The following is a 144,179-nucleotide window of genomic DNA, read 5'->3' as shown; positions in this document are numbered from 1 at the left end:
CAGGAAGTGTTTACATTCTATTTCTTCAGGCAGAGTCTGTAATCGGGCTAGGTAGCCTCTGGATTCATCCTTCCTTTGGAAGGTGAGATATCTGGTGAATGACCATATAGTTAATCTCTGTACGAGAAATATTGTGTTCTCACAAATCTTAGATCCGAGGCGGTTGAGTTGGTTGCTGGTGGAATTCGAATTTGCAGCAGTGTTTTCTTGGTGACAACGCAGCAATGTCTTTCAACGGATTGCGATTGGAGTATGCTCTTGAGGGAAACTCAAACTATATTGCATGGAAGGACAGGATGGAGGCAGTATTGGATGATAACGGGCTGAAGGAGTTCATAGAGATGGATGTCCCAAATCCTACTGATGCTACTCAAGCTGATGCTTAGCAAAAGAAGACCGCAAAATGTCGAAGGTTTCTATTGGAGGGCGTGAAGGATCACATTGTGTCCAGCCTCCATGGAAAGGCTACTCCATATTTGATGTGGAAATCATTAACAGAATTATTCCAAAGCAAGAGCGATCAAAGGAAGCTAGTGCTCAAAGATAAACTCAGAAACATCAAATGCGAGAAGGGCGACAGTATACCCAAGTATCTCACAAAGTTCACTCAGTGTCAAGATGAGCTGGGAAGTGTGGGGGTTACTGTCGATGATGAGGACTTGGTGAGCTTGGCTCTCCTTGGTCTTCCGAAGAGTTGGCATTCCTACCAAGACTCTGTCAATGGTTAGGAGAAATTGCTAGGATGGGAAAGACTATGGTCAGATCTTGTGCAGGAGGAGATCAAGCAAAGTACCAGGGACGGATCTTCGTCAAAGGGAGCTGATGAAGAGAATTGTTCTTTGGCTGCCAAAGCAAAGAAAAGGAAGAGCAAGAAAGCTTCTCAGTCTGGTGCGAAAGGTAAGAAGCAAGATATGTCCAAGGTGAAGTGTTTTCACTGTCACCAGCATGGACACTATGCCACTAATTGTCCGCAGAAGAAGAAGAACAAGCAGGCTACTAGATCTTCAGCAGGAGAGGCTCTAGCCTCACAGTTTGAGCTTGATTTTTCATTTATCACATGTTTGGTTTCAAGTGTGATGGGATCGGTGTGGTTCTTGGACAGTGGTGTGTCTTTTCACATGACGGGAGATAGAGATGGGCGATGATGGTAGATACAGTGCGACCGGTATCGGTACCATTTCCTTTGAGAGGGAGTCTGGTAAATTCTTCGTATTGAAGGAAGTCATGCATGTTCCAGGATTGAAGAAGAATCTCATCTCAGTAGCGATGTTAGAAGACAAGGGGTATGATGTTTTTTTTTAGCGAGGGAAAGGCTTTCCTACGCAGCAAGACAACTGGTGAGACCCGGAAGATAGGGGTTCGAGTGAGGAACCTTTATCAGTTGCATGTAGATGGGTGCGCAGCAATGGCAGGCAAGGCAGAAGGATTGGTGAGCCAGGATGATGGCGAGTTGCGGCACAGGAGATTGGGTCACCTTCACCATGGAGCCTTGAAGATACTGCAGCAGATCACTACATGGCTTCCTAAAGGCACACTTGCGCAGTCAGATCAGTGCAAGGGGTGTACTTTTGGGAAGTTTGTGAAAGCCACCTTTCACGAGAAGGATAGTGATGCCACGATGATCCTTGAGTGAATACACACAGATGTGTGTGGACCTTTCTCAGTTGCTTCGACAACAAAGCACAGGTATTATGTGATTTTTGTTGATGATTTCTCTCGTAAGTGCTGGATCTTCTTCATGTAGAAGAAGAGCGAGACATATTCAAAGTTATATGAATTCAAAGCACTGGTCGAGAAGGAGTCAGGGAAGAAGGTGAAGGCTCTTAGGAGTGATAATGGTGGTGAATACATCTCAGACGAGTTCAAAGATTTCTGCAACGCAGAAGGGATTCGAAGAGAGCTCATAGCTCCCCATAACCCACAGCAGAACAGGGTAGCTGAATGGAACAACAGAACGATTGTGGGTGTTGCACGTGCAATGTTGCATGATCAGGGCCTACCCCTTCACTTGTGGGAGGAAGCATGCAATACAGTAGTTTATGTGTAGAACCGTTGTCCTCATAGGATACTTGGCATGAGTACACCCGAGGAGACTTATTCTGGTAAGAAGCCTGATCTTTCTCATCTGAGGATTTTTGGTGCTAACATTTACATGCATGTGACAAAGGATGCCAGGAAGAAGTTGGAACCGACTGCAGAGGTTGGGATATTTTGGGGTACACTGATACGCCCCACAACTATCGTGTGTATTTGCCAGACAGTGGTAAAACTGTTGTGCGACGGGATATAAAATTTCAGGAGGAGAAATCCATGAAGTGTTCGCTTGAGAGGGAGCTACACTTGCATGCAGATGAGGAGCTATTAGTTCCTAAGGATGAGCTTCAGGACATGGATCAGCCACAGGATGAGGTTCATGGAGTGGAAGAGACCACTCATGCAGTGCCAAAAGAGGGCGAAAGCGCTTGACAGAAGCTGAGTGACTGGCTCAAGATGCAGAGAAAGTTGTAGGACCACCTACAGCCCAACGCAGGCAGAGACAGTCACCTGATCGGTACATTGGATACATGGCTCTGATGAGCAAGTGTGTTGTGACTAAGCCATCCTCTTTCGAGGAAGCTGTGGAGGATCTCGCATGGGTAGACGCCATGGTGGAAGAGTATGATTCTATTGTCAGAAACAGTGCATCGGAGATTGTTCCTAGACCGAAAGGGAAATCAGTGGTGGGTTTGAGACGGATCTACAAGGTCAAGCAAGCAGCAGACAAGAGTGTGGAGAAGTACAAGGCAAGATTTGTTGCCCGAGGATTTTCACAGATAGAGGGGATCGATTATGAGGAGACCTTTGCACCTATCGCAAGGTATTCTTCCATACGGACGATTCTTGCTCTCTCAGCGTAGATGGGATGGCACATTCATCAGATGGATGTGAAGACTGCGTTCCTCAACGGAGTCATTGAGGAGGAGGTGTACATTGAGCAGCCCGAAGGCTTTGAGGTCTTCAGCAGCGAGTCGCATGTGTGCAGGCTCAAGAGAGCGTTGTATGGGTTGAAGCAAGCACCATGTGCTTGGTACACACGGATAGATAGCTATTTCACAGGACTTGGATTCTCCAAGAGTGAGGTGGATCCTAACCTATACTAGATTGTGGTGGAGGGTAAGTTGCTTATCATTGTACTGTATGTTGATGATTTGATTCTAACGGGTGATGAGCTGTTGATACTGTCATGCAAGAAGGATCTTGCTACAGAGTTTGAGATGAAGGACTTGGGCCTCCTTCACTATTTCCTAGGATTGGAAATATGGTAGCGCAGTGGTGGACTGTTTGTTTCTCAGAGCAAGTATGCTTGGGAGATACTGGAGAAGTTCAATATGCATGGCTGCAAGCCTGTTAATACTCCTCTTCCTGGAGGTTGGAGTAAGGAGGATGCCACTTTGGCAGAAGAAGTGGATGCCACTATTTATCGACAGTTGGTGGGGTCGCTAATGTATTTGGTCAACACACGACCCGATATATGCTATGCAGTTAACTAGCTTTCACAAGCTATGGTTAAGCCTACCAAATTCTTCTCGAAGGCGGGCAAGCATGTATTGCGCTACTTGAGAGGCACATCGGGATATGGTTTGTGGTACAGACAGGAGGATGAGGTGAAGCTATGTGGCTTCATGGATGCAAATTGGGCAGGGAGCCCAAAGGACAGAAAGAGCACATCAGGAGGGGTCTTCAGTATTGGATCGACAATAGTTTCTTGGTACAACAAAAAGCAGATATCCGTGGCACTCAGTTCAGCGGAGGCCGAGCATATGGCAACAAGTTTGGCTGCATGCGAGGCTATATGGATGAGGAAGATCTTGGTTGGTTTATTGATTTACTGTGATAACCAGAGTTGCATTAAACTCTCAGCTAATCCTGAATTTCATGATAGATCTAAGCATATTGACATTAGGTACCATCATATCAGAGATTGTGTGCAGCGGAGGATCATGTTGCTTTCATACATTCCAACAGAGGATCAGGATGCTAATATTCTGATGAAGGATCTCACCAGGAGCAAATTCAAGTACCACTGAGGCAGGATAGGGGTTGCTGATAATCCATATCTTGTCAAGAGGGAGTGTTGAGATTGCAACAAGATGATGGAGCTTAGTGAAAAGAGTCGCCTTCACTAAGTGGGCCCGCAGGAAAATTATGGTGCAAGTTCTATTTTTGATCCCAACAGGGGTGATCACAGTATGAGTGATCACAGTATGGGTGACCATAGTGTGGGTGACCACAGTGTGGGTGATCACAGTATGAGTGATCAAAGTCTATTTTTAGATTGGCTGTCAAAAATAGAAAAGTCAAATATTATTGTCTCATAATAATATTTGGACTATAAACTTGATCTTATTCTCTTGGAGCACTTCAGTTTGAGCTACAGATGTGGCCCATGCAGCTGTCAGGAGGAAGTACGCTTTTCTTATGAGTCAGTTGAGTTTTTGCATGTATGACTTCAGTTAGAACTCAATCAGTTGAGTTTGGTGGAGTTGATTGTGGAGTTGATGGAGTTGTGTTCAGTTTGACTTGATTAAACTAGTTGTAGTTAGTCTAACTACAAATAGACTAATGATGAGTTGTTAAACTAATTATTAACTCATAATACACCTATAGAATACATCAGTTAACTCAGTTACATGTCAGTGCATGTTCAGTTCAGCAGGGACAGGTGTTAGAGAATCAGATTGCTATCAGTTGTGACTATAGTTGTGCATCAGATCTTGCACAATCAAGGGATTGAGTATGCCAATGAGTTTGCTCATGTATTTTCCCAGTATTATAGCCTCTGCTCATGTCTTACACAGTGTGAGTGATTCTTTGGAGGTGAAATACGAGTTTGGTAAACCATTCTCATCAATTCTTGAGCAGGTATTGAGCAGTGGAGGCAGGCAAGCAGTGGAATAGATTTGGAGATCAGATCTTAGCTATATTGTGTGTAACAGGTGGAGCTGGTACTGGATTGCTTGTGATAAGCATTGTACTTTGTAATGTTACATGGTCTCAATCATTAATATACAGATAGTGTGGGGTTTTTAGCGAGATGCTTTCCCCGGTTTACATACTGTGTTAATGTGTGAATGCTCTTGATGTTTTATTGTTATTGATGTTGCTATATTGATGATCAACGTAGAGGAGCTTATGTATTGTGTATGTATTCTGCAATAGTACATGATCAGGATAATCTCTGTTGAATATGTGTTAAATTATTCAAAATTTCTACAGAGCAAGATAGAGTCGAGAGAGACTTTTTGGGCTCCTTTCCCCTATTAAAATGGAACAAATCAAAAGGAATAAGGCCTCTCCCATCATAAGAGGATCCATTTCCCCTCTATCAAATCTATCCTCATTTTACAACCTTAGCTAGCTAATAAAAGGGATGAAATAATCTAAAAATGTTGATAGCCATCTTGAGAACCTTAGCTTTCTAGTTTGTGTGTGAAGGGAGAATAATCTTATAGTGTTTGGTTTGGAGAAAAGGGAAAATGGCCTTGAACTCCCATTGTTTTGAGCGTGAATCATGAGATTCTTATAGTGGGGCTAGAACTCGGACATGCCAAAGGGAACCTGCAACGTCAAGGCTCCGGTTGTATTTCCCTTTGAAGTTTATATTAATACAACTAATGGGTTATTTCCTATATCATGTGTAATATTACATTTGATAACTTAGAACTCCTTGACCTTTTAAGTAGATTGAATTCAATGTTATGCTATCACGTTTGTTGTTGTTTCTTACATGTTTGTTTCAGGTATTTGAACAAAAGGAATGAAAGGAAGGTGAAGCAAGGAAGCGAGATCACCATCAAGTGGATTAGCATTATAAGAGGTAGGCCCTCTTATTCAATTTTAATCTAAGGAAATTTACATTAGATTGTCTTGTTTGTGGCGAGACCCACTCTCTTAGGCTAGAGGGATCGTCTCTATACACAGAGAGGATACTCCTACTGTTATCAGGAAATCTAGTGTCCACTCAGAGCTGCTAGTCCCACTAAGACTAGTAGCTATCTTAGAAACAAACAAACTAAAACTACTTTTGTTTTCCTTTATGAGAAGTAGATAAGAGTGGAATGACGAACACCAACCTCAGTCTTGCGCTTGGTTCCTTGCTCGATTCCTCTCCCTTCTGACAGATCCTTGCTGCTTCTCCTTCGTCTACCTAGCTTCAAAGAGCACCTGTGGAATCAAAGTAGCATAATACTATCGAAGAATAGAGATCTACAATCATAATCAATATAGGACTAGATGTATATTGACCACACAAATGCATATATCATCAAACATACAAGAATGTGGAGGAAAACTTGAATAGCTTTATTAATATCAAGAATAAGCAAAGAGGATTACAACCAATTGTTCTGACCTAGCATCACCCTCCAGCATGAAAGCCCTTATTTCACCTCATGAAAAGCTTAGATCACCCAATACTATGATATTCCAACAAGAAACTGGCAACACTTCCTTACAAGATACAAGATTCCAGCCCCTGGATCTTTGGGATGAGGGATCCATATATAGATGATTGCAGGGAGGTGAGTCAGCTTCTGGGATTTTGATTAGTGTCCTCTCTCTGATATTTCTTGATTCCACTTGGAGATTGATGATCTCCTACTCATCCCTGGGTGAATTCAGAGAGGCAAGTGTCACAGGAGAAGTTTCTGGAAGATTCCATGATCATCCACCTCGCAAACTGTCTCTGCCATTTGTCCACTCTCGCCCATAGCACCCCATAGAAGGTATTTTCATTATGCATCGCACCTCCTGTGTGCATTAGGTGGGATGCATCACACTTTGACCATGGAGCAGGTGAGATGGTCCAGTTTTGACCAGTTCTGAGCAATTTTTCATGGAGAACTTTTGGGAGATTATGTAATCAGATGACCTAGTTCTTTTAGGGTATGGAACAACACTTTTAGGGACTTAGGAGCCCTTGCTTTATGGACATGTTTGATTGGGGTTGCAGTGCGAAAAAATGTCTATCACAGTTGCCTCCTAAAGCATGAGGTCGTTAATCTTTTGATGTCGGGTGAAATGCTTTATCATGAGGATCCGAAGTTTTTTCGAGCTAGAAGGTGACTTCTAATAATATACAATACAATACATTATCTTCATAATATTTTTCATGATCTAGCTGAGGTGGGCATTCCCATGCTCGGATTTATAAATTCATTTCCATGTACATAAGACAGACAACCGTCTGTGCGGGAGACTGATGATTCTAATAGAGTCATCATCCTTTGATTCAGATGATCATCTGTGCAGCAACAATGTACGTTTGATGTCTTTATTTTCCTGAATATATCATAGCCTGGATGGATGAAACTAGATTCAGGGTCTTCAAACTCGTTCAATCTTCACTCGGAGTACAAGTTGATCCATGTGAAAGATGTTCTGGAGTCGAACATGGAAAGACATCGCCTGATTACCAGCCAATGATGTAAGTTGTTAACAGGCACGAGAGGAATCACCGATAATGATGATGACCCTCAAGGTACTACAATACAATTCATGTGGTGTGAATAAGGGACTTGGCATTGAACACCACACAAAATCTTTCGGTCAAAGGCCATTGATGTAAACCTGTCGCCGGAAGTGAGAAACTTGCCATTGAGGCATGCAAGCTTCAAAGTACTGAAAGGGTTGTTCCTAAGTCAACTTCTTTGATAATGAGCTGATGTCAACAAGAAGAAACCTGCCATAAGAGGGCCTTAATGAATCCCACATCTACGAAATGGAATGGAGTAAATGATTTTGGAGGTGAAGACGATCTGATAATACAGGGTTCAGGGTGGCAGTCATGAAAGAATGGAGCGTGAATGTATTACAGCAGATGAGACATAGGTGAATTCTCTGAGCGACTTCTCCTGAACATACCGATGACACTGACATGGATTGGTAGCGTTAACCCAAAATATGGATGGTGTGATGGACCAATGGTGATATGACTAGTGAACGGAACAACCCAACCCGACTCAGATGCGGAGTGAAAGTGTCATGTTCAAGAGCGACTTGCTACCAATAATGTTTCTTCAAGTTTTCTTCCCAATTTTTCCCCAGTCATTGCTGACCAATACCTCTTTATTTTTGTCAAGCTTGAGGAAGATAACATATGCTTGCTCTATAATTTGCCCTTCGGGCAAACCCGTCGCTATATTTTAATGAGCCTAGCGACAGTGAAACGTTCTTGTCTATATGGACAAGTTTGTCGCTATTCGGTTTTAACGAGTTTAACGACAAAGATAACTCAGTCCTTTTCAATTTTAGAGAGTATAAAAGGGAAGTAAAGGAAACTCTAATAATCCCTTTTCGTCATATAATCCCTTAAGTCCGAAAAAGTATAAAATAATACAAAAGGGATGAATTTTCGATAATTTTAACGAGCCGAACAAAACAAGCACTCGATCTTTTTGTGTAATAATCCCTTAGGTCCAAAAATATTAAAATATAGAAGAGGGATAGCACTTCCGGTCGCTTTAACGAGCTGGAGAGTCCAATCGCTTGGCAATATTTTCATGTTTTACGAGTCAGGTGAAAAGAGCTTAAAGGAGACTCGTTTTTTAGGAACGAGTGATAATTTTGGGTAGCAGCTGATTCCAGGTAAGGTTTAGAATTTTCCAATCACGGAAATGTCACAAGGATGGCTAACAGAATCACTCTTTGCAGTTGTTACTCAAAAGGGGTAAACAATCAAATGGAGGTGAAATGATCGGCTAAAATAGAGTGGAGGTGACGATGAGAACACGAGCTCAAAAGCTGATGATAATGCATTCACAATGGTTATTTACCGGAAATTGGTTCATTTTTTAATGAACTTAAACTCTGGGGGAACGTTTGCTCATTTCTTATGTTTAATTTTTAACGAGCTTGAACTCCACATAAAAACTGCTCGTGCCAGTTGTATAATAAGGATGTCTCATCGATAGGTTCAATTTTTAGGGAGCTTGCACCATTCGAAACTATGCTCCGACACCTCTCGCATGCAAACTAGGAATGACCAACTACGCCCCTCTACTTAACTACCAAAATCACTACCAAGGTTAGGTAGGAAACTTTTTCCTTTACTTTGCCAGTGCCATGGTGGCCCTTGCGAAGATGAATGGTCGATTTGACCACTCACCTGACCTAGGTAGTTGAAGTCAGTGGAATCATAGAGTTAACATTAGTTGTTCATTTCTCGCTTGCTCACAAGAGGTTTGCATGCCCCCAGGTATAGCGAAGTAGAGTTTCTAGGTTACCCCTCAATTTGCAGAAAAAATGTTTGTTCTGTCAGGAAAGGCCTACCTTTTCACGGAGGTATCTTATCCGGTCTAATCCCCTCTTCCTATACAGATGGGGATTGGACCAGTCATATATCCTTCATGGAAACCTACCCTATACCCAGAGTTTCCCTGCAGAAGCAGACCAGGGTGCATGCCCCCTGGGTTTCAGTCATGTCCTCCCGAATCACTCACCCTCTTTAGGTGGACGGATTGGAGATTGATGAGACATTCTTTGCGTGAAAATACCATTTAGGGATAGTATTTGACTATTAACTATGTGTGAGCCGGGAAACGACAGCTGGTCTATGAGCTTGACCACTCTGCCTTCATGCGGAAAACACATTACTCTAAAGAGTGAGGAGACAATGGCTCCCATGCTATAAATATAGTCGCACCCAAGGAGTAGATTATAATCTAGAGGTCCTCGGACTACCATTATGTTCATGTAAATGGTTTTCCTTCTCAACATTATGGGCACATTGGGAAGGATCCCTAATATTTGACTAGTTCCTTTGTCGAAGCCTGTCAGATTTCTCATCTAAGGCAGAAGCGATGGCGAACCAAGCGCTTCCCAAGCAATTGAGGAAAGGATACTCATAGAAGCCCCTTCATCTATGATGGTACCGACCATGATAATTTTGTAAGCTTGTACAATGATTTGGAATGGTACATTGGCTGGTACCCGGGGTCTGCCTAGTAGATTCCAATCGAAAGAAATGACTAGGTTGCTTGGAGGTGGGACCGAATGAACGGCCGGATATGACTCTGACGAACTTCCTTCCTACTGTAAAGGAATGGGTAGACTACCCCCATGTTCATTGGAGTCTGCGTTTACAAAAAAAATTTGGACTGTGTCGTTCTCAGTCTCTTCGTTGATTGTGTCATCTAAAGATGGACCTTCCGAAGACAAGACCAGGTCGACTACCACCTCAACCATTTGAATTTCGTCTAGTATGGGTTCAGTGGGTTTATCTTCAACGACAGATGCTTCGACCGACCACAATGGCGTGTCAGTCAGATTTTCAACCAGTGACGGACTCGGTGAGAGTTTCTTATATCCACGAGGAAGCCGTAACGGTGAAGCCGGATGGTCATCCAAAACTCTTTTAGCTTCATCTAGGAAGGGACAATGGTGGACGACGTGATTGCCTTCACACATTTTACAAGGAAATTTACATTTCCTTTTTTGTCCAAATTCTTCGCTTTCACTAGTTGATGGTGTACTTTCAACATGGTCTTCAGAGGTTGATGACACCGGGTTGTGCAAAAGAGGAGACCAGTCCCTTAAGATCCGAGGGATGCAAGGACAATCTCGATGATAGTGGTCTCCTTTGAAAATGACACATGGAGATTTAGGCCCGGACGATGCAGTGTGTGGATTTTTGCTAAACGATTCATGGTTGCCCCTTTTCGCCTTTGGCTCCTTCTTCTTCTCCTCTTTCTTCTTATTCTCCTTCTTCTTGTTACTTACTTGGTTTTTAGCTTTACCAGCTTCATCAAGCGAAGATTAAGGAGGAGAGGGAGAAATGTATGAAGTAGAAGGTTGGGGGGTAACTCTAGTATCATCTTGTTGCTGACTAGATTGTTCAAGAATCGCGGTATTCTGAACGACGGAGGTCGAGAAGAGCCATATTGGCAAGCCAATCGTCAATCCTGGAAGTGACAATGTGGCCATATGAGGTGCACCAACATCTCCCCAATAGGAGAAAGGACTAGGATTTCCTCCAAGGGGAACTCCTTGGTTGGTGGACTCCATTTTCCTTAACCTAAGACCAACGCGGGAATGGTGATATTATTTCAATTAAAATAAATTTTAGACGCTTTGACACAACTTGTTTTTTCAATTTTTAAGATTCGAGAAAAAACAAAATATGACTCTAGTCGCCTTCGATTTTTAATGAGCTTGAAGTGACAAGTGCTCAGATGGACCTTTTCCTTTAAGGAGTCTGAAAAGGAATGAAAGAGACTACTATGGAAATATAGATAGAGGGATTGCCAAACCAATCACAAAACTACAGAATAATTTTTACAGTACGGCAGTCAATCTTCCCAAATGCTGTGTTCAGTGCATTGCGATCGATAGGGTGGTAGACACGGATTCCTATGGATAAAGGATATAGCCTATTGTGGTCTCCCAACATATGCTTTACGGTACGTGGGAGCACAAGTTCGTACTGGCACTTGTCGTCTCAAAGAGGAGGAATCACCCAACCAACAATGAAAGCGACAGTTACCAGGCTTTACGACGCCGGAATACGTGTCTAGCCTAGACTTCTAGATGTTGTGCGTTAGGTTCCAAAGCATTTTTAGGTTCATTAAATTTATTTTACAGTTGATCTTTCTTAAGAAATTTGCCTTTCAGGTTCACCGCGTGATGTAGATGTACAACTCCTAAAATGCAATCTAAGATGATAAACAATCGTTTAATCTTGTTTTTGCAATGAAAATCCTAGCTACTAAAGAAAGAGAGATGATATTCTTTCAACATAGAGCAGAGAGCACACACTAGATGCATTGTCCTAAATCAAACCAACAAGCAGTCTAAATGCAAATGCACATGCATGTATTTGTTTTCAGCTTTCTTAATGTATGAATGACAAGAAGAATGCTAAGTACAAATCTGAATTATCTTTTCAAAGCGACAGTACTAACAAATTTCTCTTCAAAAACAAAAGGAAGATAATGACGACAATTTACTATTTTGAATTGAAAATTTCTTTCGACACTTGAAAAACTACTAATTCAAATCAAATACAAGGTTAATTGTATAATCAACCATCAAGAACAATAGAATTATTTTCTTTGACTGAAAATGACACTTGTGACACTTTCAAATCAAAAGACGACAGTTCGACTATGCTACTACTTTGTAAAAGAGAACTGAAAATGGCAGAAAATACATAAAAAATTCATAGTTCTTTGCACAATGTTGGTGGAATAATGGAAAGGAAGGGGGTTTCCATAGTGGTATACTGATCACAGATAGCAAAACTCCTGAATAGAGCTGAAGAGAGTGAACACAGAAACCAAAATCTGAGAGCAGAAGATGTATTGTCTGATTAGCGCACCTGCAACACAGGGAAAGTGCGATGTAGCACACCTACTACACACGGGAAGTGTGATGCATCTAGATTCCCAAGAGTAAAAGGTGCGATGGTCCAGGGACGAGACTTCAACTGGGTTCTGTGTCACAATTTGCAGCTCAGTTCAGGGATTTAGGCCGGGCAAGTGATGTACAGTAAATAGAAATCATAGGGGTTGATCTAATGAGGTTACTAGAGCCACCACTAGCACAATTAGAAAGTTTGCAAATTGATTGTTCAGTTTATAAACAAAACCCGGAGATAGACTGAAGCAGAATTGATCTGCTTTGCACTTGCATAGCAAATGCAATTCGAAGGCTGGCTGGCTTGACTTCAGGCTCCGTCTGTAAGTTTATAAAACAAACAAATATAGACAAACAAACAATCTATTTACTCCCTAGTGGAGTCGCCATTTTGTTATTGGGAAATCTAGTGTCCACTCGAAGCTGCTAGTCCCACTAAGACTGGTAGCTATCTTAGAAAAAAATAAACTAAAACTACTTTCATTTTCCTTTATGAGAAGTAGATAAGAGTGGAAAGAAGGACACCAACCTCAGTCTTGTGCTTGGTTCCTTGCTCGATTCCTCTCCCTTCTAACAGATCCTTGCTGCTTCTCCTTCGTCTACCCAGCTTCAAAGAGCACCTGTGGAATCAAAGCAGCATAATACTATCGAAGAACAGAGATCTACAATCATAAACAATATAGGACCAAATGTATATTGACCACACAAATGCATATATCATCAAACATACAAGAATGTGGAGGAAAACTTGAATAGCTTTATTAATATCAAGAATAAGAAAAGAGGATTACAACCAATTTTTCTGACCCAGCATCACCCTCCAGCATGAAAGCCCTTCTTTCACCTCATGAAAATCTTAGATCACCCAACACTATGATATTCCAACAGGAAGCCAACAGCACTTCCTTACAAGATACAAAATTCCAGACCCTGGATCTTTGGGATGAGGGATCCATATATAGATGATTGCAGGGGGGTGAGTCAGCTTCTGGGATTTTGATTAGTGTCCTCTCTCTGATAGTTCTTGATTCCACTTGGAGATTGATGATCTCCTACTCATCCCTGGGTGAATTCAGAGAAGCAAGTGTCATAGGAGAAGTTTCTCGAAGATTACATGATCATCCACCTCGCAAACTGTCTCTGCCATTTGTCCACTCTCGCCCATCGCACCCCATAGAAGGTATTTTCATTATGCATCGCACCTCCTGTGTGCATTAGGTGGGATGCATCGCACTTTGACCATGGAGCAGGTGAGATGGTCCAGTTTTGACCAGTTCTGAGCAGTTTTTCATGGAGAACTTCTGGGAGATGATGTAATCAGTTGACCTTGTTCTTTTAGGGTATGGAACAACACTTTTAGGGACTTAGGAGCCCTTGGTTTATGGACATGTTTGATTGGGGTTGTAGTGCCCAAAAATGTCTATAACACCTACTCCACAAATTGGCAACTCCACAGGGGATCCATCCCTCTCTTTGGATTGTTTTTCATTTCATGATTTATGACAACTTTTCTTGTTTCACTCTTTCTCTTTGGTAATCTATACTTCAAGTCAACTGCTGCTTTGATTCTTGAATTTAGAGTGACAGGTTTGGTTCTAGTTGGTGAAATTTTTTTATTTTTTCTAAGAATCCCTTGATCGACGCTATTTATTTTCTGACAGTTGCGCAGACCAGTGCGAGTTCCCTTTGAACAGTCGCACCAAAACCCCTTCTGGCACTTGTTGTTAGTTAGACAGTTGCACTAATGCCTGTAGGTTTAAATAAAGGTTCCCCCTAAATCATTGCTAGTGTGTCTTGTCCTCATAGGTTATGTTTCTTAGCTTGTTTGCCTGTATTCTCCCTGGATAGAAATATTTGTTAGCTTGATTTGTTTGAGATTACCTTGATTTTTTGAGTTTTGGGATGGTTTGTGTCCCTAGGGCATCTAGGTCATTGTCCATTCATTTGCTTTTCTACTCATCAAGTCGAGTTGTTGGTTTGCTGCTTAGTGCATTTTGTTTTTTAGTCCTTGCATCTATCTTTCTTTGGTTTCAATTGAACAAGTGAAAAGTTTCGTTTGCTCTTCTCTTGTTGAACGTCTCTTTTCCAAGAATAGATCACATTGCTCGATTTGTTTCGATTGAATCTTTGCATTTGATTTGAAAGGAGTTCTTCTTGTCATGCTTTGCATTTGATTGATGTTTTGGATGTTTGGAAATATTCATTGAAATGTGTATGTGAAAGATTCATTTTAGCATTCCATTGAAGAAAATACATCATTCTAGTTTGATTAATTGATATGTTGCATTGATTGGCATCATTGAAAGCTAGAATTGCATCATCATGAGCATGTGAAATCAAATGAACTTCTTTTACTGTTAAAAGGACTAGTTGAAGTGCATTTGATAGGAAGAGTAGGAAGTGGAAATAATTTTCATTATTTTGTTTTGAAAAGTGAAGTAGTGAAAAGTCATATTATTTTCGATTGCTTGTTTGTTGCATTGATTGTTTTCTCTTCTCTCAATTAGTGTAAGCATTCGTTGAATTGAAAGAGTTTTGTCTCATATAGTTGCATATAGGAGTTTTTCAGGTGACATCAATAGGGCCTAAAAACTGAGACTTAATTTCAAGATAAACTTCTAAAATATATTCAATTAACCTAAGGCACATTTGAAACTAAATGATCACCTTTAGAGGTCTAAGCTAGAGACGTGTTCCGACGTCTTTAAACCTAGCAGTTGTCATTCATTGTGGCACTAGACAATGCTAGCATGGACTTTTGCTCCCCATACTGTCGCGTATATAAAGGGAGACCCCACTAGGTTTTCAATCCTTTATCAGTAGGAAGCCGAGTCTGCCACCTTGTAAACGTGATACACTGAACACAAAATTCAGGGAGATTTCCTGCTCGTACTTCTCGGTTCACTTGGAGGTATTATGCAATTCATGGTTACCTGGTAATCCTTTTTCATAGATTATCCTAAGCAGTAATTTTGGTCTTTTTGACTCTTTAAATTTAAAATATCATCGAGCACTTGTACTTTTGAGCTCATTCAAACCGAAAGAGACTAGAGTCATATTTGCCTTTTTCTCGACTCTTAAAACATGAAAAGGCATCAGTCTGTTTCAGCATCTTAATTTTTTTTTGCCCATGATCACATCACATTCCTGATAGCCTTGTTCTAGACCACATCATGAGTATATCCCTAATATATTTTTAAAGCATTGAAATTAGTATCTCTTCTCTTTTGTTTGAGATAAAGTCATCGTGGCTGAATCATCATGTTTGCCTCATTCCTCTTCCTCGCCTTCATTTGGAAGGTCATCCATAGAAACTTTCCATGAACTTCTATAGTTGCTTGAGGATCAAGGTGTTGAAATTGGAATTTTTTTGAGTATTGAACCTTTTTCTTCTCGTCCGCCTCTGTTAGATACTAGGTCACCTTATGAATCTAGCCTAGAATCCTCTAATAATCCTATCCATACTCCCGAGAGTCCTCAAACTTTTTATAGTCCACAAGGAATGGTTATAGACCCTTTTGAGGTATCTCCACAACATCCTTATTGTCCGTACGATCAACTTGGTGTTCTGTTGGAGTTGTCTCCTTGTTCATCTTTTTCTCGTCGCTGGTTTTTTCCTATGGAGTTAGAAGGTGAAATTCCAGTCTCCTCTTCAAGTCAATCAGAAGTTTCTGCCACTGACACTCCTCAAGTGGTTGATGAGTAGCCATATGAGTTCCCTCCGAAAGTTTCCCTTACACAGGAGCCATCCCGTCTAGTGTTTATCCTAAGTTTAGTGAGCCTTTATTACCGCATACTTATACCTCTCTAGCTCAGTTGGTTTTGGGCGCTCCCAGTGCCTCATCGTTGTATCAGAATCCTATTTGGTCTTCCAGAAAAATGCCTACATCAGGTCCGTTCATCTAGAACATGACCTCTCAACCGATTGTACAAAATGCAGTTACTTCAGTTATGGTTCAACCTACCATTCCATCTCTGCTTGTTTTGTCATTTCAACCAACTCTTCCTGTTCAACTGACAGTCTTGATGAGTAAGGTCTCAGTAAGTTCTTCTACCCCTCCAGTGAGTGGATAGAATGTGCCACCGTCTGGGGGAAAGATCTGAATATCTCTATGATGTCTGGCTAAAGCAATGTGAGTGTATCACAAAATCACATGGTTGGAAGGAATCAACCTTTCTATAGCGCTATTCCTAACAATGTTGATGCATCCGGGTTAGCTAACATCCAATACCAATAGCTATACGTGGCTCAGGGACCGTTCCAACTGACTTATGTTCCGTATAGTTCACAAGCCTTGGTTACCCCGCCTTACATTCCTCAAGCTGGGCCTTATGTTTAGCTTGGCCAATCTGCTGTGCCTCGTGGGTATGGCCAGATTCAATTTGGGAACTATCCAGCTACCTTTGTAGCAACAAGGGAAACCTTCATTGTAGCAAGGGCAAGCATTGCAGTAGCAAGGACAACTGCTACAACCGCAAGGCAAACCTTTTCAACAGTCGCAGTAACCTTTGCAGCTATAGACGCAGTTTGTTGAGAAACCCTCCCAACCTACATCCTCACAAGGTGAGCCTTTGTAGTAGTAGGCACAATATTTGCAACAGCCAGAAGGTCAACCTGCGTAGTAGCAAAGTCAACCTTTGTAGCAGCCACAAGGACAACCTTTGAAGTAGCAGAGCCAGCCTCTGCAATAGGAGGTCTTCTATGCATATCAGTAAGGTTAACCCGTTTAGGGCCAAGGTCAACCTTTTCAAGGGCAAGGTCATCCCCTGTAGTAGTAGGTTCAAAATCCTTATGTCCAAGGGCAACAGGTTCAAAATCCTTATGTCTAGGGTCAGCATGTGAAAAATCCTTATGTCCAAGGGCAACAGGTTTAAAATCCTTATGTCCAGGGGCAATAGGTGCAAAATCCATATGTCCAAGGTCAGTGGTTTCAAAATCCTTATGCACAAGGTCAACAGGCTCAACATCCTTTTAACCCATATGCCTATCAATGGCCTATGGTAGGACAATATCAAGCCTACCTAGGAAAGAATCCTCCCTATGGGCAAGGTAACCTACAATGGGGGAAAAATCAGAATCCATATGAATAAAATCCTCCACTGTGGGGGGAAAATCCTTACCAACAAGGGGGGATTTCACAGCTGAGGTCTGTTCAAAGGCCCCAAATTCCTTTTAATACGAAATTTACATTCTTGGCCACGTTGGAACTGCCAAATGTTTCAAGGCTCACCAATGATACCATTCTTAATTTGCCTTATTAGCCTCCAGTTCCAATGAAAAAACTGAGCGATTGCCCGAAATTTGAGGGAAAAGTGAAGGAGGATCCATAAGCCCGCATGATGACATATCACCTCTGGTGCTCCTCCAATTCGTACATTGAAGATTCTATCCGCCTAAGAATTTTTCAAAGAACTCTCACAGGGGCTGCATCTAAATGGTACATCAAATTACCTCAAGGTACCTATAGTGACTTCAATAGTCTCGCTATGGCTTTCCTCACTCATTTCTAGCTATTGGTTCGCTCTGAAATCGACACCTATCTGCTTACGTCACTTAAGCAAGACACTGTGACCCATATATTTGATCACATCCATGAATGGAGACGTCGATGTCACTTGATCAAGTTTGAAATTTCTGATCAGTTGTTGATGTTAGTGCCTAAATCTACCTTAGGCTGAGAAAGGTAGGATCTAGGGTAACATCAAACCACACTTAACCTGGTAGCTAGCCCTACCAGGTCAGGAGAGGGCTCTCTCCTTGTCAATCTTAGAAAAGATGGCCAATGAAGCTTGAGATAACTGATGTAATGACTGATTTTAGGCTAGGTATGTGTACAGAGGTGTTTTATTGAATTTAAGATGAGTTTGCTGGCTCAATTGTGAAAGGCAGATTTGGGTCCAGGGAATGGACACAGTTTTGCAGAGATCTCTATGGGGCGAGGTAGGCAAGTGATTTGGTACTTCAAATTGAGTGAGATGGAGAGATTTTAGACAAGTGAGGAGTTTAATAGGGCATGAAAGTCTCAGGGATCCTCTTCAAACAGCTGAAAACATAGATAACTAAAAAAACCCTAGGTAGAGCACTGCAATTTCAATGTATTCTACCTTTTATCCTTGTTTGATTTAGTTAATATGAAGTAAAGAGAGATAATGGCTTACATAAAACACATGTGAACTTACAATTATAGAAGGAAACACAATACCAAAGCAAGATGTGTTGTGGAGGTAAATCCCCTCTGCGGACAGAGGCGATCCCTACTAGCCTAGACCAGGTCTAGCAACAATCAAACAATGTTATCACGCAAGTTCCTAATTGCAAATTAAAGGTGGATGATGAGAACATACTTGGATTCCAACGCTAATATTCATAGAGGAGACGTCGCTCTCGTTCCTTTGCCACGGCCGGTCACGATCCCCACGATCTCCGTGATTGGACACTTGCACATGCAAAGAACAACACGAATACGAGCATAAAATCCAATGGATGCAATTATATATCAGTCAGAAAAGATATAACTCAACATCAATCATAGAACAATGAGAGTGGAACCATAATGATAGTCATCTATTATTGATAAATAACAAAGAAGAATACAACCATAGTTCTGACGTCAAATCCTCCTTTGGCTGGGTAGTCAGCTACACAAGTCTTGCAAAGCTTGTTGGGATAGGGAACAAGCCTCTCTCTCTTTTGGTGACAAGAATCTCCTCACTTAGATTTGGCCTTATGGGTGCAAAGAAGGCTCTTGCAGCTTCAAAATCTTGAACTCCTGGTATTCTCTATCACTATGCTAGAACTGGAACTAGCTTGCTCAAGGCATAGAGACAAGCTTTTATAGATAGAGAGGAAAGAGATAGTATCAACCACATTATTCATGGGATTGGCTTTATCACTTGGAAACTTCCATGAAAGGTGGAAAACCACTTCCCTTCTATGGAGATTCGAAGCCAAACCATCCTAGCTCAACATAGATTCAGTTGGTGAATGGGTTAAGGAGAACCTTTGGAAGCTTGTTCATTGAAAACTTTACTCAATTCGGTTGGCGTGAGTGTGACTCTGAGACAAAGCGCCAATGGCACACCCTTTTTAGAGGATTTCCCTCATTGGCACAGGCAATGAACTATGGACCCACGCTAATGCAAAAAGAGCTGTTTTCATGGATATTCTGCAGGAGATGTCTTCAGGGCAAATGAAGCTCATACTTAGAGGAATATGATGCAAGTGGTTTCAGGTCATGTCACTTCTCACAGGTCCCGGAATGAGTCCTCCAGTGTGCGGGTGAGGGGTAACAGGGACGGTGACAAACGGTGACAAATTACTGTGTAACAAGATGCCACAAGAATCCCATAAAGTGTTGCAAACCCTGGTCAATTCCTTTGCCAAACTGTTGAAATGAGTATACAATAAAGCTCCAAGATTTCCCAAAAGTCCAACCATGCTAATGATTGAAAAATTACAAGATACAGGCAACCAACAACTCATCCTAGCCTCTAGGGGTTGAGTTCATAATTTTAGTAGTTGTTCCAACAAATTCTAAATTGAGAACTATAAAGTAGGCAGTGGAACAACATGCCTCTAAAAACTAGGGAACTGATTCATTCAGTTTCAAACTACCTTTTCATGGATGAATCTACCTCTATAAGTGAAAATTTAACATAATTACATTAAGATCCATCATTTCACATTAAATTACATCATGAGTTTGACATTTAGAAGAAGGAAAGTCAAATTGTCAAGAAACTAGGCGAAAAATAGAGTATTTTTGGTCAAACTGAGCAAAATTTCCCCAATGCGTCGCGTCGATTTCCCTATGCGTAGTGCTTGTTTGCAGCCACTTTTGAGACCCTCCTGGTGTCCAAATCTGCTCCAAGTTTTCTTGTTAGAAAGGTCTACCTGTCTACTTTCCAGAACAAGTGGAATTTCTAAATTTGGCCTCCATTTGCCCCTCCAAAACTGAATTCTCCCAACACTGGATCCTGTGTGTCCAAAAAGGGGCAGAAAGGTCATTTTTGAGGTGTTTTTGACCTTTTTGGAAGCTCAAAACCTGTCAAAATTTCTTGGCCATTTGTGGGCATGCATATTTTTCCATGAAAAATCCAAAAATGCTGATTTTTCCTCAAAAGGAGGTCCCCATCAAAAGCGCGTGCCAAGTGGTGCGGCGCATCGGGCAGAAAAACCTATTTTGCTCCAAAAATTTCTAGTTCCACACTTTATTTTAGTATTACCTATGGTCCCGCACCCAATGGTCATGTCTCCAATGCACCTGACCACACTTTTTCTGTGTTAAAGGTGTGGACCACTGATGCGCCGCGCCACTACCCAAGTGCGCCGCACCTTTTTGCAAACAAGTTTTGGAGGCCTTCCTGGTGTCCAAATCGGGTGTGGGATAGCTCTTTGGAAATTTTATTGAGTCTACTTTCTAACCCAACTTGAATTTTTCAATTTTGAGTTCATTTTCTCTGTCAAAAGTCAAATCTCCCAAGACTGGTCAAAATGTGCAAAATGAGGCTACCTAAAGACAGAGTGTTGTTGATTTTCCCAAGGTCACTTCAGAGGTGCATCAATTCTCATAAGGCAACTGTATTTTTGACATTTCCCTAAAACCATGACACCTGTGTAAAAAGTGAAGGAGTTTTTTCTTCCTTGGCCTATTGTGGAAAAAAACCTCTCTCAGTTTTCCAAAATTCATCTTTTCTTTCTCAAAAACATCATTGGAGTAAAACCTATCCAGATGTGTGGAACAGGAGATTTGTCGAAATGGAGTGAAATGAAGGGGATAAGGGGCTTAGAAATTATTTAGAAAATTTTTGGAAGTAGGGAGGGATGTTAGGAAGTAGGGGAAAGTGGAATTTCAAAGATTGAGTGAGGGGAAGGGGTCCAAAGGGCAAAACACAAGCCTAGCCTAGAAAATTGTCAAATTGTAGCAAGAAACTAGGGTTTGTGCGAAAATGAGGAATTTGAGGATATCAGCGATGGGAAGTGTTTAATAAGGTACATTAAGGATAGGGGAAGGTGTATGAACATTAGGATACAAGTTTTGCTAATGATTTGACCATCCAAGAGAAATTACCTTCAAAACCTAGGAGAGGGAAATGAACCTTACCTAGGCACAACTGAAGCATGAACAAGGTGTAAAATGACCCATTGGAACCTGACATGATGATGAAAACCATCTGAATGATGGTACACTTAGCTGAATGGTGACATGGACCGACATTTGGACAACTTTGACAGGAGTGAAAACAAACCCTAGACCTAATACCTAGTGACCAAATTTTGCTTGAAGACTCACTGAAATGACGAAATTTGACCTTGACACCTTAAAATCACTTTGTAAGAGCATGTTTGATCACTGGAGGAAGGTTGCAAAGACTGACACTAATAGTTTATAGAATGGTTCACAAAATCATTTGCTAGAAAAATTGCTAAGGACATAGCTATGGGTGGATGTGTTACTGAGGAGAAAGCCATCACTCATGCCTATTATTTAGACCTCGCCTACTCACAATTTGGCACATTGTATGAGATGTTACCTAATGCTTAAAGACCATCATCCGATCTGACAACATTGAAGTCTCTAGATATGCCAACTATTGATGGAATGATTGGTTTCGTGTCTCAAACCCCTTTGAAATCTTCTTCCAGGAAGAAATCGGTCTTGAACACTGGTTCGAATGATCCCTCTTTAAATTCACCTGGTCCTGGTAAAACCTCTGAGGTTCACGCTATTTTGTCTACCAAAACGCACAAATCCTCTAAGGGTAAAAAGAAGGGAAAAGGAAAGGCCAACATCGATGCCCCGAAATAGGGCCCTCCTAAGTCGTCTGCTGGCGATGCTTCTCAAAGAAAGCCAAAGTATCCATGCCTCATCTGTGAGGAGGATCATTACACTAAAGGTTGTCCCCGACGATCTGAAGTTAGTTTCTTTCATGACCCATGAAGTTTGGTCGGAAGGGAACATGGGTAATATTACCTAAATGATGCCTATTGACATTTTTGTTAAGCTTGGTGTCATTTAAAACGTTCATATTTGGGTAACTTGTTCTCTTGATGAGATCAAGATTTATACTCATCTTTTTCAAGACTTTCGAGATGTTTTTACGTGGTCGTTTGAAGAAATGCCTGGCATTGACCCAAGTATAGTTGTGCATGAAATTCTGACTTATCCTGACGCGAAGCCCGTTCGCCAATGGCTCATCCAATGCACCCTAGAAAAGTGGCCACCATTAAGGGGAAAGTCAAAAAACTTCTTAAAGCTGGATTTATTTATCCTATTCCTCTAACAGATTGGGTGTCCAATATTGTATCGTTGAATAAGAAGCAAGGCACCATTTGGGTTTGTGTTGATTACCGTGACATTAATCATGCCTATCTGAAGGACAATTATCCCACTCCTTTTATAGACTAGATCATAGATGAATGTGTTGGGAGTGAGAATTTCTCCTTTATGGATGGTTTCTCTGGTTATAACTGCCTTTATCTGTCTATGGGGGACTTTTGAATATAAAAAGCTCCCTTTTGGCCTTAAGAATGTGTTGATTCCTCTAAAATCCTAGCACCAACATTGGGGATAACCACCTGGTCCAAACCTTAGTACAACTCCTTTTCCGTTTGGTGTGGTGGCTCCAACTGGATATTATGGGACTAGTTTCCCATATAACAAATTGTTTGATGGATGATTGTTTTATAATGTATAATAAGCATGATAAGTGCTTTAACCTATGACTCAAAAATATACAAATATGCTTAACTAAACCCGAGTGATGTATTAACAATGCGTTTTCTGATTATTTCTAAGAGGCAAATAATCATATAGATGAATTACTAATCGATAGAAAGATGCATTCATGGATAATGATTACTTTATTTAAGAAATTAAACAAATTAATTATTAATAAAACATATCACATTTATAACAATATATATATCGCTGGCATATATCTTTAAAGTATAACAATTCTATATATTCAGAAATGACATGATAAAGAATTGTTTGAACAACATACATATATCAACAATAGCAACTTTTAAAAGGAATGCTTCATTACATAAGGAAACAAGGAAAAATAGCAGTGATAAAAATACCACATGCATTTGAGTCTTTTCGATGCAAATAACACTCTAATTCCACTTTCTTATTTGAGAAAACCTTCCAGGAGATACAAAAGTGCAGGTCTTGAGAGAGTTTCTTCACAAAAAGGTAGAACCTTGATCCACTAATGATAAAAAAATATTCAGAAGTACAAAAGTGAAACTTCTTAAGTCAAATCTTATACAAGTTGAGGAACCTTTCTTCAAAGACATGAAAGGGTTTAAATAATACAATAAAACTAGCTGTCAATAAAAATTGCTCTGAGCTGTTGAAACTGCTAACATAAAAATCTGGGATTTGATTTATAAAAATAACAATGCAATAACCTTTTAACTGATTCACTATATCTACTTCTTCTCTTGCGTTTGCAGCTGACAAACTGAGAGCATTTGATGAATTTCCGGAGGGTGACTCAGCCTAGAATGTAGTTGAGTTGCGTACATAGGATTTGAAAGTTTGGGAACCATGAGATTGACAGTGTTGGCAAGGCATTTGCTAGCCATCTATTGACTCTACGGCTTTACTAGGAAAAACCAAAATGCATCCCAGGTCAAGTCTTGTACTTTGCCAATTTTTTCTTCTCTGTTGGCTAGATCCCATCTCCATTGATCTTCTAGTGCTTTTGCTTTCAGGAGCTTTTCTAGAGAGAAATCAGAGATCAAGTTAGTTAGATATAGGCTATCATTTACCAACTTGATCACATTGTTCATTGTTGCCCTGGCTCTCGAAGTGGCTCTTTCGGCGTTAATTAACTGTGATTCCCACTTTGAAAACAAGATCTCTTTGTGTGATTCTTGGATTTTCCATAGATTAGCAGCCATACCTTCTGCTCAACTTTGCCAAGAAAGGAATTTTGTTACCTTATCATCTGCGTTTTCAAATTCTAGCCTAGTATCAATTTCCTTTTTAATGAGTGATGCGGTGATCGTGCACAATGGGTCAACTAATGATATCTTATGGCAAAGGATATTTAATTGCCGAGATAAGGCTTTAGTTACTTCCAGGGCTTCTTTCTTGAATTCATCAACCTGGATAACCCTTGAATATTTCTACCTGTAATTGCAGCAGCACAATTTGTTCTTCTTTAGCCCTCTTTTCCTGCTGAACTGCTGCTTGAAGCTTGCTGAGTTCTTGTGACAAATTTTGTTGTTTTTGGAGAGCCTGCTGATCTATCTCTTGTTTCTCCAGAGCTAGTTGTTCTTTAAGTTGTTCATTCTGTTGTTTTTTTCTGCTAGCTATGGCTCAAGCTGACTAATTTTTTGCTGTTCTTCTGCTATTTGCTCTTCAAGTTGAGTGATCCTTTTCCTTGATTAATTGGCTAACTTTAGAAGCTTTGTCCATTGTAGTGGTTGTATAGGAACCTGCATACTGAGACAACTTTGTTAAATCCTCAGAAGGGTTGACCTTTGAGTCTTTCCATACCACATTCATTAGTTCAGCTTGAGGAGTTGAGAGTGTTCCTTGGTCAATTTTCCTCCTTTTTCTTTGCCTTTTGACCACAACCCTATGCTTTGGACTGTAAAATACATCTAGGGGTGGCATTTCCTCTACCTTCAATGCAATTTCTTGAGAAGGATTTTTTGGAATTATTTCAATGTCCTGCTGAGTGTTCACCATGTCGACTGCCCCTTCAATTATAGTAGTTGTAACAATAGGCTCCTGTGTTACGTTTGATTATGGTGTAACGATGTTTTGGGAGTCATTCTGGTTCTTGATCATTTGATCGAACTGCTCCCATTCCTTGAGTAAGCTGGAATCAATATTTACATCCATGTCTAGGGCCTCGCTGGTTTTTTCATTTGTCAGCTCCTTTTCAGGACTTTGCTCCTCTTTAGGACTCTTCTATTTTTCAGGAGTATTCTCGTTTTCAGGACTCTTCTCAGTAGTTTGTTCTTCACTATAGCCTTCTTGCTGCACCACAGGGGTAGTGGCCAATAAATCTAGAGGCAGTGTTTGTAAACTCTGTGCCCTGAACTGCTTAAACTTATCTCTCCCCCCTACTCCTAATTTGATCTTTGCTAGATGTTTTACCCATGAGAATACTTCAGTCGAAGTGAATAAGTCATCATATTCATCTGTCTCATGTTCAAATTTGGCAAGCTTCACTTGACTGGTGAAGTTGTAAGCCACTGCTCTTGGATCATACTATCTCTTTAGAATGATAGCTAACTTGAGAATTTTTATCTTCTTTGTTTCTTTCTCTGCATGTTTGAAATCATGCGGTGTGTAGGTACCAGAGTGGAGGGGAAATGGAGGCCACATTTGTATCTTGGAATCTTTGAGATTCCTGTTTCTGTTATCTGGTAAGCTATTTCTCTGGCCAATAACTTATTAGGAATGTACAAGGGGAGAACATGTGGATCCGTGGTGCTTCCAAAAAGTCTGACATAGGTGAAAATTTCTTCACCGAACCAACTGCCGATTGATGTTAGGTCAATGATGGCCTCATCGGATAACTGAGGAGTAGGTTTATTGAATATGGCCTAATGGACGGGTAAAATAAAACCATGACAAATTCTATATATATGATCTTTATAATGGGCCTTCCACAAATACTTATGATAAATGTGAATAGGAGTTGGGTCTTGAGGATTCCATTTCCAACCTAGGATGGGGTAGTCAGAATTGAAACAGATGGTATCCATGATATAGGCACTCATATAGAATGGGGGTATTGTATGGGTAGTTACAAACCTATTTCTTCTATAATCAAGGATTTGGTTGGCCATTTTATCCGATAAAATGGTTGCCCAATCCATGATATAAGAGTGGATTACTGCTTCCATTAAAGGCACCATTTCTATAGTAAACCTAGCTGAATCAGAGACAACAAAGAGTCTACATAACATAGCGCTAGCATAGCAATAAGGGTATGCTAAGGAGTCTACAGAGTACATAACAAAAGTTCATGCTTAGGATTGCTCGGGAAATGTCTCCATTGCCTGATAGGGTCCGACTCTATATCATTCTCCTTAGTGAAGGCTTCTAGCAAAGCTTTATTGTAATGTTTCTGGGGTCTGGAAATTGATACATCTTCTTGATATCTTCTTCCCTGAATGTCCCAAACATCCTTCCATCGGCTATATAGAAGGCCATGTCGGTTATGTTGATACTTTCTATAACCCATCTCACCATGTCATTGTATGGTAACACTTTCACTCAGGTTGCTATTTTGTGGAGGATGGAGCTGGCTAAATCGTATATAGTATTTTCTGATTTATCAATTGAACTGGCTGTTTCTCCTTCTTCTTCAACTTCACTTGGATCCTCAGCTTTGAGTAAATTATATATACCCTCCCATGAAGTCTTGTCGATGCCTGCACAGATAGTATCAGCTATTAGTACCAACTTTGCTAGTTCATATTTCGCTACAATAGGGACCTTTGCTTTCCGAGCTCTCTTAGACATTTTTTCTGAATTGATGATTTCAGATTCACTTTTCAAAACGAAACAGAAGGATGTAACAGTGGAAAAACTTTGTTCAAAGTTAATATGCAGCACACAAGATTAATAGAAATTAAGCGCAATAGATGTGACAGTTCTATGATATATTAAGACACCATGGATGAAATCCTTGAAAGATTCAACCATAACTGCTTCTTAATGATTTCCCCATAACTTCCAACGTGAAAATTTAATGCCATGATGATATGTTGCATCGCAAATTTATAACGGTCCTTTTTAGAATGGTATCGTGACTTCTCGATTAGTGATTAGTGATAATCTTATATCGCATATCGGGAATTACAAGTGTTGTGCTTAAATGGTTCCATTGCATGGTTGCGATTGTGATCAGTGGTGAGCTGGCATGAGTAGGCAGCATGTTTTAAACTTAATAAATATTTTTAAACTTTCAGTATAATTTATTTATAACTTTAAGCCGCACATGTTCGTGATATTTTGTGTTTTTCCTTTTATCAAAAGCGCATTTCCAGATAAAAAATCGCATCGGAAGATTTCAAAGGAGCTTTTTGAGATGTGTCTTATGATTTTAGCGATGCGCGATTGCAATCGGCATATCGCATCGGAGGTTTTCAATGGAAGAATTGGAGCGATTTGTTGATGAGAAGTGATATGCGATTTTTCGATAGAGTTATTGCATCGGAGGATCTCAATGGAACACATTAATTCCATTATTGAAACAAAGGATGTGCGTGATGCGATATTTTCCCTTTATAATTGTTTTCGTTCGATAAAGGTTTATGATAAGGTTTTATTATAATTTAAATCAGATCGGACCTTATCAAGAGGACTTTCATGGGTTTGATAGATTTACAAATTGCGACTGTCGTTTATTTTATCCTAAAAGCAAACATTTTATTGATTTTATTTATATTCTAAAGGGGTACCCATTTCTTATTAAAGTTTTTTTATGAAAAATTTTGAAATTGGGAGGGTTGTTGTATAGTACAACAATTGGTGATTCACTAGGAGAAACAATTATCTCTGAAAAATAACGCAATATCTAAACTTTATTAGTTTGGAAACAATTGAGGATAAAGAAAACCATCTAAGAATAGCTAAACAAAAATTAGCTCTGAATAAAATAACAATTTTTTGCACTTTCTTTTGCTATCCCTTAAAAATAAAAACATTTTTGGTTTTTTCAAGTTTTGATTGGTTGATAAAGATAAAGTAGGGGGCTATTTCAACTTAGCTTTTAAATTTACTCTTTTGTCACAGGTAGTGCCTCTACTGCCAGCAAACATCTATAGTCTCGGCAGGGTTACCTTTTAACCATAAATAATTCATTGTCCCATCTTTCTAAGAGCATAAATTTTGAAAGATAAATTCAAAAAGATATGTTTACATATATTTTTTGATTTTATATTCTTTTAATTTTTTGAAGATAAGAAGCCATTGTCCTGGTTTGGGAGCTAGCTAATGACAATTCCATTCACTGGTTATAATTGAACTGAACAAGCTGGCTCGTGATGAGATCCCTTGTCTTATGATTATAATCCATTACCCTGTTTTGATATGTAGTATTGGTAATGTCAGTTTGATTAGTTCCCTATGATCATGGTAAGTAGGCTCATGATGAGACCTCTTATCTTTTATATTAGACATATTTTAAAATTACACTCTGAAAAATCATAAATTTAGTGGATGGGGTGAATCCTTAAGAGTTTATGGATGACATTTTAGAGTTATGGATGCTAAGCTTGGAAAAGTCTTTACTTTTTATGAATAACCTCTCTTAACTTTAATAAAATTTAGAATGATTTACAGTGTTTTCAAGGTTTTGGAAGATCTTGCAAACTTTAAAGAGGTCTTCAGAGTTTAATGTTTTATTCAACTTTCCAAAACTGTAATCATTTCCTTAAAAGTTTCTAGCATTTGAAAGCAAGTATTCACAATATTCACTCAAAGAGATTTTTGATAGTAAAAGGCTAATGGAAGACTATTTACAACATTATTTTCTAAAAAATAAACAAACTTGCATAAATAATATTTATAGGTAAGACGGGGTTACCTCCTTAAGAAAAGAATTTCTTTAAGATAAACCCATTCACAGGAAGAGAATCTCTCTTTCCTGATAGATCTTGCAGTATGAACATTGATGAGCTTATTTTTCAATGATTTGAAATGGTCTAAGCCACATCTTTTGAAATTTGGTATGTTTACCTTTGTCTTCATGTGCTTTGTCCCATTTCAACACGAGATCACCAATTTGCAATGTTTTTGTGCCGGTAGAACTTGCATCAAAAGAAGATTTAATGAATTGTTGATATTTAGCATGAGTGATTTTGGCCTTCTCTCTTTCTTCCTCCAATTTAAGGATTTGATCAAATCTTAATTGAACAGAGGAAGAAGGATTTTCTTCAATAAATTGTACTAGGGCTAGAGATGGGAGTGCTAAGTTTGAAGGTATTACAACTTCTTTCCCATATACTAGGTTAAAAGGAGAAGTACCTATTGAGGCCTTCTGAGTTATGTGATCTACCCATAATGCAAATATTAAAGATTTATGCCAATTCTTTTAATTTTGATCAAAAGTTCTTTTAATAATCTTAATGAGATTCTTATTAGTTGATTCTGCCAAACCATTACCTTGAGGATAATAATTTGTAGAATATTTTAATTTAAAACCTCTCTTAAGAGCAAATTCAACTATACTACTCCCAGAAAAATAAGATGCATTATCAAAAATAGGGGCATTAGGTACACTAAACCTGGTAATGATGAAATGATCAATGAACTCAATGATTGCATCATAGTTGGCTACCTTTAATGGAATTGCTTCTACCAACTTTGTGAAGTAGTCCGTGGCTATAAGGATGTATCTATGTTTCTTGGAAGAATGTGGAACAGTCTCTCCTATGATATCAAGCCCCCACTATTCAAATGGTTGCTCAACGTTTACTGGCATATCTTGCATTTCCTGACATAATCATGGGCATCTTTAAACAAAGTGGGCCAATAATATCCAGCATGTATGATTTTGTGAGCTGTAGTATCTCCTCCAAAATTTCCTCCTGCTAGACCATCATGTAATTCCTGCAAAACCTTTTGTGCTTCAGTTTTTTCTAGGCATCTTAATAAAATTGAATCATAATTTCTTCTGAATAACACATCATCAATGATTTCGAAGTTTTTTTCTTTTAATCTTAAGGCATGTTTGTTTTTGTAACTGAAATTAGGGGGAGCATATCCATTTTTCAAGTAAAAGATCATATCAACTCTGATATTTAAAATTTATGATACTTATCTCGTTCACTTGAAAAGTCTTATCTGAATCTTCATGTTCTGGAATATTAGAAGCTCCTACTAATAACCTGCAAAAGCCTTGCCCTCTCACAATTTTCACTGGTTTAATATCAATATCATACTCCTATAAAGCTGTTACCCAATTAACTCTCTTTTCTCCTACTTCCCTTTGCACTAGCAATTGTCTCACTGCAGAGAATGGGACTATTACTTTTGTGTGTGTTTTTAGGAGAAATGGTATAAAGTGTTTGATATATTTAAACACAGCAAAAGCTTTTTTTTCTACTTCCGAATAGTTGAGTTCAGCACCGTACAAATTGGAACTAAAGAAAAATATAGGTGCTTCTATTTGCTGATCATTGATTTTGTGTTAAAACAACATCATAAGATGTTTCAGTGGCCAAAGTATACAAAATAAAATGATTAGAAAAATTGGGAGTATTCAATGCAAGAGAATTAATAATTGCCTAGTTGATTGAGTCAAAGGCTTCTTTTTCATTATGTCCTCATTTGAAAACTGGATTTTTCTTAATCATAGTTTGTTAAGGTAAGACTATATGAGAAAAATCAGGAACAAATCTTTTTACAAAATTTATCTATCCTAAAAATGATTGCATTGATTTCTTGTTATGTGGCAAAGGAATATCATAAATCTCTTTTATCCTATCAAGATCAATATATATGCCATCTTTGGATACAATAAACCCTAAGAGTTTGCCTTCATTTATGGAAAAGAATGATTTCTTGGGATTTATAGAAATCCCATAACTTCTACATCATTCAAAGATCTGTTTTAAATCATGGAGATGATTGGCCCTTTTCTTGGAAAAAAACAGTTATTTCGTCTAAGTAGACAACAACTGACCTATTGATCAAACCTTTGAAGGCTATATCCATGGCTCGTTGGAAAGTAGCTCCAACATTTATCAGACCAAAAGGAATTTTCTGATAAGCATATGTTCCCCATTTAGTCCTGAATGTAGTTTTTAGTCTATCATCTGGATGCACCAGTATTTGATTGTAACCTGAAAAACTATCAAGAAAGGACATTAACTCTAAACCAGCTACTGATTGAAGTGTCTCCTCCATTATTGGTAATGGAAAATTATATTTTTGACATGCCTTATTGAGATTTTTAAAATCAATGCAAATCCTAATATCACCATTCTTTTTTCTTACAGGTACCAAGTTTGAAACCCATTTAGAATGTCCGACTGGGAAAATTATTTTAGTTTTCAGAAGTTTATTCAACTCTGCTTTGATTTGGCTTTCCAGATTTGGGTGAATTTTCCTTAACTTTTGTTGTACAGGTTTCTCATCAAAAATCATTGGAATTGTGTGTTGAATGATAAAAGTATCATAAGTTCTCAAATCTTCGTAATTCCAAGTGAAAAGATTTTTGTATTTGTTCAATAATCTGATGAAATAAAATCTTTCTTCTGATGTGAGTTCAAGTCCTAGATTGACATTTTGTGGTTTTGCCTCAGTGCCAAGGTTTAATAATTCAAACTTTAAAGTAGAACTTTGAAGTTTTCCATTAGCGACCTTTTTGAATCTATCTTTGATGTCATAGAGATCTTCTAGCTTGACCACATTGGGGATAACCACCTGGTCCAGAACTTAGTACAACTCCTTTTCCATTTGGTGTGGTGGCCTCGACTGGATATTTTGGGACCCGTTTCCCATATAATGGACGGTTTGATGGATGATTGTTTTATAATGTATAATAAGGATGATAAGTTCTTTAACTTATGACTCAAAAATATACAAATATGCTTAACTAAACCCGGGTAATGTATTAACAATGCGATTTATGATTATTTCTAACAGACAAATAATCACATAGATGAATTACTAATCGATAGAAAGATGCATTCATGGATAGTGATTACTTTGTTTAAGGAATTAAATAAAGTAATTATTAATAAAACATATCGCATTTATAACAATATATATATTGCTGACATATATCTTTAAAGTATAACAATTCTATATATTCAGAAATGACATGATAAAGAATTGTTTGAACAGCATACATATATCAACAATAGTAACTTTTAAAAGGAATGCTTGATTACATATGGAAACAAGGCAAAATAGTAGTGATAAAAATACCGCATGCATTTGAGTCTTTCCGATGCAAATAACACTCTGATTCCACTTTCTTATTTGAGAAAACCTTCCAAGAGATACAAAAGGGCAGGTCTTGAGAGAGTTTCTTCACAAAAAGGTATAACCTTGATCCACTAGTGATAAAAGAATATTCATAAGTACAAAAGTGCAACTTCTTAAGTCAAATCTTATACAAGTTGAGGACCCTTTCTTCAAAGACATGAAAGGGCTTAAATAATACAATAAAACTAACTATCAATAAAAATCACTCTAAGCTATTGAAACTGCTAACATGAAAATCTAGGATTTGATCTATAAAAATAACAATGCGATAGCCATTTAGCTGATTCACTGTATCTACTTCTTCTCTTGCGCTTGCAGCTGACAAACTCAGAGCATTTGATGAATTTCTGGAGGGCGACTTAGCCTAGAATGTAGTTGAGCTGCGTACGTAGCATCTGAAAGTTTGGGAACCATGAGATTGACAGCGTCGGCAGGGCATTTGGTGGCCATCTGTTGACTCTGCGCTTTACTAGGAAAAACCAAAATGCATCCCAAGTCAAGTCTTGTACTTTGCGGATTTGTTCTTCTCTGCTGGCCAGATCCTGTCTCCATGGATCTTCTAGTGATTTTGCTTTCGAGAGATTTCTTGGAGAGCAATCGGAGATCAAGTTAGTTAGATATAGGCTGTCATTTACCAACTCAACCACACTGTTCATTGTTTCCCTGGTCCTGGAAGTGGCTCTTTCAGCCTTAATTAACTATGATTCCCACTCCAAAAATAAGATCTCTTTGTGCGATTCTTGGATTTTTGGTAGATTAGTAACCATACCTTCTACTGAACTTTTCCAAGAAAGGAATTTTGTTACCTTATCATCTGCATTTTCAAATTCTAGCCTAGTGTCAACTGCCTTTTCAATGAGTGATGCAATGATAGTGCACAATGGGTCAACCAATGATATCTTATGGAAAAGGACATTTAATTGTCGAGATAAGGCTTTAGTTACTTCCAGGGCTTCTTTCTTGAATTCATCAACCTTTGGATAACCCTTGAATCTTTCTACCTGTAATTGCAGCTGCACAATTTGCTCTTCTTTAGCCCTCTTTTCTTGCTGAACTGTCGCTTGAAGCTTGCTGAGTTCTTGAGACAATTTTTGTTGTTTCTGGAGAGTTTGTTGATCTATATTTTGTTTCTCCAGAGCTAGTTGTTCTTTAAGTTGTTCATTCTACTGTTTTTGTTCTGCTAGCTATTTCTTAAGCTTACTAATCTTCTTCTATTCTTCTGTTGTTTTCTCTTCAAGTTGAGTGATCCTTAGATCCTTTTCCTTGATTAGTTTGCTAACTTCAGAAGTCTTGTCCATTGTAGCGGTTGTATAGGCACCTGCATACTGAGACAACTTTCTTAAATCCTGAGAAGGTTTGACATCTGCGTCTTTCCATACCACATTCATTAGCTCATCTTAAGGAGATGAGAGTGTTCCCTGGTCAATTTTCCTCCTTTTTCTTTCCCTTTTGACCATAGCCCTATGCTTTGGATTGTAAAATACATCTAGGGGTGGTATTTCCTCTACCTTCAATACAATTTCTTCAGAAGGATTTTCTGGAATTATTTCAATGTTCTATTGAGTGTTCACCTTGCCGACTGCCCCTTGAATTGTAGTATCCGTAACAATAGGCTCCTATGTTGTGGTCGATTCTAGTGTAACAATGTTTTGGGGGTCATTTTGGTTCTTGATCATTTGATTGAACTGCTCCCATTCCTTGAGTAAGTTGGAATCAATATTTACATCGGTATCTAGGGGCTCGTTGGTTTTTTCATTTGTCGGCTCCTTTTCAGGACTTTGCTCCTTTTCGGGACTTTTCTTTTTTTCAAGAGTCTTCTCCTTTTCAAGACTTTTCTCAGTAGTTTTTTCTTCACTGTTGCCTTCTTGTTGCACCATAGGGATAGTGGCCAATAAATCTAGAAGTAGTGTTTGTAACCTTTGTGCCCTAAATTTCATAAACTTATCTCTCCCCCTTGCTCCTAATTTGATCTTTGCTATATGTTTTACCCGTGAGAATATTTCAGCTGAAGTGAACAAGTCATCATATTCATCTGTCTCATGTTCAAATTTGGCAAGCTTCACCTGACTGGTGAAGTTGTAAGCCACTGCTCTTGGATCATACTATCTCTTTGGAATGACTGCTAAGTTGAGAATTTTTATCTTCTTTGTTTCTTTCTCTTCATGTTTGAAATCATGCAGTGTGTAGGTACCACAATGGAGCGGAAATGAAGGCCATATTTGTTTCTTGGACTCTTTGAGATTCCTTGACATTCTTGTTTCTGTTATTTGGTAAGCTATTTCTCTGGCCAACAGTTTATCAGGAATGTACAAGGGGAGAACATGTGGATCTGTGGTGCTGCCAAAAAGTCTTGACATAGGTGAACATTTCTTCACCAAACGAACTGGTGATTGATGTTAGGTCAATGCTAGCCTCATTGGATAACTGAGGAGCAGGTTTGTTGAATATGGCCTAATGGACAGGTAAAATAGAACCATGACAAATTCTATATATATGATCTTTATAATGGGCCTTCCACAAATACTTATGATAAATGTGAATAGGAGTTGGGTCTTGAGGAGTCCATTTCCAACCTAGGATGGAGTAGTCAGAATTGAAACAGATGGTATCCATGATATAGGCGCTCTTATAGAATGGGGTTATTGTACGGGTAGTTACAAACCTATTTCTTCTATAATCAAGGATTTGGTTGGCCATTTTATATGATAAAATGGTTGCCCAATCCATGATATAAGAGTGGATTGTTGCTTCCATTAAAGGCACCATTTCTACAGTAAACCTAGCTGAATCAGAGACACCAAAGAGTCTACATAACATAGTGCCAACATATCAATAAGAGGATGCTAAGGAGCCTATGGAGTACATACCAGAAGATTCATGGTTATGCTTGTTCGGGAAATGTCTCCATTTCCTGATAGGGTCTGACTCTATATTGTTCTCCTTTGCGAAGGATTCTAAAAATGCTTTATTGTAATGTTTCTGGGGGTCTACAATTGATACATCTTCTTGATATCTTCTGCCCTAAATGTCCCAAACATCCTTCCATCGGCTGTATAGAAGGCCCTGTCGGTTATGTTGATACTTTCTATAACCCATCTCACCATGTCATTGTATGGTAACACTTTCGCTCGGGCTGCTATTCTATGGAGGAAGGAGCTGGCTAAATCGTATAGACTATTTTCTAATTTATCAGTTGAACCAGCCGTTGCTCCTTCTTCTTCAACTTCACTTGGATCCTCGGCTTTGAGTAAATTATATATACCCTCCCATGAAGTCTTGCCGAGGCCTGCATAGGTAGTATCAGCTATCAATACCAACTTTGCTGGTTCATCTTTCACTATGATAGGGACCTTTTCTTTCTGAGCTCTCTTAGACATTTTTGCTGAACTGATTTTTTCAGATTTACTCTGCAAAAAAAACAGAAGGACGTAATAGTGGAAAAACTTTGTTCAATGTTAATACGCAATGCACAAGATTAATAGCAATTAAGTGCAATAGATGTTACGGTTCTATTATATATTAAGCCACCATGGATGAAATCCTTGAAAGATTCAACCATAACTGCTTCTTAATGATTTCCCCATAACTTCCAATGTGAAACTTTAATGCCATGATGATATGTCGCATTAATAATTTATAACGGTCCTTTTTAGAATGATATCGTGACTTCCCAATCAGCGATTAGTAATAAGCGCATATCGCAAATTGGGAGTTACAAGTGCCATGCTTAAATGGTTCCATTTCATGGTTGCGATTGCGATCAGTGGTGAGTTGGCATGAGGAGGTAGTATGTTTTAAACTTAATAAATCTTTTTAAATTTTCTTTATAATTGATTTATAACTTTAAGCTGCACATGTTCGTGATTTTCCTGTTTTTCCTTTTATCAAAAGCACGCTTCTAGATAATAAAATCACATCGGAAGATTTCAAAGGAGCTTTTTGAGATATTTCTTATGATTTTAGCGATGCACGATTGTGATTGGAACATCGCATCGGAGGTTTTCAATGGAAGACTTGGAGCGGTTTGTTGATGAGAAGCGATATGCAATTTTACGATAGAGTTATCGCATCAGAGGATCTCAATGGAACACATTAAGTCCATTATCGAAACAAAGGATGTGCACGATGCGATATTTTCCCTTTATAGTTGTTTTCGTTCGATAAAGGTTTATGATAAGGTTTTATTATAATTCAAATCGGATCAGACCTTATCAAGAGGACTTTCATGGGTTTTATAGATTTACAAATTGCGATTGTGATTTAACCTATCCTAAAAGAAAACATTTTATTGATTTTATTTATATTCTAAAAGGGTACCCATTTCTTATTAAAGTTTTTTATGAAAAAATTTGAAATGGGGAGGGTTGTTGTATAGTACAATAGAATGTTGGGGCTACTTTCCAACACACGATGTCTTATGATTTTCAAGACATTTAAAACATTATTCAAACTTATTTGGATGATATTCCTGCTCATTCACATAAGTGTTGCAACCATCTCGATAACCTTCGACAAATCTTCTTCATTTTCGACACTATAACATTCGGCTTAATCTACATAAGTGTGTCTTCTACATTGATTCTAGATGACTCCTCAGTTTTATTGTTTCAAAGGATGGTACTCGTCTTGATCCTCTCAAAGTTGAGGCAATTGTTAATCTACCCCCTCCTCTGTTGCATTAATTATAGTCTGTAAGGGAAAGCGAATTTCCTTCACCACTTTGTGCCTAACTATGCTGAGCTCACTTCAGGCTTCACTCGATTGCTTAAGCAAGGAACTCCATGATTGGGATGAGACTGCCCAAAAGTCTTTTGATGACTTGAAATTTGTGCTCATTAATGCTCCTTTATTGCACCCTCTAAACTATCATCGTGATTATTTCCTCTATCTAGCTACATCTTCTAGCACTATTTCTATGGTTCTCATACAAGACGGCGATGAAGGTGATGAACACATCATTTATTACCTTAGTCGCAATCTCCTTGATGTTGAGACCCATTATGCTCATGTTGAGAAGTTTTCTTTGGCTATTGTTCAAGTTGTTCAACGCTTTTGGCATTATATTCTCCTTCACACTACAACCGTGATTTCTGACTATAACCTCATGACATATATTCTGACTTGACAATTGCTTGGGGGAAAATATTCCAAGTGGATTTTTGTCCTTTAGGAATTCGATTTGGTGTTCACTACTACCAAATCGAAGAAATCACTTGTATTTTCTGAGTTAATTTGCTCCTTTCCCTCTGCTTCTCTCCCTGCTAGTGCTGATGAGTAGTTACCCAATGAGACTCTCTTTCTAATTAGCACTCTCGATCCTTGGTACGGTGATATCATCATGTATCTCCAAACTTCTGCCTTTGGTCTACGTTGTCCAAGGATGATTACCAATGCATTCAGCATCAATCTCAACCTTACCGCATCATTAGGGATACTTTATACCGTTTTGGTGTTGATTCAATTCTTTGCCAATGTTTAACTCTCGATGAGGCTGAAAGAGTCTTGAATGACTTATCGTTCTAGCTCATGTGGCAGTCATTTGTCTGGCTATGCTACTGCTCAAAAGATCCTCCACGCTGGTTACTTCTGGCCCTCCATTTTGAAGGATTGCATTCTTGCTGTTTGCAAATTCCACCAGTGCCAGATTTATCAGCAAAAAATATGTGCCCCACCTGCTCTCCTTCACCCTGTTATTACCATTGGTCCCTTTACCAAATGGGGCATTGATTTTATGACATGTAACCCTCGTTTGACTAGGGGCATGGTTATATCATCGTTTCTGTGGATTACTTCACCAAATCGGCCAAAGAGATGCCTACATATTCAGCTGACAGTAAAAATACGATGCAATTTCTGTTCGATCATGTGATTTCCAGGTTTGGAGTGCCTCAAGCCATTGTCACTGACCATGGCTCCCATTTTCGTGATTACATGATGGCTGAGCTAACTTTGAAATTGGGCTTGTGTCACGACAGCTCAACTCCATATTACCCTCAGGCCAACGGCCAAGTTGAAGCAGTGAACAAAGTTTTAGTTACTATGCTTCAACGCACCATTGGGATGCACAAATCTAATTGGCATCTCATGTTTTTTTTAGCTCTATGGGCCTACCGAACCTCGACTAACGACACAACTAGATTCACACCTTTCCAGATCGTATATGTTCTAGAAGCAACCTTACCGATTGAGTGTGAAATTCCCTCACTCAAATTGGTTGTTGAACTACTCCCTGAAACCTCGCCTCAAGAAGAGCATCTCCTATATTTGGAATGACTGGATGAAACCCACCGTCTCGCTGCTTTAGTCATTGAAGCTCAGAAAAAGCGAGTTAAATCCCATTTTGATTAGTCGATCTCTCCTCGTGCTTTTTTTGAAGGTGATTTGATATTGCTGTAGGACCAAGCTAACGATAAGTTGGGGGCAGGTAAATTCGAACCCATGTGGCATGGGCCCTATATTGTCAAACGTGTATTACACAAAGGGGCCTATGAGCTAATTTATTATGAGGGTAACCGTTTGAGCAAGCCCCAAAATGGGCTATATCTCAAAAAGTATTATGCATGAGTCATCTCGCATGGTTACTTGTGTACATAAGTGTGTTATTCATTTTTGTGCAGTTTGTTTTGGTGTGCTTTTTTAAGAAGCTTTCCTACTTATTATGTCTTCACTTGCTTTGCAGATGTCTGTGACTCACGTCAGTTTCATTGATGGTGCTTGTCATAGTACCCAGAATCTATCGTCCACGACATGGGATATTTATACCCCTCATGGTGAGTTCATTGATCTTCAAGGTATTTTTTTGGGTCAAACAACTAATAACATTGTTGAATATAGCATGATTATCGAACTCTTGTCAGAGGCCATTACTCTTGACATTTGAGAAATGGTTGTTAACCTTGATTCGCAACTTATTGTTCTTCATCTCAATGGGAAATATTTTTTCAGAAACCCTCAGATATTGAGAATGTATTTTCGTATTCTTCTACTGGAAAGAAATTTTGATTATATCATGTATCATCACATTCCTAGGCATATGAATACATTAATAGATGCATTGGCTAATTATATTTTAGACAAACATTTATGCAATATGTGAAAAAGCATTATATCATAATAAACAGGAAATATAACATATATATATGTTGATAATGTTTGAGTGTGATACATCAACATCCAAAAAATAATATATGTGTTTTGAATACATTCGTGGCTCACAGGCCTCAAAACTGTAAATGTTAAACTATGGACTATTATGCGTGATGATCATGACAAGATGTTATTGCTCGTACTACACAAGTCAGTAATCATCAAATCCGATTTGACACCCCCACTGTGTGCCTATGATAACGGCAAGGAATATCCTAGATCCATGCATACTCTGGGATTCCTCTGTCTAGGCCCTCCAAATTTCAGGCAATATCTTCTGTGTTGTCCACTCTTTCCTCATAAGAAGTGACCTCGAACTATTGAGCCACGCGTCTAGCTATAGGGGACATCCCTGTTGGTCTTTCCGGTCCAACATATGCAATTAAAAAATCAAGATGTCACAAATACATATATGCAAAAACAATAAAAAAGAAAAAAACCAAAATTGCTTTTCTCACCTCCATCATCAAAATACTCTCCCTCTAGAAGCAGCATGTCAGGATCATTGCTGAAGTCAGTCCCACTATATGGCCAATTTTCCACAACAATCAGCTGATGCATCAACCATGCAAAGAAAGCAGGCTTGTATGACATGTACTGCCCCCCTCCAGTCCTGGGCATTAGCTCGCCCCAATGGACCATCCGTGGATCTCGTGGCATATGGGGGTTCACCTCCGCTAGATGATAGTGGAATAGTGGGATTTGTTCTAAGAATAAAGTCACTATAACAAAACTATATCCAAATTGCCTCAGGTTCCCAGCCTTAAATTTGGATAATTGGCATTTCATGTTCACTTTCATGGCTTCTGCCCAGTTGAAGATAGTGGGTGTTGTGTGATGAGTGCCAGTATTACAGCAAGGATGTTGCAACTCCTAGGCTACCATCTTTACTTATCAACCTGGGGTTCATACAAACTTGGAGGTGACAATGCTATATGCACAAGTAGAAGTGAAGGTCCTGCCTGTTGTCACTTGTTCATCTGGCGAGAGACCCGAGGGGTTCCAAGCTAGACTTCTATAGAGTCAGAAGAAGTTTGATTATTTGATGGAAGAATAGAAAATTTATTCTAAGAGAGCTACTCTATTGCAGTAATGATGAAAACAACATGTAATGCTAAATCACACCATATCCTAATTAACCATTTAAACAACTATGCTAACCAGAAGTGCTAAATCAACACTAACCTAATGCTATTATGTAAGTTACAGAAGTAAAGAGTATCAAACCAAATTAATGTGTAAGCAAGGAACTAAAATAAATCTATTTTCAGGTTTTTGGTTTTATTTTGGTAAAATCAAGCATGCAAGGGGTCAAGTGGAAGAGAAAGCAAAGATCGAAATCAGTGGAAGGAAGAAGTGATGAAGCAGCAGTGCATAGGAAGATGAATGATGGAGATCGTATCGTAGGAAACTACGTGAATGGATGGACGAACAGGGTTAACGGGAGATGAATGGAGGAGATCTTATTGCAGAGATTGAGTGAATAGATGGACAAACAAAACTAATGGAAGATGAGCAGCGGAGATACTATCGCATGAGATTTAGTGAATAGATGAACGAACAAGATTAACAGAAGATGAGCGGGTTCCATAGGTGGTAAGCAGTTTCTCGCGTGCCTTCAAAGATGTAAGTGGAATTCCTAAATTTTGCGTGATTAGCCTAAGTGAATGACACGTAGCATGGGAAAACCACTTTTCTTGCGTGCTCTCGAGTAGATATTGGTCGTGCAAGAATTCGCGCGAGATTGCGCGATAGCCATTAGATCATGCGGGGTTGATCAACGATGGAGATCGGCCAAGCTAGTTGGCGAGTGGGTGACAAGATAGCTGTCGAATCAAGTGAGGCAGATCGATGGTCACGAGGCGACAGAAGGATAAAAAAATGTGTGAAATGATGGAGCAGGTTTTCATAGGTGGTAAGAAGTTTATCGCACACCCTCAAAGTTGTAAGCTGTATTCTAAAACCACTGGGTGACATGTAGCATGGTAAAACCACTTTTTTCACGTGCTCTTGGGTGGATATCGGCTGTACAAGAATCCGTGCGAGATTGTGCGATAGCCATTTGATCAAGCTAGATAGATTGACAATGGAGATTTGGAGCGCATAAAGTATTGAGATGACGCGATAGCCATTGGATCAATCTAGACAGATCGACAGTGGAGATTTAGCATGCATAAAGTCAAGCATTGAAATGAATCAAACGATGATTGGTCAGGTTTGCTATGGATTAGATGGTAAGGAAATCTACAAGTACAATCTGATCAAGACGTGTTTTATTAGCTTCCGCTTAAGCATTCGTGCTGAAGGAAATGAGCATATGAATGAGATCTATTATAGAAGGAGAGTGGTTGAAGACAATCACGATGAAATGAACCAAGTACTGAATCAAGAAAATTAACTCTAAATCTCATGCGATATCTAGAAATCTGAAACACAACCAATCTATGCTACACTGCTATAATGGAAATGCAACTACTTAAGCAAATGAACGATTAAACCATGAATCTATGCGCTACACTGCTATAATGGAAATGCATATACTTAATCAAATGAACAATTAAACCATGAATCTAAGATAGCATACATGTACAATAAAGAGGAGCCTTAGCTGCTAAGGTTGGGCCCTAACCCAAGAGCTTCAGCCCTCTGAGTTAACTCAGTGCTGGCTTGAAACAAAACTCATTCTTATTATCAAAACAATGGATTACATCCAAAACTGTCACAAGTCTTGCAGCTCGAAAATAAAGTAGAGTTTTACAATCAAAAGTCTGAATCCTACTGAGGTCCTAGGCCTCTCTACTTATACAACTGAAGTCTCCAATGAATTCCTTAAAGTTAGGGATGCTTTGCTCCCAAACTAGAGATAAACTAGTGCTTTGACTTCCACTTACTCGGCTGCCTTCTAGTCCTCATGATTTGGCTGGTTGCACTCCGAGATGATGGAGGAATATTCGGACGGAGGTGTAGTAAATGAGGAGGATTTCCCTCCTATAATTCCTCTCCATTTTCCCATTCGAGTTTTGACCAAGGTCTCTGCTAAAATTCCTTGCTTTTATCCTTTATTCCTGCATTAAATGCACATTAGACCACAAAGAAAAATATCCAACTCTAACTCATCTCATAAGCAAAATTAATCGAAAGTATGCAATAAGTTGTGAGAATAGTTGGTTTGACTAAGCTAGGAGGTGGATTAAGGCCCATATAATTACCCAATGATGAGGCTCATCATACCCCCCCTAATGAAAGTGTTGCTCATCCTCTAAGCAACTTAGTCAATGTCCATGTCCTTCATGGCTCTGGTAGCCTCTCTGACATCCCATGCTTCTGTTGTGGTCTCTTCTTTTTTTTCATAGAAGCCTGCTTTCCTTTCTACTTCTTCCCACTGCCTCTTTTCCTCTTCTTATTTTCTCCCTTCTAGCATCCCTAGTAGTATTGGTGGACTGAGTTTTAGGCCTATCCAATTGACCTTCAACCTTTGCATTAATTGCTTATACATTGGTGTCCCGTTGAGTACCTCTCTCAATCTTTGAGGGGAGTGATATTCTTTGATCTTCACGCTGAGTGGCAGTGTGTTCCATCTCCTTGAGAAGGCATGTATACTATCATCTCCTAGCAGCCTAAACATATCCTCAAAATTTGAAATTGCTTGCTCTTTGGCAACAAGATATCTAGGTGCCAACTGAGGATCATTTGCAATTAGATTATGGTTGCTGATTAGGTCAATGGGAGTTGATTGTTTAGCTCTGATGAAAATAGGTTCATTTTTCTCTCTAGCCAATGTTCTTTTCATCTCTGTAGCCCTTGACTCCTCATGGTTCATCCATGATGCCAAATCCATTAATTGTAGATCTCCTAGCTCAGTATTAGGATCCCAAGCATTCATTTCTGTGAGGGCTATGTTGTACAAGTAAAACTCCAGCCATTTTGGCCCTATCCTCTAATGTACTTTGATTTAAAAGATCAATAAAATCCTGAAATGGCATGGTGCCCCTTTGTGCTAGTGTTTTAATATGAAATTGTAGCCATTGTTCTCTAAGGTAAAGAGCATAGGATTTAGCTAGCATCCTACACTAGATGGCCTCCAAGGAGAGGCTAGCCATACATGCTAGTTGGTTTTCCTTTCTATAGCTATCCTTTCAGCCATGCATTTTCCCACTCGAGTTGATCTATCATTATTGCTTCTATGTCCCTTAAGCCACTTAGCTCTTTTTTTTTTTCTTATCTTCTTCCTCTTGTTGTTCTTTCTCATCTCCATTAGTTTATTCCTCCTTTTCCTCCTCTGTTTCAGCATCATACTCCTTCTCTTCTGCTTCATCATGTTCCTCTATATTAGTTTCTTCTTCATCCATCTCATCCCCATTTGGCTCTATATCTTCTTCTTCTTGTTTTTCCTCTTCCTCACTGATAGAAGAACTAACATCATAGGTGAGGGTTTTGATGTCATCCTCTGCTGGTAAGTCTCTAAATACTGACCACGTTATAGGGATTTTGAGGTTTTGGAGGGCATCCTCAATGAGGATCCTGATCAACCCATGGTGAGCCAACTATTGGGAATTCCCTTCCTTTACTTCACTGCTACAGTATATGAGTGATTGCATCAAGAAATAGGGTATGCTGAGTCTTTGGTGAACTGGTGTTTCTACCCCAAATCTTAATTCTTCAAGCATACTAAAATGGTAGCCATAAACAACACTGTATCGACCCTCACATGAGATATATTTGATGAGTTGGTAACTCACCTCACTCCATGGGTATGGAAGATTGTCCCTCCTTACTCCATTTCTATCCTCTGTTGGTTCTTCACCTTCTAAAAAGAATTTCCTTTTTGCCACCTGACTGTCTGCTTTGTCTTCTTTTCTCCATGGAATTCCTAGGGGAAGTGTGGTGACCTTACTGATGAGCTCTGGGGTGAGATCTATAGTGAGACCTCTAATTATAACAGTGGCATGGATTCTGCTATGTGGAGTGAGGGAATGAGCAAATTCTTGAGCCACCTCATCATCATATCTTGTGAATTTTTCAAAGAACCCCATCCATTGGTTTCTTATAAAGATTTCAAGCACTTGGGGGTGTTGTTGTATCCTTACAGTATTTGTGGGTTCTCTCATATTAAACCCTCCTACCATCTTGCTTGTGAGTCTTGAGGAGGAAATGAGAGGTTTGACACAAGAATTCAGGAGGAAACAAAGTTTCCTGTGTATGTAGTTCACTTCCCACAGTTGTTATATCCACTAGCTTTTAGAGCATTTCTAGTTCATTTGCTTGTAAATGGGGATGAATTTTTAGATCCTACCTCTTTAGAATGGTGGCAGTGGACACTTCTCATGATATTTCCTCTTGAACCCTTCTCTGATTATCTTGTAGACTACCTCTGTGTATCCTATAGACTGCTCCTGTAGACTGTTCCTATGCATGCTCCTGTAGAAATTCTCTTGCAGAACAATGGATCCTTGCTTCTAGTGGGTGTCCAGAGTTATAGAGTGACTTGAGTGAGGGAGTTTCGAGGAGGTTGAATGCATGTATGCATGCAAATGATGTTTTGTTTCCCACTCCTCGTAATCAACTCCCACCTCGTAGATTCGTAGTTAACCACTTCTTGTCCTACTCCTCCTCTTTCTTTGAGTTGACTGCAACCATGGGTGAGAGGACACCTATTGGACCTCAGAATTACTCTCTCTTTGACAACTTTTCTCACTTCTTTCTCTTGTTTTCCATAAAAGACAGATCCCCATCACTGATAAATGATAGATTTTGTCTCAAGGAAGACATTAAATGATTGACATGTTATACTTTTATGTTTTTTCTATTTGAAATAAGTTTTGGCAAATTAGCTATGAAACACAGCCTATTTTGTAGCTAACTGTGTGTTTCATAGCTACTTCCATGGTTGAACATGTTACAGGTGTCAAACGAAGAAACCGGCCACATGGGCATCTTTGGAATCGTCTCGACATGGATCCTATCCTAGTCACCTAGCCCATATCAACAAAAAAGCCAGCTCAACACCACAGTCAAAGGAGGAGTCAAATAAAGAAACCCAAGAGAAATATGACTCTTTGTCCACTCTTCATCGTTAATTAATAAAACCTGACAGTTTTGTTGCAACAATAACTCGAACCAGCCACCGATGAAAACGGTTTCATGCAACCATCTTGCTGACTTAAAGTCACCTGTAGTTGATCAACCACTTCTGCAGAACTATTGTAAACGTGTAGACCACTTGTAGCTAAATTATCTCAAAAGACAGTTAGGAATGTTTCTTTAAATATTAGTTGTATAGAACTGAGAAAAATTTTGAATTTTTGAATGTATTAAGCTCAGACTTACAACTCTTTAATTTTGGAACTTGTTTTCCTGTTAATAATATGAAGCCGTGTTTGACCAAGTGTTATAGACATATTTGGGCACTTCAACCCCATTCTTATATGTCCATAAACTAGGGCTCTTTAACCCCTAAAATGTTGTTTCATACCCTAAAAGATCATGGTCAACTGATTACATCATTCCCCAAAAGTGCCACCTACAAAACCATCCAGAACTGGCCAAAACAGGACCATACTGACTGCTCCACTGTCAGGGTGCGATGCATACTGACTTCTACACTAGCCAGGTGCGATGCATACTGATAAGGCCTTCTATAGGGTGGGATGAGCGAAGATGGAAAAATGTCCAAGACAGTTTGCTAAGTGGATTCTCATGGAATCTCCTAGAAACTTCTCCTATGACACTTGCCTCTCTGAATTCGCACAGGGACGAGTAAGAGATCCAAGAAATCTCCAAGTGGAACCAAATGTAACAAGTGGAATGATGCTAATCAAAAACCCAGAGATGACTCACACCCTTGCATACATCTATAAATGGATCCCTCATCTGAGAGATCTAAAGGCTGGAATATTGTGAATTGCAAGTAAGTGCTGATAGTTTGAGGAAAGAGCATTGTATTGTTGATGTGATCTTGCTATTTAATGAGATGAAGAAGGCTTTATGTTGGGAGGATGATGCTGGATCAGATAATTGGGTTGTAATTCTCCCTTCTATATAATAAAGTTCTTTGAGTTTTCTTCCATATAATTGTGAAATTGTGAATGTTATTATTTGTGAATGCCATTGTATGTTCATTATATTTCTAATTTTGTAATGATTATGATATAATAGATCAATATGCTTTGATGGTTCTTTGTTACTGTGTTCCTACAGGTACTCTCCAAGCGGGATAAGTACAGAGAGGAGTTGCAAGCTCTGTCAAGGGGGAGAGAGATCAAGCAAGGAGTTAAGCGGAAGATCCAGGTTGGTTCCTTTTGTCTTTCTCTTATCTATTATACATAGAAGAAATCGCGAATTACTTTAAGCTGTTGCTTCTAGGGTAGTTGCCAAACCTAGAGGGCTAGTCACTCGAAAAGACACTATTTTTCCCAGAAACAGATTGGCGACTCCACTGGGGAGCGAATAGATGTTTGTTTGTTGTTATTGTTTGTTTTATAAACTATAGACAAAGCTTGAAGTCAGCTAGGTAGCCTTTGAACTGCTCTTGCTTTGCAATTGCATAGTAGATGAATGTTGCTTCAGTCAATCTCCAGTTTAGTTTATCAATTAAAAATTTGACTTACAAGCATTCTAGCTGCCCTTTTGGTAGCTCAGTAAGCTCTAAAGATCATTCCTCTGTACTTTTCTCTTTACTCTCCATCATACCTCAGCTTAACTCACTGAAATCAGCTGCAAATTTGAGCCAAAACCCATTTTAGTTGCGCTCCCTGGCCCATGGCACTGTCTGTCACTGTGAACCAGTATGAATCACACCTCCTGAGCCTGTAAAGTGTGATGCATCCCTGTTTCTGTGAAGCCTAGGTGCGATGACTGACTAAACCTATTTCCATTCTTGAAATTTGGGGGTTTTGTCCTTGTTTTCAGTTCTGTTTAGTTGATTTGTTGCTTATGAACAGTACCTCATTACTGAAGCTTCTTTGCATCAGATAGATCAACCTCCATTGATTAGGATTAGTAAATTTTTTTATGTATTTGTCCATCATTTACAATCCTTTGTAGAAAAGTTGCTTAAATCAATCTGTCGTTTTGGTACAAAAAGTGTCGTAACTATCGTTTTGTTTCAAAAAGAGAAGTGTCATTGAGTCTTCCTTCCTTGGATAGTCGATTGAACTTTTTTTCAAGTATTTGATTTGATTTGTTGATATTTGAAGTGTCAAAAGAATTTTCTATTCGAAATTGAAAAGTGTCGTTTAGTCTTCCTTTCTATTTTGAAAAAGAAATTGTCGAAAATGTCGCTTTGAAACAAATATTTCAGATCTTTGCTGCATTTAGTTTTCCTTTTTTGGCATTTTTCACATTAAGGGGAATGAAAAAAAATACATGCATTTTCATTTGCATTTAGTTTGTGTGTGAAAAATGATTTAGGAAAAGTGCATTTAGTGTGTGCTCTTTGCTCTTTGTTTGAAAGAATTGTAATCTTCTTTCCCTAGTAGCTACGATTTTCATTGATCAAAATAAACAACGATTATTTATCATTGTAAATTGCATTTTTAGGAATTTCAAATCAACATCATGTGGTGAACCATTGAAAGGAAAACTTTAAACAAGATCAACTCTAAAATAAATTTCAATGAACTTAACAACACTTTGGAACTTAATGCAACACATCTAGAGGTCTAGGCTAGAGACGTGTTTTAGTGTGGTAAAATCTAGTAACTATCATTTTCATCGAAGGTTGGGTGATTCCTCCTCCTTGATACGAAAAGTGCTAGAACAGACTTGTGCTCCTTGTACCGTCGCGTATATATTGGGCGACCAAAATAGGCTTATATCCTTTATCCATAGGAAATTGAGTCTGTCGCCCTATCGATCACAATGCACTGAACATTGCATTTGGGAAGATTGACTGTCGTACATAAGTCCTTGGTAATTTCACTTTAATTTATCACCAAGGTGTATTTTGCAGTTTTGTGATTGGTTTGGTAATCCCTCTGTATATATTTCTAGACTAGTCACTTTTGTTACTTTTCGACTCCTTAAAAGAAAAGGTCCATCTGAGCACTTGTCACTTCAGTCTCATTAAAAATCGAAAGGGGACTAGAGTCATCTTTAGATTTTTCTAAACTCTTTAAAACTGAAAAAGCAAAGTTGTGTCAAAGCATCATTAAAATTTATTAAATTCGAAATAACATCCTTGTTCCTTCATTGGTCTTAGGTTGAGATAATGGAGTCCACCAATCAAGGAATCCCTCTTGAATGGAATCCTAATCCTTTTACTTCTTGGGGAAATATTGGTGCTCCTCATATGGCCACTTTGTCTCTTCCGGGACTTACCATTGGCCTACCAGTATGGTTGTTCTCAACCTCTATAGTTCAAAATAACGTGATTCCTCAGCAATCGAATCAGCACCCAGTTGATACTAAAGTTGACCCTTCACCTCCTTCTTCATTTGTTTCTCCCTCCCCTTCTTCCTCTTCACTTGGTGAAAGTAGTGATGCTAATAACTAGGTGGCTAAGAAGAAGAAGAAAGGTAAGGAGAAGAAGAAGAAGCCAATTCAGTAAGGAGGTAAACAAGCAACCATAGATTTTGATGCATCAGGTGGTGAAAATCAACACATTAAAGCTCCTAAATCAAGATCTCCGTGAATAATTTGTAGAGGAGACCATTTTCATCGAGAATGTACATGCATTCCATGGATCTTGAGAGAATGGTCCCCCCGTTCACACCAACCGGTGTCATCAACCTATGGTGATCATGTTGACATCACACCAACAACTAGTGATAATGAAGTTCATGGACAGAAAGGAAAGGTCAAAGTTCCATGTAGGTTATGTGAAGGGGACCATACCCTTCCCCATTGTCCTTTTTTAGATGAAGCCAAAAGAGTCTTGCATAACCGTCCTGCTTCACCGCAACGACTTCCACCTGGATACAGGAAACTCTCCCCAAGTCCTTTACTAGTTGAAAATCCGACTGACTTAATTGAACCGTCGGTTGAAACACCTACCGTTGAAAGTGAATCTTCTGAGTCCATACCAGACCAAATTCAATAGGTCAAAATGGCAGTCAACCCAGTTTTACCTTTAGAAGATCATATCCATCCTCAAGAGAGTGAGAACGATACTGTTCAAATTCTTTTTGTTACTTCAGATTCCAATGAACTTGGGGGCAATCTACCTGTTCCTTCACAACAGGAAGAGAACCCCCCAGTTCCCACTACTCAAGGGGTTAATTCAACCATTTATTCAATACCCCCTCCAAGCAGTCTAGTCACTTCCTTTGATTGGAATTGACTAGCGAGATCTCGCCTTCCTTCTTATGTACCTTTCCGGATCATAGTACAAGTTTACAAAATGATTGTGTTAGGCACTATCATAGATGAGGGTGCGTCAGTGAGTATCCTTTCCTCAACTGCTTGGAAAGATCTTGGTTTGCCATCGCTTATGCCTGTTATACAGAATTTGTCAAGCTTTAACAAAGGAACCAGTAGACTATTAGGGATCCTTCCTAAGTTACCAATAACTTTGGGAAGGAAAACCGTTCACCTGAATGTGATGGTAGTCCCAGGACCGTTAGATTACAATCTACTCCTTGGACATGACTATGTTTACAACATGGAGGCTACTGTTTCAACACTCTTTTGAGTGATGTGCTTCCCGCATGAAGGCAAAATTGTCACCATTGACCAGCTTTCATTTCCCAGTTCAAGCATAGCTCCAAGTCAACCATCATCCCTAAATGGTTCTTTTATATCCACGGTGTCTCTTCAACCTTCATTCTGTCCACCTAATTACCACAAGTAGTCTGGTGAATGAAACAAAGCTTAGGGGGCATGCACCCTTGTCTATTTGGTGGATGAACCCAGCTGAAAAGATAAGTTTTCCTGTAGAGATAAGTTTCCCTGTAGGTTATGTGATTGGTCTGGGATACCTTTCACCTTTGTCTATTTGGTAGACAAAGTGCAGGAAGTGTTTTGTTTGTTCTGCAGACAAAACCATCCTGCATAACCACAACAAGTTTCCATATAGCTACTGGAGACTCCCTTTTTCACCATGCTGGGGGCATGAAAACTTTTCATTTCTTTTTCATTCTCTAGTTTCTTTAGCTTTTTAGCTTTTTAGTTTTTTAGTTGTCTATCTTCTTAGGTTAGGTGATTGGTACGACCACCATTCACCTTCGTCCGCGGTGCAGATGAGGCAAAGGAAGTGTTTTGTCTAAAAACCATCCTACCTAACCTCAGTAGTTCTTTAGCTTTTTCTTTTCCTAGCTTTTTTAGCTTTATTGTTTCTAGCTTTTTAGTTTTGAGTTTGTGTAGAAATGAAAAGATCACTGAGCATACTTTCCGCAAGGTTCGAGCTCATTAAAAAATGAACCCGCACCCACACTGAGCATAGTTTCTACAAGGTTCAAGTTCATTAAAAAATGAACCCGCCTATCACTGAACATAGTTTCCGCAAGGTTCAAGCTCGTTAAAAAATGAACCCGCCTTTAGTAAATAACCTTTGTGATTGCCATGCCATCAGCGTTTTGAGCCTTGGTTGTGTTCCTGCCATCACCTCCATCCTTTTGGCCGATCATACGCCTCCACTTGGTTGTTTACCCTTTTGAGGAACATCTGCGATGAGTGGTCTTGCTAACCAACCCCTTCACACCACCATGTTTTGAGAAGTTCCAAACTTACTTGGAACCAATCGCTACCCTAGACACCACTCGTTCCTAAAAAATGAGTCCTATTTAAACCATTTTCAGACTTGTTAAATATGAAAAGATTGTTAAGAAATTGGCCTTTCAGCTCGTTAAAGTGGTCAGAAATTCCATCCCTCCTGTATATTTTAATTTTTTTCGGACCTGAGGGATTATCTCATGAAAAAGTTCAAGCGCTTGTCTTTTTCGGCTTGCTAAAGTGATTGAAAAGTCATCCCTTTTGTATTATTTTAATCTTTTTCGGACCTGAGGGATTATGCTATGAAAAAGAACTGCCGGAGTTTCCTTTTCGTCCCTTTTTCAAACTCTCTAAACATGAAAAGGACTGAGTTATCTTTTTCGTTAAAATTGTTAAAACAATAGCGACAAACTCATCCTAGATGAGACAAAGTTTCCTTTCCATTCTTTTTCAAACTCTTTAAACATGAAAAAGACCGAGTTATCTTTGTCATTAAACTCGTTAAAACAATAGCGACAAACTTGTCCACCCAGAGAAGAACGAGTTTCATTGTCGCTAGACTCGCTAAAACATAGTGACAGGCTTGCCCGAAGGGCAAATTATAGAACAAGCATATGTTATCCTCCTCAAGCTTGACAAAAATAAAGAGGCACTGGTCAGAAATGACTGGGGAAAAAGGGACAAAAACTTGAAAAATTTATGGTAGCAGGTTGCTCTTGAACATGACACTTTCACTTCATCACCATGATTGAGTCGGGTTGGGTTATTCCATTCACTGGTCATTTCACCATTGGTCTTTCACACCATCCATTTTTGGGGTTAACACTACCAATCCATCTTAGTGTCATACATATGTTCAATAGAAGTCATTCAGTCGAGAATTCACCATCCAGTTAACGTCTCATCCACTGCAATACCTTCACCCTCCATTTTTCATGACCGTCATTCCTGAACCTTGTGTCGTCGATCGTTTTCACCTCTAGAAAATCATTTGCTTCGTTTCGTGTCATAGATGTGGGATACGTTAAGGCCCTCCTACGATAGGTCACTTATTATCAACATCAGCTCATTATCCAAGAAATTGACTTAGAAACAGCCCTTTCAGTACTTTGAAGCTTGCATGCCTCAATGGCAAGTTTCTCACTTCCGACGACAGGTTGACATCAATGGCCTTCGACAAAAAGATTTTGTGTGGTGTTCAACATCCGATCATATATTCACACCACGTGAATTGTACTATAGTACCTTGAGGGTCATCATCATTATCGGTGATTCCTCTCACATCTGTTAACATCTCACATTATTGGCTGGTAATCAGGCGATGTTTTTCCATGTTCGACTTCAGAACATCTTTTCGCATGGATCGACCTGTACATCGGGCGAAGATTGAATGAGTTTGAAGACCCCGGATCTACTTTCATCCATCTAGGCTGTGATATTTTCAGGGATATAAAGACATCAAATGTACATAGACACTGCACAGATAGTCATCCAAACTAGGGAGGATGACTCTACATATGAAGAATCACCAGTCTGCAACTGCAGATGATTATCTGTTCTATGTACATGAAATGAATTTATAAAGCTGAGCATGGGAATGCCCACCTCAACTAGATCATGAAAATTATATTATGATGATGTATTGTATTGTATCTTATACAGGTCACCTTCCGGTTTCAAAACCTCGGATCCTCATGTTAAAGCATTTCACCCAACATCAAGATTTACGACTTCATGCTTTAGGGGGCAACTGTTATAGACATATTTGGGCACTTCAACCCCAATCTTATATGTCCATAAACTAGGGCTCTTTAACCCCTAAAAGTGTTGTTTCATACCCTAAAAGATCATGGTCAACTGATTACATCGTTCCCCAAAAGTTCCACCTGAAAAACCATCCAGAATTGGCCAAAACAGGACCATACTGACTACTCCACTATTAGGGTGCGATGCATACTGACTTATACACTAGCTAGGTACAATGCATATTGATGAGGCCTTCTATAGGGTGCGATGAGCGAGGATGGACAAATGTCCAAGACAGTTTGCTAAGTGGATGCTCATGGAGTCTTCTAGAAACTTCTCCTATGACACTTGCCTCTCTGAATTTGCCCAGGGATGAGAAAGAGATCCAAGAACTCTCCAAGTGGAACCAAATGTAACAAGTGGAATGAAACTAATCAAGAACCCAAAGATGACTCACACCCTTGCATACATATATAAATGGATCCCTCATCGAAGAGATCTAGAGGCTGGAATATTGTGAATTGCAAGTGCACGTTGATAGTTTGAGGAAATAGCATTGTATTGTTGATGTGATCTTGCTATTTCATGAGGTGAAGAGGGCTTGATGTTGGGAGGATGATGCTGGATCAGACAACTGGGTTGTAATTCTCCCTTCTATATAATAAAGTTCTTCGAGTTTTCTTCCATATAATTGTGCAATTGTGAATGTTATTATTTGTGAATGCCATTGTATGTTCATTATATTTCTGATTCCATAATGATTATGATATAATAGATCAAGATGATTTGACAGTTCTTTGTTACTGTGTTCCTACAAGTACTCTCCAAGTGGGATAAGTACGGAGAGGAGTTGCAAGCTCTGTCAAGGGGGAGAGAGATCAAGCAAGGAGTTAAGCGGAAGATCCAGGTTGGTTCCTTTTGTCTTTCTCTTATCTATTATATATAGAAGAAATCGTGAATTGCTTTAAACTTTTGTTTCTAGGGGAGCTACCAAACCTAGAGGGCTAGTCACTTGAAAAGACACTAGTTTTGCCAGAAACACCAAGTCATCATTTGAAAGAATATCTTCAGCTAATTAGCAGCTCAACTCAGTTAGTTGCAGAGGGCCCCTACACTGAAGGAGGTTTTTTCTTTTTATTTTGTTTATTGTTCAGTTTAGTTTCATTATTTACTTTTAGCAGTATTTGTAGTTTAGGTTGATTCCCTGTAGTTTGATTTCTTTTAATTTTGTTCAGTAGCATAACGTTAGAATTTAATGGTGCAATCTTGTTTCTCCTATATATTTCATAAATGAAACTTGTTTTGTTTTAACAGGGTGAGGTTGAAAAGTAATAAGGATGCATTGTTGATTAGTTTGCTCACTATTTTGTTGGTTATTTATTTCCTAGTTCATATTGCCAATGCACTGTGTGAATAAATGTTTTTGACCTCCATTTCAAGTTGATATCCATCCTAAACTAAATGGTTAAACATTCATTTTACACAAGGATTGAAACCAATCAGTTACTGTCTGCATGTTTTACCTAGTTCTTTGGACCACACAGCACAGGAAGTTGCTTGTATTCCATCTCAAGAAAGTTATCTTTCAAAATTGAAGGTTTGGGCAACTGGAAGCACTTTAGTTAGTTTCATTCTTTGTAATGATTTCAATTTTCCTTACAACTTCACCTTTCAATTTTTGACTTAGGATTAAATGACAAGATAGGATAGATGCTTTGTTTTTCCTTCCTTTAACTTAGATTTTGATTAGTTCACCTTTAGGAAATTTAGACTTAGTTTCTCATAATTCAGACTATACATCATTAGGAATCAAAGAAACCCCCAAAACAAAATAATATAAAAATACAAAACAACAAAGTAAGAAGGGTTAACTAGCACATACAGTGCACTACACTTCATTAGCTTACGGGCCTTGGTTGATAATTTATGCAAAGCAATTTAGGAAACTAAATTGACTAAACATTTTGGCGTCGTTGCCGGGGAAGTGTAACTAGGTAACCTTATCTCTTACATTCAAAAAAAAAATGATATGCATAGAGAAAGAGACTCTAGGGGTAGATTTATAGCTAGAGGAAAGAGTTCAATTCCTACAACACCACCTACTCCACCAAGAGCAAGAAGAGATACACCTCCATCCCAAACTCATACTCCCAGCCATAGAACTCCTGAAATTCCAGGGGCAGAAATCCAATCAAAATAATCTCGTACTTCATCTACCAAGTCAGTCCTAGAGGAGAAAAATCTTGAATCTCCAATAGCAGGAGTAGCCTTTTTCACCTCCACAGGGGAGCACATTTTAGTTGAAGAATTAGGAATACCTGGTGAGGAGGAAGAAGTAGAACCTCTCTCCCATATCCCATTAATAGAAGAACCAGAGGAGGAGAAAGTAACCTTGCAGGTTGAACCCTATATTGAGCCTAAAGAAACTATAATGGCATAAGAAGGAGAAGATGGAGAATTCACACTATTTGGAGGAGGGGTAGGGGAAGAGGTAGAGGAAATAATGGAGGAGGCAGAGGAAATAGGGAAATAGATAATTCTTTTGGATTCCCTATAGTGGATGAAGAAAAAAATGCCACAATGAAAAATATCTCACCTTCTGTCCTCCCAAACTTCCATGGGTTAAAATGTGAGGATCTTGAAACATTTTTATTTGAGTTTGAATTCTTGTGCAGAACCTCTGATTATCTAGAAGACTCTCAAAAACTTAAGTTGTTCCCTTCAACACTAAAAGGCACTGCTTTGAAGCGGTTCATGGGGTTAATCACTCAATCCATTAGAATGACATGAAAAAAGTGCTTTTGGATAGGTATTTGGATGATTTCATGCCTACCAATCACAAAGATGAAGTGTTCAAAATGATGTAAAGAGAGGATGAAAATTTAGAGGATTTGATTGAGAGATTCAACTATAATTTGAAAAGAGCAAAGATGGACAATTTAGATGAAGATACCTTAAAAGCTCTTTTATTAAAATCCATTAGAGATGAGTGGATAGATATCCTTAACATGATGGGGAAGGGAGATATCTCTCAACTTCCATTAAATGATATAGGAGAATTATGTGTTCATCTCTCAAGAGGGAAATCCAAAACTGGGAAAGGTCCAAGAGATCCTTCTCTTGTTAGAGTAAATAAATCTGCAACTAGATCAGTGAGTAGGGCAGAAATTGGTAATATGCTTGATGAATTCAAAACGGATATTCTAGGGAGTCTTAGTGAGCAAATAGACAACCTTAAGTTGCAAAACAAGCAGAAAATCGAGGCTGATGCTTTAGCTATTTTCTGGCCACAATGCAGAAAAAACATGCTCTAAGAGAATGCCCTTTAGATGCAAAAATTATAGAGACTTGTATGGTTTTCTCAGAGAATCATAAAACCAAGGGTTGTCCTTTGATTCTAGGTCTTAAGGTTGTTTTTCAGGAAGAAACAGTTCCAAATTCAGCAGAACCTCTTTGCTTTGTCTTTAGAAAACCCTAGTAGGGGCCACAAAATCAGGGATTTAACAATCAAATGTATCTTCAACCCCCACCAAATTGGAATTCTTGGCAGAAACCTTGCCCTCAACCTCAATCTCAATCTCAAACTTGGCCTCAACCTTAATCTCAATCTCAACCTTGGGCACAAGGAGTACAAAATCCTTATGAGAGATTTTCTCAATATTATCAATATCCTCCATCATATCAAAATTACCCCCCCCCACATATTCCACGACAAAATTAGTAGCCACAACTTCAGAATCAGAACCCTCAACTTTCATTACCATTTCCACAACAAATTCCACAACAAAACCAAAGTCCTCAACTCTTACTGCCATTTCAGTAGAGACCAAATCAGCTACCTGCCAAACCATTACCAAACCCCAACAATAAAAATCCTCAGAATACTTACATGGTGGAAGGAAAACAATTTCCAACTTATATGATCACTCCTCTAGATCTCCATGATGTTCAACTAAGATCTGGTAGGATATTAGAAAAGGAAAGACCTTCTATAGTTATTCAGGAACAAGACAATTTTTAGGAAGATTCTATACAGCCCAATAAAAGCTTTGAGGGAACATCCCTCCAAAACCAAAATACTAAAAATGAAAAACAAAAAGAACCACTGAACTCAACTCCTATCATTGAGTAGCCAGTATCTACTTCTGCACCTCCTTTTCCTGAAAGATTACAAGTTGATAGAGGAGTAGAAAAGCAGATCATGTTGCCTAATTATGATTCTCTAGATGAATTGAAAAATGTCTGTATCAAAATTCCTTTATTACAAGCCATTAAGGAGATTCCAATCCTAGCTAAAACAATAAAGGATTTGAGCATAAAGAAACTAGGAAGAAAAGAAAAATAAACAAAACGAATTCACCTGGTAGGAAAAATAACAGATATAATGATGGGAAAATGGCCATACAAAAATATGTAGATCGAGGAAGTCCAATTGTGAAAACACATATCAATGGAGTTGAAATTCCAAATACATTGATTGATTTAGGGGCAGCAATAAACATCATGAGCAAACAAACCATGGAATAGCTCAAGCTTCCTAATCTTCTTTACACCCCTACATTACTGCAATTAGTGGACAGATATGTAATCAAACCAGATGGAGTGTTAGAAGATATTTCAGTATCCTTATATTCTTGGGAATATCCTATTGATTTTATGATCTTAACCCCCAAGAAATATCTAGGAAGACATCCACTCATATTAGGAAGACCTTGGCTAGCCACAGCTGATGCTTTCATTAGCTGTAGATCTAGTGATATGTATATTTTTGATGGGAATTCAACATAGAAATTCACTCTATATCCTCCAGAAAGAACAATGAAAGAAATAGATGAAAAAGAATGGATTGATGATGAAAATGGCATTCAACCTCTCTTTACTATTTCAGATATTAGTGAAGATAGTCAAATCTTAAATACAATGGAAAATTTTGAATCATCTCCAGAATATGAACATGATCAATTTCAAGAAAAATCCTATATTGAATATTTGTCATCTAGGTAGATGTCTCTTTATTCTATGGAAGAATTTGGTAGCTCTACAGGTGAAATCTTTCCAGGGAGAACATTGAACATAAACAATAACTTGGAGAAATTACAACAGGAAAAGCTAATCAAGACATTACAAAAACATTTTGCTACATATGCATGGGAATATACTGACATGAAAGGGATTAGTCCTAAGACTTGTATACATCATATCTACATTGAGGAAAATTGTAGACCTATCAGACAACCTCAGGGAAGGATGCATCCAAATCTTAAGGAAATTGTGAAAGAAGAGCTGCAAAAACTGTTGAATGTAAACTTCATTTACCCAATTTCACACAGCCAATGGGTTTCCCCTTTAGTAATTGTGCCTAAAAAGAATGGTAAATGGAGGGTGTGCATCGATTACCAAGAATTGAATAAAGCTACCCTTAAATATCATTTTCCTTTACCCTTTATGGATCAAGTGTTAGATACATTAGCAGGTAAGAAGTATTTCTCATTCTTGGATGGTTTTAGTGGTTATAATTAGATTTAGGTGGAACCTGAAGATCAAGATAAAACCACATTTACTTGTCCATGGGGAACTTATGCCTACTGAGTACTTCCTTTTGGGTTATGTAATGCACCTGCAACATCCCAAAGAGCATTATAGGAATTTTTTCTGATCTAATACACAATTGTGTAGAGGTATATATGGATGATTTTACAGTCTATGGGAATGCATTTGAAGAAGCTTTGGAAAATTTGGAAAAAGTTCTTAAAATATGTAAGGAAGCAAACCTTTAACTAAGCCATGAATTTTTTTTTATGATGTTTACAGAAGGTATTGTTTTAGGGCATCACATTTTAGGAGATGGGATTAAAGTTGATAAATCTAAAGTTGAAGTGTTACACTAAAAAATGTCACCATGACTATTTGCAGTTAGTATGGCTCCATCAACTATCATACTATCCTCCTTAGCAAGTCTCATGCCTCTGCTTTCCATGTCAAACTCAAAGAAAGAGAGAAAAGTCATTTAAAGTCAAGTTATCTCTGGTACGCAGTTTCTCTCAGCCTTACCTGCGGGTACGCAATCCAAGTTCACAATACCTGCGTACTTGTACGCTCTGTCCGTAAAGCAATGGGTGCGTACTCCTGTAAAGGTCAATAAGCGCAAGTTTCACTCCAAAAAAGTTACTTGTGGTTGTTTCTAGAGCATTCTAGAAGCTTGTTTGACGTGTATGGAGTGCCTCCAGATGGTTCATGTATCCCTATAGAAGAGGAACTTATCCCATCAAGAGGGGAGCTAACCCACCCAAAAGAGGGGCTTATCCCATTGATGGTGGACCTGATTAACTTCCTCTACAGCACTATAAATATAGGCATTGGGCCAGAGGGAGGGGAGGTTGAAAGCTGAAAATTCCTAAGGGTAGATGCTGCTGAGATTAGGACTTCCTTGTAGAAGCTTGTGAGGAGAGATTGTTATCCTTTCTTGTTTCATTTGGAAGTGGGTGAGCTGATCAAAGTAAAGGAAAACTCTTGCTGGACCCTGGGAGGAACTTGCACAACACCAAGGCTCAGGTTGTAATGGTTTCTTTTGTTTCCTATTAATACAAATAAGTCCATTCTTCTCAACAATTTGTTATTTATGAATTGTTTCATATACTCCTTGGTCTGTATGTTAAATATGTTTTGTTTTATGAGATATTCAGGTGCTATTTAATCGTTTGATTGTTAGTGAATGCAAGTTTCGAAGAGAAGGAGGAGCTCATCCGGATCGACGAGGCTGGACTACTACAACAGCGTCGGGTTATAGGTAGGATCTAAACACTTGATTTCTTGTATGATAAATGCATATTTAGAGAAGGATTGCTCTTAATTGTCTTGTTTGTCACTAGAAAGCCTTAAGCTTCTAGGGAGGTTGGTTGTGTCCGCACTATCGACTCTTTCCGCATGACAAAATGGCGACTCCGCTGGGGAACTCCATTGATGTGAATGTTTTTTCCTTTGTCTGAAACTTTGATCTGAGAAAAGTCTTTTTCTTTCTAGTTTTTGGTTGTCTGACTGTGTGTTTGGGTGGGCTAGCTTAGGGTTAAATTAGTTTTTAGTTTTTCTTAGTTTTGCTAGAAGTACGCAGCCTCTGAGTTCAGCACAGTGCATACTTGTACGCACTGCGACTGTGTGCACAGAGCGTACCCGCACCTGTGTAAACAGGTTGCCTGCGTACCCTGTCAAAATTGAGAAAATTTCAATTTTCTCCTTTTTGCCTATTAGATTTTGCTTTTAATTTGTTTTTTCCACCCAGATCCACTGGTTACCTACCAGAGATCTTCATCTGAACTTGTTTCGTCAGTGTCAAGTGTTTTAGTGGAATTCATAGAGATTTTGCCTTAGGGTTTAATTTTTAACTGGTCCTGTAGTGACTTTGGCGTTAGAGGTTGTCAAACTTTGGATCTCCCTGGTTTTGTTCAACCCTCTTAGGAGTCGGGCCTGTCATAGAATTCACCCTTGTGAGAGACCTACCTTTGTGTCTTCTCTTTGCGAATCTCGAAAAAGTTTGTTGATTGAACTTTGAATTTTATTTTTGAGAAAAAGAACAAAAGATTTTGATTTTTGTTTTTGACTGGTTTTTGGTTCTGCATTAACTAGTCCTTAGTTGCATTTTGACTAAGTAAAACATCCAGGAATCATCTTTAGTAGGCTTTTGCCTCATTAGGTTTGCTTGTTAGGTGAATTTTCGTTTAATTTGCTTTTAAGTAGTTTTGATTTAATTGTCATAGATTTGTAAAGGTTTGCTTTTTGATTTCTAAATGCTTTGTTAAGTAGGAAAAAATCCAAAAATCTCCTTTGAAAGAAAAGTTTGCTTGGTGGCATTTGAGTCTTTGAATGAAAAGGGCATTTTCGCAAAATAATTAGTGGTCATTAGTTGCATGTTTTGGAAAAGATAAAGAGATTGTTTCTTTGATTGTCTGTTAAGAAAGTTGCTTTTATCAATTTTGCATTTTCCAACTCTCTTAGCTAGGGAATTCATTGAAAAAGAAAAGTAGCATAAATCATCCTAAGTGCATCTTTGTAGTGGTTTGAGTCGAGTCTACACACCATCAGTTTCATCTCCGCTACCTTTTGTCTTAAAGAAAAGCCATAAAAATTAACGCTTAAAGTAAAATCAACTTAGTAACTTTTTATTTACTAGGGCTCTGAAACACCAATATAGATCAGGCTAGTGTCTTGGAGTAGGAGAGTAATTAACTCTCCAAGACAGCAAAACCAATAAGTAGCTCATCTTGTGGTAGGATAAATCCAACTGTTGCATTTATACTCTGGGAAAGCTCCTCTTAAAGGAGAAGCACGAGCTCGTGTCCGAACCAGTGAGGGGATCAATCCTCCCTCGTTGGGAACGACGCCAGACACGCACGTATTACAAACGGTAAACCTCGAATTAACCATTGTCGAGGAGCCAGGGGTCACTTGTCGGTAAACCTTGGATTATTGTCAAGGAGCCGGCAAGGGGATTGAGCTTGATACTCTGCCCTTGCATGCTGTCGGAGTGTAGATTGTTCCCCTAGGTGTATTTGTTGCTGTTGGTAACCTTAGTGACCATTATCTTTAGGATTCTACCCGAGGTGACGGTGGAGGGAAGATCCCACTGTACCTGGAGCAGACGTTGGCTAGACTCACTTGGATTTTCCGGGGGGTTCACTTCACTCGAGACGGTTAAAGTGGAGGAACTTGTGCCGGTCTATTCATTAAGCAGGTTGCCGGGGTAACTGTTCTACCCACCACTTCTGTACTGAATTCGGCGATGTTGGGCTTCATCACCAACTAGTGTTTTCGGTCCGGAAGGCTACTGTTTGTGCATGGTTTGACGCCCTAGATTCTTTAGGCGTGTGATTCAAATTTGTTTGGTTCTTTAGAGACTTTAGGTGGTTTGTTTTGAGATTTTTACTTTGTTTGCATGTGCGGTAGTTAAAAGTTTTTAACTGTGGCGGAATTACCGAGACAGTCCCGTAGACTTCGGGGCCAATCTCCTGAGGTTATTTCCGTGGCCGAATTGTTGAGGAGATCCCGTAGACTTCGGGGTGAACCTCCTCGAGACGACCCGAGTCATTACGAAGGTTTGAAAGTCCTTGTAACTCCTCCTAGTGGCAGTAAAGTAGGTTCACCTGAAGAAGGAGAATCTTCGTTGGTAGTCCATCCAGATTACCAAAGTCTAGAAACAGGTTATAATCCTGAAGCTGTTGCAGTTTCTGAGCTTGCTGGTAGTTTCTCATCTACTAGTGATATAGGCGAAGAACCTGAAATATCAGAACCTGTTACTCCAACTTCTAGTGTTCCTGATTCACCTAGGGTAGAAAGAGTCATAACTGAAAATCTTCCTTCTGGTTTGATAGCTATTGAAGAACTTGCTCCAGAAGAAGAAGTAGGCCCTATTCTTGAAGATCAACCTACTCTTGATCTAAGAGAGCGTGAATCTATCTTTTATAGTCCACCTAGAAGTACTACTTGGTACCTTTCGTTAACTAATTACTTAGACAACTCAGGGATATGTTTTTCTCCACCTCGTACTCCTTATCCACCCGGAGGTATTTATACTCCTGTAAATATGTCTAGTCAGTCGTCCGTGTTTACTCAACCCCCTGAATCTTTCTTGTATGGTGGTCCTTCTGTTCCTACTGGGTATCAATCACTTTCTGGTACCTTTGCAGGAGCATCTCCTCAACCCATTGGACATGGGTCATTAGCTGGAAACAATGGTAATAAACCGTTGGGTGTAGGAGACATTTATATGATGTCAGGTTCAATTCCCGGTTCTCAACCTCAAGGTGGTCAATTACCGCCTGGGGGGCAGCCTCAATTAGCGCCTGGGGGGCAACCTCAAGGTACACAATTTGCGTCTGGGGGGCAACCTCAAGGACAGTATGTACCCATGGTACAATACATTCCTCAAGGTCAACCCCAGCCTCAATATGTACCCCAGGGTCAACCTCAGTACCAATATATGCCTCAAGGTCAACCCCAGTATCAGTACTTACCCCAAGGGTATCTACCCCAAGGTCAGTACTCGAGTCAAGGTTATCAACCACCTCAAGGTCAATCTTACGTTCAAGGTATGGGAAATGTACCTATCAATTATCAATCCTACCCTCAATCCGGTTATGGATCTCAATATCCTCAACCTGTCATGGGTCAATACCCCGGAGTAAATGTAGTGTGGGATCCATCGCAAGTTCAACAAGTGTTGCAGCCAAGCGTACAGTTGTCAACTCAAACTGGACAACCTGTGGTTTCTGGTCCACCCCAGCAACCAGTCCAGTCCAGTGTTCAAACTTCTGTACCTTCGGTAGTTACTCAGTCGCCAATTGCACCTAGTACTCCATCTCAAACGACTGCTGCAACTACCGCAACATCTGTTCCTTCCCCCACACCTACTTCCGGAGTATCGACAGCTCCGGTTTCTACTATCTCTGCCACTACTCCGCAGACATCTTTACCATTGTCTGGGTCTACGATTCAAACTACGGTTCAGATGCCTGTGGGGCAGCCAGGTTTAAGTATGGTTGTCACTTCTCAACCACAAATTTTTTATCAACCGTACCAGGGACAGTACCAATACGGGCCTGCTGTCCAACAACCGGTTTACCAGTATCAACCGTATCCTGGGTACACTTATCAACAACCACAACAACCCCAGTACGGTCCGGTTAATCCTGGTTTTCCGGGAGGATACAATATCCCGAATGTGATTCCTGTTCCAATTTATCCTGGATATCCTCCCTCCTGGGACTGGTCTTGTGACCCAGAGTTTTAGGGATCCTAACAGGCAATTGCCGTTTATCGCAACTTTGGATTTACCAACTTGACGCGCCTAACGAACGATCCAATAAATTATCTTCCATTCTGGCCGCCAATGCCAAATAAATTGCCCAGTGATATACCCAAGTTCGAAGGTAAGTCTGGAGAGGATCCATCAAATCACGTGATGACTTACCACCTCTGGTGTGCTTCAAATTCTATCTCGGATGATTCGATCCGTTTACGTCTTTTTCAGCGTACACTCATTGGTCTCACGGCCAAGTGGTACATTGAGTTACCACGGGCCTCTTTTTATAACTTTAGTCAGTTAGCTACCTCGTTCTTAACACATTTTCAGTTGCCGGTCGGATATGATAATGGCACCGAGTTATTAACTTCATTAAAACAGTCGACGTCCACTTATATTTCTGACCATATTCATGAATGGCGACATCGAAGGCGTTTAGTGAAAGTTTTTATCCCAGACCAAATCTTAGCTGAATGGTTTGTTAAATCATTATTACCGAAGATTACTGAAGACGTAGCTAAGGCCGGAGTAGTTACTGAAGAGTAAGTCATTGCTCAAGCGCAGTACCTTGACTTAGTTTATACTCAGTCAGGTACGTTACACGAAAAGATCCCAGATCTTCCAAAGTCGAATCAAATCGCTGCTGCTCCTTCGGGATCTCATGCTGCTGATGGCATGATTGGTACGGTGAATACTAAAAGCAAGAAGAAGTCTTCAAAGAATTCTTCGCCCATTATCACCTTACCCGACTCCCCGACAGGAGAATCTTCTCCTGAAATTTCCGCTGATACTCACGTCGTAGAGTCATCTACGACCAAATCAAAAAACGGTGGGAAAAAGAAAGGTAAGAAGAAGGATAAAGCAGACAAGGCTCCAAAGGAGAAAAAAGAAAAGTCGAAAACCAATGACAAAAAGCGCAAACCTCGATATCCTTGTCTTATTTGTGAAGAGGATCATTTTACAAGAGATTTCCCTCATCGGGCCGAGGTTGTGAAAATCGTCAAGGGTTCCCCAACTCCTGCTGTTTTGAAAGATCCATTTCCAAAGCAGGAGAGTAAAATGATAGGTTCTTCCTCGAGTGCCAGTGAAGAACCCATATTGATGATGTCTCATGTACGGATTGCGACTCGATCACACAATTATGGTAGTAAAAGTCCTATTGATGGATCGAAAGAAGCAGAATCTTCTCAGTCAAATCCATCAACCTCAGCTCCCAGTTCCGATCCACTACAGATCGAGAAACCTAACCCTGACTTAGTAATCAAACCGCCCGCCAAGGGTGTACTTTGAAGGTCTGCTTTCAATCCACATGCGAGAGCGGCCCAGAATTACAACATTGTTGAGGATTTAGCTGTTTCACCCTCAGCGATGTCGGCTTTAGAAGTGCTGCAATCATGCCCAGCACAACAAAAATTACTTTTGTCGGCTATAGGAGCTGTTGACGTTCAGGACCCGAACCTGATAATCTTTGATCTAGAAAATAGTACACCACGTCTCCCTCATCAGATGGCTTTCCAGATTCCAGTGATAGTCAAAAACAGGCCTATTCATCGGACTGTAATTGATGAAGGAGCTTCCACGTGTATTATGTCGATTCAGTGTTGGAGATCACTTGGTTCTCCTTCGCTGAACCAATCCCTGACAATTCTTAAGGCCTTTGATGGTCGTGGGTTCCATCCGTTTGGCATTCTACAGGATTTGCCTATAGGGGTTGAAGGAAAAACTGTTAGTCTGGATGTGGAGGTGGTTGATGCCCCTCTAGACTACAACCTTCTCTTGGGTCGAAGTTTTTCTTACGCTATGACAACGGTCGTCTCATCGGTCTTCAGAGTTATAAAGTTTCCACATAATGGCAAGATCGTGACAATAGACCAGCTGGCTTTCTTTTCATCCGACCCAGCCTCTTCAGAGAGTATCCAGCATGTCGGTAAAACGACTATCCCTTATAAGGATGTTGGCGTAGGATTAGTTAAAGATTCTAGTTTACTGGGAACTTTTCCTTTTCCTCCAATCAACGCAGACCCTTCATTCGCTTCCATTCATATGATTACATCAGATACTATTATTTACGATGATCCTTGGATTGTCCCATCTGAATTTGAGATAGACCCATTCGGTAATGCTATGCCTTTGAGTCCATATGAAATTACTTATGAGGCCGTGCAGTCTTTTACCGACTCTCGTTCAACCCAAATCGACCAAATGAATGTGGTCCGTGAGGAATCACTTTTCACATCAACCTCAGAACGGATAGCGTTTCCCGAAGTTGTGTCATCTGACGAACAACTTCGCGAAATCCTAAGTGTAGACGATCTACCATGGGAAGATCTCCATCATAGATCTTCGTTTTTACCTGAGGGTGATGGCTTTGAAAATGATTTTTCATCAATCTTTACGGCTGAATATGTCAAGGACGCTCAAAATCCTATGAAACATCCTGATTCAAAGTTGAATTTGGGAAACATTTCCCAAACTATTGCCATTGACATTTCAGTCAAAACTGGAATTGTTGAGAACATTCATATAGGTGCCTCGTGTACAGATGACGAGATTCAAACATACAAGGCCCTATTTCAAGAATTCTGTGACGTGTTTGCCTGGTCCTATGAGGAAATGCCAGGAATTGATCCCTCCATTGTTGTTCATGAGATCAAGACTTACCCGGACGCTAAACCCGTTTGGCAACGTCTGCGTCAGATACACCCTAGGAAAGCGGCTGCAATTAAAGCAGAAGTTGAGAAGCTGTTGAAGGCAGGTTTCATTTATCCGATCCCGTTAACGGATTGGGTATCGAATATTGTTCCAGTTAACAAGAAGCAAGGAACAATAAGAATATGCATCGACTATAGGGATATTAATCGTGCTTGTCCAAAAGAAAACTATCCCACGCCCTATATCGATCAAATAATTGATGATTGTGCCAGCAGTGAAATATTTTCCTTTATGGACGGTTTTTCCGGTTACAATCAAATCAATATTCTACCTGCCGATCAACCAAAAACGGCTTTCATTTGTCCTTGGGGGACATTTGCTTATTGCAAATTACCTTTCGGGCTTAAGAATGCCGGAGCCACTTTTCAAAGGGCAATGTCTTACGCGTTTCACGACATCAAACACATTGTGCAACCGTACCTCGATGATTTGCCTGCTCATTCCTTACATCAAGCTGATCACCTTGTCCATTTACGAGAAATTTTCATGAGGTGTAGGCATTATCATATATGTTTGAACCCACACAAATGTGTCTTCTGTATAGAAGTGGGACGATTGCTGGGATTTGTAGTTTCAAAAGCCGGCATTCGCGTCGATCCCTCGAAGGTCGAAGCTATCATCAAATTGCCTCCCCCTTCGAGTCTTCGCCAACTCCAAAGTTTGCAAGGGAAAGCAAACTTTCTACGCCGATTCATTCCTAACTATGCCGAGGTTACAAAAGGTTTCACACGGTTGTTGAAACAGAACGCTCAATTCTCTTGGGATGAGATAGCTCAACAATCTTTTGATGCACTTAAACACGCGTTGACCCATGCACCGTTGTTACATCCTCCCAACTACAACCAAGGCTACTTTTTGTACCTCGCTGCCTCTCATTCCACGATTGGGATGGTATTAGTTCAGGAAGACGAATTCGCCACAGAACATGTGATATATTATCTTAGTAGGACGTTAAATGCCACTGAGCTAAAATATTCGCATGTGGAGAAATTGGCCCTGGCAGCCGTTCAGGCTGTCCAACGTTTTCGTCATTACATTCTTCTTCGTAAAACTACAGTCATTTCGGATTGCAACCCTATGATTTACATTTTGACTAAACAATTGCTAGGGGGCAAGTACTCTAAATGGATCGTTATCCTGCAAGAGTTCAACTTAGAGTTTGAAAAATCTAAGTCTAAGAAATCTTTAGTCTTTGCAGAGTTGATGTGTGACTTCCCGCGTGATGACACGGAAACTGTGGCAGAGGAACCCATTGTGAACGAATCTTTGTTTCTCATCAGCACTTTAGATCCGTGGTACGGGGATATAATCATCTATCTCCAAACCCAATCCTTTCGGCCCGAAGCTTCTAAGACGGAACGTCGGAAAATTCGATTCCAGTCCCAGCAGTATAAAATTATTGGAGATACTCTTTATCGCCGTGGGGCGGACTTGGTTTTCCGACGTTGCTTAACTCACGAAGAGGCAGAAAGGGTTTTGAATGACTGTCACTCTGGGGCGTGTGGCGGTCATATGTCTGGGTATGCCACAGCTCAGAAGGTGTTGCGTGCTGGCTATTTCTGGCCGTCCATGTTTAAAGATTGTATCATTGTGGTCCGAAAATGCCACAACTGTCAAGTGTTTGATCGCAAGATGCGCGCACCACCAGCTCCTCTCCACCCTATAATTGCCGTTGGTCCTTTTGCTAAATGGGGTATCAACTTTATTACATGTAACCCTCACTCGGCTGGGGGGCATGCATATATCATCCTTGCGGTTGATTATTTTACTAAGTGGGCCGAGGCGATGCCTACATTCGAGGCAGATGGCAAGACAGCTGCAATTTTCGTATTCAATCACATTATTGCTAGGTTTGGTGTCCCACAAGCGATAATCACTGACCATGGGCGCCATTTTCGAAACATTATGATGACAGAACTTACAGGCCAGCTTGGTTTGCGCCACAATAGCTCAACTCCTTATTATCCACAAGCCAACGGTCTGGTTGAGTCCATCAACAAAGTTTTGGTCATCATGATCCGACGAATCATTGGCATTCATCGATCGAATTGGCACAACATTTTATTTTCCGCGCTTTGGGCATATCGAACTTCGGTGAAAACATCAACAGGGTTCACTCCTTTCCAACTAGTTTATGGTTTGGAAGCCGTGTTGCGCATTGAATGCGAAATCCCATCACTTCAAATGGCTGTCGAATTACTTCCAGCTACTTCCGAAGAGGAGAAGCGTTTATTATACTTAGCTCAATTAGATGAGACTCGACGCGATGCTGCACTGGCAATCGAGACTCACGCAAAATGAATGAAAGCTCAGTATGATCGAAATGTGACCCCTCGAAATTTTTCGGAAGGAGACCTAGTGCTATTGTATGATCAAGCTAACGATAAATTAGGTGCTGGAAAATTCATTCCTATGTGGCATGGACCCTACATTGTTAAGAGAAAGCTAGCAAAAGGGGCTTATGAGCTGGTTGACTTTGATGGGGACTCTTTGGGTAAACCTAGAAATGGACTTTACCTAAAGAGGTACTATGCTTAAATGGTGGGTGTGAAGATTTTTTGTTAGGATAGTTAGGTTAATTTTCTCTTTCTAGCTAGTGTGTTTGTTAGAATAGACAGTGTGCTTAGTTTAGAAAGTGTGTTTTCGTCGTTATTCTGCTTACCTTGGTTTTACCTTTGATGTTTGCAGATGTCGATGCCTCTCCAAACGTACATTGGATTTGCTGATGGTGCTTGTCGTAGTACACGGAATATCTCTTCTGCAGCTTGGGTTATCTATTCGCCCTCTGACGAGTTAGTTTCTATGCATGGGGTGAGCCTCGGTCAAACAACAAACAACATTGCAGAATATAGTGCAGTGATTGAGTTATTATCTGAATCTATTTCATTTGGGATTTGGAGTTTGATAGTGAGGTTAGATTCTGAACTCGTTGTATTACAGCTTAATAGAGTTTATGCCATTAGAAATCCAGTGTTATTAAGGTTATTTTTGAGAGTGCGTCTTTTGGAACGTGAATTTGATTACATCGAATATCAACATATTCCAAGGTCTTTTAATACATTAGCAGATGCAATTGCTTCTCGAATGTTAGACAGACATTTGCGATAATCATACATGTAAATTTAAAAACATTAACATTTAATCACACATGTTTAACAAGATAAGCCGGTAATAATGATATATATAGATAGGAGTGTGTCAAAATATACATCGTCTTCGATCATAGGTTGAAAAACACCTTATGATCGGCAAAAATGATAAGTACAAAAAACCAAAAATGTCATATGTGTCTACAAAAAGTGACTAGCCAATCACTGGTGGTGCTCTCTATACGAGACCACTGCCCGCGCTACCCTACACAGGAACCTCCTGAAAGGTCCTGGGACTGCGACCACATAGCGCTGAAGTCGGATAGGAATATCATCTATAGTCGTCTCTGGTATGTCCGCCATGAGACGCTCTAGGTCCTGTTCTAGCTCGGCTAAGGTCTCTGTGGCCGCATCCTGTGGGGCCGGTGTTGGTGCAACTGGTACTCTTCTCTCGGATGGCCGGAGATTGGCCGGACGCTGTGGACCTACATCTGCATTTTGAAAATTGTCACTGTCAGTTTTGAGACGATATAAAAACAAATAAAAAGTAAATAATTTAAAAACTTGTGAAAATGAAGTACCTCTGTCGTCCCATTGTTCTCCCTGTGGAAGAACCATGTCCGGATCACCGCGAAAATCTACTCCGGCATAAGGAAAGTCCTGGATGGCAAAGACCTGGTTCTCCAACCAGTGAAAGTAACCCGCAGGAAATCGAACAACTCCCGCTCCCTCATCAGGATGCCGGGCCATCACCGTAACCCATCGTATCAACTTGGGCTCCCGAGGTGGCCCAACTGCAACAGTGAGATGCTGAGGGATAAGCATCAGAACTCTCTCTAGGGCAAAGCTCACAACTAAAGGCCCATATCCAAAGGTCTTTAATTGCTCGTTCTTTGCCCTAGTTAGTTGGCCCTTCATGTTGGCCAACACAGCATCGCACCAGTTGAAAATGGTGCCTCGGTAGCAATCTATCGCCATCCGCATTTGGGACCCGGTGGCAATGTGCAAGGCGGCTGCACCGCAGAGTCTGGTAACTGTAAAGGCAATTACCATAAGTTCGGGCAGGGATATATATTTGATTTCTATCCCTTTCTCCTGGTTCTGATTGTTGCACCACTCTAGTCGGAGACTAGCAAGGGATTGGCCACCCGGCCTAGTCCCGAACAGAGACAGTTGCTCGCCCCTATTAGGCAAACCAGTGAGAAAATATATGTTAGAGGGCTCTATCTCGAGCTGGTGCCCTCTGATGTAAAAGCATTGTTCCTGGACATTCCACCTTTCAACCAGCCACTCCAAGAATGGCACCTGGGCCCTCATGCCAGGTATGGCCCAGTACTTGTAGAGACCGCATGCCTTCAAAGCATCAATGGAGGGTTGATGATCTATTGCGGCCAAATCGACATCTTCGTGTTCTCTTTCATGCCAATCTAGCATGGTGGGCAATCTACACACCAAAAGACATTGATTAGAATTCATTAAATCAAATTTTGATGGTTAGGTTTTGAGTTTGGGTTTTGAAAATCCGCTTTGCGCGGAGTACGCACCCCGCGTTCAGAAACAGAGCGGCGGTACGCAGCTGCTCTGAAGGTGGGCTGCGTACTCCGACCTTTTTCCCATATACGAAAAAGTCGGGGTACGCAGGTCACCCATGGGGCACCTGCGTACCCCGAAAAGCGCATCCTAAAACCCCAAACCCTCTAAAAAATCAAACTAAAGCTTGAAATGAAATTCTAAACGGATGAAATTGAAGAGGAGGATGTTGTGAAATACCTGAAAGAGACGGCGCTCGATTCCGACGGTCGGATTCTCCGCAAAGTCCACGGGAAGTTTCTTGTCAAAAGCCCTTTTCTCTCCCTCAACAGTAAAATGGTAAAAATGACATGGTAAAAAGTCTTTTTATAGGTTTTTTGGATAAATGAATGCTAGGTTTGTTTATTTTTCACCATAGAGAGATATTTTTCAATGCATTTTTGCCTATCTTAAACAGGTATGAGTAATGTGTTGTTTTTGTGCAGGACAAAAGGACAAGGACTTTCAAAGAAAATTATTATTTTTCACAAACCAAAACATCAGAGTCATCTTTTAAGCCCTTTTCTAACTCCTAAAACATGAAAAGATTGTCGAGCGTTTCTTTTACACTCGTTAAAATGGAATTAAAAGACGGTCCCCTTATAGCCCTTTTCTGACCGTAAAAACAGGAAAAGATTGCCGGGTTTTTGTCGTTTCAAACTCGATACTGGAAATAAAATGACGTGTCCTTGATCGCTTTTTACTTTTCAGGTCAGAGGCACTAATTATGAAAGTACTCCTTGGTCGCAAGATCAAGCGGTTCTCTCAAGTATTATTTTATACTTTTTCGGGCTTGAGGGACACAAATTTACGAAAAGGGTCAACCCTGGAGTCTTCTTTAGTTTTTTCAGACTCTCTAAAATTGAAAAATGTCGAGTTTCTCCTATACTGGACTCGTTAAAATTTCACAGTAAAGGACCTGTTCGATTACAAACAGGAACGAACCACTCCTTCTTAGGGTTCGAATCTAAACTAAGTTGGACTCATCCGAAGGATGAGCTTATAATCAAGCATATGTTATCCTCCTCAAGCTTGTAAAAAATAAAGAGGTACTTGCCAGAAATGGTGGGGGAAAAGAGAGAAGAATGAACCGATTTGTTATCCTTTGTCACAGAAGAACCTTATTACCACTCTTGAACACGACACTTTTCATTCACCTAGGTTGGGAAATCCCTTGTCTTAAAGTTGATTAAACCACTTTGAAAGTCTTCAACCATTTCTGGGTATTAACTTTGGGTCAATCGTCGCCAAGCCATCTGTCGTGTCGTTATGTGTTCAAGAGGTCTCTGCAAATAAACCATTCATATACAAAATACTTGTCATCCATTTTGACCATCCCTGAGTCAGTCCTTACAGCAACATTTCTTCAACTTGAACTATGATTTCGTGTTGTGGGCTTGCCTGCAACGGGTCGCTTTCTATCGACATCAGCACATTATCTAGAGAGATGACTTAGAAATCATCAGTACCTTGAATTCTGCATGCATCAATGGCAGGTTTCTCGCCTTTGACGACAATTTACATCATTGACTTTTGATCGAAGGATTCCGTGACATGTTCGACATCAACTCATTCATTCACATCTCATGGATTGTACTGGGTACTTTGAGAACCATTGACATCACTGGTGGTTTCTCTCACACTTGTTAACGGTTTACATCATTGACTGGTAATCAAGTGGTTTCTACCATGTTCGACATCAACTCATTTATTCACATGGATAGAATCGTACCAATTTGGGAAGTAGAAATGAAGACCCTGGATCTAGTTTCCACCATCCAGGCTGCGAGGAGTTTTGTATTCATTATATAAAGCATACTAACTATAAACAGATGGTTGCGTCCATACTATGTTTACATGAGTCTATGATTATGATGTACTGCGAAATCTTTCCTGTATCAGAGCAGTAGTTAGATTGTTAGTTAAAGTTTTCAATCTGAGTATGGGAATGCCTACCTCAGTGATGATATCATCTTATATATGTATTTTGTGTTGAATATTTGCAGGTTCTGACCAGGCTCTCCACAAGATAATCCTTGAAATGATAAAGTACTTCACCCTTCCTAGATGATTTGAAACCCTAAATCTACTTCAGGGTTCGCACTTTAGGGGGCAATCTGTTACACTAAAAAATGTCACCATGACTATTTGCAGTTAGCATGGCTCCATCAACTGTCATACTATCCTCCTTAGCAAGTCTCATGCCTCTGCTTTCCATGTCAAACTCAAAGAAAGAGAGAAAAGTCATTTAAAGTCAAGTTATCTCTGGTATGCAGTTTTTCTCAGCCTTACCTACGGGTACACAATCCAAGTTCACAATACCTGCGTACTTGTACGCTCTGTCTGTAAAGCAATGGGTGCGTACTCCTGTAAAGGTCAATAAGCGCAAGTTTCACTCCAAAAAAGTTACTTGTGGTCATTTCTAGAGCATTCTAGAAGCTTGTTTGACGTGTATGGAGCACCTCCAGATGGTTCATGTATCCCTATAGAAGAGGAACTTATCCCATCAAGAGGGGAGCTAACCCACCCAAAAGAGGGGCTTATCCCATTGATGGTGGATCTGATTAACTTCCTCTACAGCACTATAAATACAGGCATTGGGCTAGAGGGAGGGGAGGTTGAAAGCTGAAAATTCCTAAGGGTAGATGCTGCTGAGATTAGGACTTCCTTGTAGAAGCTTGTGAGGAGAGATTGTCATCCTTTCTTGTTTCATTTGGAAGTGGGTGAGCTGATCAAAGTAAAGGAAAACTCTTGCTGGACCCTGGGAGGAACTTGCACAACACCAAGGCTCAGGTTGTAATGGTTTCTTTTGTTTCCTATTAATACAAATAAGTCCATTCTTCTCAACAATTTGTTATTTATGAATTGTTTCATATACTCCTTGGTCTATATGTTAAATATGTTTTGTTTTATGAGATATTCAGGTGCTATTTAATCATTTGATTGTTAGTGAATGCAAGTTTCGAAGAGAAGGAGGAGCTCATCCGGATCGACGAGGCTGGACTACTACAACAGCGTCGGGTTACAGGTAGGATCTAAACACTTGATTTCTTGTATGATAAATGCATATTTAGAGAACGACTGCTCTTAATTGTCTTGTTTGTCACTAGAAAGCCTTAAGCTTCTAGGGAGGTTGGTTGTGTCCGCACTATCGACTCTTTCCGCATGACATGAAGTCATCTCTAAATTATCAATTCCAAATTGCTAAAAGGATGTTTGAAGTTTCTAGGATTCATAGGATACTATAGATGATTTATAGAAATTTTCACTAAAATAGCATCCCCACTCTTCAAATTACTCACCAAGGATTGTGAATTTAATTGTAATCCTGACTTCCAGTTAGCATTTGAGACTTTAAAAACAAAAATTTCTGAAGCACCCATCTTGAGAGTTCCAAATTGGAAACTATATTTTCACATTTCAACAGATGCTTCAGATATAGCTCTGGGAGTTGTATTAGGACAAAAATACTTGATTCCCTATGCCATCTACTATACAAGTAAGAATTTGACTCCCACTGAGTTGAAATATATTGTAATTGAAAAGGAATTTTTAGTTGTTGTTCATGCAATCAACAAGTTCAGATATTATATAACAGGCTACGAAACCTTTATTCATATAGATCATCTGCAATTAGATACTTAATGAATAAACCTATTACTGTTGGCAGAGTTATAAGATGGCTTTTACTCTTGCAAGAATTCAATATTACTATGCTAGATAGACCTGGAAAACAAAACATAGTTGTTGATTTCTTGTCCAGAATTCAAAATATCAAAGATGACACTTCGGTTGAAGATAAGTTTCCTGATGAATATCGTTTTGCAGTGACTACTCAAACTCCTTGGCTTGCAGATATTGCTAATTACTTAGTCACAGGGAAATTTCCTTCACATTTGTTTCCTAGAGAAAAAAGAAAAATCATTCTGATACGTGCAAGATATTCATGGATCAATAATGAATTGTATAAAACATGCCCATATCTTATGATCAGATTATGTGTTAGGGAAGATGAAATGCCTGAGATTCTTAAGGCATGTCATGATGAGCCATGTGGTGGACACTTTGCTGACAAGAGGACAGCCTATAAAATCCTTTCTTTAGGATATTATTGGCCATCCATCTTCAAAGATGCCAAATAATATGTCAGGAGGTATGACAGCTACCAGAGGGTAGTGAAACCTACTCCTTCAAATGAAATTCCACTACAAATCTAGGTACTCATTGAACCTTTTGAAGAATGAGCCTTAGATTTTGTTGGTCCAATTAATCCTTCATCTAAGCAAAAGAAGTATATATTGGTATGCACTGATTATGTCACTAAATGGGTAGAGGCCAAAGCATTACCTTTTGGTAATGAAAAATCTATAGTTAATTTTCTTTTTGAGGACATCTCCACTCGTTTTGGTGTTCCAAGAGAAATTGTGACAGATCAGAGATCTCAATTTTCATCTAAAATGGTGAAGGCTCTTGTGGAAGATTACAAGATCAAACATAGGAAATCTACTCCCTATCATCCACAAGCAAATGGTTAAGTTGAATCTACAAATAAGGTGATTGAAGGAATTCTCACTAAGACTATGCATCTACATAGAAGAGATTGGGTAGAAAGGCTTCTTGAAGTCTTATGGGCCTATAGAACTACATGGAGGAACACAACGGGACATACACCATATGAACTTGTTTATGGGAAACAAGCCCTGTTCCCTATAGAGTTTCAAATCAAAACCTTCAAGATGGCAGTCCAATTGGGACTGAATTTTCAGAGGCACAGAAACATAGATTGGAGCAACTCAATGAACTTGAAGAAATCAGGCAAGATGCATTCCAAAGAACCAATATAGTCCAATAGTAGATGGCTAAATGGCATGATAAATATATTAAGGAGAAGAAATTTCAAGCAGGAGATTGGGCACTGTTGTTCGATTCAAAGTTCAAAGATTTTCAAGGGAAGTTTCAAACTCATTGGCTTGGGCCATATGAGATTGAAGAAGTCTTTAATAATGGAGCAGTAAAGATAAGGACGATAGATGGAAGCAAAATACCTCTTCTTGTGAATGGTCATTGGTTGAAGAAATATCAAAAACTACTTTCAAGAGAGGATTTCATTAAGATTTTCTAGGATAACTCTAAAATGAAGCTAGTGAAGAAGAATTCTTCTTCTCCACTAACTTAGTCTTTATTTATCCCAAGAAATGTCTGATAAAAAAAAAATTGTATAAGGTTGAAAACCAATCATGGATTGGCATACTTATATAGAAAATATAGGGTGAAAATCAGATATTTTTGACATCCGATATTTTCCATTTCCTTTCTGTAATAAGTAGTGACAAAAAGCTACATTCATTTACAGTTTAGAGTCTGCAAAATCATCATCTCATTCCATCTCATTCTGTCTTCATTTTTTTTACAGTTCCACTTCATCTCACAGTCATATTTCATTTACATTTTATCTTCTTATAGTTTTACCCCATTTCACCTTATTTTTCATTTTATATTACATCTCATTCCATCTCACTGTCATAAGTCATTTCCATTTTATTTTTACATCCATATTTCATATGCCATATTTCACTTTTCCTTCTTTTCACATTCTGCAGTTGATTCCATTCCGCAGCTAATCTGATTCTACAGCTACAACTTATCAGCTCTGGCACAATTGTATAGCTTACAAATAAATCATGAATGTAGGGAAATTGAAGAATCAAGTTTTGGAGATCAACATGCTCAAAGTACCTACGGATCAACACCAAAAGAATTATCAAGCAAAATGTTAAGTTCTAAAGAAATGCAAGTTTATTTCGAGCAACAATTCATAAAAATAAGTCATGTATAATATGAATGATCATATGTCTCCTTACCAAGTCATCATTTGATTTGACTGCCACTTCGTGATACAACATCTCCGCCACATCTTCCACATTCGATACCAAACGTTCTATAATGATTTCATCATACCACACCTCCGCTGCTCTTTACTTAAACGGTCTCTAATAACTCCATCTATTAACGGTCAAAACTGCGATGTGACCAACATATTCACGTCTCTCCAAACCCTCACCATCTACTTATTCCATCCAAACCCATAGTTCTTTTTCACCATACCCGCAGTGAGTCCATTTCATAGACCAGGAGAGTAATTTTGAAGGTTATAAAATTCTACGAAATAGAGACCATGGGACTCATTGTCAGGGTAGAGCCCGTAGGGGAAAAGTTTATGGAAGGGTACCCACATCTCAAGGAGATGCTGCAAAAGACTGGATGGCTCAATTTCATTGAGAAATTTGATGGATATCACAAGGAGATCACAAAATATTTTGCTAGATCATTCGATGGTACAAAAGTAGATATTGGAGACATTAAGTTTGCAGTAACTGAATCTTACATAGCAGAGGCTAGAGAACTGCCAAGACTTGGTGAAAGATGGTTCAAAAACCAAAAATTTCATAGTGAATCATGGAAGGTAATCCTAAGGAACCCAAGTATGGATGTCACTGTGTTTAGAAAAGGAATTCCTATTTCAGCACTTAAAAATAAATGAAGAAGCACGCTTTTGATATTACAAAAATTTATTACTTGTGAGGGAAGATTCGGATGTATGTATGTTTATCATATACGTTTATTGATGAACTTTATAGAAAATGGAAACATCAACCTCCCTTTCTTCCTTCTAAAAAATCTAAGGAGGATGGCTTCAAATGTACAGAAGAAAATAGAATTCATGGACACAACTATGTACCATCATGGGTTGGTAAAGATACTAGTTGAGTTTCATCTAAAAAGAATAGGATATACTTGGGAAAACTTCTTGATAAGAGACTATTTCCAAGAGGCACTAGAATCACCTGAAGACGGTAATGTCATAAGGAGTAAGAGGAAAAATACTAGTATGACCATTCAAAGCAAACCTTAGTCCTCCAAACAGAAAAATGATGAAGAGCCAGTCTCTGAGACAGAGATCGGGGAGCAGATCAAACAAAAAGGAAAGATAAAAAAGAAAGCTGGTGGAGTTATTGAGAAAAAACCTGAATCTTCATTACAACAAGATGATGTACAACTAATCTCTGAAAAATTGATAGAGATTAGGAAACAAATCAAGAGGAAGGAAAAGATAGGAAAGGAAAAAAAGGGTACAAAGGAGGAGAACATAAACCCCTACAACTTAGAAGGATCTCTAGACTCCGAGGTATGGTAAAGAAGGTATCATCAAAGGGAACAGAGTTCATAAATCTAGAAGAAGAAACCCCAGTACCATCTCCTGAAAATGTTCCATTTACATACAGTCCTCAAAACTCTCATAAATAGTATTTTGAAGGCAGCCCCAGCAGAGGATCCCCAAGCATAGGCCCAGTGCAGCAACAAATTTATGATTACATAGAATCACTGGAAAAGAAAAGTGCCTAAATGGATCCAGGATATCTAAAACAACCTGTCAATCCACAAGAACCTCTGACTGACTCTCTCAAATAGGAAATCTATGAGTTAGAGATATTGGACAGGCATATCAAGAAAGAAAATGAAACCCTGAAGGAGCAAAGCAAATTGGATAAAGCCATTCATGATAATACAATACTACACCTAGGGCTATGGTACACGAAGAATAGGAAGTTGAAGAGGAAGAATAGAAACTTGAACAAAACAGTCATCAACCTTAAATACAGACTTCTCATGAAGAAACCCAGGATGGCAGTCATTTCAAAGAGGAGCAAAGAAGAAAGTTAGGTGTACTAGTAGAGGTATCTGAGTAGATGCAATAGGAAAGAAGAGTTCACAGTTTTGGAAAAATTGCATGGGGACATGCAATGATTTTGTAGTGGGGGTATGTTGGACATCAGAATTACTCTTTCTTTGACAACTTTTCTCACTTCTTTCTCTTGTTTTCCATAAAATACATATCCCCATCACTAATAAATGATAGATTTTCTCTCAAAGAAGACATTAAATGATTGACATGTTATACTTTAATGTTTTTGCTATTTGAAATAAGTTTTTGCAAATTAGCTATGGAACACAACCTATTCTACAGCTAATCATGTGTTCCATAGCTACTTCCATGGTTGAACAGGTTACAAGTGTCAAACGAAGAAACTGGCCACATGGGCATCTCTGGACTCGTCTCAACATGGATCCTATCCTAGTCACCTAGCCCAGATTAGCAAAAAATCTAGCTCAAGACCACAGTCAAAGGAGGGGTCAAATGAAGAAACCCAAGAGCAATAGGAATCTTTGTCCACTCTTCATGGTTAATTTTTAAAACCCGAGAGTTTTGTTGCAGCAATAACTCGAACCAGCCACCGGTGATAACAGTTTCATGCAACCATCTTGCTGACTTAAAGTCACCTGTAGCTGATCAACCACTTATGCAAAACTGTTGTAAACATGTAGACCACCTGTAGCTAAATTCTCTCAAAAGATAGTTAGGAATGTTTCTTTAAATATCAGTTGTACAGAACTGAGAAAAAGTTCAAATTTTTGGATGTATTAAGCTCAGACTTACAGCTCTCTAATTTTGGAACTTGTTTTCCTGTTAATGATATGAAGCTGTGTTTGACCAAGTGATCATTTGAAAGAATATCTTCAGCTAATTAGCAGCTCAACTCAGTCAGTTGCAGAGGGGCCTTGCACTGAAGGAGGTTTTTTCTTTTTATTTTGTTTACTGTTCGATTTAGTTTCATTATTTACTTTTAGCAGTATTTGTAGTTTAAGTTGATTCCCTGTATTTTGATTTCTTTTAATTTTGTTCAGTAGCATAATGTTAGAATTCAATGGTGCAGTCTTGTTTCTCCTATCTATTTCATAAATGAAACTTGTTTTGTTTTCACAGGGTAAGGTTGAAAAGTAATAAGGATGCATTGTTGATTAGTTTACTCATTGTTTTGTTGGTTATTTATTTCCTAGTTCAGATTGCCAACGCACTGTGTGAATAAATGTATTTGACCACCATTTCAAGCTGATATCCATCCTAAACTAAATGGTTAAACATTCATTTTACACAAGGATTGAAACCAATCAGTTACTATCGACATGTTTTACTTAGTTCTTTGGACCACATAGTACAGGAAGTTTCTTGTATGCCATCTCAAAGAAAGTTATCTTTCAAAATTGAAGGTTTGGGCAACTGGAAGTACTTCAGTTAGTTTCATTCTTTGTAATGATTTCAATTTGCCTTACAACTTCACCTTTTAATTTTTGACTTAGGATTAAATGACAAGATAGGATAGATGCTTTTCTTCCTTCCTTTAACTTAGATTTTGATTAGTTCACCTTTAGGAAATTTAGACTCAGTTTCTCATAATTCAGAGTCTACATCATTAGGAATCAAAGAAACCTCCAAAACAAAACAATATAAAAATAAAAAACAAAGAAGTAAGAAGGGTTAACTAGCACATACAGTGCACTACACTCCATCAACTTACGAGCCTTGGTTGATAATTTATGCAAAGCAATTTAGAAAACTAAATTGACTAAACAACACCCGATTTTGTATGTGATGACTGAACGAAGGTGGCCATGTTAACTGGCCAACTTTTCTCTTATAAACCAACTACCTCGTAACCTTTACAAATTTTGATCAAATGACGCATATGAGTGAGTGAGCGGGATACTTACCCGTGGTCTTGATGCCATGATGCAATTGTCGAGGATCAGAGGTGTTGCGTTGTTTATTTGTTGCATGGTCATTCTGTAGAAATTTTGAATAATATGACACTTATTCATAGAGATTATCCTGATTATACACTATTGCAGAATACATGCATAATACATAACCTCCTCTATGTTGATCATCAATTTAGCAGCATTAAAAACAATGAAACATCAATCGCATGCACACATTAACACAGTATGTAACCCGGGGAAAGCATACAGCTAAAAACCCCACACTATCTGTATATTATAATGATATAGAACATGTAACAATACATAGTACAATACTCCTCACAAGTACTTAGTACTATCTCCACCTGTTACACACAAGCTAGCTGAGATCTGATGCCTCAAATCTCCTCCACTGTTTTCCTGCCTCCATTGCGCAATCCTACAAGAGAATCGATCACTCTGTGAATTCGAATTCCTTTGGTTATACTACGCAAGCCTCATGGGCAATCTCCATCCATGCATGTGCAAATCTCATGCACAACTATAGTCACAACTGATAGCAATCTCAACCTCTAACATCTGTCTCCACTGAACTGTACATGCACTGAGTTAACTGATGTACTCTTTAGTTGTGTGAATTAATTAATATTTAATTCACACAACTCATCACTAGTGTATTCTTTAGTTAGACTAAAATACAACTAGTTCAACCAAGTCAAACTGAACACAACTCCATCAACTCCACAATCAACTCCACCGAAACTCAACCACATGAGTTCTAACTGAAGTCCTACATGAAATAGCTCAACTGACCCACAAGAAAAGTGTATTTCCTTCTAACAGTTGCATGTGCCACATCTTTAGCTCAAACTGAAGTGCTCCAAGAGGATAAGATAATGTTTATAGTCCAAATATTATTATGAGACAATAATATTCGACTGTTCTATTTTTAGCCTGGTAGTCTAAAAATAGAAACCACCCATATGTCTAAAAATAGAATTCCATCTATTTTTACCGACATGACCAATCATCCACAAATAGCATCCCGCAACTCATAGACCATGATCCATATGTCTAAAAATAGACATAGTCTAAAAATAGACTTTGCACCAAAAATAGCCTACGGGCCCACTTAGTGAAGGCGACTTCTTTCCACTAAGCTCCACCATCTTGTTGCATTCTCAACACTCCCTCTCAACAAGATAGGGATTATCAACAACCCCTATCCTACCTCGGTGGTATTTGAATTTGCTCCGGGTGAGCGCCTTCGTCAAGATATCAACATCCTGATCCTCCATTGGAATGTATGAAAGTAACATGATTCTCCGCTGCACACAATCTCTGATATGATGGTACCTGATGTCAATGTGCTTAGATCTATCATGAAATACTAGATTAGCTGAGAGTTTAATGCAACTCTGGTTATCACAGTAAATCACAGTAGGCTCCAAGTATGAACCGAACAACCCGACCAGGATCTTCCTCATCCATATAGCCTCGCATGTAGCCAATCTTGCTGCCATATACTCGACCTCTGTTGAATTGAGCGCCACGGATCTTTGCTTCCTGCTGTACCAAGAAACTGTTGTCGACCCAATACTGAAGACCCCTCATGATGCGCTCTTTCTGTATGTTGGGCTCCCTGACCAATCTGCATCAGTGAAGCCACATAGCTTCACCTCATCCTCCTGTCTGTACCACAATCCATATCCTGATGTGCCTCTGAGATAACGCAATACATGCTTTCCTGCCTTCCAGAAGAGCTTGGTTGGCTTAACCATAGCTTGTGAAAGCTGGTTAACAGCATAGCATATATTAGGTGGTGTATTGACTAGATACATAAGCCACCCCACCAACTGTCGATAAATAGTGGCATCCACTTATTTTGCTGAAGTGGCGTCCTCCTTCCTCCAACCTCCAGGAAGAGGAGTATCAACAAGCTTGCAGTCATGCATGTTGAACTTCTCTAGTATCTCCCGAGCATACTTACCCTAAGAAACAAATAGTCCATCACTGCGCTGCCAGATTTCCAATCCCAGGAAATAATGAAGGAGGCCCAAGTCCTTCATCTCAAACTCCTTAGCAAGATCATCCTTGCATGAAAGTATCAACAGTTCATCACCTGTTAGAATCGAATCATCTACATAAAGTACAATGATAAGCAACTTACCCTCCACCACAATCTGGTATAGATTAGGATCTGCCTCACTCTTGGAGAATGCAAGTCCAGTGAAATAACTATCTATCCATGTGTACCAAGCACGTGGTTCTTGTTTCAACCCATACAACGCTCTCTTGAGCCTGCACACATGCTACTCGCTTCTGAATATCTCGAAACCTTCGGGCTATTTTATGTACACCTCCTCCTCAATGACTCCATTGAGGAACGCAGTCTTCACATCCATCTGATGAATGTGTGACCCCATCTATGTTGAGAGAGCAAGAATCGTCCGTATGGAAGAATACCTTGCGACAGGTGCAAAGGTCTCCTCATAATCAATCCCCTCTATTTGTGAAAAGCCTCGAGCAACAAATCTTGCCTTGTACTTCTCCACACTCCCATCAACTGCCTACTTAACTTTGTAGATCCATCTCGAACCCACCACTGACTTCCCTTCTGGTCTTGGGACAATCTCCCATGCACTGTTTCTGACAATCGAATCATACTCTTCCACCATGGCGTCTACCCATGCAGGATCCTCCACAGCATCCTCGAAAGAGGATGGCTCAGTCACAACACATTTTCTAACAAGAGCCATGTATCCAGTGTACCGATTAGGTGACTGTCTCTGTCTACGTTGAGCTGTAGGTGGTCCTACAACCTTCTCTTCATCTTGAGCCAATCACTCAGCTTCTGTCAAGCGCTTTTGCCCTTTGTGTTGTGTGTGGAGCATGATTGTTCAGAGGTCTTTGTTTTAATTGGATGTATACCCCAGGAAGTTTTGTACACCCCGCCACGCGGGGGGTGCGGGGGGGACTTGTCCCCCTGCGGGGGTCCGGGGGGGCCCATCCCCCCGGCTGGGGGTCCGAGGTCCAGCGGTCCCCCAGCGGCCCCCGAAGCCAAAAATAAATGTAAAATTGCCTTGTAAAAGTATAGTAATTTCTAGTCAATCTGGGTCGTTCATTAGGCGGATGATCTGATGGTAGAACTTATGTTTAGTTTAGGGTTTTTTTCCCTAGAAGGAAACCCCTCTCTTTGTATGAGGGCATTGTATTTGAGGCTGTGTGATAGATGTGTATTCTGTGAGCGAGAAACAAGGAGCTGAGACTGTGAGAGAAAACAGAGGATATTACAGCAGATTTGCTGTAGGTTGTATCTCTTCATTTTGTTGGATAATAGAAAGGAAGGACTAGCTGTTCGGGGTGGACGTAGCCCTAACTGGGTGAACCACGTATATCTGTGTCTCTCTTGTTTTGTGCATTTTCTGTGTTTATATTTCTGCAATATTTTATGTGTTCCATTGCTCTGTAATATATAATTTTCTAACAACTGGTATCAGAGCCGAAGGTATATTTGGCTGATAAACTCGCAGAAAAGAAGGGTTCCTGGTTCGAGTGGGAGCAATGGCAAAAGATGGTAAGTTTAGGGTCGAGAAATTTAACGGCCAAAACTTCTCGCTGTGGAAGATGCAGATGGAAGATTATCTGTATCAGAAAGATCTATACCTACCATTGGGCGGAAAAACAGAGATGCCGACGGGTATGAAAGATGAAGAATGGAACCTTCTCGATAGAAAAGCACTCGGAACAATACGGTTGTGCCTTGTTTCGTCAGTCGCCTTCAACATGTCGAAGGAAACCACGACAAAGGGTTTGATGAAGACGTTGTCGAAACTATATGAAAAACCCTCGGCCTCAAACAAGGTATTTCTTATGAAACGGTTATTTAATATGAATATGTCGGAAGGTGGATCTGTTGCAAACCATTTAAATGATTTTAATACAGTTACAAGTCAATTAAGTTCTGTAGGGGTAAACTTTGATGATGAAGTTAGAGCTCTGTTATTCTTGTGCTCATTACCAGAAAGTTGGAATGGTTTGGTAATGGCCATTAGTAACTCCGTTTCTGGATCTAGTACTTTAAAGTTTGATGATGTTGTCGGTGCTATCCTTAGCGAGGAAATGCGACGGAAAAGCTCTGGTGAGACATCGGGAAATGCTTTGAGTGCAGAGTCTAGAGGAAGAAAAATGGAAAGAGGAAAGAGCTCAGGATATCGTAGTAAATTAAGGAAAGGCAGATCCAAGTCCAGATCAGGGATAGTGTGCTGGAAATGTGGAAAGAAAGGACACCTAAAGAAAGACTGTAGATCTCGGAAGGGAAAAGAAGGAGATGCACAGCAAGAAAACAATCATGAAGCAAATGTGACAGGTGAGGTGTTACAAGATGCTTTGATTCTTTCTTTCGAAAATATTACTGATTCCTTGGTGGTAGATTCAGGGGCTTCATTCCATGCCACACCTGATAAGAAATGCTTTCATGACTATGTTCAAGGAGATTTTGGACAAGTTCGTCTGGGTGATGATAAACCCTGTAAAATCGTTGGAATAGGTAAGGTTCTTGTAAAACAGCAGAATGGAAACCAATGGCTATTAAAGGAGGTAAGGCATGTTCCAGATCTAAAGAAAAATCTGGTTTCAACAGGGCAGTTAGGTGGTGAAGGTTGTGTGACAACTTTCATAGATAAAGCTCGGAAGGTTACTAAAGGAGCCCTGGTAATAGCAAAAGGCGAAAAGGTTGGTACATTGTATTTATGCAATGGTATTTCTAACTCTGTTAATGCTTTAACTTCCAAAGGAGCAGATGCAGCATTATGGCATCATAGGCTCGGACACATGAGTGAAAAGGGGATGAAGGGTTTGAAGAATGTTGATTTGGACTTCTGTGAGAACTGCATTTATGGAAAACAGAAGAGAGTCAGATTTCTCAGAGTTGGGAAAGAAAAGAAGAACGAAAAATTAGAGCTTGTGCATACAGACGTATGGGGACCTGCTCAGGTATCATCTCTCGGTGGCTCTCGTTATTATGTTACTTTTATTGATGATGCAACTAGAAAAACTTGGATTTATTGTACCAAGAATAAATCTGATGTATTTGATACTTTCAAGAAATGGAAAACTTTGGTTGAGATTGAGACAGGAAATAAATTGAAGTGTCTTAGATCAGACAATGGAGGTGAATATTGCAGCAAAGAGTTTGATAGGTACTGTTCAGAGCATGGAATTTGCAGAGAGAAGACAGGTCCAATAACACCACAAGAAAATGGTGTGTCAGAAAGGATGAACAGAACAATCATGGAGCGTGCAAGGTGCATGAGATTGCATGCAGGATTGCCTTTACAGTTTTGGGCAGATGCTGTAGATACTGCTGTTTATCTAATAAACAGAGGGCCTTCAAGTTCCTTGGATGGTGGTGTTCCGGAGGAAGCATGGACAGGTAAAAAGGTAAACTACTCTTTTTTAAAGCCTTTTGGTTGTGAGGCCTTCGTCCATATTGATAAAGAAAATAGAACAAAGTTTGAGGAAAAGTCAAAGAAATGTACCTTTATTGGATATGGTGTTAATGATTTTGGTTATCGCTTATATGATTATGAAAATCACAAAATCATTAGGAGCAGAGATGTAATATTCAATGAAAAGGTCTTGTATAAGAATCAATTGTAGGAAAAGAAGCAAGAAAAAGAAAACAAGGAATACGCAGTTCTTGACAAAATCACTGAAAAAGTAAAGGTGCCTGAAAATAATAATAATCAACAACCACAACAACAGCAACCACCACAACAGCAACAGGCACCCCAAACACCCGAAAGTGGTGTTAGAAGATCTACCAGGATAAGTAGACCCCCTGAACGTTACTCTCCTTCATTATATTATTTATTGTTGACTGATTCTGGTGAACCCCAATGTTATGAAGAAGCAGTGCAGGTAGAAACCAGGAAGAAGTGGGAGCAAGCCATGAAAGAAGAGATGGACTCCTTAGCACATAACCAGACTTGGGACTTAGTCAAGTTGCCTGCAGGTAAAACAACATTGCAGAATAAATGGGTTTACAGGCTGAAGGAAGAAGATGGAGGAAAACAGAGGTATAAAGCTAGACTTGTGGTGAAGGGGTTTGCACAGAAGAAAGGTATTGATTTTGATGAAATATTTTCTCCTGTTGTTAAAATGACTTCAATCAGAACTATTTTAAGTCTTGTAGCAGCTGAAGATTTGCATCTTGAGCAGTTATATGTAAAGACAACCTTTCTCCATGGGGATTTGGAGGAAGAGATATATATGGAGCAGCCACAAGGATATGAGGTGAAAGGGAAGGAGAAACTAGTGTGCAGGTTGAAGAAGAGCTTGTATGGCTTAAAACAGGCTCCAAGGCAGTGGTATCTAAAATTTGACAAGTTTATGTCTGAACAAGGTTATACTAGATGTCACTCTGATCATTGTGTTTATTTGAAAAAGCAAAATGATGGCAGTTATATTATATTGTTATTGTATGTAGATGACATGCTTGTTGCAGGATCTAACATGCAGGAAATAAATGTGCTCAAAAGAAAATTGGCAAATTCATTTGAAATGAAGGATTTGGGAGCTGCAAAACAAATCCTTGGTATGAGAATAACTAGAGACAGGAAAAATCGTAAATTAACATTGTCTCAGAATGAGTACATACAAAAGGTGTTGAAAAGATTTAACATGCACAATGAAAAACCAGTTAGCACACCTTTTGCTAGCCATTTCAAACTTAGCAAGGAAATGTGCCCAAAGACCCAAGAAGACATGGATTATATGTCTAAAGTTCCATATGCATCAGCAGTTGGAAGCTTAATGTATGCAATGGTCTGCACAAGACCTGATATTGCACATGCAGTGGGAGTTGTAAGCAGGTACATGAACAATCCAGGAAAGGAACATTGGATGGCAGTGAAATGGATTCTCAGATATTTGAAAGGTACCACAAATCAAGCATTATGCTTTGGTGGTTCAAACATCTACCTACAAGGATATGTTGATGCAGATATGGCAGGTGACAGAGATAACAGGAGGAGCACTACAGGATATGTATTTACTGTTGGAGGAATAGCTGTCAGTTGGGTTTCAAAAATCCAAAGTGTTGTTGCACTTTCAACAACAGAAGCAGAGTATCTTGCTGCTATAGAGGCCAGTAAAGAAATGATGTGGTTACAAAGGTTTATGGGTGAATTGGGTAAGGAGCATGATATGAGCACGTTATACAGTAATAGCCAAAGTGCCATTCATCTTGCAAAGAACTCAACATTTCATTCCAGGACTAAACACATACAGCTCAAGTACCATTTCATACAATCAGTGTTGGAAGATGGAGAGTTGAAGCTGGAAAAGATACACACTAGCCAGAATCCTGCAGATATGCTAACAAAAGTTGTAACTAGGGAGAAACTGAGAACATGCTCAGTTTCAATTGGTCTTCAAGGATGACGATGAAGATGAGAAATAGCCAGGTCCAAAGAGGATTCATTGTCCAACAAATGAAGCAGCGGTGGAGTTTCTACAATCATACTCCAAGTGGGAGATTGTTGTGTGTGGAGCATGATTGTTCAGAGGTCTTTGTTTCAGTCAGATGTATACCCCAGGAAGTTTTGTACACCCCTCCACGCGGGGGTGTTGTAGAGGTAAATCCTCTCTGCAGACAGAGATGATCCCTACTAGCCCAGACCGGGTCTAGCAAAAATCACACAATGCTATCACGCAAGTTCCTAATTGCAAATAAAAAGTAGATGGTGAGAACCTACTTGGATTCCAACGCTAGTGTTCGTCGAAGAGATGTCGCCTTTGTTCCTTTGCTTTCGCCGGTCACGATCCACACGATCTCCGTGATTAGATACCTGCACATGCAAAGAACAACACGAAAACAAGTGTAAAATCTAGTAGATGCAATTATATATCAGTCAGAAAAGATATAACTCAACACCAAACATGAAACAATGAGAGTGGAACCATAATGATAGTCATCTATTATTAATAAATAACAGAGAAGAGTACAACCAAAGTTCTGACGTCGAATCCTTCTCAAGAGGGTCCAGCCAGCAAGTCTCTTAAGCATTCACCCTTGGAGGTAGATCTCCCAAGACAAAAACTCTCTCTCACACAAGTTTACACAAGAAAGAAACACTTCACAACCTTCCTTAAGCTTTCTAGCAATCCCACACTTGTCGCACCAACTACCTATCAAATTCACACACTAGCAGCAACACTCCAAGCACTATCAATTCCAAACTAGCTGCTCATGGCAATGGTAGAGGCTTAAATAGGAGAAGGAGTCTCCACAAATGGTGGGAGGATGAGCTTATCTCCAAGGAAGGTGGCTCAAATGACGAAACAGACATGCCAGAGAAGGGAGGGCGACATTTACAAGACCAACAACCAGGTTTGGAGTCATCTGGAAGGCCAGCTGTTAGAACAAACTCGCCCAAACTGGATCAGCGCGGGTCCATAACTGCACTGGAGCGCTGACATCGCAGCTTAATAACAAAGAAGGTCATGTTAGCGCGATCAGATATGAATAACAGACGCGTTGGCTCATGAAATTCGACCAGCGCGGGAAACACGTGTGCTTCCGCACTGGTAGTGCATTCCATCTGTTATGGAGCGCCCGTCAGCGCATTTATCTTGACAACAGTCGCGCTGATAGCAAAAACTTTGGCAAAATGGGTCATTTGGCAACATTAGAGAGCATGAGCATGATTAACTTGAACTCATGACACAGTAGGAAGACTGACAGGAAGACAGTGACAAATTACTGTGTAACAGATGCCCCCTAAAGCATGAAGCCCGAGAGAGTGGGAGGGGTGAAATGCTTTACGAAACTGGCTGAACTGGAACACCACCAGGAAGAACATGCATGTATGTACAACTGATATTTTTGATAATCGATTACATGTAGTCCAGGCATGGGTGCAGCCACCCAGCTAAAGAGACCATGATGATAATAAAGGTATGGTCGCAGCCATCCATGAAGACTCAGGTATGGGCGCAGCCATCCATCAATGAGTCATGTAATGATCATAATAATCCACAAAATCACAACCTGGATTGCAATAGACAAAATCCAGGGTCTTGCGCTCCATCTCGACCCGAACAAAAGTACAAGTTCAAGCATGCGAATACATGAGCTGAAGTCGAACATGCATGAACATCGTCTAATTACCAGTCAATAATGAAAACTGTTAACAGACGCGAGAGGTACCACCAATAATGACAATGGTCCTCAAGGTACTATAGATACAATCCACGGCGTGCGAATCAATGAGCTGGCGTTGAACACTTGCAGAATCATTCGATCGGAGGCCAATGATGAAAACCTCGCGTCGAACACGAAGAACCTGCCATTGAGGCATGCAGGCTCTAAGGCACCTAAAGGGAGTCTCTAAGTCACCTTCCTGGATAATGAGCTGAAGTCAACAGGAAGTGACCTCGATTGAAGGTGGGCCATAATGTTTCCCACATCATCGACACGAGACAGAGGAGGATAAGATATTTTGTGTGAGGTATGAGAGGAGGGTTGTAATTCTTGCAGAGGTCAACTTCTCTTGAACATATCGGCGGCACGACAGTGGACTTGGCAATATTAACATTCAAATGATCAAGGGTCATGGTGACAAGTCAATGAGCAGATGAGAAGTCAAACAGGATAACCCAAACCCACGGAGGCCAGTGTAAAACAAGATGAGATGTCCCCACCCCGACACGAATGCAGACAAGTGCCATGTTCAAGAGCGACATACTGCCGACACGACAATGATTATGATTCCATTTTCCCCACCATTGTTGGCGAGTACCCCAGTTATTTTTAACAAGCTTGACGGGGATAGCATATGCTTGTGAGCGTCATTTCGACGGAGTCCGATGTCATTAAGTTTTAACGAGTCTGACAAAGGAAGAACTCAGCGTCTTTTGCTGTTTAGAGAGTCTGAAAAGACAGCGGAAAAGTAAACTCCAGGGGGGTCCTTTTTCATAAAGTTGTGTCTCTCGAGCCTAAAAAAGTATAAAACAATGCTCGAAAGAACCACCCGACTAGTATGATCGAGGAGTACTTTTCGTAAGTAGTGACTTTGACCCGAAAAAGTAGAAAAGCGGTCAGAAGTACGTCGTTTTGGAGCCAATAACGAGTTCGAAACGACAAACACCCGGCAATCTTTTTTAGTTTAAACGGTCGAAAAAAGAGCTTTAAAGGTGACTGCCTCTCATTCCTTTTAACGAGCCGAGAGGGGGACTCGGCTATCTTTTCTTATTTCACGTCGAAAAAGAGCCTAAAGACGACGTTCCGGGACCAAGTGTGTATTGAACCGTCGTAATTCCACCGGCATGAGAATCTGCACAAGAAACACTGCACGCGTAAACCTGTTCGAGATAATACGGGCCACACGCATAAAAACATAGCAGAACTATATTGGCACCAAGCACATGGTAAAAAACATCACAAAAAACCCACTTTTATGAAAAATAATACTTAATTATGAAATTTTACCATAAATAGGGGGGTAAAAAAGTTTTTTACCATTGTTACCATTTGGAGCTGTGGAGGACGTTGTGGAGCTGCGAGGTTGACGAACCAAATTCCATTCCGTGCACACATCAACCATCCTGAAGTCTGTTCCAGGTAGGTTCACCCTCCTCTGCGCTCCATTTTGAAGTATTTTAGCTGCATTTTAACGGTGGGAAGTGTTGGTTTGGGCGAATTTTTTGAACTTCAATTCGCTCTCGGTCAGCGCGGATTTCCTTATCGGGTCCGCGCTGATCGAAAAATATTTACACAGACCACCCCCGGATCAGCGCGGAAGAGTGATGTACTTCCGCGCTGACCCAGGAAAAATATCAAAGGGCGCCATTATCAGCGCGACTGTTTTAAAAACAGTCGCGCTGACGCCGCGAAACAAGTTTTTTAACAAATTGAACGTATAAAACTTTATGGACAGGGCCCTAATGAATTTTTGTGATCATGCAGGGTAAAATGGCATTCGTTTGGCAGGAGCGAGCTCATGATAATGAGGATATAGCGGCATTTGCCGATGCTGGGTGCCGTAATGCAATGCGGGCGTGCGGGTTGCTCAAATTCTTCCTAACTCCGCGCCTGCGAGCACAGCCTGACCTTCTCGAGTTCCTGATCAGAGCCTGGAATCCCACTGATGGGAAATTTGTGATTCGAGGCCGAGACATTGAGTTCGACTATACAGATATCTATTTTTTGACCGGGTTATCACGTCGAGGTGAGATGCCCATTCTAGAGGGGCAGCGACCCGGCGGTGATACTCTGGATATGTTGATGGCCCGGGTGTGCCCAGAGGCACGCAAATCGCGGAGTGGGAAAGTAGCTATTCCTACGGTGGAGGACATCGTCCTTCGAACCATACTCTTCATGGTGACTCGGGCAGCGGGCTCCTTGGCCAATCACGAGGCCTCGAAGGCCCATCTTCGATTGGCTCTCGAGTGTTTAAATCCCACCATATTCAACTGGGCAGCAGCAGTAACAACCAGTATGAAGAGACAGTTGAGCAACTGCCGACGTGGTGAGTCGAAGCAGTTTGGCTATGGGTCGATTTTAGTCCCACTCATGCTGGAGCGGGTACCGGCGTTACAGCTACAGGACATGGTCGTGGATCCACCTAGAGGCCCCCGAGAGACGAGGGCCAGTCGATGGGGCCATGTCATGCCACGAGGAGGTGGCGGCCGACCAGTGGCATGGGGAGTATACTTCCGAGAGTGGCTGGATCGGCAGACTATTTTTGTGGAGGACTGGCCATATGCTGGCATAGACTTCCGTGGAGATCCAGACATGCCGCTGCCTGCCGGAGAGCATTGGGACGATGGTGGTAAGCCACTTGATCTCTTTTTGATTTTTTATTTTTTTTGATGTTTTTTATTTTTCATGTACATGTCTTAACGATGAATACTATGGTATGCAGATGTAGGACCGGCGAGACCCCTTGGTTTGGCCCCAGAGGCACGGAGGGATGCACAGGGCATTGGAGCTCTGGCCCTGGCTCCTCCGGGAGTCGATACGATGGAGACTGTGATACGGAACCTCGAGGGCTTACTGGCAGGGATTCCAGATTACCAGGGGATAGAGGAGGTCCCCATAGCATCTCAGATCCATACAGTGGGGGTAGAACCTAGGATGCACCGCCTTTTGAGGCCGGTGGCATGAGCGGCTGCAGATTATAGAGAGCATAACCTACCCCAGTAGACATCTAGGCCTTTATTTCCTACTGATGGTTTTTTAAGAGACATGTGTCTCAGATGTACCGAGAACACAGGCCTTATCTAGACATACACTTATTTTTTGAGCGCCTTGGTGCACCATACGATATATATACATATTCCTATGGTTTATTATTGTGCTTTGATGTGCTTGCTTGTATGATGTTTTGATTATAAATTACGCAAATGTCTATCTAATACATGATTAGCCAATGCATCAGATAATGTGTTTAACCATCGTGGAATATGCTGATATGTGATAAAGTCAAAATTCCTTTCTAACAATTTAACACGTAAGTACAGCCTTAAAATGTGACGGTCTCTGATGGAATATCGCCCATTGAGCTGATGGACGACAAGTTGAGAGTCTAGGTTAACAACCAATGTACGAATATTGAGATTAATCGCCTCGGCTAATAATTCAATAACAGCACTATATTCAGCGACATTGTTTGTAGTACAACCGAAACACACACCCTGAAGATATATCAACTCACCGTGAGGATCGTAGATCACCCATGCCGCAGAGGACAAATTACGAGTGCTGCGGCAAGCACCATTAGCGAAACCAATATAAGGTGCACCTGGCATCTGCAAAAGAAGAAACACAATAAGAAGCAATCACGCTTTTCACACACACACACACACACACACACACACTTGCTAAGACACACACATGTATGAATTGAAGCGCATGAATCAGGCATAGTACTTTTTCAAGTACAATCCATTGCGGGGCTTATCAAGAGGATTACCTTTGTAGACAACTAGCTCGTATGCCCCTTTTTGCAACACCCTCTTTACAATGTAAGGGCCTAGCCACATGGGCTCGAGTTTGCCTGCCCCCAGCTTGTCATTTGCTTGGTCGTATAGCAGGACAAGATCTCCCTCAACAAAGGAACGAGGATGAATGGTATGGTCAAAATGAGTTTTGACGCTCTTCTTTTTAGCTTCGATGGCTAGAGAGGCTAAGCGACGGGTCTCGTCTAACCATTCTAGATAAAGAAGCCGTTCCTCTACTGGAGTAGTGTTGGGAAGCAACTCGACGGCTATTTTCAATGAAGGAATTTCACATTCTATGGGAAGGGTAGCCTCCAGTCCGTAAACTAGTTGAAATGGAGTGAAACCGGTGGCATCCTTCACAGAGGTTCGCTAGGCCCACAAGGCAGGAAACAACATCAGATGCCAATTAGACTTATGCATGTCAACGGTGCGTTGAAGCATCGTAACCAAAATCTTGTTAACGGATTCAACCTGGCCGTTAGACTGAGGATAGTATGGGGTTGAACTATCATGCCGCAAGCCTAGTTGGGTTGTCAACTCGGTCATCATGTGATTACGGAAATGTTTTCTGTGATCTGTGACGATGGCCTGTGGAACTCCGAACCGAGTAATAACATGATTGAACAAAAACTGCGCTGCTGTGTGACCGTCTTCATTTAATGTGGGCATCACCTCGGCCCATTTTGTAAAGTAATCGACAACAACGATAATAAACCCATGCCCCCCAGCCGAGCGAGGCTTACAAGTTGTATAATCAATGCCCCATTTTGCAAAAGGGCCTACGGTCACTTCAGGGTGCAGCGGGGCTGGTGGCGCACGCATCTTTCGTTGGTATATCTGGCATGCATGACATGAACGGACGGCAAGAATGCAATATTTAAAAATGGAGGGCCAGAAATAACCAGCGCGAAGGATTTTTTGAGCTGTGGAATATCCGGACATGTGACCACCACAGGCGCCAGAGTGGCAGTTGCTCAAGACTCTCTCAGCTTCCTCGAGGGTAAGACATCGGCGGAGAACGGAGTCCACACCGATACGGTAGAGGGTGTCCCCTATGATACGATAGGGTTGAGACTGATGGCGGATCCGCCGCTGAGCATCTTTGGATACAGCGGGGCGGAAAGAGGACGTTTGTAAATAAACGATAATATCCCCGTACCAGGGATCAAGGGTGCTGATCAGAAAAAGAGTGTCGTCCGGGATATGATCTTCTGAAAGAGAGGGTGCAGAAGGAGATGGCAAAGAACAGAGTAATTCAACAAAGACCAGAGACTTCTTAGACTTGGCAGCAGTAAATTCCAAGTCAAACTCTTGGAGGATTACGATCCACTTTGAGTATTTGCCCCCCAGCAACTGACGTGACAAAATGTACGTCATCGGGTTGCAGTCAGAAATCACGGTCGTGGTGCGCAATAAGATATAATGCCAGAAGCGTTGGACAGCACAAACGGTGGCCAATGCCAACTTCTCGATGTAAGCGTAGCGAGTTTCCGTATCCAAGAGGTTGCGGCTGAGATAATATACGACATGTTCATTGCCATCATCGTCTTCTTGTACGAGAACCATGCCGATAGTAGTATCGGCGGCGGCTAGATACAGAGTATAATCACGGTGGTAGTTCGGAGGTCGCAATAATGGAGCAGAGACAAGGAGACCCTTGAGTCGCTCGAAAGACTCCTGAGCGATAGCATCCCAATGGAAGGGTGTGTCTCGCTTCAACAACCGTGTGAAACCCTTAGCCACCTCGGCATAGTTCGGAATGAATCGTCTTAAGAAATTCGCTTTACCTTGCAGGCTCTGCAACTGCTGCAAAGAAGCAGGGGGAGGAAGATACAAAATAGCCTCGACTTTGAGGGGGTCCAGTCGGATGCCCTCTTGGGAGACGATAAACCCGAGCAATCGGCCTGATTCCACGCAGAAGACACACTTATGAGGATTGAGCCTGATACAGTAGTGTCGACAATGGAGAAAAATGTCGCAAAGATGGGAGGGATGGCCTTGACGCTTAGCTGAATGAGCTGGAAGGTCATCCAGATATGGTTGCACAATGTGCCGAATGTCATGAAAGGCATAGGACATTGCATGTTGGAAGGTAGCGCCGGCATTCTTTAAACCGAAAGGGAGCTTCTTATAGGCAAAAGTGCCCCAAGGACAGATAAAAGCAGTCTTATGTTGATCAGCGGGCGCGATATTGATCTGGTTATATCCAGAAAAACCGTCCATAAACGAGTAGATCTCGCTTCCTGCACACTCATCAATAAGCTGATCGATGAAAGGTGTGGGGAAGTTATCCTTAGGACAGGCGCGGTTAATGTCACGATAATCAACACAGACTCGAATAGTACCTTGCTTTTGTTCACATGGACTATATTAGAAACCCAATCCGTGAGTGGAATGGGGTAAATGAAACCAGCCTCGAGAATATTTTCGACTTCTGCTTTGATGGCTGCGGCCTTTCGGGGGTGCACAGGGCGTAGGCGTTGACGAACAGGCTTAGCACCTGGATACGTAGGTATCTCGTGCACCACTATATTAGGATCGATGCCGGGCATCTCTTCATAGGACCAAGCGAAGACATCACGAAATTCGCGAAATAAATCGGTGTAAAGTTGAACTTCCTCTGGAGTGCAAGTGACTCCAATATGAATATGCTCGACAATCCCTAGTTTCACAGAGATGTCGATGGGTTGGGTCTGCATAATGTTTCCCATATTGCCCTCAGAAGACACTTGGTAAATTTGAATAGGTGTTTGTAGAGGCTGGAATGGGATACACGAAGCAAACCGTTCGAGACATGCGATCATTTCCTGATGGGCAGGGAGAAACGAGGAACGGTGGTGATGATCTAACCAAGGGGGCTCCTCAAGAGACATGGTCTCGATGATGGCTTCATCGGAAGGAAATATTTCCTTTAATGGATCCGAAGTAGCATCATCTCCAAGCCAAGGGAAATGAACATATGAGTCAGGAACACCGCTCGGAAGAGCAGGTTCGGGAGGGGGAGCCGATGCAGCGACGATTTCAACGTAGTTGAGCTCGGCAGGACTCAACGGCATCATATCGCCCCAGGATTCTATCTGATTGGCGGGAGGAAGGACCCACGGATCAGAACGCACGGAAATCATGTTAATAGGGGCGAGATTCGGAGGCGGGAGTGGAAAGACACCCATTAGGGCGGGATCCTTAAAGAGCCCAGCTCCCACACTCTCGAATGATTTGGAGGTATGCTCCACGAAAGGCACATTACCTTCAGAAGAAGAGGTGAAGAAGGAGAGCTGGTCCACTGTGACAATCTTCCCCTGATGAGGGAAACGAATGACACGGAAAAGGGAGGAGGCCACGGCTTGCATGGCGTATGTCCAGCTACGTCCGAGGAGGAGGTTATAGGTGAGATTAGCATCGACGACTTCGACCTCCACTTCTACCGTCTTTCCTTCCAAGGAGATGGGCAAGCGTTGGAGGATACCGTAAGGACGAGACTCTCTTCCATCAAAGGCTTCTAACATCGTAGGAGACTTGCTCAATGTAGGAGAACTAATAGCTTTCCAGCAAGCAACAGACATGATGCAAGTTGAGGCACCTTCATCAATGACTGTACAATGAATCGTTTTGCCATTGATGATGACCTATATAAGGAAAGCGATTTGGTGGGGCAGTCTCGGCGTATAGCCCTCGAGATCAAAAGAAATCAGATCCGAGTCAGCTGGGTCTATGCCACCGATGGCTGATAGCAAGGACTTCCTCTGGGAGGGGCAGCTCTGGAGGACTTCTAGAGCGGACATAGCAGAAGGAGCCTGAGCTAAGTCCTCAACGATGTTGTAGTGCTGGGCAGCACGAGCATTAGGATTGTAAGAAGACTTCCAGAGTACACCTTTTGGAGGGGGTCGGATAATCGTCTCAGTGCTAGGTCTTTCGATGTGGAGAGCACCAAAACTGGATGGAGGAGTGCTGGAGGGGACCTCCGGCTCTTTCCCGGCGGGAGATGGATATTCTTTTGCTCGAGTAGTGACATGGATGGGAATTGTCCCAGCCATAAATACTTGAGAGCCAAATGAAGAAGAGGGTTGCGATGGATCTGCCACCATTTGAGTTTGTTGAGAAGGGAAAGGTTCTTTAAGCACAACAGGAGTCCCAGGAGCACCTTTCAACAATCGACTAACTTCGGACCGCCTGGGGCAGTCTTTAGTGTAGTGATCCTCATCACAGATAAGACAAGGATACTTAGGTTTACGTTTGGCTCCTTCCTCGGGTGGAGGTTTAGGGGAGTCCTGTTTGGGCTGTTCGGATTTATTCTTGGCTTTCCCTTTCGAGGATTTATCCGCCGCGGTGGACTGAACGGCGTTAACCTCGGAGGTACTTCCAGAATTAGATTGACCCTGAGAAGTGTTTCCATTAGAAGCATTCTATTTTTGCTTCCCAGGGTTCGCGGATGATTTCTTTGATGACGTGTTTACAGAGCCAATAACTCCGTCAACAGATGGTTTTGGCGGAGCTTTGGATGTTCCGGGTCTCGGGGCGTCTGGCAAATAATCATATAAAGTACCTGACTAAGAGTATACTAAGTCGAGGTACTGAGCACGCGCGATAGCTTGCTCTTCAGTTACACAAGCTCCCATGGCGATGTCTCGCACAATCGCAGGGACAAGGGAAGTCGTGAACCAATCGGTCAAGAGCTGATCAGGAATCCAAAATTTGATCAAGCGACGACGCCATCTCCATTCATGTATATGGTCGGATATATGCGTGGCCGTGTCCTGTTTGAGAGACGTAAGGAGATGTGTCCCTGTCTCATACCGAATGGGTAACTGAAAATGAGTTAGGAATGCCATATCCAGCGAGTTGAAATCTTGAAATGTTCCGCGATTCAACTCAATATACCACTTAGCGGTTGAACCGGTGAGAGTCCTTTGGAAGAGGTGGAGCCGGATGGAGTCATCAAGCCATGAGTTCGATGAGCACCAAAGGTTATACGTCATGACATGGGCTTGAGGATCTTCACTAGCTTTGCCATCGAATTTTGGGCAATCACCGGGTATTTTAGTTGGAGCTGGTGGCCAATATGGATTATGAAGAATGGGATCATTCGTTAACTTGGACACATCTGGAAGTTCCAACGTCGCTAAGAAAGGAAACTGAGGATTAAAGGACATTTGTGGCTGTGAAAGAGAGGTAGTACCAGGGTTCCAACCAGGTGGTGGTTGCCCCCATGGACTTTGTCCGGATGGGCCCGGCCCATAAGGGTTCTGCCCATAGGGATTTTGCCCATAGGGGTTCTGTCCATAAGGATTCTGTCCATATGGATTCTGTCCATAAGCAGACAGTTGACCCTGGGTCTGCCCCCCAGCACCCCATGGATTAGCAACTTGACCTGCAGGCGCAACGTACTGTTGCTGATAATTATGGTAAGGAGTGGCAAGCATTTGTTGATAATTTTGATAAGGGGTAAATTGAGTTTTCCCCTGGGTTGCTGGTAGCCATACGTTTGCTGAGCCCCATACTGAGCCTGATAAGAAGGCTGCGCTTGGTAAGAAGGTTGGGTTCGTGGCCCACCTTGCATTTGATAACCAATTTGAGTTTGGGTCCCAAAAGGATGTCCTTGAACAGGTTGGGCATGGACCATCTGGCTGGAAGGTTGGCCTGGTTGGGTTTGGGACGAACCTGTTTGCCCAGAAGGATGTGCTTTCTGGGTAGTAGGTTGTCCTTGAGAAACCAAGGGTTGTCCTTACGGAACAGATGGTTGAGCAGGCTGGACGGCTGGTTGAACTTGAGGTTGGCCAGCCTGTCCAGAGGGATGACTAAGCTGGGCAGTGGGTTGGCATTGCTATGCAGAGAGCTAGCCCGTTTGCCCAGAAGGATGACTAGGCTGGGCAGTGGGTTGGCCCTGCTGTATGTAAGGCTGCCCCCCTTGCCTAGAAGGATACCCCTGTTGGACTTCCGGTTGACCTTGTGGAATATAAGTTTGTCCAACTTGTCCAGAGGGATAGCCCTGCTGGATACCAGGTTGGCCTTATTGGATGTAAGGTTGTCCTGGTTGTCCAGACGGGTAACCTTGCTGGGTACCAGGTTGCCCCGGATAACCAGAAGGTTGAGTCAGATAGGTAAAAGATGGACCGCCAGCGGCCAAAGGTTGTCCCTGATAGGGTTGTCCTTGTAGGCCCCCAGGTTGTCCTGGGTAAGACTGGCCATAATATTGTTGCCCCTGGGGGGTTTGCACATAAGATGGTTGGCCTTGGTTAGGTGGTCCCTGAAGCTGTGCAGGCATTGCTTGGCCTCCATGGAAAGAGGTGGCATTCCAAGCAACAGATAATGGTACCGAAACCTCAACAAAAGGTTGAGTGGGCAAGGGTTGAGAAAGCTGAAGGTATTGACCAGTAGAATCGTAATAAAAGAATGGACCCTGCGCATTCGGATCCTGAACAGCTTGCCCATAGGCATCATATGGCCCCCCTCCTGGGACGGGACCAGAAGAGGGTGGAGCACTTTGTGCAGGGTGGACAACTTTAGGTGAGAGTGCCGGCTGGCCGTTACACACTTGACCGTGAGGGGGACCAGCACCAGTGTTCAAGGCTGAAGACGCTATAACGGCACTAACAACCGGAGTTGAATGTGCTACACAAACAGTTAGATTCGTCGGAACTGAAGTGACAGGCGTAGTGTGGACTTGTGAAACAAAAGATCCCGTGGTGGGAGTGATATGGGGATCCCACATAGTCGAAGCAGGGGTCCTGGCACTTACCCTATCCCTCAATGACTGATAGCGTGGGGGGAGCGGAGAAGTAGCTGGGATGGGAGTGTCGATATTCGACAACACAGGTGTCTCACTCACTCTAGGAGATGTCTCATCCATGTGAAAGGTAGACATTGGAGACGAAACACTAGGGGGGATAAAAGGAATATCGTCCTCGTCAGGCTCCCAGATGGGGTTCCAATGAATTTCGTAACCTTCGTCGTCCGGAGCGCGAGAGTTAATCGGTTGGATACTCGGGATAACAGGAAGAGTATCACTTACAACCGATATCTCAGGAGCAGCGGAGGACAGAGACCCTTGATCACTTGGAACAGGAGTCGACGGTTCAGCCAGGATGAAAAACTTCAAACAAAACCTAAGGAAATCTAATGATAAAGGACCCTACTCAAACTAACGCACACAAGATCTAACCAGGTAATTTTTATCGCACCCAAATGAATTTTAAGACGTAAGGACACAACTTGACCTTTTCATGTTTTAAGAGTCGGGAAAAGGATAAAAAGGTGACTCTAGTCGCCTTCGAATGTTTTGTGAGCCCGAAGTGACAAACTGTTCAAGTGAGCCTTTTCTTTTAAGGAGTCTGAAAAGGATCAAAAGTGAATACTCTGGAGAGATTAGGCAAAGGGTTTACCAAACAAATCCGTAAAACTGCATATACACCTTGGCAATCATATGAAAACCAAGGACTTCCCGTACGGCAGTCAATCTTCCCGAATGCTGTGTTCGGTGCGTTACGGCTTGTAAGGCGGCAGACACTGTTTCCTGTGGATAAAGGATGATAACCTAGTGGGGTCTCCCCTATATACGCGACGGTACGTGGGAGCTGAAGTCCGTGCTAGACCACTATCAAGTCACAAAAGGAGGAATCACCCAACCGTAGTGTGAAACAACAGTGACTAGGTTTAACGACGCCGGAGCACGTCTCTAGCCTAGACCTCTAATCAGTGAGCGTTATGTTCCAATGCATTTTTAAGTTCATTCAGTTCATTTTATGGTTAATCTTTAGTTAAGTTTCAATTTCCAGGTCCTACCGTATGTAATCTCTCACAATTTCCTGAATGCAAACTATATGCCAAAGAATATCATTTCGTTCGATGAATACTAACTATGAGAGAGTTAAGGATTTTTCAAACAAAATGACCACAAACAAACAAGAGCTACTCTAAAGCAGCTAATGACAAATAAACGAAACTTTTCTTTGTTTTAAATCGCTTAATCAATGAAAAGCTTCTAATTTCAATTAACTAATTCAACGCAAAAGAGATTGTTTGTTTTCTTTTCAATGGCAAAGTTCACTAAGAAAACTTTTGAGAAATAATAACAAACAAATGTGAAAAGAATCGGTTGAGCCCAAACAACTGTAATCCGTGTCTGGGTAGTGAGAAGTAATCGAAACAATGCAAAGACTGGTCCAATAACAATCACCTAGACAACCAAGCAAAGCAAGCAAAGAGGAAGGTTTTCGCAAAACCAAAAGGCAAGCAGTAAACGAATCTTTGTGAGCGAGTAACCAAACAAAACCAATCCAACGAAATTCGAATGATAAAACCAGGTCACAAGACACAAAAACCAAGATCCGCCCAACAAGACTTTCCAAGAAAGTGCTTCAATCTTCAGACAATAAAAATCAAGTCATAAACCAAGTGAAAAGAGCAAGGGATAGCAAAACCAACAGGCTCAAGAGGCAAAATTGAAAAAATTCAATTCTACAGGTATCAGTGCAGGTGATATACAGCAACAAAGCACTGATCAGAAACCATGCGTAGCAACAAAGCGCTATCAGCGTGGAAGTACACGGCTTAACGCGCTGGTTCGATTTTCAGAACCGTCGCGACTATTCAGTGTATAAACGCGATTATCACGAAGTCAAAGAAATAGTTATGCGATGTCAGTGCGACTATTTTATTATAAACCGCGCTGAGGCTAAAAAACAGGCACAATCAAGCCAAAATCTCCCAAACCAAGACAATCACTCTTTAAACAATCAAGGCACCTCCCATACTAAACCAGGAAATCCAAAAACAGAGAACTAATCCCCAATCTTCGAAAAGAGAGCAAAAATCAAACTCAAGGACAAAAAATGAACACAAAAAGACAAAAGCCAGCTCCAAGCTGTTCAGTTCATAAACCAAACTGGAGATGGACTGAAGTGGCTTTGATCTACTTCGCTAATGCAGAGCAATAGCGTTTCGAAGGCTACCTGGCTGTGCTTCAGGCTCTGTCCAAAGTTTACAAATCAAACAACAAGGTAAAGAAACCCCCTAGTGGAGTCACCAAATTGTTGTAGAGGTAAATCCTCTCTGCGGACAGAGACGATCCCTACTAGCCCAGACTGGGTCTAGCAACAATCACACAATGCTATCACGCAAGTTCCTAATTGCAAATAAAAAGTAGATGGTGAGAACCTACTTGGATTCCAATGCTAGTGTTCGTCGAAGAGATGTCGCCTTCGTTCTTTGCTTTGGCCGGTCACGATCCACATGATCTCCGTGATTAGATACCTGCACATGCAAAGAACAACATGAAAACAAGCGTAAAATCTAGTAGATGCAATTATATATCAGTCAGAAAAGATATAAATCAACACCAAACATGAAACAATGAGAGTGGAACCATAATGATAGTCATCTATTATTAATAAATAACAGAGAAGAGTACAACCAAAGTTCTGACATCGAATCCTTCTCAAGAGGGTCCAGTCAGCAAGTCTCTTAAGCATTCACCCTTGGAGGTAGATCTCCCAAGACAAAAACTCTCTCTCACACAAGTTTACACAAGAAAGAAACACTTCACAACCTTCCTTAAGCTTTCTAGCAATCCCACACTTGTCACACCAACTACCTATCAAATTCACACACTAGCAGCAACACTCCAAGCACTATCAATTCCAAACTAGCTACTCATGGCAATGGTAGAGGCTTAAATAGGAGAAGGAGTCTCCAAAAATGGTGGGAGGATGAGCTTATCTCCAAGGAAGGTGGCTCAAATGACGAAACAGACATGCCAGAGAAGGGAGGGTGACATTTAAAAGACCAACAACCAGGTCTGGAATCATCTCGAAGGCCGGCTGTTAGAGCAAACTCGCCCAAACTGGATCAGCGCGGGTCCATAACTGCACTGGAGCGCTGACATCGCAGCTTAATAACAAAGAAGGTCATGTCAGCACGATCAGATATGAATAACAAACGCGCTGGCTCATGAAATTCGACCAGCGCGGGAAACACATGTGCTTCCGCGCTGGCAGCGCATTCCATCTGTTATGGAGCACCCGTCAGTGCGTTTATCTTGACAACAGTCGTGTTGATAGCAAAAACTTTGGCAAAATGGGTCATTTGGAAACATTAGAGAGCATGAGCATGATTAACTTGAACTCATGACACAGTAGGAAGACTGACAGGAAGACAGTGACAAATTACTGTGTAACAGGGGGTCCGGGGGCCAGCGGTCCCCCGGTGGCCCCCGAAGCCAAAAATAAATGTAAAATTGCCTTGTAAAAGTATAGTAATTTCTAGTCAATCTGGGCTGTTCATTAGGCGGATGATCTGACGGTAGAAGTTATGTTTAGTTTAGGGTTTTTTTCCCTAGAAGGCAACCCCTCTCTTTGTATGAGGGAATTGTATTTGAGGCTGTGTGATAGATGTGTATTCTGTGAGCGAGAAATAGAGAGCTGAGACTATGAGAGAAAACAGAGGATATTACAGCGGATTTGCTGTAGGTTGTATCTCTTCATTTTGCTGGATAATAGAAAGGAAGGACTGGCTGTTCGGGGTGGACGTAGCCCAAATTGGGTGAACCACGTATATCTGTGTCTCTCTTGTTTTGTGCATTTTCTGTGTTTATATTTCTGCAATATTTTATGTGTTCCATTGCTTTGTAATATATAATTTTCTAACACTTTGATGGTTGGCGCTGCATGAGTGGTCTCTTCCACTCCATGAACTTCATCTTGTGGTTGATCCACGTCCTAAAGCTCATCCTTAGGAACTAATAGCTCCTCATCTGCATGCAAGTGTGGCTCCCTCTCAAGCGAACACTTCATGGCTTTCTCCTCCTAAAATTTTATATCCCTTCGCACAACAGTCTTGCCACTGTCTAGCAAATACACATGATAGTTGTGGGGAGTATCAGTGTACCCCAAAAATGTCCCAACCTCTCCGGTCGGCTCCAGCTTCTTCCTGGCATCCTTTGTCACATGCATGTAAACGTTAGAACCAAAAATCCTCAAATGAGAAATATCAGGTCTCTTACCAGAATAAGCGTCCTTGGGTGTACTCATGCCAAGTATCCTTGAGGACAAAAGTTCTGCACATATACTACAGTATTGCATGCTTCCACCCACAAGTGAAGGGGTAGGCTTTGATCATGCAACATTGCCCGTGCAGCACCCACAATCATTCTGTTCTTCTACTCAGCAACCCCGTTTTGCTGTGGGTTATGGGGAGCTATGAGCTCTCTTCGAATCCCTTTTGCACTGCAGAAATCCTTGAACTCGCCGGAGATGTATTCACCACCATTGTCACTCCTAAAAGCCTTCACCTTCTTCCCCGACTCCTTCTCGACCAGTGCTTTGAACTCATAGAACTTTGAGTATGTCTCGGTCTTCTTCTGCATGAAGAAGATCCAACACTTATGAGAGGAATCATCAACAAAGATCACATAATACCTGTGTTTTGTTGTCGAAGCTACTGGGAAAGGTCCACACACGTCTGTGTGAATTCTCTCAAGGATCGTCATGGAGCGACTATCCTTCTCGTGAAAGGTGGATTTCACAAACTTTCCCAAAGTACACCCCTTGCGCTGATCTGATTACGCAAGAGTGCCTTTAGGAAGCCCAGCAGTGATCTGTTGCAGTATCTTCAAGGCTCCATGGCGAAGGTGACCCAATCTCCTGTGCCAGAGCTCGTCATCATCCTAGCTCACCAATCCTTCTGCCTTGCATGCCATTGCTGCGCAGCCATCTACATGCAATTGATAAAGGTTCCTGACTCGAACCCCTATCTTCTGGGTTTCTCCAGTTTTGCTGCGCAGGAAAGACTTTCCCTCGCTAAAAACAACATCATATCCCTTGTCTTCTAACATCGCCACAGAGATAAGATTCTTCTTCAATCCTGGAACATGCATCACTTCCTTCAATACAAAGAGTTTACCAAACTCCCTCTCAAAGGAAATGGTACCGATACCGGTTGCACTGTATCTACCATCATTGCCCATCTCGATGTGCACTCCAAGATCTTTCTCCTCCAGATCAGAAAACAAATCTCGATCTCCTGTCATGTGAAAAGATGCACCACTATCCAAGAACCACACTGATCCCATCACACTTGAAACCAAACATGCGATCAATGAAAAATCAAGCTCAAACTGCGAGGCTAGAGCCTCTCCTGCTACAAATCCAATAGCTTTCTTGTTCTTCTTCTTCTGCGGACAATTAGTGGCATAGTGTTTGTGCTGGTGACAGTGAAAGCACTTCACCTTGGACATGTCCTGCTTCTTGCCTTTCACACCGGAATGAGAAGCTTTATTGTTCTTCCCCTTCTTTGCTTTGGTAGCCAAAGCGCAATTTTCTTCATCAGGTGCCTTTGATGAAGATTCATCCCTAGTATTCCGCCTGATCTCCTCCTGCACAAGATCTGACCAAAGTCTCTCCCATCCTGGAAATTTCTCCCGGCAATTGACAGAGTCCTGATAGGAATGTCAAATCTTCGGAAGACCAAGGAGAGCCAAGCTCACTAAGTCCTCATCATCGACAGTCACCCCCACACTTCCCAGCTCATCCCTGCACTGAGTGAACTTTGTGAGATACTTGGGCATACTGTCTCCCTTCTCGCATTTAATGTTTCTGAGTTTATCCTTGAGCGCCAACTTCCTCTGATCGATCTTGCTTTGGAATAGATCTATCAATGCTTTCCACATCAAGTATAGAGAAGCCTTTCCATGCAGGCTGGACACAATGTGATCCTTCACGCCCTCCAACAGAATCCTTCGACACTTTGTTGTCTTCTTTTGCCAAACCTCAGCTTTGACAGCATCAGTAGGCTTTGGAAACTTAGCTTCTGTGAACTCCTTCAGCCCATTACCATCTAACACCACCTCCATCATGTCCTTCCATGCAATATAGTTTGAGCTGCCCTCAAGAGCATACTCCAATCGCAATCCGTTGAAAGACATTGCAATGTTGACACCAAGAAAACAATGCATCAAATTTGAATTCCACCAGCTCAACAACTCAACTGCCTCTGATCTAAAATTCATGAGAACAAAGTATTTCTCGGATAGAGATTGACTGTATGGGCTTTTACCGGATATCTCACCTTCCAAAATAAGGATGAATCCAGAGGCTACCTGACTCGATTATAGACTCTGCCTGAAGAAATAAAATGTAAAAACTTTCTGAATAATAGATTTGATGATCAACTACTCTGATACCATGTAGAAATTTCGAATAATATGACACTTATTCATAGAGATTATCTCGATTATACACTATTGCGAAATACATGCATAATACATAACCTCCTCTATGTTGATCATCAATTTAGCAGCATTAAAAACAATGAAACATCAATCGCATGCACACATTAACACAGTATGTAACCCAGGGAAAGCATACAGTTGAAAACCCCACACTATCTGTATATTATAATGATAGAGAACATGTAACAATACATAGGACAATACTCCTCACAAGTACTCAGTACTATCTCCACCAGTTACACACAAACTAGCTGAGATCTGATGCCTCAAATCTCCTCCACTGTTTGCCTGCCTCCACTACGCAATCCTGCAAGAGAATCAATCACTTTGTGAATTCGAATTCCTTTGGTTATACTATGCAAGCCTCATGGGCAATCTCCATCCATGCATGTGCAAATCTCATGCACAACTATAGTCACAACTGATAGCAATCTCAACCTCTAACACCTGTTGTTGGCTAGTTGAATTGTTTATGAATTAAACAATCAAGTACCACATTAATTGTCAACCAGGGAAAGTCTTTTTATTCCAAAGGCTACTGCGTACTGTATGTACTTAAATCCTAAAAGCATTGAAAAGCTGTAGTATACGTAACTCTTACGCTAAGTCCTTACAGTACTGTTAAAGTAAAAGCAATTAATTAAAACCACAAATCTGGAAGGCAAAATGATGGATGCTTTGTTGGCAGAGGATCAGGACCCTATCCTCCAGGTGGGGACGTTCAGCACCTGCCTCTGTAATCAGATTACTAATGCACACTGCACTCTAATTCACTGGTGAGAAACAAACTCAAACAATTAATGAAACAGAGTACTAGCAGAACAGAAATACCAGAGGTAATGCTATGAAACCCAAACAGAGTACCAGAAAGAAACTATGGCAAACTTACACACTGACAAGAAAATAAATGGGTGAATCTTGTGAGGAAGGTGGGCCCAGTCCCTCTCACAAGATTCCCCAGGAACGCGAAGACTGGATTAAGTGCTCAAAATAGTTTTATATTCATCTGCCAAAAAGATCCAAGTACAATAAGTTCAACCTTGCTGAAGTTCTCAAAATCTCACTTTACAGATTGACTATAGACACTGACTGATCCCTGACTGATCCCCTTTCTTATGTAGATGTCTCCTCTTTATAGAGGAGACATCTATTACAATAGAGTATTACAGCTCATTCAGTTAACCCTATTCTACCCAAAAATAAGAATTACAGAGCGCTATTACAACAGTATGACAATATGTTATTTCTTGGGTTCTGGCTGTTACTCAGCTGGTAACTGACTTCGACCGTCTTCTCGGGATCTTCACATTCCTTTGCCGCTTCCCCATGCTGTTCCTGCTTTAGGCCATGCTGACTGTGTTCTTCTTGCTTTAGACATCCGCTTGATTATGCCGCGTCAGGGTTCTTTAAATAGCTGCCATCTTTTATTTGCGGCTGTTACAAAATAGCTTGCTTTAGGTGATTGTTGTTGCTGACTGTAGCAACTACGGAGTTGCTGCTTCTGGTGTTGCAGCAACTGCGTAGTTGTTGTTTCTGGTGTTACAGCAACTATACATTATAATTCCTGCAAGCTTAAGACAATTACTTAACAGTTTAGTCAGCTTTTCCAAGGATAAATACAAAGATATTCATGAATATGCAATGAACAATTAAACATAGATATGCGGAAGGTTACTTCGTACCTTGGGGTAATTATGTCATTATAAAATCAAAAGCTTTCAACCTATGACTTCAAAAGGATAATAATACGGCAAAAAGATAAGGTCAAAATAGGTCAATTCTGAGTCCCAACATCCCCCCCAACTGAAGAGATTGCATGTCCCCATGCAATGGCTACTCTGAGTCTGAGTCGGAGAACTAGGACGAACAATGTAGATTACTAAGACAATAGCTGTAGGGAGTGGCATCAAACTTCTCCCTGAACCCAAAAACAGTTTGTATATGCTTCCATGCTGCTGCTTCTTCCCTGTTAGATAATCCAAACTGGCCTTTATACTGATCACCAGACAACCATAAAAGTGGAAATTTGAATTTGTAACCCATCCAATTTTCAGCACAACGCTGCATGCATTTAACATACTGAGGTACCCTTGAGAGTGCTACTTGCAGATTTGATGGGTTATATGGGTGATATTCCTGCCTTTCTGTGGGGCAGTTGTCCCAAAACAGTTTATTTGCTTTAACAGCCAAGGCTGCTTTAGTCTTTACATAACGCTGACAGTCTGTTAGAACCTCTGTTTGCAGTTTCATGACATGATCCTTCATATCAGGGTCACTTACCATTTTTAGGTGTTGTGCAATGAAAGTAGCAGCGTTCTGTGGTTCAGCTCGAATCCACAGAAGACAATTCTGTTCGTTATGGTTGGCTGAGACAAAGGCATTCTGCCAGGTAAGTTGATTAGCCAAAAAGGAGATAAAGGCTCTCAGCTGTATGTCGCCGACTACAGGTATCATGTTCATGCTCCTTTCTTCGGAAACAGCCTCATTATGGAGGTATAGTTCACATAGCAGGTTTTGGTCGTTTTTAGGTGCCTCTGCAAAGGTCTGCATAAACTGCTCTGCTGTGATCACTTGATGAGGCCTCCCCTCTTTGACAGCCTTTAGCTGTATAAATGCAAGCCTTTCCCTCAAAAATGTAGCATAATTAAAAGAAGGTTTTCTTGTAGCAAGCATTCTTTGACACAACTCAAACATCTGGGACAGTCTGGCTTTCAGTTCCTTGATTTCTTTATACTGGGCCCTACACTGCTCCAGTGCTTCCCAGTTCTTATAAGCATGATCAAACCAGGTCCCCTTTTGTTGTTCGAATGCCTTGCCTTGAGACTGCTGATATTCTCTCCACCACTTTCCTTTTAATTCCTGAAAACTCTCTGTTTGTATGCATGCATCACTAACAGTGGGGAGTTCTGTTTGCATACAGGCATCAACCAGGATGATCTGTTCTGTTAGAATGGGCTGGGATGGTCCAGCATCTTCTTCTTCATTTCTAACTAGAGTCTCTTCCTCCTGTTGTACTAATTCATTTTGCTCGATGGTGATTTGGGTGGACCGGGGTGAATCTGTCCCTTTTTCTTCGTCTTCTTCTTGCTCCTTGGCAGTTTGACTGAGGCTGGATGAATTCAATTCTTCTTTATTTCCTTCTGAAACTATTTCTTCTTCCTCTATCATAATTTGGGTAGGCCGTGATAAGTCTGTATCTTTTTCTTCTTCTTCTTCTCGCTCCTTGTCATGTTGACTGGGGCTGGATGAGTCCAGTTTTTCTTCATTTTCTCTTGAGACTATTTCTTCTTCCTCCATAATGCTTTGGGCAGGTCGTGGTGAGTCTGTACCTTTTTCCTCATTTGCTTCTTCTTCTTCTAGCTCCTTGGCAACTTGAATAGGGCTAGGTGAGTCTAGTTTTTCTTCATTTTCTCTTGAAACTTTTTCTTCTTCCCGTTTCATAACACTTTCAGTGGCCTGGGAAGATTCTGTGTTTCCTTCTTCATTTCCTGGTTCTTGTGTAGCTTCTGCTTCCATGGAAAATTGGGTAGGCCGGAGTGAATTCTTATTCTCCTCTTTCTTCTCTTCCTGCATAGTGTCAGCAGGCTCCTCTGTTTGTTCCTGTGCAGTCTCCGGAGAACTTACTGGTTCTTGTGTGTCAATAAGTTCTTGGTCTTGTGCAATTTCGGGTGAACTTACTGGTTCTTGTGTGTCAGTAAGTTCTTGGACTTGTGCAGTTTCAGGTGAACTTACTGGTTCTTGTGTGTCAGTAAGTCCTTCAGTTTGGTCCTGCATCTTCTCTAGAGAGCCTGTTGGTTCTTGTGTGACAACAGGTCTTTTTGACTGCACTTCTTCTGAAGATCCTGTTGGTTCTTGTGTAACAACAGGTCTGTCTGTCTGCACTTCTTCTGAGGTTCCTGTTGGTTCTTGTGTAACAACAGGATTTTATGGCTGCATTTCTTCTGAAGATCCTGTTGGTTCTTGTGTAACAACAGGTCTATCTGTCTGCACTTCTCCTGTTGGTTCTTGTGTAACAACAGGTTTTTCTGCCTGCATTTCTTCTGAAGATCCTGTTGGTTCTTGTGTAACAACAGGTCTGTCTATCTGCACTTCTCCTGTTGGTTCTTGTGTAACAACAGGTTTTTCTGCCTGCATTTCTTCTAAAGAACCTGTTGGTTCTTGTGTGTCAACAGGTTTTTATATCTCAGCAGAGGATTGTGGGATTTCTATTTGTTCATTAGCAGGCTCTTTTGTTTCATCTACAGCGGCCGAGGCTTCCTTTATTGGTTCTTCTACTACCTTATATCCTGCCTGAGTATATATTTCACCACAATTTGCACACATGTATTCGTTATCTTTACTTTTCTCTGCTGCAGTCGCTACTTGTGCTAAAATATGCAGGCTGAATTCTTTCTGATATGCTTCCTTGACCCTTATTATCTCTTCCTGATAGTCCTGAATCTGAGATTTCAGGAACTCAATTTCTTCCTGTAGGGCAGGTATAGTAGGCTGATCCTGTGGAACAGTAGATTCCAGTGGAGGCAGAGGTTGTGCTTCGTCAAAGTGGTCAAAATTCCCCACAGGTGGTTCTTGTGTATCACCTGGGGTAGTGGCTGTTTCTTGTGTTGCAGCCACTTGGTCACTATCACTCTGGGTGTCGGCAGCTGGTTCTTGTGTATCGGCTGTCTTAAGATATGATGTCACGAAGCTATGAACGTTCTGCATCTCAGCCTCTATGGGTGAGGGAGAGGAGTTTCGAGGAGTGGCTGGGGTGCGGATTCTTAAAGCGATGGGTGGTGAACTGGAGGAATTAGGGGATTCAACTACTACCGATTTTCGTTTTGGTAGAGAAGCAGGGAATTCAGGCGTTTTTCTCTTCCTGCTAGCTTTTAAGGTAGGAACAGTAGTCGGGGTAGCAGGTGCTTTAGTTGAAACCCTAGTTCTTTTTCTTTTTGCTGGGGTTTTCTTTCCCTGCTTCCTTTTTCGTTTAAGTAGAGAGATTGGGATATTATCGTCGGAATCATCAGTAGAAATACTGAGTATGGGAGCGGAAGGATTAGTTTTTCTTGGAGATGAGGTTAATTCTGCTGCTGCTTGTTCATTCTCAGTAACATGCAGGGGTGTTTGCTGGGGTTGTTCAGGAATATGTTCTGCTTGCTAAGGAAGTTCTTCGTCTTGCTGAGGTGTGTCCTCAGCTTAACGAAGAGTTTCCTCTTCTTGATGAAGACTCTCATGCTCTGGCTATGGAATTCCTTCCTCCGGATGGGGATTAATAGGGGGTGGAGGGTTGTTTAGAGCGAGGGCTCTGTTGATCAGCAATTGGGCTAGGCGATGATGTTTTAAGAAAAGAACTGGATGCTTCGCTTTCATAGCATATCGTGACATATTTTTGAGACAACCCAGTAGATAATATGGCATGTTTAATAATTGACCATTTCTTAAGTGATTTAACAGGACAAAGTCATGCTGGTAGATTACCTGGTAGCGACCTTCGCACGTCAAATATTGCTTGACGAATTCAGCGACTCTCGGCCATGGTTGGGGTAACGACCGCAATGCTACACCTCTGCCCTTGGTCTCTACTTCCTCGCCCGGTCGGAGAAAATCTTGTTGTGCATTCAGAATCAGGTGCTTTCTGCTGAACCAGCGTGTGCCATTGGCTGGTAGTCCGGTGACTTCGGCTATAATTTCCTCTGTGACCGGGACTTGAATTCCTTGGACGACAGAGAAACCTTCTGTTAGGTTGCATGCGAATTCCAGAACTTGCTGCTCGTCAAAGTCCGGCAGCCTCCTGAAATACTCTATCCATCCAGCTTGCAAGAAAATTTGATAAATTTCCGGAAAGAGTTCCAGGACTGCTGTCGTGCCAGGTTCATGAGTAATGAGGGTTCCTCCCATGGCTGTTGTCTCGTTGAATCTTCAGAATTCAGAGCCGAGCTACCGGTTTCAACTCAGATTATACATCGCAAATGGTACCATGCCGTGGCTTTTACATACAACCGGGAGAATTGAGGGTGGCAGTAATTGGCGTGGTATGTCATTATGAGAATTGTTTCGGTAATCCCCCCCCCTCCTACGTGTAATTGATATGATTGGGAATGCAATCATTTGATGGTCCTATCAACTTTTCCGCGTTATCTACTATTTAATGCTCATTCATAAACGTGCGTACCTTCGTACTTTACCTTTTTGATCGCTGCGCCAAAAAGTCTTTTCTTGTCTTCTGCCAGATCATAATAATTACCGCGGATCCAAAAGCATGGGAAATATAGGTGATTTGTAATGATAACGACGGAAAGTGATAGCAGGGTGCTGTAATCATCACAGGGAGTGATATATTTTATCAAGATTTGTACTTTTGGAGCTGAAGTGGTACGACAGGGGTTGTCGTACGTGAGAGAATTTTGTTGGGAAGGATATTTCGTGATCGGTAAGCAATGTCGTGGCACCGGGATTGGTGTTGCAGCAACAGAAATTTACCGTTGGGTCAACAGGGATTGGGAGAAAGATGGTTGTGAAAACGGGGAATGTGTCGGAGTAATGGAACTAGTGTTGCAGCAACAGGGAAATGGTGTTGCAGCAACAGGGATGGTGTTGCAGCAACGGGAAGATGGTGTTGCAGCAACCGGGATGGTGTTGCAGCAATGGGAAAATGGTGTTGCGGCAACAGGGATGGTCTTGTAGCAACAGCAAATGGTGTTGGAGCAACGGAGATGGTGTTGCAGCAACAGGAAATGGTGTTGCAGCAACAAGGATGGTGTTGCAGCAACAGGAAATAGTGTTGGAGCAATGGAGATGGTGTTGCAGCAACGGGAAGTGGTGTTGCAGCAACAGGGATGGTGTTGCAGCAACAAAAACTGGTGTTGCAGCAACAGGGATTCCGAGTCCACACAGTAATTCCTTTGAGACTTTGTGTCCTCAGCTACTTCCCAAGCTAACACCTGCAAAATACTAAAATGTAATATCGCAATCCTTGGCAGGATTTATTAGTTTCTAAAAAAAACAAGAATATCTATCCTAAGAATATTGCATAAATAATAAAAGTTCAAGTGCTTTGAGGGTCAGCAAGTTCCCCTGGAAAAGAATAATGTTTTATTGCCATGCAAGTGGCTTTAAAATCCTCCTTGGAAACTGGCCGCTGATATAACCGAAGTCGGTAGCCATTGACTAATAGTGGTGTTCTGTCCCCATCAATTGTTATCAGTCTGACTGTTCCGTTTGGAAAAACAGCATCCACTTCATACGGTCCCAACCACCTTGTTCTTAACTTCCCTTGAAAATTCTCGAAACGAGAGTCATAAAGTAAAGCCCAGTTACCTTTCTGGAACTGCTTTTGCCTGATGGTTCTGTCATGCCATCTGCTTCTTTGTTGCTGTATCATAGTTGTCTGATGGACGGCATCTAGTCTTTTCTCATCCAATTCCTGAAGCTGCTGCAACCTGGCTGTCTGTGCATCAGTTAAATCAAGGTTAACAGCTAAGGCAGTTCTTAAGGTTTTAATTTCAAACTCTACAGGGAAAATAGCATTCTTTCCATAAACTAATTCATAGGGTGAAAAGCCTGTTGTATTCCTCCAAGTGGTTCTATAAGCCCATAGAGCCTCGGGCAATCTCTGAAACCAATCTCTTCTATTCTCCTTTATTGTTTTTGTTAAGATGGCTTCTATGACCTTGTTAGTACTTTCCACCTGCCCATTTGCTTGGGGGTGGTATGGTGTGGTCATTTTATGCTTAATATGATATTTTTGGAGCGTGTCTTTGAAGCCATGAGAATTAAAAGGAGGTCCTCCATCAGTGACTAATTCTCTAGGTAATCCAAATCTAACAAAGATTTCTTCGAATAAGAATGTTAATACTGCTTCTTCATTAGCTTTAATGAGTGCTTTGGCTTCTACCCATTTAGTCATATAATCCGTGCATACCAATATGTAAACTCTTTGATTAGATGGAGGATTGATGGGACCTATAAAATCTAATGCCCATTTCTCAAAAGGTTCAAGAGTTACCTGGGGGTTAAGTGGCATTTCATCCCTATGGTTAGGCTGACCCATTCTCTGACAGCTGTCACAAGCCTTCACATATTTTCTAGCATCTTTAAAAAGTAATGGCCAATAATAACCCATTCTCAGTACCTTGTGTGTTGTTCTTTTGTCTGTAACATGTCCTCCACAAGGGCCATCGTGACAAGCTTTTAACACATCATAAATTTCATCTTCTCCAATGCATCTCCAGATTTCTTGATCTATTCCTGTGTGGAACAGACACCCGCTTATCCAGCTGTACCTAGCACTTTGCTGGATGATCTTTCTTCTTTCCCTGTGTGATAGGTGTGATGGTAGTTTTCCTGCAACTAGATAATTGGCAATGTCTGCATACCAAGGTGAGTGAGCAGATACTGCAAATAAATACTCATACGGAAAAGAATCATCTACTAGAGCATTTTCATCAGTTTTTAAACGAGAAAGAAAATCAGCAACTACATTTTCTTTTCCTGGCCTATCTACAATTGTGATATCAAATTCTTGTAATAGTAACAACCACCTGGTAACTCGAGCATTTGTAATTGATTTATTCATTAAATACTTAATGGCCGAGTGATCAGTGTGCACAAAGGTAGTATAGCCATTAATATAATGCCGAAATTTATTAATAGCATAAATAACTGCTAGAAATTCTTTCTCAGTTACTGTATAATTTAGCTCAGCTGGTGTCATGTTTTTGCTAATGAAATAGATAGCATAGGGGAGATTGTTTTCTTCCTGAGCCAGGACAGCTCCAATTGCTGTGTCTGAGGCATCAGAGGAGATATGAAAGGGTAATGCCCAATCAGGTCCTCTCAAAATAGGAGTTGCGGACAACTGATGTTTAAGTTTATTAAATGCATTTTCGCAGTCATCAGTCCACTTGAATTCAGCATTTTTCATTAATAACACAAACAAAGGAGAAGCTATTTTAGAAAAATCCTTAATAAATCTTCTGTAATATCCGGCATGTCCTAAAAAACTTCTCACCTCAGTTTGTGTTTTGGGGATAGGAAGGTTCTGAATCACCTGAATTTTAGCTGGGTCGACTTGAATTCCTAAAAATGAAATGAAATGACCTAATACAATACCCTGATTCATCATCATATGGCACTTCTCAATGCTTAAAGCAAGGTGTGCTTCTATGCACCGCTTGAGTACTTTTTCAAGGTTTTGTAGAGCATCTTCAAAGGTCACTCCATAAGGAGTAAAGTTGTCCATGAATATTTCTAATGAATCATTTAACATATCAGAAAAGATTCCTATCACCGCTCTTTGGAATGTTGCTGGAGCGTTGCATAGCCCAAATGGAAGTACTCTGTAGGCAAAGGTTCCCCATGGGCTAGTAAATGTGGTTTTGTCCTGATCCTGGGGTGTAATCCTAATTTGGTTGTATCCACTAAACCCATCTAAAAATGAGAAGAATTTCTTACCTGCTAAGTTATCCAATACCTGATCAATAAAAGGTAAAGGGAATGATCTTTTTGGGTTGCTTTATTTAATGATCTATAGTCTACACATACTCGCCATTTCCCATTCTTCTTTGGTACAATTACGAGTGGGGAAACCCACTCACTATCAGATATTGGATATATAAATCCTGCATTTAAAAGTTTTTGGAGTTCCTCCTTCACAATTTCTCTAAGGTTAGGGTTCATTCTTCGCTGGGGTTGACAGACTGGCTGGGATCCCTCCTTAATATAAATACGATGAGTACATAATTCAGGGGAGATCTCTTTCATGTCTGTGTAGTCCCATGCAAATGCCTCTTTGTTTGCTTGGAGTAACTTTATTAATTGCTGTTTTTCATTATCAGCCAAGTCAGGATTTATAATTAGTGTTTTACCAGGTTCAATTTCAATTGTTGTGCTCTTGGAAGGGTTGCCTACTGGTGTCTGGCATAAGTTTTCATCTTTCATGTCTTGCTGGGATTCAGATTCTAGGATTGCAGTGAAGTGGTTAAATATTTCAGGATTGACCGAAGAGGGTTCAGAAATAAAACTGCTAATTAGCTCATCTTCGGTGGAGTCCTTAAAAGTCAAGGCTTGTCCAATAGTCAGTATTGGTTGGGTTTCTTCATCCTCATAGTCTACCCATACAGTATTGTCACTATTGATCATGGGTGTGGCATGAGGATAGAGGGTGAGCTGTTTAGTTTCCTGCTCGTTGGATATAGTCATTGATCTTGACCTACAGCTGATGAAAGCATCTGCTGTGGCCAGCCAAGGTCTCCCTAGAATCAATGGGTGACCCCCCAACTTTGTTTTAGTCTGTAGCACTACAAAGTCAGCCGGGTAGTTCCAGGATTCTACGGAAATTATAAGATCCTCAATGACCCCTTCGGGTTTGATTGTAGATCGGTCAGCTAATTCTAAGATTGCTGGAGTTTCCCTAATTAAGTTTTTCAACTGAAGCAGTTGCGCTGTTTCGAGAGTCATTATATTTATTGCAGCTCCTAGGTCCACTAGAACTTTAGAGATAAAGGTTTTTCCGATCTGAACTGTTACTGTAGGGTGACCAGGATCACCATACTTCACAAGATAATCTTTTTCGGTCATTAAGGCAGTTAATTCTCCCATCACATGCACTGTGAGGGGATCCTTAGCTTTCCTTCCCGGTTTCTTTACACAAATGTCTCTAATGGTTCTAGCATAAATAGGCACATCTCTTAATGCTTGCAATAATGGGATTTTAACATACAGATTCTGTAACTCTCCTAAAATGTTAAAGGTAGGTTGCTCAAGTGTTTTTGTGAGAGCTAACCGTTCAGGAAAGGGTGGATCTATCGTTTGCTCATTATTACTAGGTGCTGCTTCTGCTGTTTCAGTATTATTGTTAGGTGATTTCTCTTTTCTAACTTCTTCTTTGTCAGAGTCAGTGATATCATGTATAATGGGTTCGACAATTCTCCCTGAGCGAAGATGTATATCATTACATTGCAGGGGAGAGGTGGGGTGATTGTGAATGTCAATTACTTGCAGGGCTTTATTATTGTTTGGATTAGGGTTAGGTTGTATAGGCAGTTGTGGTCTAATTGCCTGATTATTTGGGGGGGTGTTATGTTGGAAATAATACTGAGAGGGGGGGTGAATCAGTATTATCTAGCAATTTAACAAATCTTCTTTATTTGATCTTTTGAATTATTCTTGCATATCAGTACCATAAAATAATGAGCATGAACAAAGAAAATAGACAGTCACACCAAAGAACACAAGATGTAAGGTGGAAACCCAATGTGGGAGAAAACCACCTGCTGCAATATGTCTCTATCTTCTTTCAATTTAGAAACTTCTTTTACAATGATTTTGTACTGGTGCAGTCCTTTACCAGTACGCAGGCTGCAACCTGCAGAGAGCTACAACTCTCTCTCTTTCTCGTTTTCAAGTCTACTCCTGGAAGGGAGCTACAACCCCCTACTTCTTTTCATAAAGCATCAGATGATCAACAAGTACATAACAGATATAGACCACTACAAATATCAGATCAGCAATAACAGAACTAACCCAGAACACCTTATCAACAGAGAAATTCAATCAACAGAACATCTTAAAACAGAGACGCCGTTTTTCCTTCTGTGGCCTGCGACCAGACGCAGTAAACCTTCTGCTACTCTGCGTCCACACGCAGATATCCTTCCGCTGCACTGCGTGCCCACGCACTGTTCCTTTAACTGTTATGCGTTTTATTGCTTCAGGGACGCACCCAAAGATACTATCGCGCCGCGTCTTTTGCTACAGAGACGCACCTGAACACACTATCGCGCCGCGTCTTTTGCTTCAGAGACGCACCTGAACCTTGATTGCTCTGCGTCCCCACGCAGATCTACAGTCACTGCGCTGCGTCCCAGATGCACCTGAACTTCGTCTGCCCTGCGTCCCCATGCAGATCTCCAGACTCTGCACTGCGTCCCGGCGCGCTTTTCTTCCACTGAACCTGCGTCCCTTCAGATATAAATGATATGAAGACTTCAAGACTAACCCAAACAGTTAGATCTACAGATCTGATCATGCGCCATAGAGATCACAGTCCATTAGAAGATTCGCCCTCTTAGATCTGGACTAGATCTCACCAAATAAGATATTCAACCAAAGACAATGCTCAATCCAAATGAACTCCTTTGCTTTATATAGGCAAGCTCCTCCCCAAAACATGGAACAATACCACGAGCCGACACCATAGAAACACAAAACCGTCGGCTAGATACCACACAAGAAACCCCCACATGCTTTTTCTCTGCCTTGAAATGTGTGCACTGGGTGGACACACCCCTTGAACGGCTGGCCAGCGTCGCTGGACGCGGACCCTACATGGTGTACCTGCGGGTACGCACCTCCTGAACTAGTTTCCTGCGTCCTTCTTAATTTTCAACAAACTGAGAGCCTTGCCACTGGAGTTGCCATCAAGTACAACATCTGTAACATACAGTCATACCAGAAAACATAATGCCAACAATCTCCCCCTTTGGACTTGATGGCAACCTTACAAACTTCAGCTCATGCTCCTCCAGATCTGCAACAAATAACCAGAGATCCACCATGAAAGAGATAGAGACATATTGCAGCTATTTCCAAGATCTCCTTCTCCATAATGCCAACAATGCATTATGTGCTCCCCCTGAGCCTGTACCACCAATAAGAAGATGTTCAACAATAAGATGATGCATCAACAACCCCCAGCTTTTGCCTGAGGTATTCAAACGTGTCCCTGGGCAATGGTTTGGTGAGAATATCAGCAACTTGTTCCTTGGAAGGAACATACTCCAACTTGACTTTCTGTTCAAGCACTTGTTCCCGGAGAAAATGGTACTTGATTGGTATGCGCTTGGTTTTTGAATGCATAACAGGGTTCTTTGAGATGCTGATTGCACTTGTATTATCACATAAGATGGGGATTGGTGGTGTACAAGTGATTTGAAAATCCTGCAAAGTCTGCATCATCCAAAGAAGTTGGGTGCAACAAGATGCAGCAGCAACATATTCCGCTTCAGCTGTAGACAAGGCGATCGAACTCTGTTTCTTGCTGAACCAAGATACCAATCTGGAACCCATAAAGAACGCACCACCACTTGTGCTTTTCCTGTCATCCACGCTTTCGGCCCAATCTGCATCTGTATAAGCATGAAGAGAAAGATCTGTATCTCTAGGATACCATAAGCCATAATTTTGAGTCCCTTGAAGATATTTGAAGATTCTCTTTACTGCCTGAAGATGAGTCTCCTTCGGATTTGCCTGAAATCTTCCAACTATTCCAACTGCATGCATGATGTCCGGTCGGGTACCTGTCAAATATAGTAAACTTCCAATCATAGATCTGTAGGTTGGTTGATGTACTGCTGCAGATTCATCATTTGCACTGAGACTACATCCTGTGACGATGGGTGTACATACTGGTTTTGCATCTTCCATGCCATATTTCTTCAAAATCTGTTTGAGATACTTGGTTTGAGATAAAAAGATTCCTCCTTCCTTTTGTTGGATTTGCAAACCAAGGAAATATGTCAGTTCTCCTAGCAAGGACATTTCAAATTCTTTCTGCATGACCGAGGCAAAACTTTGACTCATAGCTTCTTCATTGCTGCCAAAAATAATGTCATCTACATACACAACAAGTATTAGCAATTTGTCATTTTCAACTTTTATATACAGATTGCTATCTGCTGAACCTTTTGAAAAACCTTGTTGATGAAGATATTTGTCCAACCGGTAGTACCAAGCCCTTGGAGCTTGTTTGAGACCATAGAGAGCCTTTTTCAATCGGCATACAAGATTTGGATCATTTCCAAGAATGAACCCATCTGGCTGTTCAACGTACACTTCTTCTTCCAAGTCTCCATTCAGAAAGGCTGATTTCACGTCCATTTGAAATACTTTGAAGTTTTGAAAACTTGAGAGAGAAAGGAACATTCGGATGGCCTCAAGTCTTGCAACAGGAGCAAAAGTTTCTTCAAAGTCTATTCCTTCTTGCTGTGCATACCCTTTACAAACAAGTCTGGCTTTGTTTCTAATTACTTCTCCATTTTCATTCAATTTATTTTTGAAGACCCATTTTGTTCCGATAACATTCTTATCCTTTGGTCTAGGAACCAGCTCCCAAGTGTTGTTCTTTTCGATTTGCTCAAGTTCTTCATCCATTGCTTTTACCCAACATTCATCTTTGCATGCTTCTTTCACATTTTGTGGTTCAGTAGAGGATAGTAATGCCAAATAGCTTGAGGCTTCTGCAACTGTTCTTCTTGTTTGTACACCTGCTTCTTTCTGCCCCACAATCTGAGATTCTGGATGATTCTTCTGAACATATCTGGATGGAGTTTTCTCTTCTATTCTTGTCTGCTCCTCTGGTTCTTCTTCTTGAGGTTCTTCTTCTTCATCATTCTGTCTTTGAGGGTAGCCTTCATCTTCTTCGATATCTTCCCGATGTACTTGCCTAGGAATGTATCCCTTCTCATCAACCACCACCTCAATGCTGTCAACAATTCTGCCAAGTCTTTTATTGTAGCACTTGTATGCTTTGCTATGTGGAGAGTAACCAAGAAGAATGCCTTCATCTGCTCTAGGTTCAAGTTTGCCAAGCTGCTCATCAGTATTCTTGATATAGCATTTGCTCCCAAAGATTTTGAAGTGCTTTACCGAAGGAGTTTTACCACTCCAGAGCTCATGAGGAGTTTGAGTGCTGTTCACCCGGACATTTGTCTTGTTGAGAATAATAACCGCAGCATGTGCAGCTTCACCCCAGAAAGTTGCGGGAGTTCCTGATTCATCAAGCATAGCACGAGCCATTTGTTGGATTGTTCTGTTCATTCTTTCAACAACTCCATTTTGCTGAGGAGTTCTAGATGTAGAGAATTCTCTCCTTATGCCATGTTCATCACAGAAATCGAAAAATTCATTTGAAGTAAATTCCCCACCTCTGTCGGATCTGAGGCACTTAATTTTGTGACCTGATTCATTTTCAACCAAGGCTTTGAAGGATTTGAATTTTTCGAAAGCTTCATCTTTGTGCTTCATAAGTCCTAACCAGACAAACCTGGAGAAATCGTCAATAAATAATATCAAGTATTCCTCTCCTCTAGGTGTTCTTTTCCTGAATGGACCACATGTATCTGTATGTACTAGCTCAAGAGGCATGCTAGCTGATCCTTCCTTCTCTGGAAAGTTAGTCCTGGTTTGTTTTCCAAACTGACATGATCTGCATATGGTGTTGTCAGGAATTTTGATATCTGGAAGATCGCGAACTGCCTGATATTTGCATGCTTTCCTTATTTGTGAGAAGCTTAGATGTCCCAACCTTCGATGCCATAACCAGTGCTCTTCATCCTTGCTCAGATAGCATTGTTGTTGTCCTTCTTCAAATATGTACAGATTATTTGGAGTTCTTTTGCCTTTGAGTACTGTTTTACCTGTATCAAGATCACGAACAAGACATCCATTCGATCTGAAAATAACCTCGGTTCTTTGATCACACATCTGGCTGACACTTAGAAGATTATGCTTCAATCCATCAACATACAAAACATTTCCAGCCTTGACCTTTTCTTTTAAAGGAGCAATCCCTTTTCCTTTTATAGTTGCAGGAGTATCATTTCCAAAAGAAACTTTCTTTCCCTTTTCTAAAGTAGAATAAGATTCAAGTTTTTCTTTATCACCTGTCATATGTTTCGAACATCCACTGTCAATGTACCATAGATTTTCCTGTCCTTCTGCATAAAATGCTATCCCACATCTTTCTGTTTGAGGTTCCTTTATTCTCCATGTTTTGGTGCTTGTGGCTTGTTCCTTTTTCCGCTCTTGTTCCTTTTTCTCCTGAAACCTGCTCCTGCATTCAGAGTCTTCATGACCAAAATTATTGCAAATAGAACATTCAACTTCATTTTCAAGAGCCGAAAAGTTGTTATAGGTCCTTTTTGTAATCCCTGTCATACTTCTTTGTTTTTGAGCTTCCCTAGTCATGATTGTTTTATATGCAACACATTGAGCTACTTTGTGACCAAAGTTATGGCAAGAAAAGCATTGTCCATTGAAGAAGCTTCTGCGGTTATTGAATCTACCAGCCAACTGATTGCAATTTCTATTTTCATCTATTCTTGAACCAAACTGAGAAGATTTTACCTGTGGCTGGTTGTAGCTTTTGTTCACCCTTAAGATGGATTGCCCCTGATAGTTTTTGTTTGTAATTCGTCCCTGCTTTACCTGATTATCTTCATTGTTCTTCTGCTCATTTCTTCTTGCTGCATCAAGATAACTTTTTGAGGTGGATGCTTGAGAGGTTTCTCCACTATAGCCCAAACCTGTCTTGTTTAGAGGAGACCGCTGCACATTGATAATCTCATCCAAAGTTTCAGATCCTTTGACAAACTTAAGATTAATAGCTTTTGTTTTCTCAATTTCTTTTCTGAGACCAACAATTTCACCTTCTAGTTTTTCAAGATGTTTTTCCTTTTCATCAATTTGAAATTGTAGAGTATCAATGATCACATTCTTTTCTTCTATACATCTCTTGAGTCTAGTAATTTCATCATAGAGATTATCCACATCTACAGCATCCTCATAATCATCATCTTCAAATGCCATTAACAGCTTATATTTATTACCTTGTTCATCTTCATCACTGTTTGATAAGCCATCACTATCTTCATGGGTGTAGTAGCTTTTCTTATTTGTACTTTGTTTCTTATTCCATCTAGCAGGTTCCTTTCCTTTATCCTTATAAGGACATTTTGCAGCATAATGACCTACTCTTCCACAAGCAAAGCATTTAAAAGGTAGCTTACCTCTGAACCTCCCAGAACCCCTTTGAAGATTTCTGACAAAGTTTGATTCTTCTTCCTCTTCTTCTGGAACATGGCTTGCTTCATAGTAATCTTCTTTGCCTGATGCCTTAAAAGCAGCTTCCCTTCTGTCTGATGGACCTCCCTTTCTCATTTCATAAGCAGTTAGAATTCCATGTAGCTGAGACATAGTGAGAACACGGAGATTTTCCTTTTCTTCTATTGCAGATACTTTAGATTCAAACTTGGGGGATAATGATCTTAGAATCTTTTCAACTACTATAGCCTCTTTTATTTCTTCACCCAAATTTTTCATACAATTAACAATCTCATCTACCCGAAGAAAATAATTAGCCACACTTTCATCATTATACATCTTGAGAGTCTCATATTGAATCCTGAGAGTTTGAAGTTTAGCTCGTTTTACCTGTTCATCTCCTTCATAGCTTGTGACCATTTTGTCCCATATCTCTTTTGCTGATTTGAAGTGCATTACCTTCATGAATTCTATTTGGGATATACTTCCTAATAGAGTACTGACTGCTTTTGCATTTGTTTCATACTTCTTTTTCTCAGCTGGATCTGTAGGAGTAGCTGAAGGAAAAGCATAGCCTGTTTCTACAATGTCCCAAACTTCTGTACCAAGAGATTGAAGATATGCAGTAACTCTTACCTTCCAATAATTGAAGTTTGTCCCATCAAAAATCGGTGGCCTGATTGATGCTTCTCTCTCGTAGTTGCTCATGATGAACGATCTACCTTCAAGCGATCAAGCTTTTCTGAAGGACCTGCTCTGATACCAATTGTTGGAAATAATACTGAGAGGGGGGGTGAATCAGTATTATCTAGCAATTTAACAAATCTTCTTTATTTGATCTTTCGAATTATTCTTGCATATCAGTACCATAAAATAATGAGCATGAACAAAGAAAATAGACAGTCACACCAAAGAACACAAGATGTAAGGTGGAAACCCAATGTGGGAGAAAACCACCTGCTGCAATATGTCTCTATCTTCTTTCAATTTAGAAACTTCTTTTACAATGATTTTGTACTGGTGCAGTCCTTTACCAGTACGCAGGCTGCAACCTGCAGAGAGCTACAACTCTCTCTCTTTCTCGTTTTCAAGTCTACTCCTGGAAGGGAGCTACAACCCCCTACTTCTTTTCATAAAGCATCAGATGATCAACAAGTACATAACAGATATAGACCACTACAGATATCAGATCAGCAATAACAGAACTAACCCAGAACACCTTATCAACAGAGAAATTCAATCAACAGAACATCTTAAAACAGAGACGCCATTTTTCCTTCTGTGGCCTGCGACCAGACGCAGTAAACCTTCTGCTACTCTGCGTCCACACACAGATATCCTTCCGCTGCGCTGCGTGCCCACGCACTGTTCCTTTAACTGTTCTGCGTTTTGTTGCTTCAGGGACGCACCCAAAGATACTATCGCGCCGCGTCTTTTGCTACAGAGACGCACCTGAACACACTATCGCGCCGCGTCTTTTGCTTCAGAGACGCACCTGAACCTTGATTGCTCTGCGTCCCCACGCAGATCTACAGTCACTGCGCTGCGTCCCAGACGCACCTAAACTTCGTCTGCCCTGCGTCCCCACGCAGATCTCCAGACTCTGCACTGCGTCCCGGCGCGCTTTTCTTCCACTGAACCTGCGTCCCTTCATATATAAATGATATGAAGACTTCAAGACTAACCCAAACAGTCAGATCTACAGATCTGATCATGCGCCATAGAGATCACAGTCCATTAGAAGATTCGCCCTCTTAGATCTGGACTAGATCTCACCAAATAAGATATTCAACCAAAGACAATGCTCAATCCAAATGAACTCCTTTGCTTTATATAGGCAAGCTCCTCCCCAAAACATGGAACAATACCACGAGCCGACACCATAGAAACACAAAACCGTCGGCTAGATACCACACAAGAAACCCCCACATGCTTTTTCTTTGCCTTGAAATGTGTGCACTGGGTGGACGCACCCCCTGAACGGCTGGCTAGCGTCGCTGGACGCGGACCCTACATGGTGTACCTGCGGGTACGCACCTCCTGAACTGGTTTCCTGCGTCCTTCTTAATTTTCAACAAACTGAGAGCCTTGCCACTGGAGTTGCCATCAAGTACAACATCTGTAACATACAGTCATACCAGAAAACATAATGCCAACATGTTAGATGGTAGGGAGAGAAACTGTTGTTGTTGAGGAAATGGCATCTGTTGGGCTACCCAATTTGGATTCCATTGATTGAAGTATGGTTGTTGGGGAGCCCAAGGATTCCATATAGTAGGATCATGGAAAGGGAGATTAGGTTGCTGCATAGGTGGAAAGTTCATTGCATTGAAGGGTGGGTATTGCATTTGATTCATGGGTGGGTAAAAAGGAGAATTATTATTCCAACGATTAAATGTTGTATTAGAGCTCATACCTTGTCTTTGCGGCCATTGCCTCCTCTGTGTCATTAGGTACACTGCTTCAGCCTCTTCTTCGGTCGACTACAGTGCTGCTTTGATTCCAGGCAAAGAGGGGCACTGCTGCGTTTCGTGGTCCTTCTCGCAGATTGTACAGATAGGTATCTTATCCAGTGGGCATTCCCTTAATGGGTGCTTTTCTCTGCACTTGGAACAGAAGATGGCTAGAGCAGCTTCTGCTTCCGCCTGTTTCTTCTTAACCTGCAGAGCATCGATTTGTGATGCGAAAGAGCTTAGCATTTCGGTTTTAAATTCTTCTAATAAGTTACCTATTTCGGCTCTTGTCGCTCCTCCACTGGCTGATTTCTGAACTCTTGAATACACATTATCTCTGCTCTTTGATCTGCTGCCTGCTCCTCTTGAGCACCTCAGGCAGAGATTGATGATTTCATCAAATGATTCTTTGGAGATGTCTCCTTTTCCTAGCATGTTCAGCATATCCAGGCAATCATCTCTTACCCCTTTTAGCAATATGGTCTTTAGAATGTCTTTACTCATATTAGGATGGTCAGACCTCTGCAGATTATACTGCAGTCTTTCCACAAAATCTTCTAAGCTCTCGTCTTCCTTCTGAACCATTTTGAACAGTTCTTCCTTCCTTTCCCTTGTTCGGCAATAGTCTTGATATTTGGCCATGAATTCTTCTTTCATCTGGTCCCAAGTGGTGATTACCTGAGCTCCTAAGCTCATGAACCACCTCAGTGCATTTCCTTTTAGGGTTGCTGGAAACAATTTCAGTTTCTGATTAGGCGTCACATAATCATAACTTCTGCACAATATGTCGAATTCAAAGAGGAATTCGTCTGGGTCCTCAGAGGACAACCCATGGAAGTTGGGCAACGCTGAGAGTGGAATATTCTTCATAGGGGTTGTTCCTCTCGGAAGTTCCCCAATAGGAAATTCCAGGGTAGAGAGCGAATTTTCCCCTCTTCCTTCTGTTCTGTTGTCCTCCATTGGTCCTTTCCCTGAATCACTTAATTTGTCTTCTGTATCTTCAGGTTCTTTCACCGGTTCCTCAGTGTTTTCTGGTGCTTCCAGCTTCCTTTCAGGTCCCAGTACTTCCTCTGTTTGTGGGTCTGTCTGTGAGGAGTATTGGATCTGCGGTCTCTGGGAACTCGTCCTCTGTGATGTTTCGGCCTTCGAGATGATCTCGTCAATAAAAGTCTTTCTGCCTCCCCTACCGCCTGCGAAATTAGGTTTCTTGCGTCCTCTCATGCACCTGTTATTTTCACAAAGAAACCATTAATGCTTTTAGAAATCTTTAGTTGCCTTCCCCGGCAACGGCGCCAAAATGTTGGCCAGTTGAATTGTTTATGAATTAAACAATCAAGTACCACATTAATTGTCAATCAGGGAAAGTCTTTTTATTCCAAAGGCTACTGCGTACTGTATGTACTTAAATCCTAAAAGCATTGAAAAGCTGTAGTATACGTAACTCTTACGCTAAGTCCTTACAGTACTGTTAAAGTAAAAGCAATTAATTAAAACCACAAATCTGGAAGGCAAAATGATGGATGCTCTGTTGGCAGAGGATCAGGACCCTATCCTCCAGGTGGGGACGTTTAGCACCTGCCTCTGTAATCAGATTACTAATGCACACTGCACTCTAATTCACCGGTGAGAAACAAACTCAAACAATTAATGAAACAGAGTACTAGCAGAACAGAAATACCAGAGGTAATGCTATGAAACCCAAACAGAGTACCAGAAAGAAACTATGGCAAACTTACACACTGACAAGAAAATAAACGGGTGAATCTTGTGAGGAAGGTGGGCCCAGTCCCTCTCACAAGATTCCCCAGGAACGCGAAGACTGGATTAAGTGCTCAAAATAGTTTTATATTCATCTGCCAAAAAGATCCAAGTACAATAAGTTCAGCCTTGCTGAAGTTCTCAAAATCTCACTTTACAGATTGACTATAGACACTGACTGATCCCTGACTGATCCCCTTTCTTATGTAGATGTCTCCTCTTTATAGAGGAGACATCTATTACAATAGAGTATTACAGCTCATTCAGTTAACCCTATTCTACCCAAAAATAAGAATTACAGAGCGTTGTTACAACAGTATGACAATATGTTCTTTCTTGGGTTCTGGCTGTTACACAGCTGGTAACTGACTTCGACCGTCTTCTCGGGATCTTCACATTCCTTTGCTGCTTCCCCATGCTGTTCCTGCTTTAGGCAATGCTGACTGTGTTCTTCTTGCTTTAGACATCCGCTTGATTATGCCGCGTCAGGGTTCTTTAAATAGTTGCCATCTGTTATTTGCGGCTGTTACAAAATAGCTTGCTTTAGGTGATTGTTGTTGCTGACTGTAGCAACTATGGAGTTGCTGCTTCTAGTGTTGCAGCAACTGCGTAGTTGCTGTTTCTGGTGTTATAGCAACTATACATTATAATTCCTGCAAGCTTAAGACAATTACTTGACAGTTTAGTCAGCTTTTCCAAGGATAAATACAAAGATATTCACGAATATGCAATGAACAATTAAACATAGATATGCGGAAGGTTACTTCGTACCTTGGGGTAATTATGTCATTATAAAATCAAAAGCTTTCAACCTATGACTTCAAAAGGATAATAATATGGCAAAAAGATAAGGTCAAAATAGGTCAATTCTGAGTCCCAACACCTGTCTCCACTGAACTGTACATGAACTGAGTTAAATGATGTATTCTTTAGTTGCTTTATGAGTTGATAATTAGTGAATTAATTAATATTTAATTCACACAACTCATCACTAGTGTATTCTTTAGTTAGATTAAAATACAACTAGTTCAACCAAGTCAAATTGAACACAACTCCATCAACTCCACAATCAACTCCACCGAAACTCAACCACATGAGTTCTAACTGAAATCCTACATGAAATAGCTCAACTGACCCACAAGAAAAGGATATTTCCTTCTGACAGCTGCATGTGCCACATCTGTAGCTCAAACTGAAGTGCTCCAAGAGGACAAGATAATGTTTATAGTCCAAACATTATTATGAGACAATAATATTTGACTGTTCTATTTTTAGCCTAGTAGTGTAAAAATAGAAACCGCCATATGTCGAAAAATAGAAGTCTATCTTTGTTTACCGACATGACCAATCATCTACAAATAGCATCCTGCAACTCATAGACCATGATCCATATGTCTAAAAATAGACATAGTCTAAAAATAGACTTTGCGCCAAAAATAGCTTGTGGGCCCACTTAGTGAAGGCGACTTCTTTCCACTAAGCTCCATCATCTTGTTGCATTCTCAACACATTCTTCTTCCTCTTCAGCTGTCTGTTGTCTGTTGTCTACTCCTGGATCATCCTAGGGAAGGCCTGTAGCTAATGATTGATATTCTATGGTATAGGCTGCTACACGACCTAACCAACCCACCATTCACCCTTGGATTGCTTCATGTAGGTTTTCAGGGGATCCTGTAGAAAACACAGTATTTGCCTGAATTGAAGCAACGAAGTGAAAAAAAACAATGGCATTGATGGAGGGATGCATGGTAAGGAGTGGAGGAGATGAATATATATGAGGCAAGGTTCTCTTTGGATCTTCTCTTTGCTCCTTGATTGTATTTCTCACCTACCTGCAAATAAAAATTATGTCTTTTTTCTCTTTTTTCTTTTTTCTTTTTTCTCTTTTGAAAAACACCTAGGTTGCCTCAGAGAGGTTTTCACCCCAGATGTTTGCCCTCAGTGCCTCAAGGAAGGTTTTCACCCAGGGATCTTCTTATTATTTTTTCCTTTTTTCTTTCATCATTGGGCCGCCTCACGAGGTTTTTAACCCAAAGATGGGACTCAGGCGCCTTAGGGAGGTTTTCACCTGAATCCTTATTCTTTTTTCTTTTATATTTTTTTTCAGTGACCTAATGAGGGAGGAGCTGGAACTTGCTCCACCATCATCACTGTCTTATTGATATTGTCAATGAAATCTTGTTTTGATAAAGGCCTCTTGTACATTTTCAATCGGTGTCCATTAACAAGCAATGGAATGGCTTCTTCATCTATAGTTCTGATTTACACTGAACCATTATCATGGCATCTTTCCACCACATAAGGTCCGAGCCATCTTGTCCTTAGCTTGCCCTTGAAGTCTTTATACCTAGAATCATATAACAATGCCTAATCACCCTCTTGAAATTGTTTCTCTTTAATATATCTGTCATGCCATATCTTCTTCTGAAGTTGAACTATCTTTGTATGTAGGAGGGTGTTATAGACATTTTTGGGCACTGCAACCCAAACCATATATGTCCATAAACCAAGGGCTTCCAAGTCCCTAAAAGTGTTGTTTCATGGTCAGGTGATTACATCATCTCCCAGAAGTTCTCCATAGAAAACTGCTCAGAACTAATCAAAACTGGACCATACAGGTTGCTCAGTGCTAAGGGTGCGGTGCATCTCACCTGCCCAGTGTAAAAAGTGCGATGAATACTGGAAATCCCTTCTGTAGGATGCGATGGGAGAGAATGGACAAATGGCAAAGACAGTTTGCAAGGTGGATGATCATGGAATCTTCCAAAAACTTCTCCTGTGACACTTGCCTCTCTGAATTCGCCCAGGGATGAGTAAGAGATCATCAATCTCCAAGTGGAATCAAGAACTATCAGAGAGAAGACATTCATTAAAATCCCAAAAGATGACTCACCTCCCTAAAATCATCTATATATGGATCCCTCACCCCAGAGATCCAGAGGCTAGAATTTTGTATCTTGTAAGGAAGTGATGTTGGTTTCCTGGTGGAATATCACAGTGTTGGGTGATCTAAGATTTTCATGAGGTGAAGAAGGGCTTTCATGCTGGGAGGATGACGCTGGGTCAGATCAATGGGTTGTAATCCTCTCTTCTAATCTTTACATCAATAAATCTATTCAAGTTTCCCTCCACATTCTTGTATGTCTGATAGTATATGCATTTGTGTGGTCAATATATATCTGGTCCTATATTGTTTATGATTGTAGATCTCTGCACTTTGAAGGTATTATGCTGCTTTGACTGGTACTCTTTGAAGTGGAGTGGTCAAGGGAGAAGCGGCAAAGACCTGTCGGTGAGGAGAAGGAACAAGCAAAGAACCGAGTGAAAGATCAAGGTTGGTATTCTTTGATCCTCTCCTATCTACATCTCATAAAGGAAAACGAAAGTAACTTTAATCTGTTTGTTTCTAAGATAGTTACTCGTCTTAGTGGGACTAGCAACTCTGCATAGACACTAGATTTCCTGGTAACAAAATGGTGACTCTGCTGGGGAGCGAATAGCTTGTTTGCTTGTTTATACTTGTTTGCTTTATAAACTTATAGATGGAGCCTGAAGTTAAGCCAGCTAACCTTCGAACTACATTTTCTATACAAGTGCAAAGTAGATCAATGCTGCTTTAGTCTATCTCTAGGTTTTTTTTATAAATGGAATAATCGATTTGCAAACATCATAATTTCCCTAGTGGTGGCTCTAGTAACCTCCTTAGATCAGCCCCTGTGATTTCTATTTACTGACTATCATTATCTTGGCCTAAATCCTTGAACTAAGCTGCAAAATGTGACCAAGAACCAAGTTGAAGTCTCGTCCCTGGACCATTGCACTTTCTCCTCTTGGGAGTCTAGATGCATCGTACCTCCCGTGTGCAGTAGGTGCGCTGCATCGCACTTTCCCTGTGTTACAGGTGCGCTGCATCCCACTTTCCCTGTGTTTCAGGTGTGCTGATCAGATAAGACCTCTTCTGCTTCCAGATTTTGGTTTGTTTGTTCACTCTCTTAAGCTTTATTTAGGAGTTTTGTTGTTTGTGATCAGTATACCACTGTGGAAGCTCCCTTCCTTTGCATGATTCTGCCTCCATAGTACAAAGAATTGTGAATGTTTTATGTATTATGCGCCATTTATAGTTCTCTTTTACAAAAAGTAGCATAATCAAATTGTCGTCTTTTGATTTGGAAGTGTCGCAAGTGTCATTTTCAGTTAAAGAAAAGAATCCTATCATTCTTGATGGTCGATTATATAGTTACTCTTGTATTTGATTTGAATTAGTAGTTTTTCAAGTGTCGAAAGTAGTTTTCAATTCAAAGTCGCAAAGTGTCGTCATTATCTTCCTTTCGTTTTTGACGAGAAATTTGTTAGTACTATCGCTTTGAAAAGATAATTCAAATTTGTACTCAGCATTCTTTATGTCATTCAAACATTAAGAAAGCGGAAAACAAATACATGCATGTGCATTTTCATTTAGACTACTTGTTGGTTTGATTTAGGACAATGCATCTAGTGTGTGCTCTCTACTCTATGTTGAAAGAATATCATCTCTCTTTCTTTAGTAGCTAGGATTTTCATTGCAAAAAGAAGATTAAATGATTGTTTATCATCTTAGATTGCATTTTAGGAATTATATATCTACATCACGCGGTGAACCTGAAAGGAAAATTTCTTAAGAAATATCAATTGTAAAATAAATTCAATGAACATAAAAGTGCTTTGGAACCTAATGCACAATATTTAAAAGTCTAGGCTAGAGACGTATTCTGGCATCGTAAAGCTTGGTAACTACCACTTTCATTTTTGGTTGGGTGATTCCTCCTCTTTGAGACGACAAGTGCTAGTACAGACTTGTGCTCCCACGTACCGTCGAGTATATATTGGGAGACCACAATAGGCTATATCCTTTATCCATAGGAAATCGTGTCTGTCGCCCTATCGATCACAATGCACTGAACATAGCATTCGGGAAGATTAACTGCCGTACCATAAAAACTATTCTGCAGTTTTGCGACTGGTTTGGTAATCCCTCTGTCTAGATTTCCAGAGCAGTCTCTTTCATTCCTTTTCATACTCCTTAAAGGAAAAGGTCCATCTGAGCACTTGTCACTTCAGGCTCATTAAAAATCAAAGGCAACTAGAGTCATCTTTTGTTTTTTCTCGACTCTTAAAATTTGAAAAGGCAAGTTGTGTCAAAGTGTCCAAAATTTATTTTAATCAGAATAACGTCACTGTTCCCTCATTGGTCTTAGGTTGAGAAAATGGAGTCCACCAACCAAGGGTTTCCCCTTGGAGGAAATCCTGGTCCTTTCTCCTCTTGGGGAGATGTTGGTGCACCTCATATGGCCACATTGTCACTTCCAGGATTGACGATTGGCTTGCCAATATGGCTCTTCTCAACCTCCGTCGTTCAAAATACCGTGATTCCTGAACAATCAAGTCAGTAACTAGATGATACTAGAGTTACCCCCCAACCTTCTACTTCGTCTGTTTCTCTCTCTCCTCCCTCTTCGCTTGATGAAGCTGGTAAAGCAAAAAATCAAGTAACTAAGAAGGAGAAGAAGGGGAAGGAGAAGAAGGAGCCAAAGGAAAAAAGGGGTAACCATGCATCATCTAGCAAAAATCCACACATAGCACCGTCCAGACCTAAATCTCCATGTGTCATTTGCAAAGGGGACCACTATCATCGAGATTGTCCTTGTATCCCCCAGATCTTAAGGGACTGGTCTCCTCTTTTGCACAATGCGGTGTCATCAACCTCTGATGATCATATTGAAAGCACACCATCAACTAGTGAAAACGAAGTCTCTAGATAGAAAGGAAGATGTAAATTTCCTTGCAAATTGTGCAAAGGCAACCATGCCGTCCACCATTGTCCCTTCCTAGATGAAGCTAAAGAGTCTTGGATAACCGTCCTGCTTCACTGCTGCAGCTTCCTCTTGGATACAAGAAACTCTTATCGAGTCCTTCGCTAGTTGAAAATCTGACTGACACAACTTTGTGGTCGATCGAAGCATCTATCATTGAAGATAAACTCGCTGAATCCATACCAGACGAAATTCAAAAGGTTGAGGTGGCAGTCGACCTGGCCTTGTCTTTGGAAGGTCCATCTTCAGATGATACAATCAGCGAAGAGAATGATAACGACACCGTTCAAATTCTTTTTGTAAACACAGACTCTGATAAACATGGGGGCAATCTACCCATTCCTTTACCGCAGGAAGGAAGTTCATCAGAGTCATACCCGACCGTATATTCAGTCCCACCTTCGAGCAACCTAGTCGTTTCCTACCCCATTTACCGGCTAGTGTACCATTCTGAATCATTGTTCAAACCTATAGAATGGTCATGGTCAGTACCATCATAGATGAGGGGGCTTCTATGAGTATCCTTTCCTCAACTGCTTGGAAAGTGCTTGGTTCGCCATCGCTTCTGCCTGAGATGCGGAATCTAATAGGCTTTGATAAAGGAACCAGTTGACTGTTAGGGATCCTTCCAAGTTTGCCTATAAATTTGAGAGGGAAAACCATGTATCTGAATGTAATGGTAGTCCAAGGACCTTTAGATTATAATCTGTTCATTGGATGCGACTATATTTATAGCATGGGAGCCATTGTCTCCTCACTCTTTCGAGTAATGTGTTTTCCGCATGAAGGCTGAGTGGTCCAACTCATAGAACAACTTTTGTTCCCCGACTCACACATATATAATAGTCAAATACCATCCCTAAATGGTCTTTTCATGCAAGGAATGTCTCATCAATCTCCAGTCCGTCCACCTAAAGAACGCGAGTAATTCGGTGGCCATGACTGAAACCCAGGGGTCATGTACCCTGGTCTGCTTCGACAGAAAAACTTCAGGTATAGGGTAGGTTTCTGTGGAGGATATATGACTAGTCTGACACACCCATCCATATAGGAAAATGGGATTAGACAAGAATAAGGTACCTCTATTAGAAGGTAGGCCTTTCCTGATAGAACGAATGTTTTGTCTGCAAATTGAAGGGTAACCTAGAAAAGGTAGGCCTTTCACGATAGAAGAGTTGTTTTGTTTGCAAATTGAGGGGTAACCTGGGAATCTCTACTTCGCTATACTTGGGGGCATTCAAACCTTTTGTGCGCAAGTGAAAAGTGACCAGCATAACGCTAACTCCACAGTTTCACTAACTTCAACTGCTTAAGTTGGGTGAGTGGTTGAATCGACCATTCGCCTTTGCAGGGGCTAAATGGCACCGGCGAAATAAAGGAAAAATTTTCCTACCCGACCTTAGTAGTTAACTAACCCCTAGGACAGTAGTTGGTCGTTCCTAGCTTGCATGCAAGAGGCAGTGAAGCAAAGTTTCGAATGGTGCAAGCTCCCTAAAAATTGAACCTATCGATGAGACATTCTTATTATACGACTAGCACGAGCAGTTTTTATGTGAATTTCAAGCTCGTTAAAAATTAAACCTAAGCAATGAGCAAATGTTCCCCCCAGAGTTTAAGCTCATTAAAAAATGAACCAACCTCCGGTAAATAACCATTGCGAACGCATTATCATCAGCTTTTTGAGCCCTGGTCGTGTTCTTACCATCACCTCCACTTTGTTTTAGCTGATCATTTGCCTCCATTTGATTGTTTACCCCTTTTTTAGGAATAGCTGTGAAGAGTGATTCCGTTAGCCATCCTTGTGACACTGCCATGATTGGAAAACTCCAAACCTTACCTGGAATCAACTGCTACTTGAAAATATCACTCGTTCCTCAAGAGGCAAGCCTCCTTCAAGCTCTTTTCATCTGACTCGTAAAATATGAAAAGATTGCCAAGCAGTTGGCCTCTCCAGCTCGTTAAAGCTACCGGGAGTTCTATCCCTCCTCTAGATTTTAATCTTTTTGGACCTGAGGGATTATTACACAAAAATATCGAGCACTTGTCTTGTTTGGCTCGTTAAAACTATCGAAAATTCATTGCTTTCGTATTATTTTATACTTTTTTTGGACTTAAGGGATTACATGACAAAAAAGGATCACTGGAGTTTCCTTTCCGTCCCTTTTTAGACTCTCTAAAATTGGAAAAGGACTGAGTTGTCTTTATTGTTAAACTCATTAAAACCAATAACGACAAACTTGTCCATGCAGACAAGAACTAGTTTCATTGTCACTAGGCTCGTTAAAACATAGTGACGGGTTTGCCTGAAGGGAAAATTATAGAACAAGCATATGTTATCCTCCTGAAGCTTGATAAAAATAAAGAGGTACTGGTCAACAATGGCTGGGGAAAAATTGGGAAGAAAACTTGAAGAAACTTTATTGGTAGTGAGTCGCTCTTGAACATGACACTTTCACTCCATCACCATGATTGAGTCAGGTTGGGTTATTCCATTCACCGATCATATTACCATTGGTCGACCGTACCATCCATCTTTGGGGTTAACGCTACCAATCCATTTTAGTGTCGTCGATATGTTCAAGAGAAGTCGATAAGAGAATTCACCAACCCATCTTGTGTCTCATCCGCTGCAATACCTTTACACTTCATTCTTTCATGACCACCACCCTGAACCCTATATCATCAGATTGTTTTCACCTCCAAAAGTCACTTGCTCCTTTCTGTGTCATAGATGTGGGATTCATTAAGGCCCTCCTACGATGGGTCACTTCTTGTTGACATCAGCTCATTATCCAAGAAGTCGACCTAGGAACAACCCTTTCAGTACTTCGAAGCTTGCATACCTCAATGGCAAGTTTCTCACTTTCGGCGACAGGTTTACATCAATGGACTTCGACCGAGAGATTTTGCGTGGTGTTCAATACCAAGTCCCATTTTCACACCACGCGAATTGTACTGTCGTACCTTGAGGGTCATCATCATTATCGGTGATTCCTCTCGTGCCTGTTAACAGCACATCATTGGCTGGTAATCAGGCGATGTCTTTCCATGTTCGACTCCAGAACATTTTTCACATGGATCGAATTGTACTTCGGGCGAAGATTGGATGAGTTTGAAGACCCCGGATCTAGTTTCATCCATCCGGGTTGCGATATATTCAAGAAAATAAAGACATCAAATGTACATCATTGCTGCACAGATGATTATCTGAATCAAAGGATGATGGCTCTATCAGAATCATCAGTTTGCCACACAAACAGTTGTCTGTCCTATGTACATGAAAATGAATTTATAAAGCTGAGCATGGGAATGATCGCCTCATCTAGATCATGAAAATGTTATGAAGATAATGTATTGTATTGTATCTTATTACAGGTTGCCTTTCAGTTCAAAAAACCTCCGATCCTCATGATAAAGCATTTCACCTGACATCAAAAGATTAACGACCTCATGCTTTAGGGGGCAACTGTTATAGACATTTTTGGGCACTGCAACCCCAATCATATATGTCCATAAACCAAGGGCTTCTGAGTCCCTAAAAGTGTTGTTTCATGCCCTAAAGGAACAAGGTCAGCTGATTACATCATCTCCCAGAAGTTCTCCATAGAAAACTGCTCAAAACTGGTCAAAACTGGACCGTACAGGTTGCTCAGTGCTAAGGGTGCGATGCATCTCACCTACCCAATGTAAAAAATGAGATTCATATTAGAAATCCCTTCTGTAGGGTGCGATGGGCGAGAATGGACAAATGGCAGAGACAGTTTGTGAGGTGGATGACCATGGAATCTTCCAGAAACTTCTCCTGTCACACTTGCCTCTCTGAATTTTCCCAGGGATGAGTAAGAGATCATCAATCTCCAAGTGGAATCAAGAACTATCAGAGAAAAGAAACTAATCAAAATCCCAAAAGCTGACTCACCTCCTTGCAATCATCTATATATGGATCCCTCATCCCAAAGATCCAGAGGCTGGAATTTTGTATCTTGTAAGTCAGTGTTGTTGGTTTCCTGGTGGAATATCATAGTGTTGGGTGATCTAAGATTTTCATGAGGTGAAGAAGGGCTTTCATGCTGGAAGGATGACGCTGGGTCAGATCAATGGGTTGTAATTCTCTCTTCTAATCTTTACATCAATAAAGCTATTCAAGTTTTCCTCCACATTCTTGTATGTCTGATAGTATATGCATTTGTGTGGTCAATATATATCTGGTCCTATATTGTTTATGATTGTAGATCTATGCACTTTGAAGGTATTATGTTGCTTTGACTTTACAAGTACTCTTTGAAGTGGAGTGGTCAAGGGAGAAGTGGCAAAGACCTGTCGGTGAGGAGAAGGAACACACAAAGAACCGAGCGAAAGATCGAGGTTGGTATTCTTTGATCCTCTCCTATCTACTTCTCATAAAGGAAAATGAAAGTAACTTTAATCTGTTTGTTTCTAATACAGCTACCCATCTTAGTGGGACTAGCAGCTCTGCATAGACACTAGATTTCCTGATAACTGAGGGCCTGCATTCTGAATTCATCCAAGCCATTTAAATGGAACAATCTTGCTTTCTGTGCATGACTGAGATCCAAATCTAGTTGGGCTGCCATCATCAATGTGTTATATTCAAACTCAATGGACAGCAAAGCCTTTTTCCCATAACCAATTCATAGGGTGTAAATCCAATGGTGGTCTTTCATGTTGTATCATAGGCCCAGGTGGCCTTAACTAGTCTCTCTACCCAATCCTTCCTGCTATTGCTCACTACTTTTGTTAAGATGCTCTCCAATGCCCTATTGGTCACCTCCACTTGCCCATTAGCTTGTGGATGATAAGGAGTGGAGGTCCTATGCTTGCTTTTGTGGTGGCTAGGAATTTATTCAATCATGTTGGAGGTAAACTGGCTGCCTTGCTATGTGACTAGCTCTATAGGGTACCCAAATTTGTAGAATACACTCTCCCTTAGGAACTCAGCCACCTTCTCTTCTATTTCTACCTTAATCGCCTTGGTTTCATCCCACTTAGTCAAATAATCAGTGCACACAATAATTTAATGTTTTTGCTTTGAAGGAGGGTTGATAGTCCCAATGAAGTGCATGCCCCACTTGTCAAATGGCTCGAAAATCAGTTGAGGTTGTAGGGGAATTTCATCTCTTGGAGTAGGCTTTCCCATCCTCTGGCACCGATCACACTGACTAATTTACTTCTTCACATCCTGATGAAGAGTGGGCCAATAATAGCTTGATTGTAACACTTTGAATGTTGTCCGTGTTGCTGCGAAGTGACCTCCACAAGGCCCATCATGACAAGTCAGAAGGATGTCAAAAACTTCCTCTTCCCTTACACACCTTCTCAAGATTTGATCTAGGCCAAGTTTGAAAATATTTCCCCCAATCCAGGTGAAGAGGGTGCTTTTCCTGACTATCTTTCTCTTTTCTTCGGAAGGCAATTTTGGTGGGAACTGTAATAGTTTGCTATATCAACAAACCATGGGGAGAGAATTGAAATAGAAAACAAATGCTCATCTGGTAATTGGTCATCCACCATTCCTTCTTCACTTGCAGGAAGATTCATCCTAGATAGAAAGTTTGCAACAACATTTTCCTTACCAGGCTTATCAACAATATTTAGATCAAACTGTTGTAATAAAAGAAACCATCTTATAATTTTAGCATTCACATCTAGTTTTTTCATTAAATATTTGATTGTAGCATGGTCAGTATGCACAAATGTTTGATAGCCTATAATGTAATGCCTAAATTTGTTTAATGAAAGCACAACAACCAAGAGTTTCTTTTCGGTCACTGTATAATTTAGCTCAGCCTTTGACAAGTTCTTACTGATAAAATAGATGGCATAGGTCAATTTCTCCTCTGCCTGACCTAAGGCTATTCCTATGGCTTTGTATGAGGCATCAGCATGAATATGAAAAGGGAGGGCCCAATTTGGGCCTTGGAGAATTGGTGCAGTGGTTAACTTACCCTTTAAAATGTATAAGGCCTCTTGACAGCTTTTTGACCGTATAAACTCAGAATCTTTGGCCAACAACCCAAATAAAGGAGAGGCTAACTTGCTGAAGTCCTTTATGAACCTTTGGTAGTATCCAGCTAACCCCAAGAAACTCCTGACATCCCTCTGCTTTTGAGGAGGTGGAACCCTTTGGATGATTGCTATTTTGTTTGAGTCCACCTGTAGTCCTTGCTGAGATATTGAATGACTTAGCACGGTCCCTTTAGTCATTAAGAATTCACAATTTTCTGGACTGAGAGATAGGTTCATTTCAGTGCATTTGTGCAATACTTTTCCTAGGTTAGTTAGGGCTTATTGATAATCACAACCATAAGGTGTAAAATAATCCATATATATTTCCACCGCATCATGTACTAATTCAGAAAAAATACTCAAGACTGCTCTCTGGAAAGTGGTAGGAGCATTGCATAGGCCAAAAGGAAGGACCCTATAGGAAAAAGTACCCCATGGATAGGTGAATGTGGTCTTATCCTGGTCTTTTGGGTAGATTTGGATTTGGTTGTACCCACTGAATCCATCTAGGAAAGAAAATAGCTTCTTCCATGCTAGGACATCTAGCACTTGGTCAATGAAGGGCAGGGGAAAATGATCCTTCTTTGTGGCTTTTTTCAACTCCCTATAATCTACACAAATCCTCCTTCTTAGGAACTAACACTAAAGGAGAGACCCATTCACTGTCGGAGATAGGGTAAATGAATTCCGCATCTAGCAATTTTTGTAGTTCTTCTTTGACTATATCTTTAAGAGTTGGATTCATCCTCCTTTGTGGTTGTCGAACTGGCTTGCAACCTTCTTTGATGTATATGTGGTGAGTACACACTGAGGGGTGTACTCCCTTCATTTCCTTGTAACTCCAAGAAAATGCTTCTAGGTTTTCTCTCAACATGTTGCATAGATTTTCCTCTTCGAGAGCAGAAAGAGATGGATTAATTTTCAATGTTTTCTTTGGGCCAAATTCTATGGTTTTGACACGGAGTGAGTTGGAATTGGCCAAGCATAAGTCAATTGGATGATTGTTCTGGGTTTCCCTTACTTCTTCTTCTAATGGTAATGAACTAGAAGTTGGACTTTGGAGCAGGTGTTCAATTAAGTCATCCTCATCTTGCTATCCTCCTCCTATTGTTGCTTCCAAAGCATAAAGTTGGGCTGAGTAAACCTCATATTCTTCCTCCTCCTCCAACCATAAAGGTAAATCATTCTCTAGAGAAGGTTGAGCAGGAGGGTATAGGACTAACTATTTGGACATATGCCCATTCTTGATGGTCATATTCCTAGCTCTACAGCTAATGTAACCATTAGCTATGGCCAACCATGGCCTCCCAAGGATGAGAGGGTAACCAGTGAGCTTAGCCTTGGGCTGGAGAACTAGAAAATCTATAGGGTACTCCCAGAAGTCAATGGAGACCATCACATCCTCCACAATTCCCTCAGGGGTGATTGTGGAACGGTCTGCAAGTTGCAGAACTGTTGTGGTTTTCCTCAATCACCCTTAGAGGTTGAGCTTTAGCATGGTGTCCTTAATCATCACATTAATGGCAGCCCCAAGATCAATCAGAGTGTGTGGGACAATGGTGCCATTGATGTGCACATCTACTATAGGGCTTCCAGGGTCCAAATATTTTGGACATATTACCTCCCCAGCATTAAGTCAGATAGCTTCCTAATGACATTAATGGTATGGGCATCCCTTTTCTTCTTCCTGGATGCTTGAAGAACTTCTCCTTAATCAAATGATTGTAAATGGGAACATCTTTAATTTCCTGGAGAAGGGGGATCTTTACACATAGATTTTTCAATTCTCCCAGAGGTTCAGTTTCTTCTGGGGTAGGCTGGAGCGATTGGGCTAATCTCTCAGGAAAGGGTGGATTTACTTTAAGGTTGTTTTCCTGTCTTTCTTCCTCAACCTCCCTATGTGGAGAGGGGGGTTGGTTATCTGGGAGAATTCTCCAAAATCTTGGGTTGATCTCTTGGATTTCTACAACATAAGCTAGGTATGATGTCTCTCCACTAGATACTTGTTGAGCCTACCTATTGTTCGGGTTCGTATTTGGCTGGGCAGGCATTTGTGGTTGCTTGGGTGGAGTAGAGTGTAGGAGTTGTGGTTGGGTAGGTGGTGGAGGCAATAGATCTGGAGCATTGTTGTATTGGAGCCTCAACCCCTGGTGTAGGGTATTTCACTAAGGTTGTGGCAGAATGTAAGGTTGAAATGACTAGTTGGCTGGTCGGGAATGATTCTAAGATGCATAGGACCAAGGAAGGTTGGTAGACCAGGAAGGATGAGCAAGGGATCCCCAAGAAGGTATAGTTGTGGTTTGGTTGGGGTTGTAATCTACATGTGATGACCCTTGCATACCCTGCTATTATGGTCTAGGCCCGGGAGGTCTCCTTTGGTTGATGTAGCAAAGCTGCTCAGTGACCCCTTAAGCTCCTTGATATATAACTTTGAGTCCGGGTAAAGAAGGGCACTTGTATGTGGAGTGGTTTTCTTCACAGACTGAGCAAATCTCAATGTAGTTCAATGGACATTAATTCCTGGGATGCGTCCTGGTGCATATAGGACAAAATATGGCCAAGGCTCTCTCTACTTCCTCTTGTTTCCTTTTGATATTCATGGTGTCCAATTGCAAGGCAAGGGTTTGCAACATCTCACTTTTAAAATCTTCCAACATATTTCCAATTTCACCCTTGATGGATGAGTTGGAAGATGATGTACTGGCCATAGGTTGACTACTCCTACCCTTTTTCCTGGCTGCCCTAGAATGGTTTCTAAAGACAGTCTTGATATCCTCATAGGGTAATTGGTAGATATCTCCTCCTACTAACAAATGTAAGGTATCCAAAAGTTCTTCCCTTATTCCTCTAAGCAGGACCAACTTTAGTGACTCAGGGTCAAGTGTGCACCTGGTCCTTTTGTAACTGAGCTAGAATCTTTCTTCATAGTATTCTAAGGATTCATCCTAGCCCATGGTCATCCTGAAAGTATCTTCTTTAGTATCCCTTGACCTACATTAGTCCCTATATTTGTTGTTAAAATCATGTTGTATCTGAGCCCAAGTTGTGATGCTATCTCTGGGTAAACCCATGAACCAACGCAATGCTGCATCCTTGAGGGTAGATGGAAATAGTTTTAACTTTTTCTCATCATCTATATATTCATAGGTTCGGCATATAACAACAAACTCAAATAGCAAAGTGTCAGGGTCCTCTATGGTCAGGCCATGGAAATGAGGTAGAGCAGAGGGGCTTATACTCTTCATCTTAGTGTCCCCATTGGTTTCCTTGATGGGGAAGGCACCCTCAATTCTCTCTCTATTTCCTTTATCATTTCAGTTTTCAGCCATTGGTTCAATAGGAATGGGTTCCTCTTCTTCTTCTTCCCTTGTAGGTTCTTCAAATATGTCAAGTTTCTCACTTAAGGGTTCCTCTAGTTCACAGCTACTGAAGAAGAGAGAAGGTTGGCTGTTGGATGCAGTGGGAGTATTTGGCAAGAATTTCCCTAAATTGTCTCTACTCCTACGAGGCATGAAAGGGAACTTTTTTTGGTTGGTTTTTGTAAGATATTTTAGCTGGAAAGTACTTTGCAGAAATGAAATTGTGGATTGAATGAGAACTACTGACAGAAAAAAACTACTTGCTGAATTGAAATTCTACTTGTAGAATGGAAAGGAAAGCAAATAATGACAACTAAAAGAAAGGAAGCTACTAGATTACTTTTGCAGAAATAAACTAATGCAAGAAAGTTGAAGACTGGAAATAGAATAAAAGAAAACAGGAATCACATTCTACTCTGACACCTCCCCGACAACGGTGCCAAAAAGTGATGAGTGCCAGTATTGCAGCAAGGATGCTGCAACTCCTGGGCTACCAGCTTTACTTATCAACCCGGGGTTCGTACAAACTTGGAGGTGACAGTGCTATATGCACAAGTAGAAGTGAAAGTCCTGCATGTTGTCACTTGTTCATCTGGCGAGAGACCCCAGGGGTTCTAAGCCAGCCTTCTATAGAGTCAGAAGAAGCTTGATTCTTTGATGGAAGAAGAGAAAATTTATTCTAAGAGAGCTACTCTACTGCAGTAATGAAGAAAACAACATGTAATGCTAAATCACACCATATCCTAATTAACCATTTAAACAATTATGCTAAGCAGAATTACTAAATGAACACTAACCTAATGCTGCTATCTAAGTTACAAAAGTAAAGAGCATCAAACCAAACTAATGTGTAAGCAAGGAACTAAACTTTTGGTTTTCTTTTAACAATGTAAACATTGAAACGGGAACTATAAACTCAAAACGAGAACTCTGGCCAAAAAACCTCGTAAAAACATAAAAAACAGTGTCAAAAACGAAAAGTGTTGACACTGGAATATCACCTTTTTTTTCTAGGGTAAATTTTCAACATG

The sequence above is a fragment of the Pinus tabuliformis genome, chromosome X (assembly GCF_031772625.1).
Source record: "Pinus tabuliformis cultivar Carrire ecotype Pingquan chromosome X, CPIR1, whole genome shotgun sequence".
Lineage (NCBI taxonomy): Eukaryota > Viridiplantae > Streptophyta > Pinopsida > Pinales > Pinaceae > Pinus > Pinus tabuliformis.
This window is presented reverse-complemented; position numbering follows the sequence as displayed.